Source organism: Pinus tabuliformis, chromosome 8 (assembly GCF_031772625.1).
Source record: "Pinus tabuliformis cultivar Carrire ecotype Pingquan chromosome 8, CPIR1, whole genome shotgun sequence".
NCBI lineage: Eukaryota > Viridiplantae > Streptophyta > Pinopsida > Pinales > Pinaceae > Pinus > Pinus tabuliformis.
Genome location: NC_142294.1, coordinates 776,939,608 through 777,083,786, shown reverse-complemented (window position 1 = coordinate 777,083,786; position 144,179 = coordinate 776,939,608).

Below are 144,179 nucleotides of genomic sequence, written 5' to 3'. Positions count from 1 at the left end.
CAAAACTCACTTGCATTTGATGAGTGTGAAACCTTTGATTTTCTTTCAATTACATACTATTGTCTCAAATAAAATTTAAAGTTTGATTGAAAATTTTACTTTGAATTCTAATGACTTTATAATTTTAATTTATATATGTCTATAATTTTAATTTTAATTTAAAACTATAAAAAATGTAATTAAATTAGTTAGTATTCTATTTTACTTTTCAAAAAATCTAAAATAATAAACAAAGAAGATATAATGATTTGAAGGGCTATAACTATTAAAATCTACTAGACTTAGTGGGAGTGTATTCTACATATATATACAACTCATAACATTTTAATTAAATAAAAAAATTGTCAATATTTTTTTTATTAGTATATGGTTTCTTTTTTTTTTATAATTATATTTTATAATTTTATAATTATAATAATTATATAAATAGGTATGTTTATTATGGAATAGGGCTTTCATAATTTTAATGTGAGATGATTGAACTATAGTCGTCAAATTAATGTAGTTAATATTTAATAATATTTATTTCGTAAGGCATTCTCCTTTGAAATTAACACCCCTCTCAAATGCATGTACATTTTGTGGGTCCTTGATTTAGGAGTTGGGCGATTAAAATAGTTTGAGCCATCTGATTGATTAGAGTTACTTAAAAATTTAGTTACAAAGCAAGTTGACCTCTCGACGCAACAGGTCGACCTCACCCTTGCTCGGCACTACTGCGAAGTGTTTCTCATGGTACGCGAGTGGATTGGAATTGATCCTTTGTGCTATTTTTCATTCAGTCACTGCATCGAAGGCTTAAAGCCATATGCCGCAATCATGATCTTCCTTACCAATAGTACCACCATTGCCTTCGGATTCGTCTATCACATATTTTTCATTCTTTTGGTAGGCCCTATGATAAGGGAAAAATCTTCATACATGTTTGCAAGAGAAAATATTGCTACATCATGAACCATACGATCAGAGAGAGGGATACTAGGCCAACGGGCATACGATCTCTCAGATTTTACACCATTACAAATTTGTTTTCTAGTGATTTATGTTAGATTTATGGCTAGCAAATTTGTATATGGGTTCAATGAAATGAGAAAAGATGCAGAGAAAATATGCAGAGAAAATTGCAGTGAAAAAATTGAGTACTGGGTCTCAAGGACTCAGTGGTTCTCCGCATAAACATCCATCCCAAAATACCCTAAATCAAAAATAGTTCAAGAGCATGAAGCTTCAAAAAGCAAAGGCACTAGCCAAACAGAGTACGAAAAAACAACTGGATGGAAGACATAGTGAAGCAGTGGTCAAAATATTTTCAGAATTTGGAGGGCTTTTCAAGAAAGCCAAATGGAGAAAATGATGTGGATGGAAAGAGGCCATGAGAATATTGGACAACAAATCTAATAAGCCTAATTCAAAGGGATGAAAAGAAAATTAGAGGACGAGAAAAAACTCACAAGAAAGCCAAAGAGAATCACTGGTGTTACAGATCCATTTGGGCACATCAATCCCATCATCCATATCAATGTTTTAGGGCTCATCAAACCATAATTTCAGTTGCTACATGCCCTAAACAAGTCACCCCTTTGGATGCCTCCTTCCCAGATAGTTTCATGACTTGAAGACATCCAGAAATAGCCTCTAGAGGGACCAACACATGTAGGCCCATGTAAGGGTGTGCTGCAAAGCAGTTAAATCCATGCCAGGGTGCTCTGCAGAGCACTTAGGCTTCCTTTCACCTGCATTGGGCGAGATTGAGAGAAATTCACATAGGGCTTGGGGAATAGTATTATATTTTGGAGTCATCTAGAAGGTTCCCTCACTTATCAACTCCTATGAGCTTGAAAATGGATGAGGAATGAGTTAAGATGCATCCTATCCTCTCATCCCTTCCTCCATGGAACTAATTCTAAGTATGGAAGGCCATTCAATGCCACCATTTATGACAAAAACTCCTTCATATTCCTATAAATTGACCACTCATCTATGTGATCAGGGGTTGGATTATGTTGAATTGTAAGGAGATAATGTTGCTATGATATTTGACTTTGAAGCAAGTATTGTAATGCTACAAGTCTGTCATGCTTTTGATGTGATGTGGATGACATCCAAGCTGGAGGAATGGCTTTGAATTAGACAACAATGGTTGCAATTCCTTCTTCTATGCAATAAAGTGTTTGAACCTTTCTCCCATATTTTTGTATTGTTTTATAATGCTTATATGTGCGAATTTTATTTGATTCATTTCACTTATATTCAATAGATCTTTTGCTTTGATCGATTCTTTGTTTTCTGTTGTGTTTACAGGTACTTCTCAAGCTTATTAAGTATGGGAAGGAGCGATGGGATCGATACAAAGGAGACGAGAGGAAAGCGAAACTAAAAGTAGGTCTTATCATCTTCTCATGTTATCTATTGCTTATAGGAAAAGACTAAAACACATTAAACTGTTGTTCTAGATATGGCTACTTATCTAGGGAATTAGTATCCATCCGTAGATACCAAATTGTCCAAAACAAATTGGCGATTCCACTGGGGAAGATCCTATTTCCTAGTAGCTTATCCACCTCCTAGGACATCCATGCAGACCTTACTTGTGTTCATATATTGTAATTCTACTCTTTTGCATTAAAAATTTAATCAAAACTGTGTCAAATTGCCTTTTGAAATGGCTCACAGCCACCAGCGCAGGCTTGTGAGGGACACAGTGCACTGCAAAGAACCTTAGCTTAGGGACAGTTCTCTGAACCACATTGTCTCCCACTCAAGGATGCGCTGATCCTCCTAGGGTCAGTTTCCCACCTTTGGAATGAGTTTTGCCAACTTTTCTTTGTTTTTTTGTTTGCTGATTGATCAATGAATGTCATGTCTCAGAGAACAAGTTTCTATCTCCATGTCTAGCCCTACTTTGATTTGATTGATTAATGTTTCTTAAATGTTTTCATTGTCATTATCAGTCTATATTCAAAGTTAGATTATAGTCGATTAATCTTTGTTCGAAAGAAAGTGTCGTAAAATTATTTTCCATCGAAACTAAACTGTCGTAAAGTCTTCATTCTTATAAAAGATGGATTAATTGTATGTGCATTAGTTTCCTTTCTGTTCATCATAACATTAAGGGAATCAAAAGGAAAAACTTGCACCATTCATATTGTAGTTTTTTAATGCTTGAAAGGAATAGCTTAGGAAATTGCATTTGGTGTTCTCTTTGCTTTTCGTTAAAGATGTGATTTCTCTATCCCTACTAGCTAAGGTTTTCATTGTTCAATTAAATGAAAAGAATGTTTATCATGATAGTTTTAATTTTAGGAATTGAAAATATATATCACGTGGCGAACCTTGAAAGGAAAATTATAAATAAGACCAACTTAAAATTTATCTGAATTTACCTAATGGAGCATTGTCACCTAAAGAAAAACATATAGAGGTCTAGGCTAGAGACATGTTCCGGCATCGTAAAACAAAGCAATTGTCGCTAACTTGTCTGCAATGCATCCTGAGTGTGATAGCTCATTCCACGTACGTGAGTATATCGTAGCTCATACACATACCTTTGCGTATATAGGGAAATGTTACAGTGCGTAAAGTATATGGGAATGCTCTCACTATTTTTTTCATTACACAATGCTTATACGGATTGGGCCTCCACGTACTTTCAGATATATATATGGGAGGACAACACTAGGTTTCTATCCATCCTTAGGTAACCGAGTCGACCGCCTTGTACACTATGATACACCAAACACAGCATTTAAGGAGATTTCTAGACCATACTTCTCGGTTCGTCACGAGGTATTCTGCAGTTCACAGTTTCTTGTTAAACCTTTTGCCTAGATTATTCCTCTTTTGTTTTGTTATATTACTTTGATTAAAATAAATTTAATTGATCGCGGATAAAATCCTCCACACTCGCTTCTTAGCTGATCTTAGGTTGACACATATGGCAACAAATCCAGAGTCCACCGCTCAAGGAATTCATTTTGATGGGAATCCTAGTCCTTTTCCTCCTTTTGGAAATATTGGTGCTCCATATATGGCTACATTGTCTCTTCCAGGATTTACCATTATAGTTTTAATTTTAATTTAAAACTATAAAAAATGTAATTAAATTAGTTAGTATTCTATTTTACTTTTCAAAAAATATAAACTAATAAACAAAGAAGATATAACAATTTGAAGGGCTATAGCCATTAAAATCTACTAGACTTAGTGGGAGTGTATTCCACATATATATACAACTCATAACATTATAATTAAATAAAAAAATTCTAAAAAATTGTCAATATTTTTTTATTAGTATATGGTTTCCTTTTTATTTGATAAATAGGTATGTTTCTTTTGGAATAGGGCTTTCATAATTTTAATGTTATATGATTGAACTATAGTCATCAGATTAATGTTTAGTTAATATTTAATAATAATTATGTCGTAAGGCGTTCCCCTTTGAAATTAACTCCCCGCTCAAATTACGTTTACATTTCGTGGGTCCTCGATTTAGGTGTTGGGCAATTAAAATAGTTTGAGCCAACCGATTAATTAGATTTACTTAAAAATTTAGGTACAAAGCAGGTCAACCGCTCGACACAGCAGCTCGACCTCACCCTTGCTCAGCACTACTACGAAGTGCTTCTCATGGTACGCGAGTGGATTGGAATTGATCATTTGCGCTATTTTTCATTCACTCACTGCATTGAAGGCTTAAAGTCAGATGCCACAATCATGATCTTCCTTACTAATAGTACCACCATCACCTTCGAATTCGTATGTCACACATTTTACATTGTTTCGGCAAGTCCTATGATAAGGGAAAATTCTTCATATATGCTTGCAAGAGAAAATATTGCTACATCATGAACCATATGATCAGAGAGAGGGATGTTAGGCCAACGAGCATACGATCTCGTAGATTTTACACCATTAAAAATTTGTTTTCTAGTGAATTATGTTAGAGGTATGGCTAACAAATTTGTATATAGGGTGATGGGAATTGGGTTCAATGAAATGGCAAAATATGCATAGAAAATTGCAGTGAAAAAATTGAGTACTAGCTCTCAAGGACTCAGTGGTTCTCCACATAAACCTCCATCCCAAAATACCCTAAATAAAAAATAGATTGAGAGGATGAAGATTCAAAAAGCAAATACACTAGCCAAACAGAGTACGAAAACACAGTCAGATGGAAGACATAGTGAAGCACTAGTCAAAATGTTTTCAGAATTTGGAGGTATTTACAAGAAAGCCAAACGCGGAAAATGATGTGGATGGAAAGAGGCCATGAGAATATTGGACAATGAATCTAATAAGCCTAATTCAGAGGGATGAAAAGAAAAGTAGAGGATGAGAAAAGACTCACAAGAAAGCCAGAGAAAATCACAGGTGTTACAGATCCATTTGGGCACATCAATCCCATCATCTAGATCAGTGTTTTAGGGATCATCAAACCCTAATTTCAGTTGCTACATGCCCTAAAAAAGTCACCCCTTTGAATGCCTCCTTCCCAGACAGTTTCATGACTTGAAGACATCCAAAAATAACCTCTAGAGGGACTAGTACATGTAGGCCCATGTAAGGGTGCACTGCAAAGCAGTTAAGTCCATGCCAAGGTTCTTTGCAGAGCACTTAGGCTTCCTTTCACCTACCCTGGGAAAGATTGAGTGAAATTCACATAGGGTTTGTGGAATAGTATTATCTTTTGGAGTCATCTAGAAGGTTCCCTTGCTTATCAACTCCTATGAGCTCGAAAATGGATGAGGAATGAGTTAAGATGCATCCTATCCTCTTATCCCTTCCTCCATGGAACTAATTCTAAGTATGGAAATCCATTCAATGCCATCATTTATGACAAAACCTCCTTCATCTTCCTATAAATTTACCACTCATCTATGTGATCAGGGGTTGGATTATGTTGAATTGTAAGGAGATAATGTTGGTATGAGATTTGGCTTGGAAGAAAGTATTGTAATGCTACAAGTTTGTCATGCTTTTGATGTTATGTGGATGGCATCCAAGCTGGAGGAATGGCTTTGAATTAAGTACGGGAAGGAGCGATAGGATCAGTACAAAGGAGATGATAGGAAAATAGAACTACAAGTAGGTCTTCTCATCTTCTCATATTATCTATTGCTTATAGGAAAAGACTAAAACACTTTAAACTGTTGTTTTAGATATGGCTACATATCTAGGGAATTAGTATTCATCCGTAGATACCAAATTATCCAAAACAAATTGGCGACTCCACTAGGGAAGATCCTATTTCCTAGTAGCTTATCCACCTCCTAGGACATCCTTGCAGACCTTACTTGTGTTCATAGATTATAATTCATCTCTTTTGCATTGAAAATTTGGTCAAAATTGTGTGAAATTGCCTTTTGAAATGGCTCGCTCTCACCAGTGCAGGCTTGTGAGGGACACAGTTCACTGCAGAGCACCCTTGGCTTAGGGATAGTGCTCTAAAGTGCATTGCCTCCCATTCAGGGCTGTGTTGATCCTCCTAGGGTCAGTTTCCCACCTTTGGAATGAGTTTTGCCAACTTTTCTCTGTTTGTTTGTTTGCTAAATGATCAATGAATGGCATGTCTTAGAGAACAAGTTTCTATCTCCTTGTCTAGCCCTACTTTGATTTGATTGATTAATGTTTCTTAAATGTTTTCTTTGTCATTAGCAGTCTATAGTAAAAGTTAGATTATAGTCGATTAATCTTTGTTCGAAAGAAAGTGTCGTAAAAGTCTTCTTTTCCTTCAAAATTGAACTGTCATAAAGTCTTCGTTCTTATAAAAATATTGATTGATTGTATGTGAATTAGTTTCATTTACATTCATCATAACATTAAGGGAATCAAAAATAAAAAATTGCATCGTTCATATTGTAGTTTGTGAATGCTTGAAAGGAATAGCTAGGGAAATTGCATTAGATGTGCTCTTTGCCTTTTGTCAAAGATCTGCTTGCTCTATCCCTACTAGCTAAGGTTTGTGTTTTTCAATTGAATGAAAAGAATGTTTATCATGATAGTTGAATTTTTGGAATTGCAAATATATATCACGTGGTGAACCTTGAAAGGCAAATTCTAAAGAAGATCAACTTAAAATTTATCTAAATTTACCTAATGGAGCATTGTCACCTAAAGAAAAACACATAGAGGTCTAGGCTAGAGACGTGTTCCGGTGTCGTAAAACAAAGTAGTTATCACTAACTGGCCTGAAATACATCCCGAGTGTGATACCCCATTCCACGTATGTGAGTATATCATAGCTCGTCCACGTACCTTCGAGTATATATGGCGGTGTTACAGTACGTAAAGTATATAGGAATGCTCTCACTGTGTGGTTTTGCATTAGACATTGCTTATACGGATTGGGCCTCCACGAACTTTCGGGTATATATGGGAGGACAACACTAGGTTTCTATCCATCCTTAGGTAACCGAGTTGGCCGCCTTGTACACTGTGATACACCAAACACAACATTCAACGAGATTGCCTGCCCGTACTTCTCGGTTCGTCGGGAGGTATTCTGCAGTTCACAATTGCTTGGTAAACCTTTTGCCTAGATTATCCCTCTTTTGTTTTTTTATAATACTTTGATTAAAATAAATTTAATCGACCGTGGATAACATCCTCCATGCTCACTCCTTAGTTGATCTTAGGTTGACACATATGGCGACAAATCTAGAGTCCACTGATCAAGGAATTCCTTTTGATGGGAATCCTAGTCATTTTCCTCCTTTTAGAAATATTGGTGCTCCATATATGGCTACATAGTCCCTTCTGGGATTTACCATTATAATATATATATATATATATATATATATATATATATATATATATATATATATATATCTATATATATATATATATATATATATATATATAATTTAAAACTATAGAAAATGCAATTAAATTAGTTAGTGTTCTATTTTAATTTTCAAAAAATAAAAAATAATAAACAGAGAAGATCTAATGATTTGAAGGGCTATAGCCATTAAAATCTACTAGACTTAGTGGGAGTGTATTCCACATATATATACAAATCATAACATTATAATTAAATAAAAAAATTCTAAAAAAATTGTCAAAGTTTTTTATTATTATATGGTTGCTTTTTTATTTGATAATTATATTTTATAATTTTATAATTATATAAATAGGTATGTTTATTTTGGAATAGGGCTTTCATAATTTATGTTAGATGATTGAACTATAGCTGTTAGATTAATGTTTAGTTAATATTTAATAATAATCTATGGGATCTTTTGCAATCCTATAAAGGAAAAGATCAATGGCATATAGGATTTCCTTACCTTCATCTCTGGCACTTACGCATGATGTGTTCCATTATGTCTCTGTTTACATTAGTTTTTTCTCACAATTATGAAGATGTTGATGGTTATGTCATGAGGATGATTTAGTATACAAAGTTATATTGGTGACTAATATTATGAATCAAATATTATTGATGATCATTGAGTGTGGCACGATACCACCAAAACTCACTTGCATTTTATGAGTGCGAAACCTCTTATTTTCTTTCAATTACATACTATTGTCTCAGATAAAATTTAAAGTTTGATTTAAAATTTTTCATTGAATTCTAATGACATGATAGTGTTTGTAGGCATAGGTGGTCAAGTGTTAACAATTGGTCATTGGTTGTACTTTAACTGCCAAATTAATGATAAATTGTAAAAAATTGACCAAAAATATCTATTGAGTAGATTTAGGAGATCAAAAAGAGTTATGAGAACATTCAAATCACCATTCTACATATATTTTGTCTTCAAATTGCTAAATTTCATATTGTGGAATTCTTTCTTATTAAAAAATATCAGCTCAGTGGAAGATTGTTTAGCAAATAAAGGTGCCACCTTCGAACAAGGATTGCTGATCTTGGATGATGAAATTATGCCTCGTAAAGCAATACCATGAAAAGAATTATATTAACTCAGAATTCAGATATTGGAGTTAGAATTAAAATCCAAATTAAGAGATGGGACATGTGTTATGCCACTATTAGATTATTCCAAACGATTTCGCTTTATTCCCTTTCATCCTGATGACTTTTTCCACTTGTAAAGACTTGGATATGTATACTCAAACATAAATCCCACATCTCTCAATATTTTTTAGTTGAAAAATGATTGTTGACTTGCTCCATTAATAAATCAGATTGACAAATAAAGTTTAGAAACTTCATATTTTTTCTTTAGGATACAAGCTTATGTTCTTAGGATTTTATGGATAAGATTCCAAATTGTAGTATGATTATTATGATTATGGATTTTTGTGTCAAGCGATGGCATGTGAAATTATCCGGCATTGATAATGAAACCAAGAGCTTTGATTTGGAGGAGGTTGAATTGAGCAACTATAAAAAGAGAAAACAATATCATGCCATTGCAGGATTTTCCATCTAGTTCTGTTAGGCCCCTATACTACTATTGTAACCCCTTATTGTTATTAGTATAACCCCCTTATTATATTGTTGTACCCGTGTGGTCCCCATATTGTTACTATTGTGCCCCATAGAAGCCCACTATTGTTATTATTGTGCCCTTACATTATTATTGTTATGTCGGTTGTGATTATATTATGACCCCTTAGACTCCTATATATAGAAAGGAGGTCTTTTCATTTGTATCATACAATAATTGTTCATTTGTGTAATGTAAAGGAGGTTTCCCCCTCGAAGAGGCTTATTTCTAAGGTGTTCATCTATCTTTTCTATCTTTTTGTGAGCTGGTTTCATAACATTTGGTATCAGAGCTTTGGATTCTATGGTTTTGCTACTCCAAACAGGTCATCATGACATTTGCGCTATAACTTTTTCTCTGTGACATTCCAGATGCTAAAAAAACCCCGTTTGGGTTGAAATCATTCTGAACCTCGGGTCCAAATTTCAGACCTTTTTGTGCTATATTTGCAGAGATATGATCTAAGGAAGTTGGCCTTTTTGCAGACTCCCAAATTACATTCAAAATAGGTGACCTAGGGAAAATAATCATAACTTTTGTTTTGAGCATCAGATTGAAATTTCGTAAGAAGTTACAGAAAGAGGACAGACTATAGTTTCCTGTGTCTATTTTTCAGATCCTAAGGTCAAAAAAGTGATACGTGGCACTTTATACAAGTTCGCTCTTCTAAAAAGGTATATAATCAAGTCATCTTGGGAGATTGTGCATAACTCTTTCTTGGAGAATCTAAATTCAATTAGACTGGTGGCACTGGAATGTGGATGCAGAGGGCTACTGCAGGTCACAATTTCAGAACTTAAAGATCCGAAAGTACAGAGTTACAGTCGTTGCAAGATCGAGCTCCTAAAATAAAGAAAAAGCGAGATGAGGAAGTTTGATGGCTAGGATCCAGTAAATTGGATACTACAAATGGAGAAATATTTTGATCTACATGGTGTACCAATATTACAGAAGGTATGTATTACATCTTCATATTTAGAAGAAGATCAATTTTTATGGTATAAAGGGCGTTTTTCTCGTAAAAAACTTGTTATGTGGTCAATTTTCATGGAGGAAATTACAGCACATTATGAGAATACAAAGAGCAACACCACAACAATTGGAAGAAAAAAGAGAAAAAGGGCTTCGTTACAAAGTGGAAAGAAAAATTATGGCAACAAGGAATCCTACCCTTCACAACTATAAAGATGGAAGTGTTGTTTCTCCTAGCCTTCCACAACATACGAGGGTTACACCGCAACAATTAGAAGAAAAAAGAGAAAAAGGGCTTTGTTACAATTGTGATAACAAATGCACTAAAGGTCATAGGTGTGCTGAGAAGAAATTGTTTTACATAGAGTATGAAGAGGAGGAAGAAAAGGATCAAGAAACATCAAAAGAAGAGTATATACATCAGGAACCAACCCCATAGAAGGAAGAAATGAATCTGACCATATCTTGTAAAGCATTGGAAAGAATTACCACTCCTCAAACTCTCAAGATTGAAGGACATATCAAGAAGAAAATGGTTCAAGAAGTGAAAGATCACATCAAGAAAGAAGAAGTGAATCCAACCATATCTTGTAATGCATTGGCCGGAATTACCACTCCTCAAGCTATCCAGATAGAAGGACATATCAAGAAAAAAAATGTTTAAGAAGTGAAAGATCACATTGAGCATCAAGAAATGAATCCAACCATATCTTGTAAAACATTGGAAGAAATTACCACTCCTCAAACTGTCAAGATAGAATGACATATCAAGACGAAAAAGGTTCAAGTAGTGAAAGATCACATCGAGCATCAACAACATGTTCTCCAACCTTTAAAGGATAATGCCACTTTGGTGCAAAATTGAATGAAACAACAGGTAGATCAACATCGTAGTGAAACAAGTTTTGATGTAGGTGATTGGGTATTTTTACTGATACATCTCAAGCAAGCTATTTATGAGAAGGAAATGTTGGCAATACTACATGTACTTAAAAAATGGGGACCTTACCGAAAGGGAAGACACTTCAAGGTAAAAATGAATCATAATAGTCTTAAATAATTTTTAGAACAACTATTATCTTTAGAAGAAAAGAAAAAATGGGTCACAAATATGTTGGGTTATGACCTTGACATCATTTATAGAAAAGGGAAGCAAAATTTTGTTGCAAATGCACTCTCAAGAAAGGATGAGGATGTGGAAGCATTGTTTTCTGCTATTTCTATTATCCAACTAGATTGGATAAACGAAGCAAGGGATGAATGGAAGAAGGACGAAGAAGTATGGCCACTCATTCAAAAGTTGCAGAAGATCCTAATTCAAACAATATTGCTAGAACTTGAAGAGGAAGGAAAAATTGTATTGGAACCTGGAGCAGTGACAGAAACAAGAACCGATAGCTACAAAATCAATCAATTTCAGAGTATCTCATCAAGTGGAAGAAATTACCCGATGAAGATTCTACATGGGAGGACAATAATTTTATACAGAAGCATCAAGAACTACTCAAGTGTTGAGGACAACACCTTTTGAAGGAGAGGGGCATGTTAGGCCCGTATACTACTAGTGTAACCCCTTATTGTTATTAGTACAACCCCCTTATTATATTGTTGTACCCATGTAGTCCCCATATTGTTACTATTGTGCCCCATAGAAACCCACTATTGTTATTATTGTGCCTTTACATTATTAGTGTTATGTCGGCTCTGATTATATTATGACCCCTTAGACTCTTATATATAGAAAGGAGTTCTCTTCATTTGTATCATCCAAGAATTGTTCATTTATGTAATGTAAAGGAGGTTTCCCCCTCGAAGAGGTTTATTTCTAAGGCGTTCATCTATCTTTTCTATCCTTTTGTGAGCTGGTTTCATAACATCATCTATCTTTTCTATCTTTTTGTGAGTTGGGTTCATACCAAGTTCACATATTGCTTGGAAGAATTGAAGGATTGTGATGTGATTGTTTGAATGAAAAAACATGATAATGAGGAAATTAATCTTTACTTAGCTAAGTTTCTTCCATCCATGGAATTTTTTATTAATCTGGTTTGCAAAAAAGGAGAAATGGTACTATGTGAGTTGTGAGCATAGTTTGATCTGTTTAACCATAAGTGGAATTTGGTAGAGGCTAAATTGAAAAGGTTACATGTGGTGAATGATCTATTGGATTTCAAGATGAACAATTTGCATCCTTTATTTGAATCAGAAGCATCCGGAGAGTACAATGAAGATGCTGAAGATTTTTGGGGTGCAACAGTGATCTAGGATCTTTCAAAGTGAATTGGCTTATAAAAATGTTTAAGCGTGGATGATAAAACTTATAACCAACAATTAACTTAAATCAAACGTGAAGACTTAAAAAAAATTCAATTTAAAATGAAATATAAAAGAGTGAGACAAAAAGAAAATAGGAACAAAACTAATTAATAATGGAGTTCATCTACTATGGACTATACCTTTAGGTCCTTCCTCGAAGCGAGCGGCCTCTTTATTATTATCCCAAAATGACAATTACAGGAAGCCAAAATGCCTCCAAAATCCCTGAGTCATTTGCTACGAGGGAGCGGCCTCCAAATGCCACCAAAAACTTCCTTTGGTTGCTACAAAATTAAGCTCCAAAAACTCCACTAACTTACCCTAAGGCATGTTGAGAGCATGTACCCTATGAACCAGAAGGAGGTGACCTTGGTGATCCACCTGGCTTAAATGCTCGGGTTCGGGTTAATGTTTCCTTATCGAATGGGGACTAGTGAAAGAGTGCAGAATGGGGACTAGTGTACCAGTTAATGTTTCCCTAGCTCGTGAAGTTTGCATTTTTTTATGGGTTTAGTGTGTCCTTTGCCTCTCGCAATGTTGGTTTTTTTGGGCACTGGGAAAGGTCGTTTGTCTATCGATCCATGGAATGTAATGCCTCTTGGGCCTTTGGTGATTTTTGGTTAGAAGCCGGCAAGCCCTTATGGGTAGTGTTTTTTCAAATCATAGCATGTGTGTAACTACCTTTAGTTTGGTATGTGCAGCAGACATGGAATTATTTTATTGGAATGCCCTCTACCTGCATTAGTCTATTTATATATTTTTGTTTCTATGATTATTGCAAAGTTTTGAAATTTATGAGAACAAAATTAATTTTTGTAATCATAAATTTTGATTTCATTTTCGCCTGCAATATTTGTAACCCCGAGGATATTTTCGCCATGAAACTCTCATTTATATGTAATGAATATAATTTTTTAATTTTTTTTATATATTTGAATATATTTATATTAATGTATTATTTTAAATATTTTGTATGGAAATACCTTGATCTACTATTGGAATTGTCTTGTTATTACTTAAATTACATGTACTAATGTTTTCAGTGTCTATTTTTTCTTTCTCGAAAGAAAATATTGTAACATTTTATTAAGGAAAAGGTTACATACACTATCTACATCTATGTGCATTCCAACTGTAACGCAAGGACAAAAAATAAAATGATATAACATCAAAAAATTGAATCCATGTACTAATCCATATCATTTTGTATAAAAACTTTTGTTGTGAAGTGTAATGTCACAAAACATAAATCATGTATAAGGACCATCTTCGTCATATCAAATCCTCATCAAAATGTTGATTGATACTAGGTGGAAAATAAATAAGTGATCACATTAAAACCAAAAAAAGAGCAAATGTTATCATTCGGTGAAAGGTTGATGTTGGTGCGCCCAAACCGCCCCATCTGTATGCTTCGAGATTTTCAAAGTGCCCAAAATGTGTATAGTGCCCTCCTTAGATAGAAAAGCCACTTAATAGTTCATTTTCCTATAAATGTGGCAACAAGATACATAATCAAATGCTTGTTTTAGTTGTAAGATCTCTTCTATAATTGATAGCAGTGTGTGATGTGACATCTTTGAGAATCATTAAACCAATTTATAACACTCAAGGAGTCCCCAAATATTAAGAGAACAATACTATTTGAAAACTCATTTTTCAATATTTATTTATATGAGTGTATTAATGTATTAAGGTTTTGAATTTTTTATTATTATGTAGCACATAGATATTTGGAGTATTTATTTATATGATGCCCATGAATATTTAAAATATTTATATGTATGCATTAGTAATTGCAAAAACATTTTGATTGTCTTTCTTAATATACAAATAGTTATGAGAATAAAAATATTTGCATTAAGTAAAATTAATTAATGAATGTGGTTTTATTGTAACACAATGAAGAATGGATTCTAAATACAAATGGTTATGAAAATAAAATATTAAATTTGCATTAACTAATTAATGAATGTGTTTAAAAAATTCATATATATATATATATATATATATATATATATATATATATATATATATAGTTTTTTTAATAATATATAATTGTGAAAATATGCAACACATAAGATTTTAGAAAAATAACAATGTCTTCCACGAATGAATTTTTGTTTTTAAATATTATGTAAGTACAAAAAATAAGGATGTCTTTCACCAATGATTATTTTTTTTAAATATTATGTAAATGGGAAAAATAACATTGTCTTCCACTTACTCACTAATTTTTTGTTAAATATTCTATAAATGCCAAAAATAACCATGTCTTTCATCAATGAAATATTAAAGAAAATATTCTACAAATGCAAAAAGTTAAGTTGTCTTCCACTCATTAAATTTTTTTAAAATATTATATAAATGCTAAAACTAATGTTATTTTTCACCCATGATTTTTTTTAAAATATTATATAAATGTGAAAAAATAATGATGTGTCTCACCGATGATATTGAATTCCAAAACCAAAATTTTGACCAAATTTATTTTTTAAAACATCATAACAAATAATTTTTAAAAATATTACATAAATGTGAAAATTCACATCCCAACCCAACACATTACATAAATGTGAAAATTCACATCACAACCCAACACACAAACTTTTAGCAAAATAATAAAATGTCTTAAAAGTAAACATGTCTTACTACTCATCTTTAATCTCAAAAAAACTTATGAATTTATTTTTTAAAGCATCATTCAATTCAATTTACATCTTTTAAAAGTACATAATGTTATGATCGATGATTCTCCTTTAAATCATTGATGATTCTGAACTCTTAACCATACTCCAATAGAATCTCTCACATTATCCCCCGTAAAAAATAAATGCACGCTGCATAACCAAGTAAACCGAAATTCAAAACATTTAAAGAAAAAATTAGAATTCTGGAATAAAAAACTAAAAGCTAAAAAAGTTAAAAGCTAAAAAAAATAAAAGCTATAAAAAAGCTAAAAGCTAAAAAAAGCTTAAAGTTATCCGTTAGTTCAAAAACGCTGAAAGCTATCCGATCCCGCGGACCACAGAAAATCGGCTATCCATTCGGCTATAATCTTGGCCTTCATTCACTGCGCCTACGACTGCAAATATTTACCGGCAGTTTGATGCAAATATTTATCTTTTTTTTTGGGATCTTTTGGTTAGTATTCATTGTCTTTCTGTGCAGATTTTCACTGTAATTATGTAAATATCCAAATATTTATAATTGTTCTACCCATCCGCTATCCATTCGCTCAGCGATATTCACTGCGCCTGCAAACTCGCCTAGTTTTGTGCAAATTTACGGGCAGTTTGATGCATGAATGAACGTCGCGCTTCAGTGGGAGAAATTACGACTTCCATGGATGTACTCTTTCATGGTTCACCGTCTTTAGAGGTATTTCTAAAATTAGTATTCATTGTCTTTTTGTGCAGATTTTCACTGTAATTATGTAAATATCCAAATATCCAAATATTTATAATTGTTCTGCATAATCTTTTGGTTAGTATTTATTTATCAGTTTTCTTTTTCAGATTTTAATGTAATTATGCATTTATTTACTTACTATTTTTTAATTCACTAATTTATGTTTTGGGGTTTTGCATCTGACCCTAATTTTCCTGATTCTCTTAGAAAAAGATAATTTATAAAAAAATTCAAATAAGTGTTTCAGATTTTGTGCATCAGAATTGTAAACGTTTTTTACAGCAATATAGAAAAATTCATTGTAGGGTTTTTGGCTGTGTCTTGGTTAAAAAGAGTTTTTTGCTTCTGACTTTGCCTTTGCCTTTGCCTTTGCCTAAATGAGGGTAGGTGAGGCTAATGTTTGTTTGTTTGTTTGTTTCTTATCGGATGCATACAGGTTAGAGGATGATGACACAAAATCTGTATTGTGCTTTTTTTACCATATGAATTACACTATTCACTTTTTATTAATTCTGATAGGAGAAATTCATTTCTGGCAGAACTGTGGCTACTTCAAACTTGCCCCATCATAAAGTTTGGACAGAGTATCTTTTGATGCAGAGACCTGGAAATAGTCAAAATATTTGTTATCAATGATTAAAATTGCATTTGAAATATTTGATATCAATGAGTAAATTTGCATTTGAATTGCATTTGATATTTTCCTGGAAAGTTCCGTGCCTCAAATCTCCCTCGTATTGGAATAGTCAAAATATTTGTTATCGATGATTAAAATTGCATTTGAAATATTTGATATCAATGAGTAAAATTGCATTTGAGTGAAACTACCTGTGTATGTTTTTGATCACAATCAAAATCTTCTTTCAAAAAAAATAGTAACATGTCTGAATACTATTTGCACAGTCTTGCAAGGGTTCAACGATCTAACCCTCTACAGATGTGTGTTTCAGAATAATCCAACAAGCCATTGGTTGGCCTCCTCAAAATCTGTTGCTGGTTAAACAAATTGACTTTCTAAAACTGATTTTGAATTATGTTTTTTTAAGTTAGATTTATTGGCTTTCTCAAATTCATTTGGACTCAGTTTTAAGCTTTTACATTTTACAGATATATGTCCCATCTTCTATTAAATTATATATATATATATATAATTTAATATATTTTATTTTTAAAATACGTATTATTAAATTTAATTTATTTTAAATAAATTTTATTATATTTCTTTTATTTATAGTATTTATTTTAATTTATTTTTAAATAATTTCTTTATATTAATATTATTAAATTAAATTTATTTTTTAAAATATAGATAGTTGATATCTTATTGAGTTCTACATTGTATATATTTTAAAATTTCAGACGGTTCATATGTTATTAAGTTTTACAGTGTGTATTTTATAAAAGATTAAATGTAATATGGTATATTTTTTTAATTAGAATAATGTAATATGGTATATTCATTTAATTAGAATATATTGTATAGTGAAAAATGTTTGAATTTATATACAATAAAGTGATAATCCTTTTATATTTAAATTGATTTAAATTTAAATATCTAATGTAAAAGTTTATTAACATTGATTTAGAGTATGTTTTTCTACTAAATGTTTTATATATAAATTTTTATAACTTTGGATTGTGTTAAAATAGGCTTGGATAAGCTAGAGTGGGTTAGGATAGACTAAAATAGACTAGGCTACTTAAGGATAGAATGGGCTAAGCTAGAGTAGGCTACTCTAGAATAGGCTAAGGTAAGCTAGGGCGGATTAGAGTAGGTTAGAATAGGCTAAGTTGTCTTATACTAGAGTAGGCTAGGCTATGCTAGAATAGGGTAGCACTAGTCTAGGCTTAGGCTCAGCTATGCTAGAATAGGGTACCGCTAATCTAGGCTATGCTAGAGTAGGGTAGCACTAGTCTAGGCTAGGTTATAGTAGGCTAGGGTAGGGTAGGCAAGAATAGAGTAGGTTAGGGTAGGCTAGCATAGGGTAAGGTAGGCTAGGCTAGGCTAGAGTAGAGTAGGTTAGGATAAGATAGGCTAGGCTCGCATAGGGTAAGGTAGGCTAGGCTAGGCTAGAGTAGAGTAGGTTAGGACAAGATAGGCTAGGCTCGAGTAGGTTAGATTAAGCTTAGGCTAGGCTATGCTAGAGTAGGGGAGGGTTAGGCTAGGCTATGCTAGAGTAGGGTAGCGCTAGTCTAGGCTAGGCTATGGTAGGCTAGGCTAGGGTAGGCAAGAATAGAGTAGGTTAGGCTAGGTTAAGGTAGGCTAGCATAGGGTAAGGTAGGCTAGGCTAGGCTAGAGTAGAGTAGGCTAGGCTAGGATAAGATGGATATGCTAGGATAGTAGAGTAGGTTAGGTTAGGTTATGCTTAGGCTAGGCTATGCTAGAGTAGGGGAGGGCTAGGCTAGGCTATGCTACAGTAGGGTAGCGCTAGTCTAGGCCAGCTATAGTATGCTAGGATAGGGTAGGAAAGAATAGAGTAGGTTAGGGTAGGCTAGCATAGGCTAAGGTAGGCTAGGCTAGGCTAGAGTGGAGTAGGTTAGGCTAGGATAGGATAGGATACAGTAGGTTAAGCTAGGTTAGGCTAGGATAGAGTAGGTTAGGCTAGGATAGGCTAGAGTAGAGTAGAGTAGGTTAGGCTAGGATAGGCTAGGCTAGAGTAGATTAGGCTAGGATAGGCTAGGCTAGAGTAGGTTAGGCTAGGTTGGACTAGGATAGGATAGGTTAGGTTAGGATAGGCTAGGCTAGACTAGGTTAGGCTAGGATAGGCTAGGCTAGAGTAGGTTAGGCTAGGTTGGAGTAGGTTAGGCTAAGTTAGGCTAGGCTAGAGTAGGTTAGGCTAGGATAGGCTAGGCTAGAGTAGGTTAGGCTAGGTTGGACTAGGATAGGATAGGTTAGGCTAGGATAGGCTAGGCTAGAGTAGGTTAGGCTAGGTTGGAGTAGGTTAGGCTAGGTTAGGCTAGGCTAGAGTAGGCTAGGATAGGTTAGGCTAGGCTAGGTTAGGCTAGGATAGGGTAGAGTAGAGAAGGTTAGGCTAGAATAGGGTAGGCTAGAGTAGGTTAGGCTAGGGTAGGCTAGGCTAGAGTATGTTAGGCTAGGATAGGCTAGGCTACAGTGGGTTAGGTTAGGTTAGAGTAGGTTAGGGGAGGTTAGGCTAGGCTAGAGTAGGTTAGGCTAGGATAGGCTAGGCTAGAGTAGGTTAGGCTAGGTTGGACTAGGATAAGATAGGTTAGACTAGGATAGGCTAGGCTAGAGTAGGTTAGGCTAGGTTGGAGTAGGTTAGGCTAAGTGAGGCTAGGCTAGAGTAGGCTAGGCTAGGTTAGGCTAGGCTAGGTTAGGCTAGGCTAGGTTAGGCTAGGATAGGGTAGAGTAGAGAAGGTTAGGCTAAGATAGGGTAGGCTAGAGTAGGTTAGGGTAGGGTAGGCTAGGCTAGAGTATGTTAGGCTAGGATAGGCTAGGCTAGAGTAGGTTAGGTTAGGTTAGAGTAGGTTAGGGAAGGTTAGGCTAAGCTAGAGTAGGTTAGGCTAGGTTGGACTAGGCTAGGATAGGCTATGCTAGAGTAGGTTAGGCTAGGATAGGCTAGGCTAGAGTAGGTTAGGCTAGGATAGGCTATGCTTGAGTAGGTTAGGCTAGGTTAGGCTATGCTAGAGTAGGTTAGGCTAGGTTAGGCTAGGCTAGAGTAGGTTAGGATAGGACAGGCTAGAATAGAGTAGGTTAGGCTAGGATAGGCTAGGTTAGAGTAGGTTACACCAGGATAGGCTAGGCTGGAGTAGGTTAGCCTAGGATAGGCTAGAGTAGGTTAGGCTAGGATATGCTAGGCTAGAGTAGGTTAGGCTAGGTTAGGCTAGGCTAGAGTAGGTTAGGCTAGGATAGGTTAAGCTAGGATTGGCTAGGCTAGAGTATGATAGGTTAGGATAGGCTAGGCTAGATTAGGTTAGGCTAGGTTGGAGTAGGTTAGGCTAGGTTAGGCTAGGCTAGGATAGGTTAGGTTAGTCTAGAGTAGGTTAGGCTAGGTTGGACTATGCTAGAGTAGGTTAGGCTAGGAGAGGGTAGAGTAGAGTAGAGTAGGTTAGGCTAGGATAGGCTAGGGTAGAGTAGATTAGACAAGGATAGGCTAGGCTAGAGTAGGTTAGGCTAGGTTTGGCTAGGCTAGGGTAGGTTAGGCTAGGCTAGGCTAGGCTAGGCTAGGCTAGAGTAGGTTAGGCTAGGTTAAGCTAGGGTAGGTTAGGCTAGGTTAGGCTAAGCTAGAGTAGGTTAGGCTAGTTTAGGGCTAGGCTAGGCAATAATAGAGTAGGTTAGGCTAGTCTAGGCTAGGCTACGGTATAGTAGGTTAGGTTAGGGTATGTTATGCTAGGCTAGGTTAGGCTATGCTAGGCTAGGCTTGGCAACATTAGGTTAGGCTATGATAGAGTAGATTAGGTTACTTTACTCTAGGCTATGGGAGAGTAGGTCAAGCTAGGTGAGAGTAGGTTACGCTAGGTTAGGGTAGAGTAGTCTAGAATAGAGTATGTTATAGTAATCTAGGCTAGAGTAGGATGGGCTAGGAATTTCTCTATCTCTATTCTCTCCCCTTATCTCTACCTCTCCCTCTTTATCCGTATACTTATCCCTTTTTTTCTATCTCTCTCTCTCCCTACAACTATCCCTAACCATCTCCACCTCTCCTTCTCTCTCTCCCCCCATATCACTCTCTCCCTCTCCCTCCCCCTATCTTTATCCCTTCCTCTCTCTCTCTCTCTGTCCATCTATCTCTCCCTCTTTATACCTCTTCCTTTCTCTCACACTCTCTCTCCTCCCCATATCCCTCTCTCCCTACCTATCTTAGACTCTCCTTCTCTCAATTTCTAGCTCCATCCTTCCATCTCTCTCCTCTCCCCCCTCTCTCTCCCTCTCTCTACTTCACCTTCTATCTCTCACAGTCTCCATCCATATCTCTTTCTCTTTCTCTTTATATCTCTCTATCTCCCACTCCCTCCCACCCTCAATATCCATCACACTCTCTCGCTCTCTCTCTCCCCTCCCAACCCTTTCCCTCTCCCTATCACTCTCCCACTCTCTCCTCGCTTCGTATGTCACCCTTGATTCCCCTTGATTCCTCTCTTACCTCTTCCCCCTCTCTCTCACCCTCTCCCTCACTCCCTCTTTCTCCATCTCTCTCCTCACCTCTCTTTCTCCATATCTCTCTCTCCCACTCTCTCTCCTCACCTTTTATCCCTCTCTCCCTCTCCATATATCTCTCTCTCTCCATCTCTCCCTCCCTCCCTATCTCTATCTCTCCCACTCTCTCTCCACCCTCTCCCTTCCTGTATCCCTCTCTCCCTCTCCCTTCCTTTTCTACCTCTACCTCTTTCACTCATTATTCCTCTCTCTCCCTATCACTCTCTCTCTCTCTCTCTCTCTCTCTCTCTCTCTCTCTCCCCATTTCCTTTCCTCCCTTCCTATCACTCTACCTCTCTCTTTGTTTTCATCTCTCTCCCCCTCTCCCTCTCCCACTTCCTCCCAACCTCTCCCCTCTTACTCACTTCGTCCCACCCTCTCCCCTCTTACCCACTTCGTCCCACCATCTCCCCTCTTACCCACTCCCTGCCTCCCTCTCCCTCTCTATATTTGTATCTATTTTCCCATCCCTCTTCTCTCCCTCCCCTTTTCTCCCCCTCACACCTCGTTAGCTCTCTGCCCCACCCTCTCTCTCTCCATCACCCTCTCCTTCTCCCTATCCCTCTCTTTGTATCTCCTCTCTCTCCCCACCATGACTTCTCCCCATCCTTCACTCCTACTTCCTCTCTGTCTATCCTTTTCCCTCTCTCAAATTATCCCTCTCCCTCACTAGAGCTCTTTGTGTTGTTCGCCCTCTCCCTCCTACCCTTCTTCTCCCTCTCTCTTTCTCCTAGCCTTTGTCTTCCTCTCCATATCCCACTGCATCCCATCCGCCCGGCATATTCCTCCCTCACTTCCTCCATCTCTCTCTCCCTCTCTATCTCTACCCTCCCTCGCTGCCTCCCCCCTCATTCCTCTTGCTTCATCTCTCCCTATCCCCATTTCACTCTATGCTCCTCTCTTGCTCTCTCTATCTCGCTCACTTTCCTTGTCTCCCTCCTTCCCATGATCTCCCACTCCCTCCATCTCCTTGTCCCTTTTCCTCTCCCAATCCTTATTCATCCTACCCTCATCGCCTCTTCCTCAATCCATTTCTCTTCTCCCTCTTTTTCTCCATTACTCTACCTCTCCCTCTTTTTCATTCCCTCACGCTCCCTCCCTTTCTCTATTCTACTTCTCCTCCCCTCTCCCTCTATTTATCTACCCTATCGTTCTCTCTCTCTCTCTCTCTCATCCTCCATCTCCATATCTCTCCCCACCTATCTCTCGCTCTTTCTCCTCCCTCCCTACCTCTCCCTCCATACCTTCTACTCCTTCCCTTGCTCTCTCACTGTTTTTACCTCTCCCTCTTCCTCTCCCCCTCTCTCTACCCTTCTCCCACCTACCATCCCTCTCCCTCTCTCTCCCCCTCTCTCTACCCTTCTCCCACCTACCATCTCCCTCTCCCTCCCTCTCTCTCTCTATCCCTCCCTACATCCATCTCCATCTCCCTCCCCGCCTTTTCCTCTTTCTCTATCGCCAACTTCTTCTCTCGCTTTAAGTGTCTATCTTTTTATCTGCCTCATCCTCTCTCTCACTTTCCCTGTACCCCTCCCTCTATGTCCCTCTCATCTTATCCTTCCCTCTATCTTTACCTTTTACCTCTCACTCATTGTCCCTCTCAATCTCACCTCCTCCTCTCTCTCCTTCTCTCACTCTCCATTTCTCTTGTTATATCCCGAGACAATTATGTACTAGGGAATAAGTTCCTATGCATCAATATGGTAGGTTACATTGTGAAATATAATTTTTCGAAGTGAAATTAATTCGAAATATGTCCTAACCTCCTGAAACATCAATTTTTGAATCCAACACTATAATATCTAACTTTACAGATGATATTCTATTAAAAAAATGTTAGAATATATTAATAAAAGAGTTAACTACTCGGGAAGTTAAGAATAGATGAAATTAAAACATGAAAAATGACCTTAATATTTGAGATTATAAACAATGATGGATATATTCCTCCAATGCATTAAACCATACTACTTTAATCCATACAAAATTACCTGTGTATTCAAAACGTACTGAATCTTATACAAATGTGTAGATTTCATATAAATTTAGGTTGACTTCATTCCAGCGATGGGTTGTATGTTATTCTGGATTCGGTTGTACGTTATTCTGGCTGTTATGTCTTTTTTATGGATTAAGCTCCGTTCTGTTACCTCCGTCCTCATATAAGAATTCTCATAGGGATATGGCGTTCTCCACTTAGGTGCAAATTTTATTGGTAAAAAAATATTAAAATTAGGTTATGTTTATTTTTAAAAAATAGCATAAAATTTTTATAGACATTTAAAATTTTGAAAACTGATAGCTATAATGTAAATTTCAAAAAAAATTTATTACATTTAATAAAAACCATATCAAAATTTCTATTTACCGAGCAAAATTGATAATTATCCTTTTTTTTTTCTTTTCCTCATACCGTTGGAATGTCATTTTCATTTTTATCTCCACACCAAAGAAAAATGCTTAATTGTGTCTGTGCCTGTCCAGACACAGTAAGCCCTCGGATCTAAATTTGGCGAATGCATTTGTTGTGATATAGGTGGCCCACGCAATTTGTCAGGAATTTGGAAGAGCGGGCCATCTCCTTTTCCGTGCAGAATTAGATCATGCTACCAAGGTTTTCAAAATATAATCACGGGCATTTATAGATTTAACCTTTTATGAAATCTCTTTGAATAGTTATAGTAATAGTTTAGATATATTTCTAATTTAGTTATGATTTTTTAATTAATTTATTTTGATTTAGATATCTCTAAATTGTTATGATTTTTTTAATTATTTTATCTCAAATTAATTATTTAAAACAAATGTCATATCAGCACATGTCATTTTGGACATATGGTATTAATAAACTATGGTACAAATATGTTGTGAAACAAATCACATACATGTATGACATACTACAAATGATAAGGAAATTCGATCTTTTGTTAATATTATTCAAAATATTTTCATTACATCTCAATACAATATGCCAAAGATTCTTGACCTTAAAACCCATTTCTTGGATTCTTTTCTTCCTTTTATATGAAATAAGATTAGAACTGCCATGGTTACTTCTAGTAATTTTCACACTAATTGTAACTAAAACATGAAAATGAAATTTGTAAATTATTAATTTAGACATTATTAGAAAAAAGTCATTTTTCTAAACATGCCACATCAAAAAATATTCATTAATTTGTCTAAAACATATTTCTGGATTTTAAACTAATATTTGTTAATGAATATTGTTGCTTGTCAATGAATATTGTTGGTCTATAGCTATACATATTTTACAAAGAGAAATTTAATGAGCTATGTTGATAGGTTACTCATCAGCTACTACAGGTAGCTCATTCTTTATTGTAATACCAGCTTCACTTCACTCTTTTCACTTATTAATACAATTTATTTCATTAAGGCATGAATTTTTTAAATTTGAGCAACATCAGTGATGCTTCACATAATTATGATGTAATAATAACATGGATGGCCACGCTTGCTATCTACTTATTCGGTGTCAATGTTCATTCTTTCTTCAGCCTCAAGAGCGCCCATAATGGCTATTAGGATGTCTCTGCAATCCTTTTTTCTTTCACACAAGTATCTTGATGGTGAAACAACTTTAGCCCCTCACATGGTATTGCAGCACACCCCCATTTAGTAGCTTTAGGTTTCAAGGAAGGGGGTACTGCAATATATCTAGGCCATTAATGTTCGATTAACGAGATTGTAATACCTCCGATGTGCCCCCCACCATCTCCCGTTATATCTAGGCCATTAATGTTCAACTGATGAGATTGCATTACCTCCGATGTGCCCCCCACCATCCCCCATTATATCTAGGCCATTAATGTTCGATTGACAAGATTGTATTACCTCCGATGTGCCTCCCCCATTCTCCTCTAAACATTAACTTGTGCGTCGACACTTGCTTCTCCACCATCATATTAAACGCTCCAAATATTAATACTAACAATTACATTCAAGTTACATCCACAATATCTTCTCAATTTATTAAATATTTATAATGCAAATTTTCTTCCGACCATCACATTAAACACTTCAAAGATTAATACTAATAATTACGTTCAAGTTACATCCACAATATCTTCTCAATTTATTAAATATTTAGAATGTAAATATTCTTTCCTCCTTTAATATATTTTATACCCTTGCACTTAAAATTAGATTTTGATATATTTTGAGACACATGCATTTTTCCTATAAGAAAAAATTTTTATATTCAGAAAGAAAATTGTTCTTATATTACCACACCTTTCTCTCTCTTTTTAGCCCCCTTTCCCTACCTTGTTCCCTCCCTATCCATATCTATCTCTCTCCCTCTCCCCTCATATTCCTCTCCCTCTCGCTCAAACCATGTGCACCTTTCCCTTCCACTATCTCTCTATATGCCTCTCCTCATCTCTCATTCTCCCTCTCCCTCCCTCTTTCTCCTCTCTCTCTCTCTCTCTCTCTCTCTCTCTCTATCACTCCCTATCTACCTATGCTTATCTCTCTTCCTTTTCATCACTTAGTCTCTCTCTTTACGTCTTTCTTTATTTTTCGCTCTCTCTATCTCTCTTTATTGATCTCTCTCCATTTATGTTTGTCTCCCCTCTTTCCATCCCCCTTCTCCCTCTCTATCTCTTTCTTTGTCTCTCTCGCTTTGTCACTTTGTCTTTATCTATCCCTCTTCCTCCCTCTCCTTCCCACACTCACATTCTCTCTCCTCCCCTCTTCCTCTCCCTTCCTCTATCTCCACCCTCCATTGAAATCCATCCTTCCTTTCTTCCCTCCTTCTCTCTCTCCACCTTCCACCCTATCTCTCCATCTCTCTCACTCTATCTATCACTTTCTCTCCCCAAAAAGTCCTCCATCCATCCCCCTCTCCCTCCTTCCCTCTATCACTCCCTCTCTTTGTCTCTATCCTCCCTCCCCTCCTACTCCCTCTCTCTATCTCTCTATCTCCTTGCCTCTTCTTCTATATTTCTCTCCCTCCTACCCTCCCTCACTCCCTCTGTGTATCTCTCCTCTTCCCCACTGCCTCCCACCCTCCCTCTCCCTATATCTCTTCCCCATCTCCCTCACCCTCCTTATCCCTTGTCTCTCTCCCTCTCTCTCTTCCCTCCCTACCTATTCTTCATTTCATCCTTGAATCCCCCTATCTTTCTCAATGTTTCTATACCACCCTCCCTCTTTTCTCTCTCTTTATATCCATACCACCCTCTCTCTCTCTTTCCCCCTCATCACCATTTCCCTGCCTCACTTCCTCTATCTCTTTTCTCCCTCCCCTCCCCTCCTCCTTATATATTTATCCCTCTCTGTACCTCCCCGTGACTCTCCCTCTCCATCCCTATATATCTCCCTCTATATCCCTATCTTCCACCACCTTTCCTCTCCCTCTCTCTCTCTCTCTCTCTACCTCTCCCTCTTTTGATCCTAATCCATATATATATATATATATATATATATATATATATATATAAGAAAAGTTTTGAATAACTTTGCAAAGGTTGATTTAAGCAGGGATCCAAACAGACGTCACGCAGGAAAAGACAAGGTAGGGTGTTGGAATCATTTTCAATGCATGCATGTGTTGGCACTATATGTAAGTTAGGGTTTCACAGAAAATAGATGTTGGTTCCGTGATAATCACACGTTTCATAGATCAATGGCCTAGATCAGTATTGGGTTTGGAACTGTCGAGGTTATAGTACAGATGTGCATTGAATGGATGCAATGATAAATAACACCTTGATTCAGTGGCCTAGATCCATACCAAGCTCACACATGCATGTTGGTTGAAGCGAGGAATACGCTTGAACTAGTATTTATTATGACATCAAAGCTTTATAATGTGGTTTTATGTTGAAAAATAGGAGGCATATTTCATAACATGGTAACATAGGTAGGTAACACACAACATACATTTTCACTTGATTTGGATAGGTAATTGGATGATTGGAAAGTGACACATGGTAGGTACATGTAAACACTCAAACATGTGGCAAGATCAGACTAGTCAAAGAAGATGACTTTGTAGGTAACATAACAATAGTGGGTCTCGTAATAGGGTACTAAATCACTAAGTAATTGATTGCAACTTTTATGTAAAACATCATGGTTGGTATTTGGTATGACTTGGAAGGTATAACGAGGTAGAGATTAATGGTAAAAAGGACCACATGGCATGTTGTGATTGGACCACCAAGGATTGACTTGGAAGTCTATTAGGTCTCTGGACCGACATCAAGACTATGTTTGGTGAAGTTTTCCTGTGTGTTTTTATTTCAGAAAATTTTCCAAAAACCAACATCTTGAACCAAAATTTAACATATCTAAAGGATAAAATACTGTCATCCTAATGTCAAGATACTCAAGTAAATGGAGGTTGAAATAAACATGTATTAGATAACTCCAATATGAGGAGTCTAGTGTGATGGAAAATTTTCCAACAAATGGAGACAAGTTGGATATTTTTTTTTCAGTGGTAGTTATCTATACTAGATATTTCTCAATGGAGTGCACCATATTGATATGGAGATGATATTGAGATCAGAACCTACATTCACAGGTGTCAACATTAAGAGAAAAAGAATTAAATTGGAATTTTGTATGGATAATAAGATATGGCAATATCCCATGATCATGACTACTTAATTGTCAAGCACTCGAAGCTATGGAATTTGAATAGTATATGATATAGAGATAGGGACAAAGTCATATCAGTTGGTCATGGATGCTAATTTATATGGAAATTGGGGATGAGGGCTTAGAAGGATGTATGATATTACGTATGTGAAGGAGATTGTCACAAACCTTAGCCATGAGGAGTTGAGGAATAGCCTCTGAGGGTCAATCATCACCATACTAGAAAACACAAAGTGAAAAAGGTTCTGGTATAAAGTGCTCCTGGTATGATGGTCCCATGTTTATGGGGATGGGTATATGTAGCATATGTAAATAAATATGGTTGAATGATGGGAGATAAAAACTTCTCACCTTTAGGAATATGAATTTCATTATAGAAGGTCAAGAGTCATTTGTAAGAACTAAAGGAGTCAAAGTACTATTGAGATAACACATGCACATTGAATTGAGTGCTTAATAAACCCACAAATACCATGGATCGATACCCATGGATAAAGACAAATTAATGTATAAATAGAAAATAAAATGATTGAAGTGGTTGTTGAGAGTGTTCATATGTGAGTGAATTATCAGATAGAATTTCAAAAAATTATGAGAAGAAGAGAATAGTTGTGGGCTAAGTGAACGGTAAGCCAATTTGAGTATCGAGGGCTTGAATATATTGAACTATCCCACCATCTATTATACATTCTAATATGGTATGGAAATTTATTTACTTACTATCCTTAATTAACTAAAAGTTCTTGAACCTCAATGTGTTCTTATCCAACTAATTAATGTTTCTATATGAATACTTGTTACAATTTCAAACCATAATAGTTTCCTATTTCACCTCACCAAGTAAATTTTGTTAGTTTTATTGAGGAGAGACCAAGTTCACATTTCCCTCCATGTATGTTGTCAAAAACTTCTATATATTGTGAGACTTGGCATCCCCTAAACTAACATACTCTACCATTTCCATGTACTTCATTTCCTAGGAACAAATATGAATTTTCATGACCTTCCCCATTTTTCTCAAATACAAATTTTGGACCACCATCTCTACTATGTGTCTTCTCTATTCTTGTTGTTCCAAAGATATGTTTCTATCCAAAATTTCATACTAGTTAGTTCAATGTACCTATCGCTATGGTCACCTCTCATTAGTATTCTACAAGATTCTTCTCATAGTATCATCTACATATGCTATGTAATCTCTAACAATTTGTACATTACACCATGTTGATTTCCACATTTGTCCATGGAAAACACTTGATTTGAGTTCACCTTCACATTCTTGATCAGATTCAATCCACTGTTTGATGTATACGTTCAACCAAATTTGAAGAGAAAGGAAAGGGACAATAAAGACCAAAGCGTCTCACACTAAGTTGGCATTCCTCATAGCCACTACCTTAATGACTCCTCCATCATCATATTGTCATATGGGCATTAGAACTAGAAGCCAAAATTTAAGAGTGTTCTCTAATAGATATTTTGGCCCATCTCTAGCAAAGTTTCATTGTCAAATTTTCCCTAAATGGAGTACACATTTTTTTTACTTGTATGCTTGAGTTGTGTAATGTATACAAATTGAGTTTCTCAATGATTTTTTATGGGGTTAAATCCATTTATGCATTCAAAAACACATTTTAAACAAGAAATCACAGTCTCAGATAAAATTTTATAATCAAATTTTGGTGAAGGAGGCCAAAATGCCTATGCTTGGTTAGATTTAAGTCCTTATCTTTGCTTCCATGAGCTTAAATCCACTAGTCAATTATTATAGGGGTAAACTAATTAGTCATTGATTTCAAGGGATGGGCATGTGGATAGGTGCCTCCCCCATTTCATATTTATCGAAAATTTCCTTCATGTGTGCTCCGAGCTTGGGCAAACAATCCACCATCAACTTATGTGTCCTTAAGACATGAAGAAAGGGAGGTTCATTCAATTTTTTCTACCATATCCTTGAATATTTCAATTTGTATTTTTGAATGCCATTTTGGGAGTAGAATGTAAAGAGAGATATCAAATAATGGACACTGTTTGACAACTATTATATGGTGTCTCAGTATAAAAGTTCTACAAATATGACTTCTTTTGGGTATTCAAAATAGTAGAAAGGGAAACCAAAATTTTGCTTGAAATATAGGAAGAAACATTTGAAATTCATGAAGATGCATACATAAAATGTTACAATTAGACAATTTGCTTTTAGTAGGGGTATTCATGCAAGGTACATCTATTTTTGCAATAAAAATTGTAGCTTTAGTACTGAAATTTGCATTTTTGGTGGAAATTGTTTTACCAATGGAAAGTGAAAAATCTTCAATTTGTTAGAATGTTTAACCATGTTTTTATATGATTGATCTTTATTTTTGTTTAAATTTAAATACCATGATACACCACCAACATCTCAACATTGTTATTGGTAATGATTCCTAACCAAAGCATAATATTTATGGAAGACTTCTTTGGGATTTAACTAGATACTCCATACATTTTCAACCTTCTAATGATATTTCTTCTTCTTCTTATTTTTTTCGACGAAAAATCAGTAACTTTCTATTAATAAAAATAAAAAGTTGCATTCATCAGATGCACAAGTGCATTTAGATATTTTCGTGGGGGACCAATGTATGTGATTTAAACACTCATAGTAGATAAGATACAAAAATTAAAAATTAAAATTACATTTGGCCAGATAAAAAGTTTTTTTTTTTTTCTTTATTTATTTTGGACTTTTTGCCAAACCACAAGTGATGGAGTAGTTGAAACAATTGCCAACTCATTATTTCTTGAAGTGCTTAGGGCTTCTTTATCTAAATCTAATCTCTCGAAACATGTGATTGCTTTGTTCCACCTAAGCCTTGATTGTTTCTCTTGTACTCGTGTTGCTTCTCATGGATTGAAACCACTGCTTAGTTATCGAGAATCTTTGTCTGCTTGTTCTGATCTTTCTGCTTCTCTTCTCCCTCCTTTTGAGAACCTTGTTGATTTTGTGTCTCTTGATGTTGTTGGGTCTCATACATTTCTTCATCCCCATCATATGAAGGAGGGTGTGGGAATTTCCATCATATTTTCTTTTGCGGTCTTTTATTTGTCCTTTTCTTTGCTTGTTTGCATGTGTTCTACAAGTGCCCTGTCTAATGGCAAATCTAGCATCTAGATGCGGTACTTTCAAAATCTAATCATTGTGTCAATTTGAAGTCTTTATGTGTCAGGTGAATACTACCAGGAAGGCCTTTTCTTAAATCCATCTCGACACATATGCGTGCAAAAGTGAATATACCTTTGTCCATTCTTCCTCAATCCATATTTAGAAACCTTCCCAAAGACTTCCTAATGCCTTGTAAGACCTGGTGGTGCCAAAAGGGGAGCGAAATATTATGTAGCCTTACCTAAATCGGAATTTTTGTAACCACCATTGTGTTTTCATCAAAACTAGAAAACTTTGGGGTTACAAAGAGATCTTCCCTTTCCCAAAACCATGTCCTTCATTTATGACATAATCAAAGTCTTTCTGGTTATCAAACTGAACCACAAAAAAAAATTGCACATAGATAAATATCACTATCTCTAGTCCAATTGAGGTATATCCATTCATTTAGATCTTTAGATTTGAGCTAAAAACCATTAAATCGACATATGATAGCTTTTTCTTGCAAATTAGTGAAAATACCACTTACCTCTAGTAATTCTATGGACATATCTGGGCTTTCTCCATCTTCTCTACAATGTACAGACCTCAGATTGTTAGATTTGGGTTTTGTTTCTCCAATGTGGCAACATTCCCTCTCAATGCATCCTTTAACGAGGCCATACCCTTGGTAGCCAAAGACGATCCAAGTGGAAATCTTTCTCCTTAGGCACCACCTTGCAGTATTAAATTCAAGATGATGGTATAATTCCTTTGAATACCATAGTCTTTAAAATAGACCAAACCCTACAACACTTTTCTTGAAAAAGAAGACTTTGTAATGAGGCAGGAATAACTGTGATATTTTGGGCACTCTGCTTTAGATCTGTCACTAGATCCATTCCCCGAACCCTTAGCAGGATTGATTATCTAGAAATGGTTTTTGATAAAAATTTGATACAACTCCTTCGCATCTTGATCTACACCGTGTGATCTCCCTTCTACTTGTCTCTCATTTAGATCTGAACCTAAGTGATAGATTTGGGTTTTTTTATGGGAGGAGGGACTCTCTGCCGTGTAAGATTATTTGGATCCTTGATGCATGTAGGTATCGAAGAAAAAACCAGAAAATTAGATCTGGAGCATATTTGATTAAGACCCTACCGATCCAATACAAGTTATATCCAAATACAATCTTGAAGATTTACATGGGTTAGGATCTGATATAAGAGAACCCACCGCAAAAAGAGAAACCACCGCTATGCAATAAGACGTGGATCTTGATCACTTATGCATGTTATACATTGAGTGTGAATCCGGCATGGACCCACTGATATTGTCAACAGCTTCTTCAAGATGAGGTTTTGACATACCCTGTTATAAAAAAACTTCAGACAAAATACATTTCCCATTTGCGTTTTCGAAAAGAAAGAAAACTGCATAAAACTTGTTCAATTCAACGCGCCCGATTTCCGTTGAGCCAGCAGGAGAACAAAGAATGGTAACACAGAAGCTAGGTTCATCTTCTTCGACCCACTCGTGTTCTTGATCTTGCTCTTGTTCACCTAAAAATCCACTACTCTTCAAGTCATCAAATTGATCTACATAGCAAGAAGAACTCATTCTTGATGCGTACAAATCTCTTGGAAAAAGGCTCATTTTCTTCGGACTCGTCTAATTTCTAAGCTTCTTCTTCTTATTTTCATTATAAGTATCACAAAATATTTATTACTTCTATTTATATAATGTTGAATTATAAATATATATTAAATACTATTTAATATGTTTTCATTTCATTAATAGAATTGATTGATTCCATCATCTTTAATTATTTAGACAATAAGCATTAATTATAAAACTCATATGTGTTATCAAAATGACAGATTTGGATTTAAAAAATTAAATCACAAAGAAACATCTTTTACTTATGCTTGTTCAATAAATATTTGTATACTTTATATTTATCTTTAAACATTAAATGTGATTAGATGTTATTTAAACAACTTGAGTGAGCCTAATGGTTAAGAGCATGTGTTTCTTTCTAAGAGGTCATAGGTTCAAAACCAGAGGGTGGTAGAGTATGTATGCCTTCACAGACTTAACAGTCAAATCGCTGTGGATGTCAGTCCCTTGTCCCATAAACAAATCGATGTGCGGAGGTGGGTCCCTTGTCCCACAAACAAAACAAGGGGGTCTCATACACCAATTTGGTGTTTGGCTTAGCTGTGACCTTAAAATTGGATAAGGTAGGTCCCTTGTCCCACAAACAAAACAAGGGGGTCTCATACACCAATTTGGTGTTTGGCTTTGTCGTGACCTTAAAATCGGATAAGGTGGGTCCCTTGTCCCACAAACAAGGGGGTCTCATAGAACAATTTGGTGTTTGGCTTGGGCGTGACCTTAAAATTGGATAAGGTGAGTCCCTTGTTCCACAAACAAGGGGGTCTTATATACCAATTTGGTGTCTGGCTTGGTAGTGACATTAAAATTGGATATATATATATATATTCGATAATTTATTTACAATTCTAAAAATATTTAAAAGAAATTGAAACATTAAAAAACAAGGGCTACATAATAGCTAGTAGGAATATAGCTTAATTAAACTCAAAAATAATGAAGACAAACATTTCATCACAAAAATAAAATAAATAATAAAATATTGTATTGTGGAATGTCATCACCAAAAATTATGAAATGTAATTAAATAATATTTTTTTATATTAACACACATACACTTTAATATATATTCTTATATGTGTGTATATACTTATTTTTTATTAATATATACAATTTTTTATAAATAAATTTATTAAAATATGTTTTTAATATAATAAGTCATCCTAAATTGAGAACATGGACAAAAAAACTATAATTCATGAAAATGGAAATAATAGAAAAAATAAAATGAAATAAAAAATAAAAATAAAAATAAAATACTAGTAACTAATAGAAATAGAAGTTACTAAACAACCGAAATAAAACCTCAACCAATCACCTTACAAATAAATAAATTTAAATAATAATAACAAAAATTGAAACTGTAGATAAGAAGCATAAAATTTTAGTCAAAAACAAATTAATATAAAATCAACACACAACTTAATGTATCATACCATGATAATGAGTAAATATTTAATATTGAAAAATTGATTTATATCTAACATTTAATAGTTATAAATATTTTTTAAAAACTAAATTAAAATAATTATCAAATAATTAAACTTTTAAAAATCAAATTTATCAAAAAATTTTATCACATAATTAGAATCATGAATTCTATATAAATTTTGCATTTTAATTTTTTTTTTTAATTCTCAACTAATGTGAATTATATATATATATATAATATCATAACAATATAAAATTATTTTAAATAGAATTATTATAACGCAATTAAACATTAAACATTATAAGAGGATGGAAAATATAAATTAGAATTTTTTGCTTTCCGATTTGATGTAGCTTTCAGTGAAGTGTCTTCCATGATTATATGTTCTCCTCACTTCAAGGATCCCAACCTTTTATTTATTTTTTTCTGGTTTTTTCAGCACTGTAATGACGAAAATCAATGTTTTATTATGCCGGTGTATCAATCAATCCAAGCGTTTCTCCGTTTAGTGCACATCGTTCCATCCATCCATCCATTTTGTGCTGATTAAATTAAGCCTAACCAGGAGGAGAACGTGGGAAATCATACCCTATTTTAATATTCTCCTCCTCTATCTGGGAGCGGAAGCATCTGCATCTGTGTTTGTGCGTGCTTGTTGATTAGCATCCATGTTATTGACTTATTCCTTAATTTAGGTTGCTTTTTATTTCTACTCTTCACTTATTTCTATTTTAGGGTTTTATTACTTTGAACCTTCATATTTTATCTATGTTAATGAATCTTTTATTATTTTTAGCCCCTTTAATTTAATTAATTTTAAACAGCCAAGTCTTCGCTTAATTCTGAACTTTCTATTTCATTTCTTTAATCAACCAGATCTACATAATTGAAAAAATAGATTTGACCTTCACATATCAAACATTCATTATTTCGAATAGAAGAAATCGATTGCACAGGATCCATCCTCCTCTTCCGAAAACACAATTTATATGTGTCAAAAATATGTCTTAGTGGCTACTAGAAATAAATACTATGGTAACCTAAGTCCTTCAAATGGATAGGCTACCGAACAACCTTCCAGTTCTACTCCACCCACATCTAGTCCTCTCCAAATTGAAAAACCTAGTGTTGAACTCCCAATTAAACCTATTCTTAAAGGGTTCTTCATAAATCATCATTTAACCCCCATGCGAGAGCTTCCCAAAATTATAATATAGTTGAAGATCTAGCTTAGGCTCCTTCAACTATGTTAACTTTCAAAGTATTTCAAAATTTCCCTACATGGAGGAAGTCTCTATTAGCAGCTGTTAGAGGAACAAATCCTTTATATTCGGGCCTCATTGTGTTTAACAACGAGAATTATATAGCTAAAATTCCACCCCAACTCACCTTCCTGAGTCAATTTGTTGTTAGAGATAAAAATGTATTCCAAACCATTGTAGATGAAGGTGATTTCACTTGCATCATGTCGCTTTCATGCTGGAAAGCTTTAGGTTCCCCATCACTTAATAATTCATTCATTACCCTTAAATCCTTTGATGGAAAAGTGTTTAAACCTTATGGAATTATAAATTCCTCGCTAGCCAAATTAGTTGGTAAGATAGTCTCATTAGAGGTAGAAGCGATCGATGGACAATTGGATTTACAACCTCTTATTCGGCCGAACATCGACTTATTAAATGGGTGTTGTAATCTCCTCCTATTTTTAGATGATTTCTTTCCCTCACCAGGGGGCATTGTGGTTGTAGATCAACTTTTCATTTTCACCACTTATTCCCAAACCATTGGAAATATCCAATTATGGGTTAATCCCCACTCCCTTTTGAAAATGTTGGCCTAAGATTATTAAAAGACTCATATCTCATGGGAACTCCCACATTGCCTCCTCACGACTTTCCCACTACGATTGCTCCAATCATCATGATTTCATCTAGTAATATTCCATATGGTCCCTGGATAGTACCTTACAATTCCAACATTAACTCTTTCGGTGATTGTATGCCACTCGGTCTAGCGGTGTTAGTTTATGACACTATTCATTTGGCTTTTTCGGTAAATTGTGATTATAATGACTTAGTAAATTTATTTGATTTCTCTTCTCAAGATTTAGGTATATTTTCTCACTATAACCCTTCCAATTACACCTTTCTTACAAATGAAAGTATCATGGAGATCATAACGTCAAATGACAAAACCTGGGATGATAATCATCATCCTTCCTCTTTCTTTCCTCAACCAAATACCCTTGAAAACAATTTTTTCACACCCAAGATTACTAAGGAACCTTGGAAGATCATCTCCATTCATGAAATCAATTTTGAGAAAAATCTATAAGATATTGAGGAGCCTATTCCTCTCAATATTGTAATTAAACCTGGAATCATTGAGAACATCCAGATAGGTGCCTCGTGTTCCCCATATGAGATTAATATTTACAAGGACATTTTTCAAGAATTTTGTGACGTGTTTGCTTGGATATACAAGAGATGAAATTTATTGATCCAAACATAATGGTGCATGAAATTAAAACTTATCTGGATGCTAAGCAAGTTAGACAATGTTTACCTCCTATCCACCCTAAGAAATCTACTGTGATTAAAGTCAAAGGTGAAAAAACATTTCATGTTAGTTTTATTTATTGTGTTCCTCTAACTAATTGGCTCTTGAACATAGTTCCTATAATGAAGAAATATGGTATGATCCGAGTATGTGTCGATTATCAGGATATTAACCATGCTTGTCCCAAAGGAAACTACCCAACCCCTTTCATCAACCAAATTGTTGATGGTTGTGAAGGGAGTGAAAATTTCTCATTTATGGATGGCTTCTTTGGCTACAATGAAATCAACATCCTCCCATTTCACGGGCGTAAGACTTCATTCATATTCTCATGGGGTACCATTTCTTATCAAAAACTTCCTTTTGGTCTTAAGAATGCAGACACAAATTTCCAACGTGCAATGAACTCTTCTTTTCACAATAGTAAGCATATAGTGCAGCTATACCTTGTTAATTTTTCATCTCAGTGATAAATTACAACCATGGAATGAGATTCCTCTTTTCGAGAGGACCAATTTTGACTATTGAAACACTCAATCTGGACAAGGGACAATGTATTTTTGAATTAAAGCCCCCATGTGCATATTTGATCAAGTCACCCCTAAATCAAATTGGATAGGCTTGGAAGGATATAAATACAACTGAAATCAGCCTCATTTGTACATAATATTGGATAATTATTCTATTCTCTTTCTTGGTTTTGGCTTGCACAAGTTTGAGGAAGGTTCATATAAATTATCTTGCACAGGTCTAAAATTCCAGGGTCTGAAGCTCACATGAGCGTTCTAGGAATTTGGTTCTCAGCCACAGGTGTGTAATAGGGAAATATCAGTTGCAACCACACACAAGTTGGATCACTAACGTGGTTGAAGCCTCTCATTTACTCGCACAATAAGCCCTCTGTGCGGTTGTGTGTTGGGGTTCAGTTTTTCAATTGACTGAAGTTTTTTCTCGTTCACTGTAGGGTTCGATATTGAACGACAAACAATGATAGTTGATTGTAGTCTTTTGAGGTAGGGTTTTGAGTATTAGCGTTGATGGGTTCATTTCATTAATATTTTTTAGTTTATGTTGCTAGATATTTGTGTGGATGAAGATATGGATCATTGTGCTCTCGTTCGTTGAATCATTCAATGACAATATAAAAAAAGAATGGTTTGAAATGGATTTCCCCATAGTGAATTTTCCCCTGGTCTCTAGCCAATCTTGGTGTATCTATGTGTGAATTATTTTCTTCTATTGTTCTTTTAGGTTCTATTGAATTGATGATGATATTTTTCTTTCTTTATAGTTGCATATGTTGTTGAATAATTATGTAAGTCTAAATAATTTTATGATGTTGTGGGGTTAATTTAATATGTAAATAATGAAATTCAATTATCAACGAAAATAGAAATATATCCTTAAGAAAAATTAACATGGTATCAAAGATGGCGTAAAGAAAAGTCATTGATATCACCCCTATAAAGACACCTTTGATTCATACGAGGGAATATGGAGGAGACCTACAAGAATACTAGGGTTTGAAGGAAACCCTAGGAAATTTGGCTATTAAGTTTCAATGGATATTATAAGGTTAGGGTTTGAAAGAAACCATGGATTATGTCAAATGCTTTGGTTATGAAGTCATGAAACCCTAGCATGATCAAAGTGAGGATGTTCTAGCACTTGTGACAGATTTTGTGTACCACATGCTGGGATAATCTTAGTTACGCCATGGTAATTAATGGAGTTGGTTAGGAAATGGTCTGTCATGCCTCTTGAAATTTGGTTCAATAGGAAGATGATCACCTCTCATTAAATATAAGTACTTTTAAATTTATGTTACTTGTTTATGTCTCTACCTTTGTTTAGACTAGTTGATTTGATCATTAATTATACTTCTTGCATGTATATTTGAGTATTTGGATACTTCTAACCTCTCGATGAAATGTTTTAAGTTGATCTTTCTTGCAGATCATTTGAGGTGCAAAAAAATATGACTAATGTAGGAATAGAAGAACTCATGCTAGAAAAGGAAAGAAGCATCTAATGAAAAGTTAACAAAGTACTCTAGCTGCCATTATCAAGTAAGAAGGTGCACATGTATATAAATGTTACAATGGATGTATGGTGTGTTGTTTCAATGTTTCAAATGTAATATTGGATGGCAAGGGAAGCCTGAACATATGGTGGGAATATCACCATCACAAATGGCTCATGCATGCATATGAAAGTTGTTGGGTGTGGAGACTAATAATCTTCTTGATTCATAGGTCCCACATTCCTTGGACCCCAGTTCCATAACATGGCAGCAATGATGCCCACATGATAACCGTCGAGGGCTCCATACGGTGGGGGCCGATGACTACTTTTAATGAGCACCCCTTGGTAGGGGTTCGGGGGAACTGCCCCTAAAGCTAAAAATAGTTGAAAATTTTCCTCGTAAAATATTGTAATTTCGTATTCAACCTGGGTCATTCATTAGGCAGATGATTAGACAAAAAAAAGTTATGTTAATTTAGGCCTTTTTTCCCTAGAAGGAAACCTTCAGTTTACATGAGGGAATTTTATTGTGGTTGTGTGTTAATATTCTAAGCAAGAGAGAGAGAATATTTTGTGTGAGAGTGAAGAGGAAATTATACCGGATTTTTTGTAGGTTGTATCTCATCAATTTTCAAGATGAGATAAAAGGAAGGATTGGTTGCTTCTCCGTAGATGTAGTCGAAATTGGGTGAACCACGTATATTTGTGTCTCTCTTGTTTTATGCATTTCTTTATTTATATTTCCAGAATATTTTATTTATTTCATTACTCATTTAATTAATTTCTAACAGTTGGTATCGTAAATGAAAGTCCATTTGGCTGATAAAATCATAGAAAATAAGGGTTCCTAGTTCGAGTGGGAGCGATGGTAGAAGATGTTAGGTTTAGGATCAAAATTTAATGGAAAAAATTAGCAGTCATGGAAGATGCAGACGTAATATTATCTATATCATAAATTTCTATACCTACCATTGACCAAAAAATTAAAGAAGCTCACATGTATGACAAATGAAGAATGATATCTTCTCAAAATAAAGTAACTAGGAAGAATACGGTTGTTTCTCGTAGCGTCAGTGGCATTCAACATTTCAAAGGAAATGACAAAAAAAGGTTTAATGATCGAATTGGCCAAACTATCTAAAATAGCGTCGACCTAAAATAAGGTATTTATTATGAAGTTTCTATATAATATGAATATGTGAGAAGGTGGATCTATTGTTGATCTTTTAAATGAATTTAACATGGTTACCGGACAGTTAATATCTGTAGGGGTAAATTTTGATGATGTAGTTAGGGCTCTGTTATTTCTGTGCTCATTACTAGAAATTTTGAATGGATTAGATATGGATATTAGTAGCTGTATATTTGGATCTACTACATTAAAGTTTGATGATGTTGTTGGTGCCATCCTTAAGGAGGAAATGTGGCTGGAAAGCTCTTGTGAGACATCAAGTAACATTCTTTGACTGCAGAGACTATGGGAAGGAAAATGGAAAGAGGAATGACCCCAAGAAATCATATTAATTCAAGAAAAGGAAGATCGAAATCTAGATCAGGGAGGGTGTGCTGGAAAAGTGGGAGGAAAGGACACATAAACAAAGACTACAAATCTCAGAAGGGAAAAGAAGGACATTTACAACATGAGAATAAACATGAAGTGAATGTGAAATTCGATGTGTTGAAAGATGTTTTGATTATTTCATTAGAGAATATTATTAATACCTGGGTGGTAGATTCAAGGGTCTCATTCAATGCCACACATAATAAGAAACATTTTCATGACTATGTTCAAGGAGATTTTGGACAGGCTTGTCTGGGTTCTAATACATCCTATAAAATCATTGGAATGAATAAGGTTGTTATAAAGAAAGAAAATGAAAACCAATGGACATTGAAGTAGGTAAGGCTTGTTCCATTTCTAAATAAAATCTAATTTTAATGGGGTAGTTAGGTGGTTAAGGTTGTGTAACTACATTCACAAACAAAACCTGGAAGGTCACTAAAGGAGCCCTGGTAATAGAAAAATGAGAAAAGGTTGGTACATTGCATTTATGTAATGGTATTTCTAATTATGTTTATGCATTAACCTCCACAGGAGAGGATATGGCATTGTGGCATTATAGGCTCAGGTACATGAGTAAGAAGGGGATGCAGATTCTTCACTCAAGGAATTTGTTGCTATGTTTGAAGCATATTGATTTAGACTTCTATGAAAATTTTGTTCATGGAAAGCAAAAGAGAGTCAAATTTATCAGAGTTGGAAAAGAAAATGAGACTGAGAAACTACAACTTATGCACACATATCTATGGGGACCTTCTCACGTATCATCTCTTGATGGATCTTGCTACTATGTTACTTTTATTGATGATGAAACTAGGAAAACCTAGATTTATTGTATTCATAATAAATATGATGTATTTTATACTTTCGTGAAATTAAAAGCTTTGGTTGAGAATGTGACATGAATGAAATTAAAGTGTCCAATAGTAGAGAATGGAGGTGAATATTATGTCATATAGGTTGATAACTATTCTTCCAAGCATGGAATTTGTAGAGAGAAGACAATTCTAGGAACATCACAGGAAAATGGTGTGTCAGAAAGGATGAATAGGACAATCATGGAGTGTGCAAGGCACATGAGATTGCATGCAGGATTTCCCTTACAATATTTTGAAAATGCTATAGATATTTTTCTTTATCTAATAAATAGAGCGCCTTCAAGTTCCTTGGATGGTGGTATTCTTGAGGAGGCATGAATAGGTAAAAAGGTAAACTACTCAGTTTTAAAGAATTTTGGTTGTGAAACCCTTGTTCACATTAATAAACAAAATAGAACAAAGCTTGAGGATAAATCAAAGAAATGTACCTTTATTGGATATGGTGTTAATGATTTTGGTTATCACTTATGTGACTATGAAAATCACAAAATGATTATCAGACGAGATGTCATATTCAATGAAAGGTCTTGTATAAGGATCAGATGCAGGGAAAAAAACAAGAAAAGGAAAAGAAAGAATACATAGTGTTGGATGAGATCACTAAAAAAATAAAGGTGCATGAAAATTATAATGATCAGCAACCATAACAACAACAACAACCACAATAGAAATGGGCACCTCAAACAATTGAAAGTGGCGTTAGAAGATATATCGGGATAAGTAGACCCCCTGAACGATACTCTCCTTCATTATTTATGTATTGTTGATTGATTGTGGTGAACTGGAAAAATATGAAGAAGCAATGCAGGTAGAAAATAGGAAGAAGTGGGAGCAAGCCATGGAAGAAGAGGTGGACTCCTAAATAAATAACTAGAATTGGGACTTATTCATTTTGCCTACATGTAAAATAGCATTGCAGATAATTGGGTTTACATTTTGAAGGAAGAATATGGATGAAAACAAAGGTGTAATGCTATACTTGTGGTGAAGGGGTTTGAAAAAAATGAATTCAATTAGAACTATTTTAATTCTAGTGGCAGCATAATATTTTCATCTTGATCATTTAGATGTAGACACAACCTTTCTCCATGGGGATTTTGAGGAATACATATATATACAACATAGACAAGGGTATGAAGTCAAAAGGAAGGAGAACTTAGTGTGCAAGTTGAGGAAGAGCTTTTATGGCTTAAAACAAACTCCAAGGTAGTGGTATTTAAATTTTGATAGGTTTATGTCTAACCAATGTTTTACTAGATGTTACTTTGACCATTATGTTTATCCTAAAATGAAAAATGATGGAATTTATATTATATTATATTTCTATTGTATGTAGATGACATGCTTTTGTTAGGGTCTAACATGTAAGAAATAAATGTGTTCAAAAGGAAATTGTCAAATTCAATTGTAATGAAAGATTTGGGTGCTTCAAGATAAATCGTTCATATGAGAATAACTAGAGATAGGAAAAATCACAAATTAACATTATCTTAAAATGATTACATAGAAAATGTGTTGGAAAGATTTAATATGTAGAATTCAAAACCAGCTAGTACAATTTTGGCTAGCCAGTTCAAACTAAGTAAGGAGATGCATCCCAAGACCCAGTAAGAGATGGGTTATATGTGTAAAGTTCCATATGCATCAACAGTTGGAAGCTTAATGTCTGCAGTGGTCCACAAAAGGTCTGAAATTGCACTTGCAGTCAGATTTGTAAGAATTTATATGAACAATCAAAGAAAAGAACATTGGATGGCATTGAACTAGATTCTCAGGTATTTCAGAGGTACCACAAATCAAACATTATGTTTGGTGGTTAAAACATATCTCTACAAGGATATGTTGATGAAGATATTGAAAGTGATAGAGTAACAAGAGGAGCACCACAGGGTAAGTGTTTAGTGTATGTGGAATAATTCTTGGTTGGGATTTAAAATTACTAAACATTGTTGCACTTTCAATAATAGAAGAAAAGTATGTTGCTGCTACAGAGGCTAGTAAAGAAATTATTTGGTTACAAAAGTTTATGGATGAAGTGGGAAATAAGTAGGAGATCAGAAGGTTATACATTGAAAACTAGAGTTCCATTCATCTTGCAAAGAACTCATACTTTCATTCCAAGACTAAACACATACAATTCAAGTACCATTTCATACGCTCAATGTTGGAATATGGACAGTTGAAGTTGGAAAAGATGCACACTAGCCAAAATCCTATAGATATGTTAATAAAATTTGTAACCAGAGAGAAAATGAGACTCAACTCAATTTTAATTGGTCTTCAAGAATGATGGTGAATATGATAAATAGCCAAGTCCAAGTGGAGTCAGTGTCTAAAAAGTGAAGCAACGATGGGGTCTATATAATTAGTCTCCAAGTGGAAAATTATTTGTTGTGGAGTCTTCTTGGTTGATAGGTATCATCCGCGTTGAACCCCATCTCCTAAATGGGGTAGCAACACCACCTATATGATAACCATCAGGGGGGTCCGGGAGGGGAAGGTGGACGTCTACTTTTAATGAGTTTCTCTTTGGCGAGGGTTCGAAGAAATACCCCTGAAGCTAAAAGTAGATGAAAAATTGCTTTGTAAAATATTATAATTTCAAAGTCAATCTATGTTGTTAATTAGGAGGATGATCTGATAGTAAAGTTTATGTCAATTTATGGATTTTTTCCTAGAAGGCAACCCTTGGTTTATATGGGGGTATTATATTGTGGCTTTGTGTTATTATTCCAAGTATGAGAGAGGGAGGAGGTTGTGTGAGAGTAGAGAGGAAATTAAATTTGATCTACTGTAGGTTGTATCTCTTCATTTTGTTGATAATATAAAAGGAAGGATTGGTTGTTTCTTCATGGACATAGAGCAAATTGGGTGAACCACGCATTTTTCTGTCTCTCTTGTTTTATGTGTTTTTGTATTTTTGTTTCCATAATGTTTTATATATTTCATTTCTCTGTTAATTAATTTCTAAGAAAAGTATGTTTGATTCATGGTACTTATAATGGGATGGTGCACTTGGTATTGGACACATATCTTACATTCTATTTAGAAACATTAATTTTTTATATATTCGTATATTTGATATTTAGAAAATTATCTCACATCTTGGTCATGAGAAAGCTAGCTCATAGTTCTTGATATATGGTAGCTTTATTCGATTATGATAATCTTGACAATAACAATGGTAGAAGTGCAACAATGATATTGATGTTTAGGATCTTCTTGTTGACTAAGGTTAGGTTTTGATAATCTTAGTAATTATGACATATGGTAAAATTGGATTCCCTGAATTGATGTATTGAGTTATGAGATAAAGACGTGAGTTTCTGATCATGACACTTGAAGTATACTCCTAATATCTATTTGACACTAACCCTTGATGAAATATTGATGCCATGATGTGATGATAAAGTAGCTCATGCTAACATGTTATGACCATGATGAATATATGTTTTAGAATTTGATATATCTTGATGATCTAAGAGTTTTGTTGATGCATGATGGTATTATAGATAGGCTAGTAATGACTGAAGTGGCTTCCCATTCAGAGGGAGAAACCCTCAATAAGATCCCTACGCTTATTATCATTTGCATTAAATGTATAGAAGATGATTTATTGTTAAAGTAATATTTTTGACATGAATTGATAAATATGTGATGTTTTTGATCTACAACAAGCTTTAGTATTAAAATTTAGGGTTTATTTAGTTTAAGACCTTATCACATGGAAGAATTCTTAAGAGTGTTGATATATCCTCCCAACCATATGGAAGAAAGCCTACGGGTGCGGTTGCGCCTGCAGGTCACAAATATGAACCTTTATTCATGAAATCGGGAGTGCACCCGAAGTATGAAAGTCATACAGATATAGAGCAGACATTAGAATGTCCTATGAGTAGGGAATTTTGAATTTTTATAGATAATGTAAACGTGTTGACTAAAATTGTGTTTGGAGGTGATAAAAATATGCCTAACAGTATGTTATTTTGATTTGATCATTGAAGTTAGTATATTAAATTAATTGATAATAGTTGTAAGGGTTTGATAATATTTGGTTGACTAGTATATATGACTAGTGTTTGGAGTTTTGACATGATGCTTGATGGTACTATTGTACCTCGGAGATAGTTCCTAGCTATGGGGGAACAAGTTCCCTAGAGATTTAGAGATTAATTAAAAGCAGTTAAATCAGTGGCTATAAGTACATGCCATGAGGACTTGCAAGGAAATATTATAATTCTGAAACCCTATCCTTCTAAAGCAGAATGGCCAGAGAGGCTATGGTAGTTGTGGGGTGGAGGTGTAAAGAAAAAAATGGAGGAGACAAAATCTTAGCATAGGAAATAAAGAATATGTACTTTAACTCTGTAGAAAGAATGCTACAAGACTCAGAGAATATGAATGAGATTCTTGGATGTGGAGTGCCCATTAAGGGCTTTAGGATTAATTTTAATGAGTAGAATTACGTCAATTCATCCAACACTAAACCAAAGCAACAGTTGCATCTTATACTATCGAAGAGAGGAAAATACATAAATATGAATGTTAGAACTCAAGAAAAAGACTGTCACTGCAACTTCCCAATGCTAGAATCAAACTGCAATTTCATCTTCATATTTCAAAGAAAATGATTTGTTTACATTGCTAGTCATGGATGACCGTGGCCTTTTGAACCCCTTCAAAATATTATTCCTACGTTTTTATTTCTATTTCCTAACCTAACTATTTCAATCAGTTTCTAAAACTGATTTTTGACACTGTCAAAAATTATTCATTTTGTTTTTCTTATCTTTTAAAATATTTTACAAATAAGACAATATTTTTAAATATTCTATATATCTATATATATATATATATATATATATATATATATATATATATATATATATATATATATATATATATATATATATATATATATATATATATATAGATATAGATATATATATTATATGTAATATCTAATTTGTTGGTTACCAAAATAAAATCCCACCCCCTTTCAATACATTTTGGATCTCAACTAATTATTATGGGGTTAGGAATGATAGACACAGGCCACAAACTTTTCTTAAAGCCTCATGAAGTTGAGTTGGAGGAAAATTGTTTCTCATCATAGTTGATTGTGGTTCCCAGGTCACAGTTCCTGCACACGCGTTAACGCCACATGCTGCCCCTTAAAAAAAACCATAAACCACTCCACGAGAGCATTTGAGCAGTTTCTGGAATATAGACCGAGTGGTTTCATAACAAATCTCAACCATTGATCTTTTCCTGGGTAGCTTTGACAAATCTACTTATGTGGGCATGGATTGTCATAAACTCTGTGTAATTTGTGCCACCAGGGTCCCATTAGATTAGGGAATAATAAGATATGGACCATTGGTTGTTGTGATGAAATTTTCTAAACAACTATCTGGTAATTTATTTGCTAGTGAGCACCAATAACCTATATCCATCATAACTATGTTGTAATACTTCTCCACCTATACTTTTATAGCCATTTGCAATTGCCTTGTCAAAATTTACTGTAGATCCAGTACTCAAATTTATGGTCAATCCATCTAGCCGAGAGCTTATAGCTAATCCATCTTCTTGTTGATTGTCTCCTTTGGAACTGGAGGAATTATCTATACCTGCATGAGCTAACTCAACATTTTGGTTGTTGCTTCCATTAACTACTGAACCTTGATTTTGCTTCAGTGTCCCCCCATGTAATTATGGGTATTGAGTGCAAAAATATGGAACCAACTGCACCATAACCGAGGCATCTAAAGAAGTGCTTTTCACATATTTTGCATTGATAAGTATTCCCCTCCTTAAGTAATGCACCTGAGGCTAGGCAACAAGACTGACTATTATAATTGGTAGTCATCCTGTTCCTATAGGGGAAGCTGCAACTACAACTGTAGCTATAACTTTTGCAACAACAATCGTTACATATATTGTTACATGGGCTCCCTCCCACATATGAATTAAATACCCTTCAATTATGAACAATGTAGGATGAGAAGCTGTAAATTCATCAATTCAGACATATTGTTTCTTATAATCATGCCAATGATGAGGAGCAAGCATTTTCTCAAATCTATTTGGCAAAGTTGAACTAATTCTAAGACGTCAAGTGGATTATGCAGGAATGACATGAACAAAGCATGCAAAAAATTATCTTTCATCGAAAAGGGTTGCGCCTGAAGCCTTGTTATATCCATATAATGCAACTAATTTATGTTGCAATTGTAATGTAGGAATTTGTAGATCAGAGGTTTCAGAGATATTTTTGCAATCAGATACACATGGATGAACGTTACTAGAACCTCCAAATGAATGACTTGGAGATACAAAAACCAATGTATGCGACACCGTGCCTATTTTCTCTATATTAATGGGTATATTTTGTTGATTTGTTATATTATGTGATTCATATTCTCTATCTTCTTCCAATTTTTGCAATTGATATATTATGCCCAGTCACTGGTATGTTGATCCTCACTTATCCCATGTTGTTGCATTTCACCTTTGTCCCCAATAGGAACCAAAACAACAAGATCCATGCTAGAATCATCAAGAAAATTTCCTTCTTTCATGTCCCTGTCAACATTCTCCACATATTCCGACATTTTGAAAAAATCTAGCAGCTTAGACAAAAATGTTTGATCCTGAATTATAAGTTCTACACCACGCATATAATTTACAATATGTCCTGTAGTCACTGTATTCAAAATTAAAGGAAGTGTTTATAGCTCCACTTAAGCTAGCATTGGTTCTTTAAATATGTTATCATTAGATGTATCACCACCTTGAACTTCACCATCCCTACACTAACTCCATGAGATGATAAGCAACACTAGCACAATCAAAACTTCTAGATGGTCATATTGTATGGACTGCACACCATCCAAAATGACAAACAACAACCTTGTCTCTTTTGAGAAGATAACTAAGAAATTTCTCAAATTCTAATGATTGTTGTTGATTCTGGCCAGGTGCATGAAAATAAACCTAAGGCATCTTTGGCAGTGGAAGAATTTTCCACTAGAGTCATCTCCTTAACATGCAAGACTACATGTATCTTCACTAAAGAATTGGAGTATGAATCTGGACTACAACAAAGGGTAGCCAAATAATAATAAGTTCAAGAAAATAATTGTAATGTGGGTGCTCAATTAGCTCATAGACACAATGTCTTGGCTTGTGTTACTTATTGACATTAATTAACTTTCATAAAATTGTCCCTTTTTCCAAACATTTGAAATGAAATCATGAGGAATTTAATTATTCTAATCATTTCTTAAAAGCAATAATTTCTTCCCTTTGTAGAGATGTGAGCAAATGTTACTCGACGCCATCAAGTTTGCAACTTTAATCCCATACTGGAAATTTTTCTTGAGGATCTTTGATATTTTAGCTGTGCCAGAATGAGATACAATAGGTTCATAGATATGTTTTGGCTTATGGATTATTTGAATTGACAATGATTAAAAATTAGATTTTTGATCTGATTTGGTACTTGATTACTAATGATTTTCCTTGATACCAGTGCTATATGGGCATATTGACTTTCAATAACTTATATTGGTATTCAACAATGATTTTGTATTGGATTCATTGGCTTTAACACATTAATTGAAGTATAAAGAGTTTTTGTTCAATATGAAACAATCTCACAATGCATGGATGGAACTTATATCACTTGTCCCTAATGGATGTGTTCATATTTAGTGGAAGAAATGATTCATGCTACTATCATAAGGATGAATTCATTGAATAGTGCTTGGTAAATAAAAGGTTATTTTAACTTGGTATTTGGATGTGAGCTCCACCTAACACCTTCTCCAATGAGCTTGTCACAATGATATTGGCATAAAATTTTATGACTTTGATATTAACTTTGATTTGGGACATTATTGATTTGATTGTACATTATTGATTTGATTGGACATTATTGATTTATGGGGCTGAGCATATTGCATTGGTTAAGTGTTTTGTTTGCAGATAGAACTGTATGGTTTGAAGTAAGATTCCAAACCATTATATGTTTGCATTCAGAGTTATGTGGTGAAGTCTGGAAAATGTTCCCATTCAAACCTCTACCTCAAAAGTGGTCCAAGATATGACTTTGATTTTGGTTTGAAATGTTGATGACCTATTCTTGATAGGTAATGAGCTTGTAATAATTAAAGTAAGAGGGATTTTTCCTATGAAGTTCAAAATGACAAACCATGGCATGATGAATTTAATTTCTAAATTTTGGAGAAAAAAATTTATATCATGAAGCTATTGAAGAGTTGTTAGAAATTGGAAATGAAAATCCATGGACACTCAGATTGAATTATGCATAGATTTTGTTGGACCTTCCTTGGAAACCAACAATTGATTGAAGCATTGATATTCCATGTAAACATGCAGCTAAATATATATGTGTTTTTCAGACAATCTATGTCTATTCATGATTGATACTCTTCATACACATTGAGTTGTCATCGAGCACCCTTTGAGATATTTGCATGGCATCACCAATTTTTTGGGTTGAGATATTCTTCATATGAAATGTGTCTACATGGATGTACTGATGTTGTTTGGAATTATTATTGATGAGATGAGCACATGTAGGTATTTATTTAGCTTGAGATGTGCCATGATATTTTGATGAAAAATCCATAGCCTTAAGTATGAACGAGGATGAGTATGATGTTGCTAGCATGGCTAGTTGTGAGATAGGTTGAAGAAGCTCTTTGAAGAGCTATTTGAGCAGGTTATGGATATGACATGGATACATTACGATAATAATGAGTGGGATCTAATTGGCATAAAGTCTCATATATAGTTGGGACTAATATCTCTTCATATATTGAGACAACGTTGTCATACGAGACAAGATTAGGCTTGTGGTTTGCATCTTCATGAGAGGGAGGATGAATAAAGTAACATTTTTGTGATACATATATATATATATATATATATATATATATATATATATATATATATATATATATATATATATATATATATATATATATATATATATATATATATATATATATATATATATATATATAAAATTAAGTAGGTACTAGATATGTGCACAATGATATGTTTTTGATTAGATAGAGAATAACTGATTGTGAATAGTGAGTTGGAGCTTCCCCTCCGTCTGAGCTCCTGGGGTTGAGGGGTCTCTAGAAAATAGGGTCATAGATGTTTTTCGCTCATCTTTGACCCATAGGGTTAGATATGTTTCTACCCTATTTTGGTATTTACATAGTATACCCTGGTTGGCATCATACCAACAAGCTAGGCTTGTTGGGATTACCACTCCCTGTTTGGCCAACAAGTTGAGAGTGTACTTGGGGGTGTACAACCAAGCTAATTATGATGCAAGTATTTTACCATGTGACTCTTGAGGTTCATTGTAGGGAATATTAGTGGGAAATATGATGGGTTGATATGTGCTCCCCTATATCACCTATTTCTCAATATGGGGTTGAATATGTTTTTCTCCCCTGTGAGATTTCAGAATGAGGCTAAGCTCACAGATGTGGTTTCACGTTAAGATGTTATCCCTTCAATTATTTTAGATTGAGCTAGGCTATACAATGTTGATGATGTTCATATAATTTTCTCCCCACTGACATCTTCTGGGTAGTAACATCGGGGTCCCCGAGTGGTAGTGACTCCAGGTAGTAGCAGTGGCTCCCTGATGAATAGAGGGTGGTAGCTTAGGATCTCATTTGATGAAAAATTCTTCTTCTTTTAGATTCAAGAATGTTCAACATATGAGCAGAGATAATCAAAATATAAGAAGAGATGAGTCGAGATGAGCAATGATGACATTAAATGTTGAGATACTTGAGACATCATATGATTTGATGAAAGGATACTTGTGATGATTACATGTTGTAGTTGGAATTTATCCCTAGTTGAGAGGGAGTGTTAATTTTGTAGATCAGTGACAAATTTCAACCATGGAATGAGATTCGTCTAAGTATTAAAGCACTCAATTTGGATAAGGGAAAGTATATTTTTCAATTTTAAATCCCAGATGTGCACAAATTTTGATCAAGCACACACTATATCAAATTGGACACCCTTGGAAGGCCAGAAATATAAGTGACCTCAACCTCATTTAGACATCATCTTGGATCATTCTTCTATTCTCTTTCTTGGTTTTGTCTCTCATAGGTCTGAGGCAGGTTTGTGGAAATTAGCTCACATAGGTCTAAAATAGGTATGCAACATGGAAATATCAACTACAACCGCATGCAGATGAACTCATATGTGTGGTTGAATTCTAGCAACTACTTGCACAACAAGCCCTCCCTACAGTTGGGACATAGGGTTCAGTTTTTTAGTTGGCTAAAGTTTTTGCTCATTAACCGTAGGGTTTGGCAGTTGACCACAGATAGCGATAGTTGATCTCAGACTTCTGAAGTGGGGTTTGAGTATTAACATTATTGGGTTCATTTCATGAATATTATTTAGTTGATATTGTTGGATAGTTGTGTGGATGAAGATATGGATCATTGTACTCCATTTTATTGAATCATTCAATGAAAATAAAATAAGAAGAATAATTTGAAAGGGTTTTCCCTGTAATTGGTTTTTCCCTAGTCTCCAACCAATCATGGTTTCTCTACGTGTGAATTATTTTCTTCTATTGTTCCTTTAAGTTTTGTTGCATCGATGATGATATTGTTCTTTGTGTTTAGTTTCATATTTTGCTGACTAATGATGTAAATGTCAATAATGTTATGATTTTGTGTGGTGACATTAATATGGAAATAATAAAATGTGATTATGAAAGAAAAAAACAATATAGCCCTAAGAAAAAATTGCATACCTTAATGATTTTCCTGCTCACTCCAAACATCATGAATACCATCTGATGCATCTAATAGCCATCTTCTTTTGATGTCCACATTATAACATATGATTAAACCAACAAAAATATCTCTTTTGTGCTCAATCTGATTGACTTCTAGGATTTTTTGTGGCTAGGAAAGGGATCTGCGTTGATGCCCTAAATGTCTAGGAAATCATTTATTTTCTTTCTCCCTCATCTCTCATTCAGTTACAATGTCTCCAAGGGAAGGCTAACTTTCTTCATACATTTGTTCCTAACTACACAAAACTTACCAAAGGTTTTACTCACTTATTCAAAAAATGGGTTCCCTTTCACTGGGATGATACTGCTCAAAATGAATTTCATGCCTTGAAAAATGTATTAGCCTGAGCATTATTACTATATCTCGTTATTATAATCAAAACTATTTCCAGTATCATTCTATGACTATTACCACTATCTCTATGGTGATGGAACCTGACGAAAACCATATATACTATTTGAGTCATAATTTCACTGATACCGCAACCAAATACTTTCATGTTGAAAAGTTAGCTTTGGCACTTGTGCAAGCTGTATAAATATTTTGCCAGTATATTCTACTTCGAAAGGCTCTTATGTTTTCTGATTGAAACCCTACAATGTACATCATGTCAAGCCAATTGCTAGGGGAAAATACTCCAAGTGGATTTTTATCCTCCAAGAGTTTTATTTGGAGTTTATCAAACCTAAGTCTAAGAAATATTTAGTCTTTTATAAACTAATTTGTGACCTTCCCTCCTCTGAGTCTGAATCAACAACTGAATATTCTATTCTAGACAAAATGTTGTTTCTTATCGACTCCTATGATCCTTGGTATTCAGAAATCATCATGTATCTCTAGAACCAAACTTTTTGTCATGACACCTCTCATTCTGATCAATGTTGCATTCGATACTAGGCTTTCCATTACATCATAATCAACAATACCCTTTACCATTGTGGTGTCAATACAATATTCCAATGATGCTTCACTCTTGAGGAGGTTGAGAAAGCTTTAAGCGAATTTCATACTGAAGCATGTTCCAAGACTATATCCTCACATTCGAAAGTGTCATGCCTGCTAGATTTAGAACCAAAATTCTTGTGCTCCAGCTAATCCTATATATCTTGTTGTTGATATTGGAACCTTTTCCAAATTGGGTGTCAACTCTTGTTCATTTGGGCCGCATGGTTACATAATCATTGTAGTAAATTATTTTACTGAATGGGACAAAGCGATGCCTACATATGAAAACAATAGAAAAATTGTTGCATTATTCCTTTTCAATCACGTTATCAAGAGATTTGGTGTACCCCACGCTATATTTATGGACCTTGGAAAACATTTCTACAATTGAATGATGTCTTAACTGAATTCCAAGTTAGGCTTATGGAATGATAACTCAACCCCCTACTATCCATAGGAAAAAGGCCAATTAGAAGCCATTAATAAAGTTTTGAAAACAATTCTCCAACGCATGGTAGGGATTCATAAAATGAATTGGCCTACTATTATTCTTTCATATTTGTAGGCATACTACACTTTTATTCAAATTGCATTTGGAATCACACCATTTCAATTAGTGTATGGTCTAGAGGAAATCCTTTCGATTGAATGTGAAATTATGTTGTTCAAAAATGTTGTTGAATTTATTCCCACTACCTCGGCAGAAAAAGAACGGTTTTTGTAATCAACTCATTTATATGAGACATGAAACAATGATGTGATGGCCAAAAAGGCTCACAAAAACGTATGAAAGCACAATATAACCAAAATGTCAAACCTCGTTCCTTCTTGGAGGATGATTTGGTTCTCTTGTATGACTAGGAAGTCAATAAATTAGGATTTGGGAAACTCAAACCAATGCAGTTAGGTCCATATATTTTAAAACATGTACTTGTGAAAGGGGCATATGAGCTTTCCAACTTTGAAAAAACTTCTTTTGCTCAACCCAAGAATGGGTTGTACCTTAAAAAATACTATGCTTAGATTTTTATGCATAGTCACTATGTACATGTTGTATAGGTTTGTTAGTGTGTTTTCTTGAGAGTTTTCTACCCCCTTTGTTTATCGTGGATTACATGTGATTCATAGATGTCACCATTTCCTCAACCATATGTTGGTTATGCTGAAGGCACTAGCCATAGTACCCAAAACCTTTCCTCCTTGGGACGGGAAATCTATGATCCAAGTGATGAGTTAGTGAGTTTGTAAGCAATATGTAGTGATCTCTCAACTAACAATATTGTTGAGTATAGTGTTGTGATCAAACTATTGTCTGATGCTATTTCATGTGATATTCACCATTGGATTGTTAGACTTGATTCATAACTCATGGTGCTACATTTAAGCAATGTCTATTTAATGAGAAGTTTAACTATGCTACGTATGTTTTTGAGGTTCACCTCTTGCAGAGACATTTTGATTACATCAAATATAAACATGTTTCACGAAGTCTAAATACTTTAAAAAATGAATATTCTAATTATGTTTTAGATAGAAATTTTCTAAATATGTAAACATACAATCATAATCAATACATTATGCAAGATAGTAGAAAAAGTAGAAAGCATCCACACATATATCTATAAATAGTTTTTGGTTTTACAAAAAATTTCTCTGAGGCACAAATGGCTCATAGCTTAGAATATATGAATACAAGATGGAAAGAATATGCCCTAAAACCCCCTAGGTGACTAAAGCCTATGGTGATCATAGTTACACACGACCACATGGTAAACCTTAACAATAGTGAGTTGATATGAGTTGGCACCCCTAGGGTGTATCTCTATAAATGGATTGTGATATCATCAACCCCAGAGACCAGAATGGTGCAAGTCAAAATCTCTACATGGTTCTCAAATTCATCTAATATCTCTACCAATTCTAGATCTCCTAGATCCTCCATCTCTGCCCCGTTGACTCTAGCATGTGCGAGTTGTGGTTGTGCTCGTCAATGGAGAGGGGACATGCCCATTGGTAATACTAAACCAATGTCTACATGAAAAACCAATAGTTAGTTTCTAACACTGTTAAAAAAAACTTGTAAAATTAAAAAGAAAAAAATATCTAAAATGACAATGTTGTTTACCTACGTCAGCCCACTGCTCACCCTCGAGAAAAACTAGCTCTGGATCTCCAAAGAAGTCTTCTCTACCATATTGGTAGTCCTCAATCATGATAAGTTTCTCTTGCAACCACCTAAAGGAAGTAAGAGTAAGCCTCATCATAGGTCCTCCTCCATGTCGTGCCACCAAATCTACTCATTGTCTCATTCAAGGCTCTCTAGGACCAAGTAGCTCACAAGATATTATTTGAGGCCGAGGTAGTGTTACCCTCTGTGTTGAGAAAATAATATGACCTCAGACATCTATCTTAGTTCTACATTAATGTATCAACCTCATATTCGTTTTTCTATTTCAAGATTGTTGGCACTGTTTGTGCAATAAAATATCAAAGGTTGAAGTGTAAGTAACTAATCCTAAATCTTGACCAATCATTGCAAAGATAACTTAATTACTCGGCAATCAGTGACTTGTAAATTCAAATGTAGAAAGGAAATTAATCCATGGTTCACACTTGGAGAAATAGATTAATGTAAAATTGAATTCATACAAGAATATTAATCTAGGATTCAAATGCGGAAAGGGAATTAAGATAAGTTCAACAATCGAATTCACAGAGCTTTTTGTAGATCACACATATCAAAGGAAACTGCTTAAACCATGCCAATAACTGAAAGAATTCCAAATCTAGAAATAATTAAATGTGAAAAACCTATAATTGTAGGTAGTAAATTCATAAAGGGAACATCAATTGAAATATAAGACTTAATCTACCTCAGATTATAAAGGGAACAACAAAGAAAATATCAATAGATAAAGTAAATAAAATTATATAGTTAAGCAGTGAATCTTCCAACGACTGGGCCCAGAGTCTCCAGAAGGGACAACTGTGAAACCTCGATGCACAGGTTTAATGTAAAATCTTCACCTCTTCATTAACTGTCAAAATAGATTACAGAGTTGTTTGCAACCTTTAACGCTGAATTATGGTTCGTAGTCTTACTCTAGAAAAAAAAATGAAAAGTAAAGTCTCCCTTCTTTTCTGTTTACTAGCGTTATATATTTCCTAAGGAATGCTAGTAAATTAGAGCTTATCCTGAGAATCAGAGGATCCTCAGGATTTCTTGGCCTAATTATCAGATCTTTCGCAACAATTTCACCTCTCACTGCCTGTTCTTAGCTTGGACTACACAGCTAAAATAACGCAATTTTATTTTCTTGGCACTGTTGTCTTATCTGAAGGAACAAAATTTGTCCAATTGACTCATCCTACACACGAATTAGCAAAATTTAAGACTTATAGCGTTAAAAGTATGTAAATCATGTGACAATGATTTTTAAATATTTGTCATTTTTCTTTCCTCCAAAACATCCTTAAGATAAAAGAAAATTTATTGAATTCATGTTATTAACCAAGTAAATAAGGAGGAAAACGATACCTTTTACTCGACCCAACATACTCCTCAACTTACCTTTTTGCATGTACTCATGCAATAAGATAATTAAGATGCAACAGAGTCAAGGAATATGCAGGATAAATTTCTTCCTCATAAATCCAGAAATTATTTTTATCTCGAAGTACTGTGAAACCTTTAGCTTCACATCCTTTAGATAACTCATAGTCATAATAATATCCATCTAGTGGATACCAAATACATGACTTCTATAACAACATCCAATCCAAGTGGGACCCTCTCTCATGAATAGGTTGTTGTAACATACAAATGTGGAAGGTTATGAAACCAACTCACAAAAAGATAGAAAAGATATATCAACGCCCTAGAATTCAGTCTCTTCGAGGGGGAAACCTCCTTTACATTACACAAATGAGAGATTCTTTGATGATTCAAATGAAAAAACCTCCTTTCTATATATAGGAGTCTAAGGAGTCACAATATAACCCAGCCAACCTAACAATAATAATATAAAGGCACAAAAATAACAATAGAGGGATTCTATGGGGCAGAGTAATAACAATATGGGGACAATAGGGGCACAAAAATATTAATAAGGGATACAACTACAATAGTAATGGGGTAATCACTAGTATTATAGGGACCTAACATGCCCCTCTCCTTCAAAAAAGTGTTGTCCTCAACGCTTGAATAGTTTTGGATGCTTCTATATAATATTCTCATCCTCCCATGTGGAATATTCAGTCGATAAGTTCTTCCACTTGATGAGATACTTTGAAATTGATCGATTTCATAGCTGTTGAGTTCTTGTTTCTGTGACTGCTTCCGATTCCAATATAATTTTCCTTCCTCGTCAAGTTCTGGCAATATTGTTTGAACTGGGAGCTTGTCGCCTATAACCTTCTTTAAACATGAAACATGGAAAACTGGGTGCACTCGAGAAGCTGTAGGAAGCTCCAATTTGTATGCCATAGTACCAATATTTTGCAACACCTTGTACATACCATAATACTTTGGTGATAATTTATTATCCTTCTTAGCTTGCTTGAGGGACATTTTTTTATATGGTTATAGTCGTACGAATACCCAATCACCTACATCAAAACTTCTTTCGCTGCGATGTTGATCTACCTGTTGTTTCATTCTATTATGCGCCAACACGAGGTTATCCTTTAAGAGTTGGAGGACTTGTTGTTGATGCTTGATGTGATGTTCCACTGCTTGAACCTTAGAATTTTCTCTTAAATATGATGTGATGGATGGTAGCTGATATCCATAAAGTGCCATAAATGGGGTCATTTTTGTTGTTGTATGGAAGGAAGTGTTATACCACCATTCAGCTAGAGGAAACCATTTGACCCATTGTGTTTGTTTATCAGATACAAAGCAACGAAGATATCCTTCCAAACATTTGTTTACTATCTCAGTTTTCCCATCAAATTGAGGATGATAAGATGAGCTATGAGCTAACTGAGTATTGAGACAAGAAAATAACCCTGTCCAAAAATTTCCAGTGAAAATGGGATCTCTGTCACTTACAATAATCTTTGGGTTTTTGTGTAGCTTTTGAATTGTTTCCATAAATGTAGTAGAAGCTGTACTGGCTTTAAATGGATGTGATAATTCACAAAAGTGTGCATACTTGGTAAGTCTATCAACTACCACCATGATGACACTCTTTCCCTCAGACTTGGGTAAACCTGTGATAAAATCCATTGAAACCTCCTCCCAACGTTGGCCTGGAATGGATAAAGGTTGTAATAGACTCGAGGTCTTAATTGTTTCAACTTTACTTTGTTGGCAAACCAAACATTTTGCCACAAACTTTTGAATATCCGATTTAAGGCCATCCAAAAAAAATTCCTTCTTAACCCTGTGGTAAGTTTTAAAAAAATCCTGAGTGCCCTCCTAAGGGAGAAGTGTGCAATTCAATAAGAATATTTTTCTTGAGTTGGGAATTCTTACAGAGGTATAAGTGATATTTGTACCATAATGAATCATTTTTCTAGCTAAATGTATTAGATGTACTGGAATTTTGTTGTAACTTTCGAATAAGTGCCCACACTTCTTCATCATTCTTCCATTCCTCCCTTGCTTCGTTTATCCAATCTGGTTGGATAATAGAAATGGCGCACAACGATGCTTCCACATCCTCATCCCTTCTTGAGAGTGCATCAACCACCAAATTTTGCTTCCCTTTTTTGTAGATGATTTCAAAGTCATAACCCAACATCTTTGTGACCCAATTTTGTTGCTCTTCAGAGGGTAATCTTTTTTCTAAAAAGTATTTAAGGCTATCATGATACATTTTTACCTTGAAGTGTCTTCCCATTAGGTAGAGTCACCATTTATTAAGTGCATGTAGTATTGCCAACATTTCCTTCTCATAAATAGCTTTGTGTAAAAACTTTCCCTTGATTGGAAGACTTTCAAAAGCAACAGGTCTTTCATCTTGCATTAAAACAACACCAATTCCATTTCCTAAAGCATCACATTCTACAATAAAGGTTTTTGTGAAGTCCGATGTAGCTAAGACCGGTGCTTGGCACATTGCCTCTTTAAGATGTTCGAAGGCCTTTGTTTCTTTTGGAGTCCATGAAAATGCATCTTTCTTCAACAATGTTGTTGGAGGTGTTGTTATTCTCCCATAATTCTTAAAAAACTTGCGATAATACCCTGTCAACCTGAGAAATCCTCGCAGATGCTTTATGGATGTGGGGATTTTCCATTCCTTAATGGATTTAATTTTGCTAGGGTCTACCTTAACTCCTTCATGAGATACAATATGACCAAGATATTCCACCTCTTGTACTCCAAAGAAACATTTGGATCTTTTTGCATATAATTGTTTCTCCTCCAATAGTTGTAGCACCCTGTCAACATGTTCAACATGATCCTTCCAAGACTTGCTGTAGATTAGTATATCATCAAAAATTACTAACACAAATTTTCTAAGGAAGGGTTTGAAAATGGAATTCATCAAACCTTGAAATGTAGAACGTGCATTGGTAAGGCCAAAAAGCATGACCAAAAATTCATAATGACCCTCATGAGTTCTAAATGTTGTTTTCGGAATGTCTTTAGTCTTAATTCTAATTTGATGATATCCTGAACGAAGATCCAACTTGGTGAAGTAAATTGATCCATACAATTCATCGAGTGGTTCATCATTGACAGGAATGGGAAACTTATCTTTAATAGTGAGCTTGTTGAGCTCCCTATAATCTGGACACATGTGCCATGATCCATCCTTCTCGTGCACCAATACTACTGGATCAGAGAAAGAAATTTGACTAGGTTTAATTATACCAACCTCTAGCATTTTTGCAACCATACGTTCAATTTCACTCTTTTGGGCATAGGGATATCCGTACAGCTTGATGTTTGGAGGAACACTTCCTAGAATCAGATGAATAGCATGATCATGATCACGAATAGGTGGGAGACCTTTGGGACTCTCAAATACCTTGGAATGATTATCCAAGACTTTTTGGAGATCTAGAGAAATAGATGATTTCGATGTGGAAACATCTAGCGAACATAATTGTGCAATTACACCTCTTTGTTCCATTTTTAGAAGCTTGTTCAAACCATTAGAGCTGATTATCTTTCCCAGTTTCCCTGCAATACCCCTTAATTCAACTTCCTTTCCTTCCATAGAATATTACGTGAAAAGTCTTGAAAATTAAAAGCTATTGTAGCCATTGGACTCCTAGTACAACATCAGCACCTCCCATTGGAATGGAAAGCATTGGGCTAGTCAATACATATTCTCCCATGGATGGCTTGATATTATGGCACTTTCCAAAGCAATTTATTGTTCCTCCATTTGCAACCATCACTTGACACTCTGGTGTTGGATATAGGAAGCAATTCAATTCTTTTGCTACCTTACAATGAATAAAATTGTGGGTACTGCCTTAATCAATCAACACTATTACCTTTTTCTTCTTGATTTGCCATTCTATCTTGATGGTTTAAGGAGTGGTAATTCCAGCCAATGCATTACAAGATATGGTCATATTCATCTCTTCTTTATCTAGGCTTTTTTCCTGGAGTATATCCTCTTCTTTTGACCTTTCTTTGCTCCTTTTCTTCTTCCTCTTCACAATCTATGTAGAATAATTTCTTCTCGGCACACTAATGACCTTTAGTGTATTTGCTATCACAACTATAACAAAGCCCTTTTGCTCTTTTTTCTTCCAATTGTTGTGGTATCAACCTTATAGGTTGTGGAAGACTAGGGGCAACAACACTTCCATCGTTATAGTTGTGAGTGGTATGCTTCCTGGTTGCCATAATTTTGCTTTCCATTTTCTTGCTAACCTAAATGCCTTCTCTAATGAATTAGGTTCCCAAAGGCAAAAAAGTCCCTATGAACACATCAATCCTATGCTCCTCTGGAATATTTTTAACCCTTATGTTCAATTTTTAGAACTCCTCAATGTGCTACATTATTGAACCTGTTGACACCTAATCCTTGTGATTGGGTAAATATATGTAAAAAGATAAATAAGAAATATGAACAGTCATCGGGAGATGAACTTAACAGTCTCTCCCTCATGTATATAATGAAGACCTACCTGATGGAATAATACACACGAATCATTTTTACCTTATGGAGTTACCGCCTAGCCTAACATGGTATCAAAGCCAGCTTCCAAAATATTTGTAACTCCCTTCTACCTATTGCGCTCTGTCCACTGCCTACTGCTCTCTCTCCCCTTCACTATTGATATTGTGTGTTGTACGTTGGCCCTGTCCGTCATATGTATTTTTATTTATGAACGCTGGCCCTATCTGTTATATACATTTTTATTTCTGAACGCTGGCCCTGTCTGTCATATGCATTTTTATTTTTGAACGCTGGCCCTATCTGTCATATACATTTTTATTTCTGAACACTAGCCTGAACATTGCCTAAAGGCACAATTTTCAGCTATTCAAACCAATTCTACCAGGATTCATGGTACATGACGATATTCTGAAGTTTGAAAATCAAATGCCACTATTTGTGGCCATATTCATGAACATTCACTGAATGACTAGCCTCCTACACACTGTTGCCCTCCATATCCACTTGACATCATGCCTATCTGCTCTCCCATGCCTAGATGCAAAGAAATTCCATAGGACTGGTGCACAGAACCAATAGAACTAGAATCATTGTCATTGTCTAAGCTATCTAAGTTGTCTTCCTTGTATCCATTTGTCAAGCAAGACCATAATTCAAAGTTAGTTTTGTGTTCATCTACTGAGGATAGGGTTAGTCGATATATAAATATATATAGCTTTGAGAGCCATGAGAAGGCCACTCTACATCCACAAGCATTGTGCGTCCATAAGGCCACTCTGAGAATTCCAAGCTTCCTGGCAGTCTTCTGCGGGAAAGATAGCAATCCGTCGAAATACAAAGGTACGTCATCAGTCAAGGACCGACATAGCTCGAGTAATTTGGAGGTTTGGACCTGCTCAGCAAGTAGGCCATCAGGAATAGTCTCGAATCTAAAGTCGGGCCGAGGTGTAACAGAATCGACTAATCTAGATCTGAGAAGTGGAGGTACCGTCAAGTGTTGAGGTCGTGTATAGAGTAAGGAATTTTTCCTTGATCTTTGAATATAAATTAGTTATTTACATTGATTTTGGAGGGTCGTACATGGGAGCCACCCTATAAATTTCCACAAATTTCGTCGGCCATATGTCTGGATAGACCATACAGCACCCACCACGAAGGTAGACGTGACATATTTGGCAGAGTTGAGATTGTAATGCAGCAAGGAACCCATGCGGGTTCCCATCTCCAAGTCACCAAGGGAACAAGTATTGCATCAGAAAACATTTGATTCTGCTCAGATTGTCAAAGATATCGCAGAGTGAAATTGTTGTCTCCAACATAAAGTTATGAAGAATTGTGAGGTTTGATAATTCCAAATGTTTCAACAGTTAGTATGACAAAACTTGTTGAATGTGGTCTACCATTATCTTGTCCTTGGAATAAATATTACTACATTTTTGGCTTTAAAAAAAAATAAAAATTACCACCAGAAGTACAATTTTACTGTATATTGGTAGCAGTTTTTTCTATCAGCAAAAGTTTTTAAAAAATGCATTCAATCTTATCCATGGTGGGAATAGTTCTCACTGGCAAGGAGAACTATACTAAATGGTCTCGGATGATAAAACACACCCTCAGTTTCAATGAGTTGTGGAAAGGAGTGTGTGTCGGAGACGGAGACAACGAACCAGTACAACCTACCTCAGACAAAGAGCTCGTCATTTGGGAAAACAATAAAAGCAAGGCTTATGCATTAATTGCAGCATCTGTAAATGAAGAGGTGAGTCGCCATATTTCGTCATATTCAACTACCTTTGAAGCCTTACAAAATCTGAAAGAAATCTATGACTCACATTTTGCACTTGAAGTTGTTCAATTCATGATTAAACTCTTCACTCTTGAACTACAAAATAATGATCCTCTTGCTCTTGCATCTGAAGTAAAGTCTATAATGCATGATATCAAATCCACTAAGGTTGAATTGGATATTCCTCTTATCGCTTTTCTCAAGGCACTTTATCCTACTTACTCCAATTATCTTGAGTCATTGCAAGCAAATGGAAATCTCAAAGATATAACCTTTGACTCTCTTGTGAAAAAGTTTGTTGAAAGAGAGAAAGCTTTTGGAAAGAAGACAAACCCTGAATCTTCTGAAGAGGCTATGTGCCTTGCTCATAAAGAAAAGCATCCTGCTTAAGATTCTTCAAGAGGAAGAGGTGGTCAAAGAGGAAGAGGAAGATATTTCAGAGGCAAGGGGGGCAGACATTCTCAACGAGAAAAGGTAGATTTGCACCGCATTCACTGCAAAAGTAATGGATCACATGATGCCTCTAAATGCAAGCTACCATGGGACAAAATTGAGCAGAAAAGAAACCAACAAAAAGGTAAAACTGATGATACAGACAAAGGTAAAGCACCTGAATCTGCTCACTATGTTGTGGCACAATGTAACATTGGAGTAAATGAAGATTTATTTAATGCTTCACTTGCTTCTTGAAAAAATGATTGGTTTCCTGATTCAGGAGCAACCTACCACATGACTCACAGAAAATATTTTTTTGAATATTTCACTGACAATGTTGATGGAGTAGTATACTTTGCAGACCAATCAAAAATCAAGCCATCAGGGCTTGGCACAATCAAGCTTAAACTGCCTGGTCTTCCAGAATTTCTTCTCCATCATATTCTATATCTCCGACAGCTCAAGAGAATCTTGTTGTCCTTGGTCCACATCCGCCAACAAGGTCACTCCATTCATATGTTTGATGGCAAGCTTGAGGTAAGAAAATCATCTGACCACTCACTTGTCATGAGGGGAATAGAAGAAGAAAGGCTTCTCAAGCTGCAAGGAACCTCTGCTCATGCACAACATTTCTCATACAATTCTCATCATGAAGAAGGTACACTTCCATCAAGTTTATTATGGCATGCTAGATTTGGACATTTGAACTATGACAGTCTCTGCTTGTTGAAGAAAAAGGGTGTTGATGGTTTGCCTACAATTCCTAAGAAACTTAAGCAATGTGATACTTGCATTCTAGGAAAGCATAGCAAACAATCTTTTCATGATTCACATTCAAGAGCACATAGAAAACTTGAACTCATTCATTTAGATTTATATGGTCCAATGCCTCTTCCTTCTGCAAATGGAAATAAATATATCATGACATTTATTGATGACTACACAAGAATGTGTTGGGTTTGTTTATTGAAGAACAAATATGATGCTTTTCAAACATTCAAGAATTTTCATAAATGGATTGAAAATGATGCACAATCTCATATTGGGTCTATTCACACTGATAATGGAAAAGAATACACATCAAATGAATTTGAAAACTATCTTTGCCAACATGGGATCAAACATCAAACAATTGTGCCTTTTAATCCCCGACAGAATGGTGTAGCTAAAAGAATGAATAGGACAATCTTAAATATGGTACAATCCATGCTCTTCTTCAAAAATGTAAAGATAATGTTTTGGGCTGATGCTATTCTATGTGTTGCATATATAAAGAATAGATGTCCATCTAATGCTATAAGAAACAAAACTCCATATGAAATGTGGTATGGACATGTTCCTTCAGTAAAGCATCTCAGGGTCTTTGGTTCCACCTGTTATGCCTTGATACCAAAGGTACATAGAAACAAAATTGGTGCTAGAAGTCGTAAGTGTATCTTTCTAGGGTATTCTAACACCTCCAAAGCATACCGCCTCTATGATGAAGTAAATAAGAAGTTTGTTGTATCTAGAGATGTAATTTTCCTTGAATCATCCAAAACTGACAATGTTGTTGAGCGGCAACTTGATCACTTGGATAGATTCACAAAAGAAAAATCATTTCAAGAATTTGATAATCAGATTTCACATCTTGAAGGGGGGATTCCTATACTAGATCAACATGTGGAATCTTCTTCTAAAGAACACTCTCCCCCACATGAAACTCCAACAACAGATGATGCTTTAAGTGATGTGATTGATAGAATTGGGAGACTCAATCTTGATTCAGTCCCAAGTCAATCAATGGAGCAGCCTGGACCATCTGAGAAAGGTCCCCCAAAGTGGCTGACAAAGACACTTGAAAGTGTTCATCCTAATGAGGTTGGAAAGACAAGAACTAGAAATTCAAACCGGCAAAATGGAGGTGATGTGGATGACTCTAATTCACCTGTTGATATGGATGTTTCTTATGATTGTGAATTGAACTTGTCTATATATTTTGAACCAACTTCCTTCAAAGAAGTTGTGTCTCATGATGAATGGAAAGAAGCAATGTAAAAGGAGTATGATGCACTCATAAAGAACGACACTTGGAAGCTGGTTGATCCTCCATTAGGAACCAAACCAATTGGCTGCAAGTGGGTCTACAAGAACAAGTATAAAGCTGATGGCTCACTTGACAAGCACAGAGCTAGGCTTGTGGCAAAAGGTTTTGCACAGAAGGAAGGGGTCGATTATGAGGAGACTTTTGCCCCCACAGCAAAATGGGCTACCATCTGGACACTCTTTGCACTAGCAGCTCAGAACGGTTGGAAAGTTCACCAAATGGATGTAAAAACTGCTTTCTTAAATGGAGATCTAAAAGAGAATGTTTTTATGTCCTAGCTTGAAGGATTTGCTGTGAAAGGACATGAACATAAAGTATGCAAACTGGTGAAGTCCTTGTATGGCCTCAAACAAGCACCGCGAGCCTGGTATGAAAAACTAACAGAGCATCTTCTGAAACTCAATTTCAAACATTATGATCTTGATGATGCAAATTTATTTGTCAAGAAAGTTGGAAAAATAGTTGTATATCTTATGGTATATGTAGATGATATTTTGATGATAGGGAACAATGAAAGCTACATTGCATCCATAAAGAAGGAATTGGGAAAAAGTTTTGAAATGACTGATTTGGGCTATGTTCATTACTATCTTGGCATTGAAGTAACCCAACATCCAAAGTCCATATTTCTTTCTGAGAAGAAATACATTGGAGATCTGTTGAACAGGTTTGGCATGACAGAGTGCAATCCTCTTACTACTCTAATGGAACAAAACTTAAAGCTCACATCTATTGAAGGAAAAGAATTTGAGGATGCAACAAAGTATAGACAACTTGTAGGAAGTCTCAACTACCTAACTACTACCAAACCAGACATTTTGCTTGTCATTGGAATCCTCTCCAGGTTTATACAAAAGCCTTGTGAGGGACATTGGTCTGCTACAAAAAGAGTTCTAAGGTACTTGAACGGAACTCAAGACTTTGGAATCAATTATACACAAGTGGACGACTTCAGCTTGATTGGATACTTTGATTCAGACTTCAATGGAGACAAAGAAATTGGGGTATCTACTTCAGGATATGCTATGAGTCTTGGATCAGGAGCTGTCTCCTGGAGATCACGCAAACAATCAGTTCCATCAGATTCCACAACAGAAGCAGAATACGTGGCAGCAGCTGAAGCAACAAAAGAAATTGTGTGGCTCATGAAAATTCTTGAAGATTTTCATATAAAACAAGTACAATCAACTCCACTCATGATTGACAATACCTTTGCAATAAATTTGGCCAAGAACACAAAGTTCCATGACTGAACAAAGCACATCAATACTAAATATCATCTGATTCGACATCATGTTGAGGCAAAAACAATCCATCTCCGTCATTGTTCCACAAATGAGAAAATTGCAGACATCTTCACCAAAGTGCTTGGAAGAGAAAAGCTTGAACGATTCAGAATGATGCTTGGACTCACCAACATCCCTTTAGATTAAGGGGGGAAACGTTGACACCTAATCCTTGTGATTGGGTAAATATATGTAAATAGATAAATAAGAAATATGAACAGTCATTGGGAGATGAACTGAACAGTCTCCCCCTCATGTATATAATGAAGACCTACCTGATGGAATAATACACATGAATCATTTTTGCCTTATGGAGTTACTGCCTGGCCTGACAGAACCATTTTGTTTGAGACTTATCAATTGGCTAAAAAAAGTGTTGCTTTTTGTATCCTCATAATGTGCTGTCAATTCTTCCATAAAAATTGCCCAAGTGATAATTTGTTTACGAGAGCAAAGCCATTGATACCATACAAACTGATTTGGTTCCAAATATAAAGTTGCAATGCATACCTTTTGTGTGTTTTGCACATTATTGAGATCGAAAAATTACTCCATCTGTAATATCCATGTTGCGGGATCCTTGCCATCAAACTTCCTCATATCAATTTTTGGAATATGGTGGGTCTTCAATCAAACATTAGAGTCTATGAAATCATGATTAACATTTCTTTTGTTTGCATCATGAGTTTCCTTTACTATCCTTTCACCATTAGTAAGTATTTCTTGTAGAAAATTTGTCAAATATGTCTTCAAATCTGCCATGCCTGTCTTCAAATTTGTGTTCAAATCAATCTTCAAATTGTCCATCTTAGCTTCCATGCCATTCATCTTAGCTTCCACACCATTTATCTTAGCTTCTGTTAGCTTTTGTGAGATTGACATTTGTTGCACTTGTTCTTTTAATTTTGATATATCATGTAGAATTTCTTCCTCTTCTTCATGAGTCATGCTAGAGCTTTTAGGTTGCTTACTAGGTGTTTGCATTTTCTTTCCTCGGGGCATCAGTTACTGATAATAATGCTCTACTATGCCCTTTGAATTCCTTCAAAATAATTTTTCAAATTAAGCTTAAGCAAAAATTTAAAAAAAAATCTACACACCTTTCTTCACTTTGTAGGAACTCGATATTGCCTCTGATGTATCTCTGTAATTACGGATCATCCAGTTCTAAAATTGTGACCTACAGTAGCCCTCTATGTCCTATTTCCAATGCCACTAGTCTGATCCAAATTGGATTCTGTAAGGAAGAGTTATGCCAAATCTCCCATAGTGACCTGATTATAGACTAGTTCAGTAGAGCAAACTTGTACGACGTGCCATGTGTCCCTATTTTGACAATTTTCCCCAGGTCACCTGTTTGAAATGTAATTCAAGAGTCTACAAAAGACCAACTTCCTCAGATCATATCTCCTCAAATATAATGTGAAAAGTTCTAAAATTCGGACCCAAGGTTCAGTGCAAATTCGTCTCAAATGGGTTTTTTTTCTGCTTTTGAAAAGTCACAGAAAAAAAGTTATAGTGAAAATTCCATGATGACCTATTTGGAGAAGTGAAACCATAGAATCCAAAAGCTCTGATACCAAATGTTATGAAACCAGCGCACAAAAAGATAGAAAAGATAGATCAATGCCATAGAATTCAGCCTTTTCAAGGGGGCAACCTCCTTTACATTACACAAATGAATGATTCTTTGATGATTCAGATGAGAAAACATCCTTTCTATATATAGGAGTCTAAGGAGTCACAATATAACCCAGCCAACCTAACAATAATAATATAAAGGCACAAAAATAACAATAGATGGATTCTATGGGGCACAGTAATAACAATATGGGGACAATAGGGGCACAACAATATTAATAAGGGATACAACTACAATAGTAATGGGGTAATCACTAGTATTATAGGGACCTAACATGTTTGCAACCTTTAACGCTAAATTATGGTTCCTAGTCTTACTCTAGAAAAAAAATGAAAAGTAAAGTCTCCCTTCTTTTCTATTTACTAGCGTTATATATTTCCTAAGGAATGCTAGTAAATTAGAGCTTATCCTAAGAATCAGAGGATCCTCAGGATTTCTTGGCGTAATTATCAGATCTTTCGCAACAATTTCACTTCTCATTGATTGTTCTTAGTTTGGCCTATGCACTTGAAGTAACACAATTTTCTTTTCTTGGCACTGTTGTCTTATCTGAAGGAACAAAACTTGTCCAATTGACTCATCCTGCACACGAATTAATGAAATTTAAGACTTGAAGCACTAAAAGCATGTAAATCATGTGACAATGATTTTTAAATATTTGTCATTTTTCTTTCCTCCAAAACATCCTGAAGATAAAAGCAAATTTATTGAATTCATGTTATTAACCAAGTAAATAAGGAGGAAAATGATACCTTTTACTCGACCCAACATACTCCCTAGCTTACCTTTTTGCATGTACTCATGCAATAAGATAATTAAGATGCAACAGAGTCAAGGAATATGGAGGATAAGTTTCTTCCTCATAAATCCGGAAGCCATTTTTAACTCGAAGTACTGCAAATTCTTTAGCTTCACATCCTTCAGATAGCTCATAGTCATAATAATATCCATCTGGGGGATACCAAATAACATAACTTCTATAACAACATCCAATCCAAGTGGGACCCTCGCTCATGAATAGGTTGTTGTAACGTACAAATGTCGAAGCAATTACTTTAAAATTTGTGTATCTAAAGGGTTCCCGATTTTTAAACTCATTAGAGGATGCAATCCACCTCTCTTTGTTAGACTAGAGGGATTCTTCCTTGATTTCCTCAAAATACTCAATGCCTGATCTGGTAGTGTCTTTATGGATAGGAGCTAAAGTAGACACAACCCCTTCTTGTTCCATAAACCTTTTATGTTGTATAAGGGTTTGAATGGGGCTTGTAGGTTCACCTCTAACCCAAATATATAATCTATTTTCTCTTTTCTAGAAGATAGTGTAGGCCTTGGCCCACTTAATCTGATTTTTGGAAAAAGATATGAAAGTTTGAAACTGGACATCTTTGATGAAAGGGCTAGGATTGCCATCCCTTTCATCCTCTAGGAAGAAACTATGCAAATATAACTCACATAGAAAATATTTCACATCTTCGTCTTGTGCTTGAAAATATTTAATAAAATTAGGGATAGAGTTAAATTCAAAGGATTGACCAAATATAATAGCTTTAACCTTTAACAACAGGTAGTGATCAAGTAAGAAAAGTGCATAATTGTTAGCAGGAAATTTGCAAGCTAGTGCATCTAAATAAATAGAAGAAATTGTCTTGATTTGCTCCAATTATTTTTGAAGTTGAGATTGTGTTTCCTTCACTTTCTTTCGTTCTGATCTAAGATTGGCATATGTCTCATCTTCTGTGATAGTCAAATCATTCAATTTTTTTGAATAATTCATGGTACTTTCCATAGGGCACAACTTTATCTCTATACTACGTTAGAGTTTGTTGGGATTTTGATAATTCCATTTGCAATTCCTAAATAATATCATCTTTTACAAAAGGTGAATAAAGATGTGTAACCTTAGTCTGAGTAGCCTCACTAGAAGTTGATACTATATCTATTTGAATGGCTACTTCCATTGGTGTCATAGAAGAACAAATATCTATTTGTGTCCCTACAGAATTAGTACAAATATCCTCCATTTGAATTTCAGGATCTCTAGTACAAGTTTCTTTAGTTTGAGTACCTACTGGACTAGTTTCAATATCTTCGGTCTGTGTTCCAATAGAGTTGAGAAAATTCTCACTCTGAGTCCCCATTGTTTTAAGTTCTACTCTTTTCTTATAAGATTTCCTAGAATATTTTAGCCATTTTGTGAGTTGTTTGATTTTTTTCCTTAACTTCTTATTTTCCTGACTCAATAGCTTCATATTATGATTATGCTTTTTCTTTGTTCTTTTAGTGGGTTTCTCTATTGATAAAGAAGGAAAAACAAAAACATTTTCAAAAATAGGAGAAGTTTCAAAATTACCAGGGTCTTGTTTAGGTGGGACTGTGTCACCTAAATTAGCTTCTGACTCCTGGTTTTCTACTCCAGAAAAATTTGGCTCTTTTTATTCTTGTATATCTCTGGTATCTTCTAGAGAAGGAAATATCTCTGTGTGATGAGGACTGTGAGTAGAGGTGGAAGGGGTATAAGTGTGGGTTTTTCCCATGGGTTTTCATAATTATCCATCTCCTCAAAACGAGTCCCCAAATTCTATAAAACTCGAGCCACTTCTTCCTCAAAGTCCTGAGGAAAATTGGTTTGTTGATTGATAGGTGATCCATGGGATGGTCCTACCTATTCTATGAGCTCAGTAATGTTTCTTCGTTGGCTTATTCAGTCATATCGTCTCCAATTAACATGAAAATATGTCAAGACAGGAGCTACTCTCTTTTGTTTCCTCTTTGGAACCTGTGCTTCTATGGCCTTATTTTCTTCCTCTATTTGGTCATTACCCCATTCAGGTTGGGAAACGTCCATTTCAAGCTAGTCATTTTGAGGGATTCCTTTGGGGGATGGTACATTAGGGCTTATAAAATTGTCCCAAGTTAACTGTAACTGAGTCAAATCCCTAGTGACAATCAATTTAATAAAGCCATTATGGTTGACTGTGGCATGGGAGTTTGTGGCTTTCCTTACTCTACTAGCAACTTCATGTAATAAAAAGTTAAGGAAAAATGACAAATTGATTACTATCTTTTTTTTTTGAAGATGCTAGCAATTTGAGATGCCAAGGTCTTACCACATCATGGTGTTCATCGCATGTAATGTATTTCTGAATTACTCTGATCAGTTCTTTCCATGGCAGGCTTAGAGATAACGGGTGAAGACCTTTTCCTTTTTAAACTAATTCCTCATTAGGGCCTGTAAATAATTCCACAACTTGTTGGAGTGTCGTATGCTTTTCCACCCATTTCATTCCCTTGGTAGGAATTCCTATGACTTCTTCCAGGATTACTTTGGTAACTACTATGGGCCTACCTTTGACTGTTGTTCTCTCATCCTGTAAATTATGCAAGAATTCCAAAGCTATGTCATTATTAAACCCCTGTAGCCAAGCAATATAATGTACTTAGCCTACATGTTCAAGAAATACACGGGCTTGCTTAGTGATTTGTAGAAGTGTAGGCTCACTACAGATGAAGTTTCCACCCATATTTGTTATTTTTATGAGAACATCTACAATTCTTCATGCAATACTATTGAATCCCAAAATCCTCGTGATGAAACAACATATGTTATTTTACATGTAGAAGGATAGACAAAGAAATCTTAGAATGAGATATAGCTAATCATATCCTATCAAATCAACATATGGTATGGCCTTCCCTTTCCAATCGAAAAAAGGTCGATCATGACCTATTAAGCTTGGGAAAAAGGGGAGATATATGGATTCATCAATACGATGGGAATCAGTCAGATCAGCCATATGGGTAAAATTAAATGTAGTAAATGCACGGTCATATGATTGGTTACAAAATATCGCAATCATTAATGAGAGATATATATCATGGGAAATGATTTTCTTTTTGGGGAATGTGTAACAAATTTTGAAAATTATTAGTACTTACGTTGGGTAAAAAGAAAATGATAATGTGTTCATATGATATAAATATGCCACCCATATGAGTTATTTAAAAATATACACACTTAACAAAGTTGATTTCTCCCTGTTGTGTTTAATAAAGAAATCCTAATGGCATATTAAAGAGATGTCAGTCCAAATTATACTCCAATACTACCACAGGTAGAACCACTGCTACTAGCAGGAGTCCATAGCCTCCAAAAGGTTTCCTTTTAACCCTTAGATGAGCCAATATCCTTAACTTATAGTTATAACATGTTTTTCCTCAAAAAAGTCGTTGTGCTGGCATGATGACCAGATAGTACCAATGCCACTCACGAGATCATAAAAAAGTGAACATGCCACTCATGATGAGACCTCTTGTCCTTTGAAATTTAGTGTCAAAAAGCTGATTACCCTCGTGTGGTAGCGATAATGGTAAGGTCACTTATGTTAATCTCCTATGATCGTGGTAGGATGCCTGATGATGAGACCCCCTGTTACACAGTAATTTGTCACCATTTGTCACCGTCCCTGTTACCCCTCTCCCGCACTTTGGAGGACTCATTCTGGGACCTGTGAGAAGTGACATAACTTGAAAACACTTGCATTATGTTCCCCTAAGTATGGACTTCATATGCCCTGAAGACATCTCCTGTAGAATATCCTTAAAAAGTCCCCTTTTTCCATTAGCGCGGATCCATAGTGTATTACCCGCGCCAATGGGGGAAATCCTCCAAAGAGGGCGCGCCAGTTGGCGCTCTGTCTCAGAACTTTACCCACGCCAACCGAGTTTGGGAAAGCTTCTTAACAAACGCACGCCCGAAGGTTTTTTCCTTTCAGCTCATGAAGCTTTTTAAGGATAATGCCAATCCCATGGATGTCCTGATTCATCGTATCTCCCTTTCCTCTATCCATAATAGCTTTTGAGGATAAACCCAATCCCATAGATGGTGTGATTCATTGTATCTCCCTTTCCTCCATCTATAAAAGCTTGTTCCATTGCCTTTGACAATCTAGTTGGAACATAGAGAGAATTATACTTTCAGAAGTTTGAGAGATTACTTAAAGAGTCTTCTTTGCATTCATAATAAAAGAGAGAGAGGCTTGTTCCCAATCCCAACAAGCTTTGCAAGACATATGTAGCTAATCAACTAACCAAAGGAGGATCCGACGTCAGAACTATGGTTGTATTCTTCTTTTTTGTTTATCAATATAATATGACTATCATTATGGTTCCACTCTTGTTGTTCATTGTAACGATGTTTGAGTTATATCTTTTCTAACCGATATATAATTGCATGTATTGGATTTTATGCTTGTATTTGTGTTGTTATTTGCATGTGCAGGTTTCCATTCACGAAGATCGTGAGGATCGTGACCAGCCAGAGCAAAGGAATGGGAGTGTCGACTCTTCTACAACACTAGCGTTGGAATCCAAGTAGGCTCTCATCATTTACCTTTAATTTGTATTTAGGAACCTGCGTGGTAGCATTGTTTGATTGTTGCTAGATCCATTCTGGGCTAGTGGGGATCGCCTCTATCCACAGAGGGGATTTACCTCTCCAACAATTTGGCAACTCTGCTGGGGAGTTAGCTTGTTGTTTGATTTGTAAACTTTAGACGGAGCCTGAAGTACGGCCAGATAACCTTCAAAACGTTATTGCTTTGCATTAGCGAAGTAGATCAACGCCACTTCAGTCAGTATCCAGTTTGGTTTACGAACTAAACAGCTTGGAGTTTGTCTTTCCTCTTTGGTTTTTATTGTTTTGCTTGCTTGGTCAGCTTTCTGGGTTGATTCTTTGGTTGTCTCTTGCTTCTTGGTTTGTCTGGGTATTGCTGGCCTAGTCTTGGATTGCTTGTTTTTTATTTTAGCATAGCAAACTCAATTGGTGCTCTTTTTTGCATGATAGTCGTGCCATTGGCGCTGCTTGTCAATGTACGGCCCGCGTCAATCCCCAATTGGTGCTACTTTTAGCCTGAAAGTCGCACCAGCCCAGGGAACCTTTTAGAGTTTGCTTGTTTTGAGCCTTCCAAGCTTGGTTTTTGTGTCTAGATACTTCCTCTCAATCACTTGAGTGTGTTAGAGTCTTGTTTGATTGGTTCTTGGCCTTTACCCTTTGGGTGTTTGCTTTTTTCTACCGATTTCACATTTTAGCCCTAGGGAATCTAGTGGCTTTGTGCATCGAGCCTTCCTTACAAGTTTTGGCCTTCTGTTGGTCCAGTCGACATTTTGGTTACTCTCTTGCACTTGTTTAGTGATTGTTAAAGCTTTTTATTGTGTTATTCTAGCGATTTACCTCTTTTTCGCTTGGCTTCGTTTGGGTTTAGATTACATAGTTCATTGAGGTCTTTGTGATTTTTCTTGGTTTGAAAGATTGCCTTGGTGTTTCAGGGACTTGATTGTTTTTTCATTGAGTGAAATTTGTCTCTTTTACTCTTTGTTATTATCTCTCAAAATTTGTTTAGTGCACTTTTCCATTGAAAAGAAAATGAACAATCTCTTTTGCTTTGAATTAGTTAATGGAAATTAGAGCTTTTCGTTGTTGTTAGTGATTAGTGACTTTAAAGAAAAGTTTCATTTATTGCCATTAGCTGCATTAGAGTTATTGTTGATTGTTTTATGATCATTTTGTTTGATTGAAAGATATCAACTCTCTCGTAGCTAGCGTTCATCGAATGAAATGATATATTTTGGCATATAGCTTGCATTTAGGAAATTGTGAGAGATTACATACGGTAGGACCTGGAAATTGAAACCTAATCAAATATCAATCGTAAAATGAAATGAATAAACTTAACAACGCATTGGAGCTTAACACATACATCTAGAGGTCTAGGCTAGAGACTTGTTCTGGCGTCGTTAAACCTAGTCACTATTGTTTCACATTAAGGTTGGGTGATTCCTCCTTTTGTGACTTAATAGTGTTCTAGCACGGATTTGTGCTCCCACATACCGTCGAGTATATGGGGAGACCCCACTAGGTTATCATCCTTTATCCACAGGAAGCCGTGTCTACCACCTTACAAGTCGTAACGCACCGAACACAACATTCGGGAATATTGACTGTCATACAGAAAGTCCTTGGTTTTCATATGATTGCCAAGGTGTATATGCAGTTTTGCGGATTGTCTGGTAAACCCTTTGCCTAGTTCTCCAGAGTAGTCACTTTTGATCCTTTTCAGACTCCCTAAAAGAAAAGGCTCGCCTGAGCATTTTGTCACTTCGGGCTCACTAAACATTCGAAGGCAACTAGAGTCATCTTTTCGTCCTTTTCTCGACTCTTAAAACATGAAAAGGTCAAGTTCAGTTCCTTTGTCTTAAAATTTATTCCACCGCGATTCACATTTACCCGGTTAGATCTTGTTTGCGTTAGTTTGAGTAGGCTTCTTTTTTGATGGCAACCTTTCCGGGGTTCACCAACCCAGGGATCCCCTCTAACGGAAGCCCTGGTCATTTCACTCCTTTTGGGAATGTTGGTGCTCCTTACATGGCAACGTTGTCCTTCCCAGGGTTAACTGTTGGGTTGCCTGTTTGGTTGTTCCCAACCTCTTTGGTCCCTGTCGTCTCAACTTCTGGTCAATCAGTCCCTCCACCTAAACAACATCATGTTGATTCTAAGGTGGACCTCTCCCCTTCTTCGCCTACTTCTACGTCCTCATCTTCTACTTCGCCTGGTGAAAGTCTCGATTCAAGTAACCAGGTGGCTAAGAAGAAGAAGAAGAAGATGAAGAAGAAGAAGTCTCCTAAGGGAGAGGCTAAAAGTGCAGCTACTCCCTCGAGTACACCTCCAACCGGGCCACCTTCTACTCCTCCGCGGAAGGTCAAATTTCCTTGTAGATTATGCAAGGAGGACCATCTTCTTCGCGATTGTCCTGGCATTCCCAGGGTCTTAGAAGTATGGTCTCATGATCCGATCTGCCCCTCATCGTCCTCTGGAGCTCACGGCGATGCTACCCTATCAGCTGGAAATGGTAAGGGAAAAGGGAAGATTTGAATCCCCTGTAGACTCTGTGAAGGCAATCATACCCTTCACCTTTGTCCACTCATGGATAAAGCCTCTGTTGTCTTGGAAAGTCTCACAGCTCCTTCACCCCAACTACCCGTTGGCTATCAACATTTATTTGCAGCCGCAGATTGTTCCCCTGCTGACAAAGAGATTGACCAAGATTCCTCTCTTGTCCAGCCTCCTCTTCCTGAACCTGGTTCTGCCAAGCCTGTTCCAGACCAACCATTGATCGGAAAGAGTGTCGACTCGAGTTCACTACCCATCGACCACTCTGTTTTGGAAGAGCATCATTCCCATGTTCTTCGCGTCTCCTCAGATTCTCCTGCATCCAGAAATGATTCTCCTATCCCAGCTACTCCCGAAAGTCCTACTTCGGTCCTTTTAGAGCAGGGGGGCAATCATATGATTCCCCCACCAAGTAGTTCAGTCGTTTTCTTCGACTGGAGCCGTTTGACTACCTCCCGCCTTCCATCCCATGTGCCTTTCTGGGTCACGGTACACGCCTATAATAAGGCGATACCTGGCACTGTTTTGGATGAGGGTGCATCTGTCAGTCTTATGCCTGCTACTACTTGGCAAGCTTTGGGTAACCCACAGCTTGTGCCAGTCGCATCGAATCTGACGGCTTTTGACGGAGGAACTAGTCAACCATTAGGGATCCTTCCAAAGTTCCCTATTACTTTGGGAGGAAAAACCGTCTATATAGACGTATCGGTTACCCAAGGTGCTTTAGATTTCAGTCTTCTCCTTGGTCGTGACTATGTATATGCCATGGGGGCCCTTGTCTGTTCACTTTTCTGTGTGGTTTGCTCTCCACAAGATGGAAGAATCATGACTATAGATCAATTATCGTTCATTCGTCCACGGGTCCCTCCTGCGCAGTCATCATCCCCTCCTGGTTTTCATCCACCAGTTGCATCTGTCCCACCACAGATCAACTATGTGGCCACTTATCCCGTGCCTATATCCAGTGATGCCGCCGTCATGCATAGTGTCCTGGGGGCATTGGGTTCTGAATTCCGAGATGTTGGACTTCCATCGGGAGTGGCACTCTTGGAAGCCTCGACTTCCGGTTCATTATGATGAAGTTTGGATGGAGCATAGTTCGTTTTCCTATGTCAAGCTCCTTAAAAAATGAAACTAGGTCGGGCCAAGCATAGTTCCTGATCTTGTGTCAAGCTCATCAAAAAATGAAATAAGGGTTATGAGGATAGTTCTTTTCCTAGGTCTACCTCATTAAAAAATGAAACATCTCCTCCTCTCCAAATCGAGTCTTTGATTAAGATCTCGTAAAATACAAGTCGAGTCTTTCATAGATCTCGAGAGTGAAACTTCATTCCATCCACTTTGTTGAATGCAATGAAGCTTGGGGGGCATGTACCTCATTTTGCGTCATTATGTTGGGGGCATGCGAACTCATAACAAGCGTAGTTTTTCGTTTCAAGCTTGTGTAAACATGAAACCGAATCCAAGCAGAGTTCTCCATGGTTCAAGCTTGCGTAAAAATGAACCCATACCCATTTTACATCTCGTTATTGTCGTTATTTCGCTAAATTCTGTTAGATGAGCCTTGGTTGTTTCATTCCATTGCTACCATCTCTTTGGCTGATCATATGCTTTCACTTGGTTGTTTATCCTTTCCTAAGGAACCGCAGCGATGAGTGGTTTTATTAGCCAGCCGCTTGACCATTATATGTTTTGAGCAATTCCACCATTTCCGGAACCAGTTGCTACCCTTTATACCATTCGTTCCTCTAGGACGAGTCTCCTTTTAAGCTCTTTTATGACTCGTAAAAGATGAAAAGATAGCCGAGTATTTTTCATTTTTTGACTCGTTAAAGAGAATAAAAATGGAGGCCTACTTTCAGCTCTTTTTCTACCGTTTAATGTGAAAATATTGCCGAGTTATCCCTCTTCACTCATTAAACGTAAATAAGAGGCGGTCGTCTTTAAACTCTTTTCTAACCGTGTAAAAACGAAAAGATCATCGGACCCTTTTCGTTTCAGGTTCGTTAACGGTTACAAAGAAACGTGGTTTCGATCACTTTTTTACTTTTTTAGGTCGAAATCACTACTCATGAAAAGTACTCCTCGATCGTAATGGTCGGGTGGTTCTTTCGAGCATTGTTTTATACTTTTTTGGGCTCGAGAGACACTACTTTACGAAAAAGGACACCCTTGGAGTTTTCTTTTCTGCTATTTTTTCAAACTCTCTAAACATGAAAAGATGTCGAGTTCTTCCTCTGTCAGACTCATTAAAACTTGATGACATTGGAGTCTGTCGAGATGACGCTTTACAAGCACATGCTATCCCCGTCAAGCTTGTTAATAAAAATAATTGGGGTACTCGCCAAAAATGGTGGGGGAAAATGGAAGCATAATTATTGTCATGTCGGCAGTATGTCGCTCTTGAACATGGCACTTGTCTGCTTTCGTGTCTGGGTGGGGACATCTCATCTCATTTTTCACTTGCCTCCGTGGATTTGGGTGATCCTGTTTGACCTCTCATTTTCTCATTACCTCGTCACCATGACCCTTGATCTATTGATGTCAAATACTGCCAAGTCCACTGTCGTGTCGCCGATATGTTCAAGAGAAGTTAACCTCTGCAGAATAACAACCTCCCTCTGATAGCTCACATAATTCTGATTCACCACAACATTCTTCCTCTGTCTCGTGTCGATGATGTGTCAATGATGTGGGAAACACTATGGCCCACCTTCGATCAAGATCACTTCCTGTCGACTTTAGCTCATTATCCAGGAAGCTGATCTAGAGACCCCTTCCGGTGCCTTCGAGCCTGCATGCCTCAATGGCAGGTTCTTCGTATTCGCCGTGAGGTTTTCATCATTGGCCTCCGATTGAATGATTCTACGGGTGTTCGACACCAGCTCACTGATTCACACGCCGTAGATTGTACCTATAGTACCTTGAGGGCCATTTTCATTATTGGTGGTACCTCTCGCGTCTGTTAACAGTTTTCATTATTGACTGGTAATCAGATGATGTTCATGCATGTTCGACTTCAACTCATGTATTCGCATGCTTGAACTTGTACTTTTGTTTGGGTCGAGATGGAGCGCAAGACCCTGGATTTTGTCTGTTAGAATCCAGGCTGCAATTTTGTGGATTATTGTTACATGACTCATTCACTAGATGGTTGCGACCATGCTTGAGTCTATTCGTCGATCGTCACTGGATGGCTGTGCCCATACCTTGGATCTAGATTATTATGTACTCTATTATGGATGGCTGCGCCCATACCACACATATCATGTACTTGAGATATCAGTTGTACCTCTCTATGCAAATTCTCTGGCGGCAGTTGCATGTGTTCTTGTAAAGCATTTCACCCCTCTCTCTCTCTCGGGCCTCATGCTTTAGGGGGCATCTGTTACAAAGTAATTTGTCACCGTCCCTGTTACCCCTCTCCCGCACTTTGGAGGACTCATTCCGGGACCTGTGAGAAGTGACATAACTTGAAAAAACTTGCATTATGTTCCCCTAAGTGTGGACTTCATATGCCCTGAAGACATCTCCTGCAGAATATCCTTAAAAAGTCCCCTTTTTCCATTAGCACGGATCCACAGTGTATTACTCGCGCCAATGGGGGAAATCCTCCAAAGAGGGCACGCCAGTTGGCGCTCTGTCTTAGAACTTTACCCACGCCAACCGAGTTTGGGAAATCTTTTTAACAAACGCATGCCCGAAGGTTTTTTCCTTTCGACTCATGAAGCTTTTTAAGGATAATGCCAATCCCATGGATGTCCTGATTCATCTTATCTCCCTTTCCTCTATCCATAATAGCTTTTGAGGATAAACCCAATCCCATAGATGGTGTGATTCATTGTATCTCCCTTTCCTCCATCTATAAAAGCTTGTTCCATTGCCTTTGACAAGCTAGTTGGAACATAGAGAGAATTATACTTTCAGAAGTTTGAGAGATTGCTGTAAGAGTCTTCTTTGCATTCATAATCAAAGAGAGAGAGGCTTGTTCCCAATCCCAACAAGCTTTGCAAGACATATGTAGCTGATCACCCAACGAAAGGAGGATCCGACGTCAGAACTATGGTTGTATTCTTCTTTTTTGTTTATCAATAATAGATGACTATCATTATGGTTCCACTCTTGTTGTTCATTGTAACGATGTTTGAGTTATATCTTTTCTGACCGATATATAATTGCATCTATTGGATTTTATGCTTGTATTTGTGTTGTTCTTTGCATGTGAAGGTGTCCATTCACAGAGATCATGAGGATCGTGACCAGCCAAAGCAAAGGAATGGAAGTGTCAACTCTTCTACAACACTAGCGTTGGAATCCAAGTAGGCTCTCATAATTTACCTTTAATTTGTAATTAGGAACCTGCGTCGTAGCATTGTTTGATTGTTGCTAGATCCATTCTAGGCTAGTGGGGATCGCCTCTGTCCGTAGAGGGGATTTACCTCGCCAACAATTTGGCGACTCCACTGGGGATCAAACCCAGAATCTCTGGTTTCGCAGACCCCCACTAGCCCAGAATGGATCTAGCAACAATCAAACAATGCTACCACGCAGGTTCCTAATTACAAATTAAAGGTAAATGATGAGAGCCTACTTGGATTCCAACGCTAGTGTTGTAGAAGAGTCGACACTCCCGTTCCTTTGCTCCGGCTGGTCACAATCCTCACGATCTCCGTGAATGGACACCTACACATGCAAAGAACAACACAAATACAAGCATAAAATCCAATAGATGCAATTATATATCGGTCAGAAAAGATATAACTCAAACATCGTTACAATGAACAACAAGAGTGGAACCATAATGATAGTCATCTATTGTTGATAAATAACAAAGAAGAATACAACCATAGTTCTGACGTCGGATCCTCCTTTGGCTGGGTGATCAGCTACATATGTCTTGCAAAGCTTGTCGGGATTGGGAACAAGCCTCTCTCTCTTTGATTATGAATGCAAAGAAGACTCTTACAGTAATCTCTCAAACTTCTGAAAGTATAATTCTCTCTATGTTCCAACTAGCTTGTCAAAGGCAATGGAACAAGCATTTATAGATGGAGGAAAGGGAGATACAATGAATCACACCATCTATGGGATTGGGTTTATCCTCAAAAGCTATTATGGATAGAGGAAAGGGAGATACGATGAATCAGGACATCCATGGGATTGGCATTATCCTTAAAAAGCTTCATGAGTCGAAAGGAAAAAACCTTCGGGCGTGCGTTTGTTAAAAAGCTTTCCCAAACTCGGCTGGCGCGGGTAAAGTTCTGAGACATAGCACCAACTGGTGTGCCCTCTTCGGAGGATTTCCCCCATTGGCGCGGGTAATACACTGTGGATCCGCGCTAATGGAAAAAGGGGAGTTTTTAAGGATATTCTGCAGGAGATGTCTTCAGGGCATATGAAGTCCATACTTAGGGGAACATAATGCAAGTTTTTTCAAGTTATGTCACTTCTCACAGGTCCCGGAATGAGTCCTCCAAAGTGCGGGAGAGGGGTAACAGGGACGGTGACAAATGGTGACAAATTACTGTGTAACACCCCCTATGAAGAAAAATTAGCTTGCCATATTTCCCCAATTGTTTTTATTTATTAAGGGAGGCTCATCAACCTCTTAAGAGTTAGGGATGGTGTACTAAGTAAGAAAAATGACAAAGAAAATATGCCTTAGTTCCTTTATTATGTTTTTGGAAGGAACCACCATTTGAGTGTGTAGGAAAAGGAAAACCAGTATGGTGGTGATAAATCATGAACAATTTATAATATGTTTGAAAAAGCAGGCATAGAGAAAATATTTACATGGATGAGACATGTCAGATTAAAAAGTAAATATATTCAACAATGGGTAAAAAAAATCATGATAATCTAAATATTAATGATTTTTAAAGGTTTAAATCTAAATTCATAACCAAAATAATGACCGTCATGTATAGAACAACAATTAGCTGAAGAGAACAACAACACTTCTTTGGAAGGGAACAACAAGAATTCTTTTGAAAGGGAACAAAACCTACTTCTTTGGAAGGGAACAACAAGCATTCATTTGAAAGGGAACATCAGTTGTTCTTCGAAATGGAACAACAAGCGCTTATTTAAAATGGAAAAAAATATGTTTCTTCGGAAGGGAACGACAAGCGCTTCTTCAATAATGAACAACAATTGTAACGAAGGGGACAATAGTTGTGCCTTTGAAGGGAACATTAGTTGTAACTTTAAAGGGAACAACAGTGGTATCAAAGGAATAGTAATTATATCTTTGAAGGAAATAACATCCATAACGAAGGAAACAGTAGTTGTGCTTTCAAAGGAACAAAAATTGTACCTTAGAAAAATAATTGATCTATAAGAAACAATGTTTCTACCAAAATTTCAACATGATGAAAGGAAATAAAGAAAGAACAAAAAAATAAATTTGTTTAACCTAATTTCAAGAAAAATATATACATTATTTACAATATAGGAAAAAAAATCATGGAAATGATGTTGTTGAGTTACCATCCCCTGCAACTATGATTTGAATAGTAGGATCACTACTTACCTGCTGATAAAAAGACTCCTTCGTGAGTGGCTGATGATAGAGGCATAACCGATATCCATTCACTAGAAAAGGAGCACCAGTCCTGTCGATGGTGATTAATTTTATGGTTCCATTGTCGTGCACTTCTTGAATTTCATAAGGCCTGAGCCACCTTGTATCTAATTTCCTAAGAAATTCATGGAATCTGGAGTCATACAGGAGTGCCCAATCACCTTTCTGAAATTATTTCCTTCTAATAAGCCTATCGTGCCACTTATCCCTTTGTTGTTTAATAATAGCTATGCAATGGAGAGAAATTAAGTGTGCTTCATATACTTCATTTAATTGTTGTAAGTGTTGTGTTTGGGCCTCTGTAAGATCCATTCCAACCTGCTGGGCTATCTTAAGAGTCTTTATCTTGAATTCTATGGGGAAAATAGGTTCTTTAGTGAAAACAAGCTGGTACGGGGAGTAATGAGTGGTATTGCGCCATGTTTTATGATAGGCCCATAGGGTTTCTAGAAGCTTAGCAGCCTAGTTCTATCGATTTGTCAAGACTATTTTAGTTAGGATTGCTTCCAAGAACTCGTTGGTGCTCTCTAATTTCCCTTTTGCCTGTGGCTGGTATGGAGAGGTCACTTTGTGTTTAATATGATGATTTCACAGAGTGGTCAAGATTTTATGTCCTATAAACTGCAATCCTCTATCTGTTATTACCTCCCTTGGTAATCCATATCGTACAAAAAGTTCAAAGAGAAATTTGATCACTATTTCTTCTGTGGCCCGTGGAAAACCTATTGTTTCTACCAATTTAGTCACATACTCTGTGGCGACCAATATATAGACCCTTTGATTTGATGATGGATTCAATGGTCCAACAAAGTCTAGTGCCCATATTTCAAAGGCTTCCACCACCAACTGAGGGTGCAATGGCATCTCATCAGCTTGGCCAGGATGGCCCATCCTCTGAAAATTGTCACGGGCCTGAACATATTTCTTTGCATATTTAAATATGGTGGGCCAATAATAGCCCATTTGAAGGACTTTATGTCTAGTTCTATGATCTGTAAAGTGTCCACCACAGGGTTCATCATGGAAATCTTTCAGGACATCGTAAACATTGTCTTCTCGAATGCACCTTCGAATATGTGGGTCAGAACCAATGTGAAAAAGGTACCCGCCAATCCAGGACAATCAGGTGCTGCGTTGGATAATCAGTTTCCTTTCCTTTGGTGATATGTGTGCTGGTAATTTTCTGACTTCTAAATCATTTTCTACATCTGCATGCTAGGGTGCTTTGATCGTTGCAACGATCAAGTGCTCATCCGCGAACTAGTCATCTACTGATAGAGGATTATTTTTCTTAGGCACCCAAGACAAGAAGTCTGCAACAGGGTTTTCCTTTCTCGGTCAATCCTGAATAGTGATATCGAACTCCTATAGTAACAATAGCCATCGAGTTACTCGTCCATTGGTGATCGGTTTATTGGACAAATACCTAATAGCAGAGTGGTCAGTATACAAAAATAACTGAATAGCCCATTATATGATGTCTAAATTTATCGATAGCATATATAGCATCTATAAATTATTTTTTTGTTACAATATAGCTTAGCTCATCAGGGGTAAGATGTTTTCTAATGTAATAGATGGTGTAGGGATTCCCGTCCTCTTATTTTCCAAGAACAATGGCTATAGTTGTATCTGATGTATCTAAGGAGATGTGGAAAGGTAACTCCCAGCTTGGTCCTCTTAATACTAGTGCTTTTGAAACCAATTTCTTCAGTTATGTGAAAGAAATATCACATTTGGCTGACCAATTAAATTCAACATTACCCGTCAGAGTATATAAAGGTGCAGCTATTTTCAAAAAATGTAGTATAAATCTACGGTAATACCCTGCTATTACAGGTCAATTTGGGCACATCAACCCCGACTTCCAGATCCTTATTATTAGGGTCCATCAATCCTTAATCCAGTTGTTTTCATTCCCTAATGAAGTCAACCTACATCATGCTTGCCTCTCAAGAGTTTCCATCTCACCATTCATCCCAAAAATGCCCCTAAGGAGATCAAGGCAGGTGGCCCTTTATCAGGCTGCATTGCAATGCAGGAATTACACTGGCTAGGTGCACTGCAATGCACTTAGCCTTTGTTTATACTCTTGGAAGTTTCTGGGTTGGTTGAGCTCGCATTTGGATGAGGAAGAGGATGAATGAACCTTAATCCATTATCCCTTCCTCCCTAGAACCACATCCTAATTTTGGTAGAGCATTCATGAGGGCCATTAATGGCTTAACTTCCTCCATTTAGCTATAAATTGACCAAACATTCAAAGGCTGGTCTAGGTTATAATTTCTTAAGCTAAGGAAATGTTGTTTGAATGAGATTAGTAAGAGTATTGTAATGATGTCGAATTTTTGCTTCATGAGGAGAGAAGGGATTGAAACTAGAAGGAAGACACTGAATAGCACATGAGAATTCATGTGCTCATATGATGTATATCGTATTCTGGATTCTATGATATGTTTAATTAACAGATCTTTATTGTATGCTTTCATGGGTTTCTGTCCTGACTTGTGTGTAGGTACTTTCCAAGCGAGTTAAGTATGGAAAGGAGCAGAAAAATTGATCAAAGGAGAGAGGGATCAAGTGAAAGTTATAGGTTGGTTCCTTTTGCTCCTTCTCTTATATTTTAATTATAGGAAAAGCAGTGAATTACTTTGTCTATTATTTCTAGACTAGCTAGTATGTCTAGAGGGTTAGGCGTTTGAAGAAACACTAAATTTTCCCAAAACACCTTCATACCCAAGGAATCTACCTACCTCAGTTTGTGTGCAGGGTGTAGGCAGTGTAAGGATTACCTCTATTTTCGCTGGGTCTACCTAGATTCCAGCAGCAAAGATATAGTGTCCCAAAACCACACCTTCGGTCATCATCATGTGGCACTTTTCATGGCTTAAACATAACCTGGTAGCAATACATCGTTCAAGGACTTTCTCCAGATTCTGTAAAGCTTGATCAAGATCATCTCCGTAAGGGTTAAAATCGTCTATATATACTTCAATTCCTTCATTAATCAGATCAGATAAAATACTTAATATCGCCCTATGAAATGTGGTTGGGGCGTTGCATAATCCAAATGGTAAAACTCTTTATATAAATGTACCCCAAGGGGAGGTGAATGTAGTTTTATATTGGTCTTGCGATGAAATCTGAATTTTGTTGTAGCCGCTGAAGCCATCGAGGAAGGAGAAAAATTTCTTCCCAGCTAAGGTGTTAAGGGCTTGATCAATAAAAGGAAGAGGGAAATGGTCCTTTTGGGTGGCTTTATTAAGCTCTGTGTAGTCGACACAAATTCTCCACTTCCCATTTTTCTTGGGAAGGACTACCAATGAGGAGACCCACTGACTATCTGAGATGGGATAAATATAATTTACATCCAACAGTTTTTGTAGTTCCTATTTCACAATTTCTCTAATGTGCGGATTTAACCTCCTCTAAAGTTGTCGGATGGTATGAGCATCTTTCTCAGAATAGATATGATGAGTACATAGCTGAGGGTCAATACTTTTAATATCTAAGTATTCCCAGCCAAAAGCTTCTTTATATTTCTTAAGAATCTAGATTAGTCTTTATTGCTAATGATTGTCCAAACTATCATTAATGTTAAGAGCTTTTCTTGATTCAATCTCAATTGTCCTGTTGTTATGAACATCAGTTCTAGGTATATGTTGATCATCAAATTCCTTCAATGGGTCTCCTTGTGCCTCATTATCAAGGATGACTTTTAGCATTTCGAATGTTGGATTATTCATAGAAACTAGTTTATTAATGAAGCTTCTAATTACATCATCTTTTGTTTCATTCTTAAATCCAAGAGCTTCTTCCAATGTGAGAGGAAAGTGTATATTTTCTTCTAGATATCTAGGAGGATGTAACTGAGGATTTACAATAGGAAAACTTCATTTGGATGGAGGATACAAAATAAGATTTTTCACAACATTTTCTTTAGTGATTGTCATGCTTCTGCTGCGACATCTATGTAAGCATTTGTTGTTGCTAACGAAGGTCGACATAATATCAAAGGGTTTCCATCTAGCCTACTCCTTGGGTTAATGACTAGGAAGTCCATAGGATACTCCCAAGAATCAACAGAGATGGTTACATATTGTAAAGTACTTTCAGGCTTAATTACTGATCTGTCGGCAAGTTCCAATAAAGTTGAGGTTGGCTCTAAAGATGTAATACCTAGAACATTACAAGTTTCAACCATTAGAATATTGATGGTTGCTCCAAGATCTACTAGTGTGTTTGGAAAAGTGCAGCTTTGTACCTGAACAACCACTACAAGATTTACTGGGTCTTCATACTTGATTGGTGCTTATTTTCCAAAGATCGGGTTAGATAGAGTTCTTACTACATGAACAGCTAATGGATTTTTCAATTTCCTTCCAGGTTTCTTCCCACATAATTCTTTAATTGTTTTGGCATAAATTGTGATGTTTTGTATGGCCTGGAGGAGTGGGATTTTTATAAACAAGTTTTTCAATTCCCATACAATGTCAAAATAAGGGTAGATAATTAATTTAGCTATCACAAGTCTTTCAGGGAATGGGGGAGAAGAAATTATAATTTTATCAGGATTCTTTTGTTCGCCCTTGTCTCATCCCTGCTCTGTTTCTATAGTAACCATTGTCGAAGTATTTATTGCAATTTGTTTTTCTTTGTCATTTTCATATTTTTGATCTCCACATTATTGTCCAATAATGATGCTCCCTAACCTGCTAAATCTCATTGCATTCTACAGGTTCTCATACTGCAAACTCTCAATGATTTTTACATATTGAGCTGGTCTATTGTTAGGATTCAGATTTGGTTGAGCCATCAATTGGGGGCATATTGGAGGTTGAGGGTTCTGAGTTAACTAAAATGGAGTTGGCAAGATGGGTTGAGATTTAGAAGCCATCCCCATGGGTGGATTATTAAATCCCATAGGGCGCTGCCAATTTGGGGACCAATTTGGATTTTGAATAGTGGAATTATCCCACTGTGAATGGTAGGAATTATTGACTGGATTTTCTGAAAAGGGGGAAAAATATTATTAATTTGGCCAGCCAGATCCTACAAAGGGTTGGTTTCACCAGGGTGACAGAGGATATGATTAGGGTTTCCAGGTAGATAAGGATGGTTTCCCTTGCCATGTGGTTCCAGGATTTTGTTGTTAATTATATTACCCAAAAAAGAATAAAGAAGGGTCTTGGAACATACCTGTGGGTCGCAGTTTCCATTGTCGAAAATGAGCCATCATGTATGTTGGCTCTGTATCCTCCTCAACTTCTTTAAACACTGCTTTTGGTCATGGAAGTGATGGACATTGATCTGTTGTGTGATCATTGGTACATATATCACATGTTCGAATCATGTCCAAGGGACATTCCCTTTGACTGTGTTTCTTTTGGTAGCGTGGGAAGAATATGGCCAATGATTTTTCTTCCTCAAACTTCCTTTTCCTGGCCTACAAAATGTCTAACTGTATAATTAGGATGCCTAGGATGTCAGTTTTGAAATATTCTAGGAGGTTACCGGTCTTTGTTCGAGTTACGCTCCAACCAAGAGCTCTGCTGCTTCTAGTGATAGGATCTCTTCCTCATTCTCTGGTTCGTGTTGTGCCCCGCAAATACCTAATACACAATTGAATAATGTCATCATATACCTCTTGATAAATGTCACCTTTTCCCATTAAATTTATTGTTTCCACCCATTCATCTTTCATCCCTTTTATCATAGTAGATTTTAATACTTCTTTTGGAAATGTAGCATAGGGTGACCTCTATAAATTATACTGAAACCTTTCTAAATATTCTTCTAATATTTCATGATCCTTCAGATCCCTATTCCTACAATATTCTTGGTACTTAGTAAGAATTTTTTTTTATTTCATCCCAAGAATTGATGGTACCCCCACCTAAACCCATAAACCATCTTATGGTTGCTCCCTTTAAGGTAGAAGGGAGCAACTTAAATTTCTGAAGGTTGGTGGTGTAGTCATATGCTCTACATAGGACACTAAACTCAAATAGGAAAGCATCTGGCTCCTTTGAGTTCGTCCTGTGAATAGTATGAATGCTGGGTAAGGGGATGGCCTTCATCAAGGAATTGGCTACTAGATCGACTATAGGATACTCTAAAGTTGAGGTCTAGCCTTGAATTGGTTGATTTTCCATTTCATCAAAGATGTGAAAATAACCACCAAGGATCTCTTCGTCAAGAGGTGTTACTTGGGCAGAAGGAATACTCGAAATTCGAAGAAGCCTTACCAAGATACTTATGTCTAGGATGTCAGGTACTTCTTTTTCAACCAAGATCACAAGAGATCCAAATTTAGATTTTTGTGGATCTGCTTCAGCGACTCCACCAGTTTCTCCCTCTCCTTCCTTTAAATTACAAGAATTTCCCTCTTGTGAAGGACTAGAGTGTGGATCATTCATGTTTTGAAAACTCTTTTGAGATCCTTCAGTTTTACCGTGGAACTCAGGGTAACCTACAATTGGTGACCCAATGGCTTGAGGGATCAAGGTAGAACCCTTCCCAGATACTCTTTGGGGTCCTACTATCACCTGAGATCTAGCTCTTCGAATGATTTAATCTATAAAAGTATTTATCGCAAGGGTTGTCAATCCCCACTCTTTTGTGGTTGTTGAAAATGGATTCTAATCTATAGGTGTCTTTCTTCTCCTAGTCATGCATACCTACACAACCTCTACATATCAACTAAAAGCAAGCACTAGGCACAAGATCTTTACTTTTTGTGTGCATAGGTTCTTACCTGCCGTCTTCAATACCCAGTTTGTTAGGTCCCTATAATACTAGTGATACCCACATTAGTATTGTCATTGTAGCCCTTATTGTTATTGTTGTGCCCCTCTTATCCCCATATTGTTATTATAGTGCCACATAGAAGCCTAGTATTGTTATTGTTGTGCCCTTATATTAGTATTGTTATGTCGGCTTTGATTGTATTGTGACCCCTTAGACTCATATATATAGAAAGGAGGATTTGTCATTTGTATCATCCAAGTATTGTTCATTTGCATAATGTAGAGGTTTCCCCCTCGAAGAGGTTGATTTCTAAGGCATTGATATTTCTTTTCTATCTTTTTATGAGCTAGTTTCATAACATTTGGTATGAGAGCTTTGTATTCTAGGGTTTTGCTGATTTAAATAGGTCATCATGGAATTTTAGCTACAAATTTTCTTCAGCGATGTTTCAGAATCTAATGAAACCCCACTTGAGCCAAAATCGTTTTGAACCTTGGGTCCGAATTTCAGATCTTGTCTCCCTATATTTTCAGAGATATGATTTAAGGAAGTTAGGCTTTTTGCATACTCCCGAATTACATTCCAAACATGTGACCTTGGGAAAATCGTCATAACTTTCTCTCTGAGTATTAGATTGCAATTTTGTAAGAATATACAGAAAGAGGACGAACTGTAGCTTTATGTGTATCTTTTTCATATCCAAATGTCAAAACAATGACATGTGGCATGTCATACAAATTTGCTCTACTGAAAAACTATATAATCGGGCCATCTTGGGAGATTGGGCATAACTCTTTCCTGGAGAATCCAATTTGGATCAGACTAGTGGGATTATTAAGAGGACTCGGAGGGATACCATAGGAGGAAATTTCAGACCTTGGAGATCCTCAATTACAGAGATACAATAGATTCAATATCAAGCTTCTACAAAGTGAAAAAGATGTGTAGTCTTTTTAAAATTTTGTATAAGTTTGGGTTGAAAAATTAGGTTGAAGTTTAAAGGGCATAGTGGAGCATAATTATCATTAATTCATGCCCCGAAGAAAGAAAATGGAAAAACCTAGTAAGCAACCTGAAATCTCTAGCATGACTCGTGAAGAAGAGGAAGAAATGCAACATGATATATCAAAATTACGAGACCAAGTGCAATAAATTTCACTCTCACAAAAGGTAGTAGAAGCTAAGATTGATGGTTTAAAGAAAGAAGTGGAAGCTAATATGAACGGCGTGCAAGTTAATATGGATGGCATGGAAGCTAAGATGAATGACATGGATGCTAAGTGGAAGATTTGAAGATAGATTTGACAAAGTTGCTGCAAGAAACGCTTACTAATGGTGAAAGGGTAGTAAAGGAAAGTCATGATGAGAACAAAATTAAATGTTAATCATGATTTCATAGACTCTAATGTTGGATTGAACACCCACCATCTTCCAAAGATCGATATGAGGAAGTCTGATGGCAAGGATACCGTAACATGGATACTACAGATGGAGCAATATTTCGATCTCCATAATGTGAAAAACACACAAGAGGTACACATTGAAACTTTATATTTGGAACCAAATCTGTTTGTATCATATCGATGGCTTTGCTCTCGTAAAAAAAATATCACTTGGGAAATTTTTATGGAAGAAGTGATAGCACATTATGAGGATACAAAAAGCAGCACTCTTTTTAGCCAATTGATAAACTCAAACAAAAGGGTTCAATGATGGAGCACATTGAGGACTTCCAAAAAATGAATATAAGGGTAAAAGATATTCCAGAGGAGCATAAGATTAATGTGTTCATAGGGAATTTAAAGGATAACATCCAACATGAGGTTTGCCATTGGGAACCTGACTCATTGGAGAAGGCATCCAGGTTGGCAAGAAAAATGGAAAGAAAAATTATGGCAACAAGGAAGCCCAACACTTAGAACTATAAGGATGGAAGTGTTGTTTCCCCTTGCCTTCCACAACATACAAGGTTGACACCGCAACGATTGGAAGAAAAAGAGCAAAAGGTATTTGTTATAATTGCGATAGAAAATACACTAAAGGTCATAAGTGTGTTGAGAAGAAATTATTTTACATAGATTGTGAAGAGGAGGAAGAAAAGGAACAAGAAACGTCAAAAGAAGAGGATATACACCAAGAACAAACCCTCGAAAGAAGAAATTACTCTAACCATATCTTGTGATGCATTGGATGGAATTACTAGTCCTCAAACTATCAAGATAGAAGGACATATCAAGAAGAAAAAGGTAATAGTGTTGATTGATTCAGGAAGTACCCATAATTATATTCATTGTAAGATAGCCAAGGAATTGAATGTCTTCCTATATCCAGCACCAGAGTGTCAAATGATGGTTGCAAGTGCCATAAATTGTTCAGGAAAGTGCCATAATATCAAGCTCTTCATGGGAAAATATGTATTGAATAGCCCAATGCTTTCCATTCCATGGTTGGTGTTGATGTTGTACTAGGATTCCAATGGCTACAATCCTTGGGTACACTAGATTTTAATTTTCAAGAACTTTTCATCAAATTTTATTTGAAAGGAAAGGAAGTAGAATTAATATGTATCGCAGAGAAAACGGGAAAGATAATCAACTATAATGGAATGACAAATCTTATAAATAAAGAATAATGAGGTGTAATTGCACAATTATGTTCTCTAGAGGTTCCCACATCAAAATCATCTATTTCTCCAGATATTCAAAAAGTCTTGGACAACCATTACAAGGTATTTGAGATTCCCAAAGGTCTCCCACATATTCGTAATCATGATCATGCTATTCATTTGATTCCAGGAAGTGTTCCTCCAAACATCAAGCCTTACAAATATCCTTATGCCCAAAAGAGTGAAATTGAACATATGGTTGTAGAAATGATAGAGGCTAGTATAATTCAACCTAGTCAAAGTTCTTTCTTTTCTCTAGTAGTATTGGTGCACAAGAAGGATGGATCATAGTGCATGTGTCTGATCATAGGGAGCTCAACAAGCTCATTATTAAAGATAAATTTCCCATTCTTGTCATTGATGAACTATTGGATGAATTGCATGGATCAATTTACTTAACCAAGTTGGATCTTCATTCAGGATATCATCAAATCATAATGAAGACTGAAGTCATTCTGAAAACAACATTTAGAACTCATGAAGGTCATTATGAATTTTTGGTCATGCCTTTCGGCCTTACTGATGCACGTTCTACATTTCAAGGGTGCTCAAACTATTGGAGGAGAAACAATTATATGCAAAAAAGCTCCAAATGTTTCTTTGGAGTACAAGAGGTGGAATATTTGGGTCATATTGTATCTCATGAAGGTGTTAACGTTTACTGAAGGAAAGATTTTTATCATGGTGGTAGTTTATAAACTTACCAAGTATGCACACTTTTGTGCATTATCTCCATTTAAAGCCAGTAAAGTTTCTACTGCATTTATGGAAGCAATTCAAAAGCTACATGGAAACCCAAAGATTATTGTAAGCGACAGAGAACAAATTTTCACTGGAAATTTTTGGGCATAATTATTTTCTTATCTTGGTACTCAGTTAGCTCATAGCTCATCTTATCATCCTCAATCTGATGGGCAAATTGAGATATTAACAAATGTTTGGAAGGATATCTTTGTTGCTTTGTATCTGAAAAATAGACACAATGGGTCAAATTGTTGCCTTTGGCTAAATGGTGGTATAACACTTCCTTCCATACTACAGAAAAAATGATCCCATTTATGGCACCTTATGGATATCACCCACCTTCCATCACATCAAATTTAAGAGAAATTTCTAAGGTTCAAGAAATGGAAGATCACGTCGAGCATCAACAACAAGTTTTCCAACTCTTAAAGGATAACCTAACTTTGGCACAGAATAGAATGAAACAATAGGTAGATCAACATCGTAGCGAAATAAGTTTTGATATAGGTGACTAGGTATTTCTAAGGCTACAACCATATAAACAAATGTCCCTCAAGCAAGCTAAGAAGGATAATAAATTATCACCAAAATATTATGGTCCATCCAAGGTGTTGCAAAATATTGGTACTATGGCATACAAATTGGAGCTTCCTGCATCTTCCCGAGTGCACCCATTTTTCCATGTTTCATTCTTAAAGAAGGTTATTGGTGATAAGCACCTAGTTCAAACAATATTCCAGAACTTGACGAGGAAGGAAAAATCATATTGGAACCTGAAGCAATCACAGAAACAAGAACTTGACAGCTGTGAAATTGATCAATTTCAGAGTATCTTGTCAAGTGGAAGAACTTATCCACAGAATATTCCATTTGGGAGGATGAGAAGTTTATACAGAAGCATCCAGAACTACTCAAGCATTGAGTACAACATCTTTTTTGGAGGAGAGGGGAATGTTAGGTCCCTATAATACTAGTGATTCCCCCATTACTATTGTCATTATAGCCCTTATTATTATTGTTGTGCCCCTATTGTCCCCATATTGTTATTATTGTGCCCCATAGAAGCCCAATACTGCTATTGTTGTGCCCTTATATTATTATAGTTATGTCAGCTTTGATTTTATTGTGACCCCTTAGACTCCTATATATAGAAAGGAGGTTCTGTCATTTGTATCATCCAATAATTGTTCATTTGTGTAATGTAAAGGAGGTTTCTCCCTTGAAGAGGCTAATTTCTAAGGCATTGATCTTTCTTTCCTATCTTTTTGTGAGTTGGTTTCATTACACTGTTCTCTTCAGAGATAGAATCATATTATTATCCTAACAACCTCCCCAACAATGGCACCAAAATGTTGAGCAACTAAGATGATCTCAGAAATCGATCTTAATTCTACATTAATGTATCAACCTACGATTCATTTTTCTATTTGAAGGTTGTTGGCACTGTCTGTGCGATAAAATATCATAGGTTGAAGTGTAAGTAACTAATCCTAAATCTTAAACAACCATTGCATAGATAGCTTAATCACTTACCAATCATTGACTTGTATATTCAAATGCAGAAGGGAAATTAATCTATGGTTCAGAGTTGGAGAAATAGATTAATCTAAAATCAAATTTAGATAATAATATTAATCTAGGATTCAACAGCGGAAAGGGAATTATGCTAAGTTCAATAATCAAATTCACACAGCTTTTGCTAGATCATGCATATCAAAGGAAACTGCTTAAACCATGAACATAACTAAAAGCATTCCAAAATTGGAAATAATTAAATGTGAAAAACACGTAATCACGGGAAGTAAATATAAGAGTTGATCTACCCCAGATTATAAAGTGAGCAACAAAGAAAATATCAACAGAGAAAGTAATAAAATGATACAGTCAAGTAGTGAATCTTCCAGCGACTGGGCCAAGAGTCGTCATAACGGACTGCTGTAGAAAATCAATGCAAGGGTTTAATGTAATAGCTTCACTTCTTCATTAATTGTCAAAATAGATTACAGATTTGATTGCAACCTTTAAGGTAGAATTATGGTTCACAGTCTTACTGTAGGAAAAAAATGAAATGTAAAGTCTCCCTTCTTTTCTATTCACTAGAATTATATATTGCCTAAGGAATGCTAGTAAATTAGAGCTTATCCTCAGGATTGCTTGACCTAATTATCAGATCTTTAGCAGAAATTCCACATCTCGCTGCTTGTTCTTAGCCTAGCCCATGCAACTAAAATAATGACTTTTTCTTTCCTCGGAATTGTTGTCTTATCCGAAGGAACAACATTTGTCCAATTCACTCATCTTGCACATGAATTAACAAAATTTAAGACTTATAGCTCTAAAAGTATGTAACTCATTTGACAATGCTATTTAATTATTTCTCATTATTCTTTCCTCCAAAACATCCTTAAGATAAAAACAAATTTATTGAAATCATGTTATTAACCAAGTACACAAGGAGGAAAAACATACCTTTTCCTCAACCCAACACTATGCAAAGCAAGTGATATACTGATCGATCCATGTCTAAAGTTGTTTAGCCATCAAATCTTTTCACTGTTAGGTTTCTATTAAAAGTTGATGAAAATCCTTGCACACGAGCTAAAGACTATAGGTGTTAGGCACTCGAAAGGGTACTGTATTTGAGTCTTTGTAGCCATATAAAAAGTTGTGTTATTGTCCAATTGTGTAATAATGAATATGATTTTCCTAAGGGGAAGTCCACAGACATTCTTAATTTCAATTTTCACATCGTAGTTGGGTTCAGAGCAAGGTTTACAATGCATGACTATGTAATCCTTCACTATCTCTCCACCTCTCTTATATCCTGATAAACAAATGTTATCCCCTCTATGTGAAGTCCTCGACAATAAATAGCGATCCTTAACATATATTATGAGTGTATGCTCTATGATTATAAAAAAGTGTTCTTGAATGTCCCATGCTCTAACCAAATACTTCGTCAACTACATTTGGGCCCTCATGCCCAAAATTTGAAATAATTTTAGTAATCCACAATTCCTCAACGCTTGAACCGTGGATCGATCATTAACTACCATCATGTATCACATGTCATGTTCTCTTTCTCTCCAAGTAAGAATCATTTTCACTCTAGTAAATTCCTTAAAAAAAAACATGTAAGATCAGTCATGTAAATTGTTTTGGGAAAGTCTGCCTCAAAACTTAAATTTTCAAACCCTCATTGTCCCCATCGCACTTCATATTCACAGAATAGGCATCCCATTCCACTTACCCTTATTGGTAAGTGCATTGGTTCACACTTTTAGTGTAACTTAAGCAAAGCCATTGCACCTCCCAATATAGGAAGAGTGCATTGGGCCAAGTGTGATTTCCAGTTCCTAAAAACTTAGAAAAACTCTAAAAAATGCATGAAATAAAAAATGAAAGCCTTGAAAATTATGAGAAAAGATGAATCTATTACCTAGAAAATTATAATTTTTCATTGAGAATATATATAGCTATATAATTTAAGAAAAAAAACTCATTCATTTACATTTTAAGAATGTACAAAAATTTTATATTTACGATCATAACAATGCTAATTTGAATTATGTAATATATATATATATATATATATATATATATATAGAGAGAGAGAGAGAGAGAGAGAGAGAGAGAGAGAGAGAGTGCTATATATAAATAAAAAATATACAATATTGTATTTCACATGTCAATAATGCTATACACAATAGTGTATTATTTCATAATTTTATTTCACCTTGGATATTTTGAGGAGGATATTGGGATCTTGCATATTCATCATTGAAAATACAAATTTTCTTCCTATAGTGTGTTGGATAGTGGGATATATTTACTTTAAAAATTTGATATTTTGTAATCATGTTTTCAAATCATTTATACAAAGAAATAATTTAATTGTAATGTAATATGAGTAGAGTATTAAAAGTGTTCTAATTTCCCAAGTAAGATATTTATATATAATTTATAAAAAAAAAAAATTAATTTCATTTTATTTTAAAAGGAAGAAATAAATAATAATAAGTAAAATTTTGTATTTTATTTATTTTATTTATGTTGCTATAATAAGTTATTTATATAATATATATAATGAAATGATAAACAATGAAAAACAATAGAAGAAAAGTGTAACATTCCGTAGCTGATTTTCCATGTAAATAAAAAAAAAACCAAGATCATGGGCACATATTACAAGGTGAATGGAGGGAAAACATTATAGCAGGCATCACTTGGGGTTTATTAATAGCTATGGAAATTGGTAAAGGCATTGGCAAAGGTAAAGAGGCAATGAATGGTATTTGATTAAGTAAATAAAGGATAATATGAGAAAAGGAAGGTGAATAGACAAATATGCATGCAAGGGAAGTTCATGAGAAAATGAAGGAATATGAAAAGAAAAAGGAAAAGGAAAGGAAGAGACATGAGACATCAGTGATGAAAATGCATCAACGAAACAATTGACAACTTTTGATAGTTTTTGGCTTAACTCTTAATCATTCTAGCTCTCTTTGTACACTCTTACACACTTAGAGAATTCATGGAGAATCCTAGCATTCACTTGGACTTGGAGAGAAGCAAGCCATCCAACAAAGTAATTTATGGTCAACAGAAAAGAAGGTTGGATCAACAACTATACCAGGAGTACATTTTAGGTAACAAGTTGCAAGTGTGATTTTTTTCCTAAGATTTGAATGCATGGTACATGCATGTGGTTATTTGGTTACTTTGTTATCATTAATATTGCATTTTCCTATATTTAAAGTTGTTTCAACATTTCCTTTCCATTTCCTACACAATCATGATGTAGTGGGTTATCTATATTGATTAAGCTTTCGATGGTTAGTAGACTTGGATCCAAATTGAGGTGGTCTTAGGAAAATTCCCAAGGGCCAAGGGTGGAGGAGTGAGAAGCAGTATTTTCCAGAAGAGTTCAAGAAAGATAAGGCCCCTAGTCTTGATGGAGAGATGATGGAATTAGAGATGCCAAAGAATGACTACCTGAAATGAAGAAGTTTTCAAATTGCATGATTATTCAAAGAACGTAAAGGTCAATATAGCTAACTATGGTCTCAAGGGCAAGGAAATTATCTAGAGGGAATATGATCTAGGTGGATATTGGTGGCCACCCTCCAATTCCACTTGGACCCCCACCATTGCTTCTTTCAGTTTTTCAGTTTCCTTAATTATAACAAAATTTACTATTTTTAGTAGTTTTTTTGGGTCCCAAACTTCGGGAGCCGTTTTGAGGCCCTAAACGACGTTTTTTGGGAAATCTAACACCAATGATTATTTCTCTAAAGTTGTCTTTTCTGTCGTAGTTCTCGGAGAGATCTTTCCAACGAGATATCATGCACGTCAAATGGAGATAATATGACCAAGTCGTGACCCTAGGAATTTGTCTATCCAACTAACCCCAACGGGGCCCATAAACTCTTGGTGTTACATCTCCTCAGGTTAGGGTTTTGGTTGTTTAGGGTTTGCTCTTATTGTTTAATAACAAAAGGACCCTTGAGCCTCATTGTAAGACAACTCAGAGGCATGTAGCCGCCACATCTCTTCTCAGAGATAAGCTACCATCGCCTTAGTTGGTTTATTTCCATTCATGTTTGTAAGCATATTTTAGTATTTTACATTAATGAAATGAGGTAGTATTCCGCTGCATCTCTGTGTTTACAGTTATCTCTATAATATCTTGCATTCCCATTTAAATCCGGATCAGTGGTATCAGAGCGCCCTATTTTTCTTCTCTGTTTTCTTTGCATGTCCCCAACAAGGTCGGGATATGAGTTAGGGCTTGAACTGGTCGAACGTTTGCAAGACCAGCCTCACAAATCCTGACAGCCTCCCATGGCAGATGGAAAGAAAGACGAGGGGGTAGGAGATCCTATCAAAATCTTGCTCGAAGAAGCCCTCAAGTGATAAAGGAACGTGATGATGGACAACTTTTCCCAGATCCTTCAGCGGCTACCTAGGGGCGACGCATCAGCGTCCAACAGCAACACTGGAAATGCCACACCATTTAAGGTAAAAGTTAATTTTGAAGTCCCCATATTCGAGGGTCAGATAGATGCAGATGTCATCGATAAATGGATAAATGTGTTAGAGGGTTATTTTTATGTTCATGATTTTTCTAGTCGGGAAAAGATTATTTTCGCTCTTCTCAAAGTAGCCCCCCACGTCAAGGATTGATGGGAAACCTACTGCGAGCAGAAGGATGAAAGTACAGGCTCACTATTTTCAGCTGAACCCACTTGGAATTCATTCCGGGATGTTATCAAGGAGTAGTACTACTGTGTCGGAAGCTATGAGGATCAATACATAAAGTGGTACACACTGCGGCAGGGAAGGGACCAAGACATGTCAGAGTTTACCAATGTTTTCCATACCCTTCGCACAAAGTTGGGTATCAAGGATACAGAGCAGCATTTGGTACTCAAATACCATTGCTGCTTGCACAAGTACATCCAGGGAGAAATATAATTCTTGAACATCCCCTCACTCGGCACGGTATACCAGTATGCCATCACAGTCGAGCAAAAGTTTAAACAGAAGAAGCGAGACTTTGGATCTGCGAATCCAAAACAAGGGAAAGGTGCCCCCAAACCACAAAACAAAGGACAAAGCCAAGGCGTGGTGGCCCAAGATAACCCACCAAAGCTGCAAGCAAAGAACAGCGCTGCGAAGCTGAAAAAGGACAAGGGAAAGTGGTGTGAGTTCCATAAGAGCTCCACTCACAACACAAGTGAGTGTTGGGCCAAGTAGTCACTGTTGGCTGAGCTAAAGGTTTCAGAATCAGATGCATGTTTCGACTCTGAGTCAGAACCCGATAAGGGGAATGATAAAGGGAAGCAGATTATCGATGTGGTGCCCATCGCCACTGTTGCCACCACGAAGATCCAGAAGGAGGAACCCGAAGATCCAGAAGGAGGAACCCGAAGATCCAGAAGGAGGAACCTGAAGATCCAGAGGAGGAGGAGCATCTATTCCACTCCTAGATGTGGGTAAAGGGCTCCCCGCTACAGTTCATTGTCAATAGCAGGAGCCAAAAGAACCTCATTTCGGCAGAGGTCGTGAAGCGGTTGGGCTTACCAACCACAGCACATCCACAACTGTACACCATCGGGTGGCTTCACCAAGGACGGGATCTTCGCGTGAGCCAAGAGTGTTGCCTTCCATACAAAATCAAGCCCTTCACGGATGAGGTATTGTGTGACATTGCTCCCCTTGAAGTTTGTGATGTATTATTAGGACAACCATACTTGTGGAAGTGACATGTTGTGTATGAATCAAGGCCCAGTGTTGTTATTGTCACTTTGGGAAATAAGTTGTACAGGATACCAGAGGTAGCACCACCTACCGCCATCTCTTTGGTTACTGCAAAACAATGCAGTAAGCTCATTTCCAAAACCAGGAAATTTGTTTTCCTAATGATACGCCCTTAAGGAAATAAAAATACGGTGGCCACGACCTCCAAACAAGGCCCCACCGCACGACAACTATAGATGGACAAGGTCGTGGAGGAGTACGAGGACATATTCACCTCCCCTGCAGGGGTTCCTCTGCACTGTCAGGTCAAGCACTCCATTGATCTAACCCTAGGTGCACCATTGCCCAATGGGCCAAACTATCAGTGCTCCGTTCTAGAGAACGATGAAATCAAGAGGTAGATTCATGAGCTGCTGCAAAAAGGTCACATCCGTCTGAGTTCATCTCCCTGTGGGAGCCCAATCGTGTTGGTACAGAAGAAGGATGGGACTTGGAGACTCTGTATTGACTATCGGGTGCTGAAAAAGATCACTGTCCGTAATAGGTACCCAATCCCATAGACTGATGACCTCCTGGACCAACTGAAGGGGGGAAAATATTTCAGCAAGATCAATTTGAAGTTAGGATATCACCAAGTACCAATTGAACCCTCCAATGTGTGGAAGACTACCTTCAAAGCCAAGGAGGGCCATTTCGAATGGTTGGTTATGCCTTTCGGATTGACGAATGCTCCTGCAACCTTCATGAGGCTAATGGGTGACATCTTACGGCCATTCACCAACTCATTTGTAGCTCATGAACCTGGGTCATGCAAAAAGTTCATTCACCAACTCACCAACAGTTCCATTTGAATATCAAGTATAAGAAGGGCAGCACCAATAATGTTGCAGATTGCCTTAGTTGACCACCAATCATGGCGTTAAACACCGTGCTCAACTCTTGTGGGCATGAGACTTCTAATTGGCCACTTCTCTATAAAACCGACCCAGAATTCGGCCACACATACCAGACACTCTTGGAGGGTCAGCATGTTCCATATTTTCACCTCCAGGATGCCCTGTTATTCCACCTGGGTCACCTTTGTGTTCCCTCAAGTGAGCATGCCAAGATGATTTGGGAAGCACACTACAGTCAGGCTACTGGACATTTCGGGGTCGAAAAAATAGTGGTAGTACTACAGAAATATTTCTATTGGCCGAATCTTCGACAGGATGTCAGGAAGTACATCAGATCATGCACTACATGTGCCATTGCCAAACCGACCATCAAGAAGCAAGGCCTCTATACCCCGCTGCCTACTCCTATTTAAACTTTGGAATCCATCGCCATGGATTACATGTCAAGCTTTCCTTCCACTAAGCATTGAAATGACTATGTTTTTGTGGTCATCGACAGGTTCTCAAAGATGGCCATTATGGCAGCCTGCAAAAAGAATATCACAACAAAAGCCATTACTAAACTCTTCTTTGAACAAGTGTGGTTACACTTTGGGATCCCACAGTCTATCATCTCAGATCAGGATAGCAGGTTCCTTAGTACATTTTGGTCCACTCTCTGGTTTATGTTGGACACCAAACTCACTAAGTCCATAGCCTTCCATCCTCAAACTAATGGTCATACAGAGGCTGTCAACAGGATGATCGTACACATTATGTGCATGTACAACTAAAAGCATCCATGCACATGGGACGAGAGCCTCCCCTATGTTCAGCACAGCTACAACTGGGCTCTCCACAGCTCGACCCGCCATAGCCCTTTTCATGTGGGCTTTTGATTCCAGCCGCTATGTCCCATTGATGTGGCCATGCCATTTGCAGCTACTCACATAGATTCAGCTCATGTCCAGTCCGAAATAGATAAGGCAAATAGCTTCATTGAGCACATCCAACATATTCACCAGCAAGTCCATGACATTCTGGAGAAATCAAATGCCAAGTACAAGTAGTGGCATGATCAACATCGGGTGCCACACAAGTTTCAGGTGGGCGACAAAGTCTGGTTGTATTTGCAAAAGGAACGCCTTACCGGAGCTTATCAGAAACTTAGACCACTCTGATATGGTCCTTACACCATTACCAAGGTTGTGGGAGACAATGCATTTGAGCTCAGCGTTCCCCCATTCCTTGGCCTGGACCCAGTGTTCAGTGTGGACCACCTTCAGCCATACTTTCCACCATTACTAGACACATCTGTCATTGCAAAATAGCTCACACCCACAGAGTTAAATCCAGATTGCATGGAAAAAGCTGCAATTGATCGGATCATGGACACACAAATCAAGAACACTCGCCAACAGAATATCCAACTCTATCGAGTTGTCAAAGTAGGCCAACTCCTTCACCAGGGCAAGTGGCTCATCAGGGACCAAGTTCAGTAGCAGTTCCCTCATCTCATGGAGGAACTCAACGCAATGGGGACCATTGCTTCCTAAGGGGGGAGGAATGATCCAGGTGTATATTGGTGGCCACCTGCCAATTCCACTTGGACCCCCACCATTGCTTCTTTCAGTTTTTTAGTTTCCTTAATTATAGCACAATTTACTATTTTTAGCAGTTTTTCAGGTCCTAAACTTCTGGAGCTGTTTTGACACCCTAAACGATGTTTTCTGGGAAAACTACTATCGGTGATTTTCTATTTAAAATCATCTTTTCCATCGTAGTCCTCGGATATATATTTCCAACGGGCTATCATGCACATCAAATGGAGATAATATGACCAAATCGCGACCCCGGGAAGTTGGTTGTCCAACTCACCCCAACAGGGCCCATAAATTCTTGGTGTTACATCTCCTCAAGTTAGGGTTTTGGTTGTTTAGGGTTTGCTCTTATTGTTCAATAATAAAAAGGCCCTTGAGCCTCATTGTAAGACAGTTCATAGGCATGTAGCTTCCACATCTCTTCTTAGAGATAAGCTACCATCACCCTAGCTGGTTTATTTCCACTCCTGTTTGTAAGCATATTTCAGTGTTTTACATTAATGAAATGAAGTAGTATTTCCACTGCATCTCTGTGTTTATGGTTATCTCTATAATTTGTTCCGTTCCTGTTTAAATCCAGATCAGAATATGTAAGCATGTTAGAGGCAATAGAGAAGACAAGATGATTTGGGACGAGTTCTAAAGACTCTTCAAGAAGATGTATTTGTCTGAATGATACTATAATGAAAGGGATAATCAATTCTACGAGTTGAGGATGTGTTCGATGTTAGATGATGAGTACACAAGAATATTTTTGGAGCTATTCAGATTTGTGTCTTATCTTGAGGATGAGAAAGTGAAGATTCAAAGGTTCATCAATGGATTTCCAGTATCATTCAAAGACTGGATAGAGTTGAATGAGCCTGAATGATTAGAGGAAATCATCAGAAAGCTAAATCATTACTATGAGAAGTCAAAATGCAAGCCTGAGCTCAAGCATGATGGGAAAGGTAATGAGAATACTAAAGGAAATTGGGCTAAGAAGTGAGGAATACATCAGGATATAGTTGAAAAGGAAAATGTGGGATCTTAGAAGAAGTTTAATGCATTTGGGAGAGAAGATGGCTCTCAACATAAGGAGCGGAATAAGAGAAATTGAAGAAAGCCTTTGAGGTGTTGGACTTGTGGTGGAGAACATCGCAGGAGGAATTTTCACGAAGGAAGGTCATCATGCATCCATTATCGACATGGGAGTACATGAAAAATATTGGTCGGCAGAGTTGGATCCAAGTAATAAGAGAAGAGTTCATCATTTGGTAAGATCTTATGCATTTGAGCTAAATTCTATGCCTACATCATCACATATAAATGTGCTTCCTTTGGGTTCATATAGTATGATTATTGTTGGAAATAATACTGAGAGGGGGGGTGAATCAGTATTATCACATTAATAAAACTTTTTCATTTCCATAATCACATTCATATATGCTACTTCCACAACTTCTTATGATTAAGTTAATTAATCTTCAATGAGTGCATTAGAACTTTATCAACCATATTATCAGTTAACAAATGCAGTAACATAGAATAGATCATCACACATAAGGCAAACACATGAACACCATGATATAAGGTGGAAACCCAATGCGGGAGAAAACCACCTGCTGCAAGTCATCTCAATCTTCTTTAATAAGAAAATCCTTTTACAATATTTTGTACTGGTGCAGTCTTATACCAGCACGAGAGCTACAACCCCCTTTGCTCTTGTACTAGCCGATCCATTTACTAGTACGCAGGCTACTACCTGCTACAATGCTCCAAAGATTTCCTTTAGCTCTTGTACTAGCTTAGATACTAGTACGTAGGTGCTGACCTACAATCTTCTCTCCTCCAGGTACCACGTTTCATCAACTTTCAGACTGGATACACTGAAGCACAACACATAATCTGAAAGGCCATATTTCATCCAATTTTCATACTGGACCCAACAACAACTTTGAAGCTCATAATCAAACAACCTTCTGAATCACCCAATCATCAGATCCATACATATACAATGATATTATGAGAGTTATCAACCAGATCTAGTACATCAGATCACATGAAGATAAGTCATTTTTAAACTGATCCATTCATCCAACAAAACTGAAGTTAATCATAATCATTCACTCAATTACTGCTGTTATCTGAACATAATATCAGAACCAAACATCACTTCAACAACCCAGATCATAAGAATGATAAGCAGAGATTTTAAGAGAATAAGCAGCTTCACCCATGTACTGCCTGCTTACAGTAAGCACCCTGCTCAACTGCTCGCCTGCTTACGTACGCACCCTGCTCAACTGCTCGACTGCTTACGTATGCACCCTGCTCAACTGCTCGCCTGCTTACGTACGCACTGTAGTCAACTGCTCACCTGCTTACCCCGCTCTGTGTCCATTGAACTGCCTGCGGAACTCCGCACCTGCAACCCTTCTGTGCCTGCGTATCGGCGCACCTGAAACACTTCGTTCCAGCGTATATACGCACTTTTCTATCATTGTACCTGCGTACCTTCGGGCATAGATGATTTCAAGACTTCAAGAATAACCCAGACAGTCAGATCTACAAATCTGAACATGCGCCGAAGAGATCTCAATCCATCAGTAGATTCACCTTATTTAGATCTAGACATTACTCCCAAGAGATCATAATATTTCAGATCTAGCTCTCATAAGATGTTCAACCCAAAACATGCAAAAGCCAAATGATCTCCTTTGCTTTATATAGGAAAGCTCTTCCTCAAATCATGGATCAATACCACGGGCCGACACCATAATAACACAAATACGTCGGCTAAATACCAAGGGTAAAACATAAGAAACCCCACATGTGAATTTCTTTGCCTTGAAATGTGTGCACTGGGGGTACGCACCTCCTGAATGGGATAATTGCGGGTATGTACGCACTTTATGTAACACCGACCTGCGTGAACGCACCTTATGTAAGGTGTACCTGCGTACCCCTTATTTTCTTCAATATTTGATAGTTGATCATCAATCTCTGCGGCTGACTTGAAGTACTGTGATCTATCACCTGAATGGGTTGCCATCAAGGACAACACTTTAGCCATAATGCCAACAATCTCCCCCTTTGGACTTGATGGCAAAGCTTACTAAGAACTTGCCATTTGGTTCCTTTGAGCTGTCATGCATCTATGTATTATGTCACATCTGATATCTCTTCTGTAGATTCATCTGAATGTATATATGATATTCTATGAGAGTGTTGCCATCAAGTACAACACATGCATCATAATGCCAACAATCTCCCCCTTTGGACTTGATGGCAACAACACCAAATCACTCTCCCCCTTTGACATCAAGGGCAAAGGGTTATGCTCCCCCTAAGAACATGCTCTATAAACCAGATCTGCTGAAGTCTCTGAATGAACTCCCCCTTTGTATATGCCATGGTGCTCCAATCTGATAATGCTCTTTCTGAGAACAAGCTGAGATGTCTGCTCTGCTATATAGTGTTGTTCATGCTCAAGCTCCCCCTGACTGCAAAAAGATGTTCTACAAGAAGAACATGACTCTATATATCATAAATGACCTTCCTATCACCAAAAGACTCAATACGTACATTCATTACAATGGTGATACATCAAAAGTTATCATTCATCCGAGGCATAGTGGGGAAACAAAGGCCGTTACATGACCTGAAGAGGTAACTACACTATTACATAAAGACCAATCACCTAAGATAAATATCAGCAATCAACACTGTATGATCTGCTTCATAGTATCTGTCAACATCAACTTGCATTAGTGCATGAATCTCCAAGGTATGAGAAACACCATAGCCATCCAGATCTGCATGAACTAAGAATCATCAAATGGGAGTATCTGCATCAATCAACATATGAATGAAACCTATCATCATATAGGTAAGATCTCATCATGATCATGTCTCCAACAATGCAACTTTGAATAATCATCCATGTATCCAGCCAACAATCTTCATCCATATATGTGCCAAGAACAATAAAGACTCCATGCAAGCACCATTAGAGAATCAACCACAAATCTGATCCAAGAACCATATAACCATAGCAAGATGAATCATAAGCATCATCACCAAGAACCATAATGCCAACAATGCATTAAGAACATATGCTCCCCCTAAACCTGTGCCATCTGTCAGATCTGATCATGCATATCAATAAGAAGAGTCAGCCAATAAATGTTTTGTGACAGGTACGCAGTTGTTCTTTAACTGTCCTGCGTAGCCACGCACTTCATCTTCTGCTCCCCTGCGTACAGTCGCAGAGATCCTTCTGCTTCACTGCGTACATACGCAGACAGTTTTCCACTACAGAGCGTACCCACGCACCTGTTCTTCTATCGCGCTACGTACTTCTATGTACCTACGCAGGTTATCCTTCTATCGCGCCGCGTACCTTCGATCTTACTACGTACCTCTTATTCTGTCTCCCCGCGTCCGTCCGCAGGTGCTCTTCTGATAAGCCGCGTACCTCCGCACAGGGATTGTGTCTTTACTTGCTTACATCCGCGCCCGGTCTTACGCTCTACTGCGTACGCCCGCACTTTCATAGTGAATGATCTGCGTACCTTAGATTAGGACCCAATTCAGATTTCCAGATCTCATCTTGTGCTCAAGAGATCATACTTCATAGATCAACTTCACTTTTCCTACTGCCTTTCTTCAAACAATCATATACGCGATTGTGCAGTATCCAATTCGCGTATATACGCGACTTCCCTTTATGGAGTTTGCATATGAGGTTCAGGACACTGAAGTTTTGTACTTTCAGCTCCCTCTGATTCTGGTATGTCTGTACGTTGTGTTGTGCCACCTTTTTCTGACTATACTTCCTTTTTCCTCCATATCTTCAAGCGTGATGATGTCATTTTCTTCTTTTGATATGGTGCCCATACTTTGTTCCTGCATTCCTTAGCTATATGTCCAATCTTGTTACATGCATAACATCTTACATGTTTCATATTCCTCCTGCAACAATCAGCAGCTTTGTGACCAAACATATTGCAAGCAAAGCAATATCCATAAAAGCACCTTGATTGAGATGACCTTTCTGCATAATGGTCTTGAACTCTTCTTCTTCTACATCTAGCTGCAACATGTCCAAGATTATGACATACATAACATTCAACATTATTCATAGGAGGAGTAAAGGATTTTCTTTGGGGAAACTCTTTCCTTGGTTGATGATGAGATGGATCTTTTATTTCTTCGTTGATCACTTTAGATTTCTCTTTAGAGTTCCTTGCTTCACCTTGTGAACTAGATTCACCTTCAATAGATTCATGGAAACCAAGACCGGTCTTTATAGCAGGAGACCTTTGACTATTAAGAATATCATTCAAGACTTTAGAGCTATCTTGAAAACGTAAAAGCTTATCCGTTTCTTCTATTTTACCTTTCAAGATATTCACCTCAATCTGAAGCTGTTCTTCCTTTTCAAGAGATTGCTTTTTCAAATCTTCTTCAGCTTTTCTTCCTTCTTCCATTTGTTCCCTTAGTTTGAGAATCTACTTTTCCTTTTCTTCATGCAGATCTTGCTGCATTTGACGAACTCGGAAGGCACATTCTAGCTGGGATTTTAAGCTGATGACTTCATTGTCTTGTTTTTCAATTGCTTGATGGAGATCTTCAATCTGCTTCTTTGATTCTTCAAGATCTCCCTTTAGTGAGAGGATTGTAGCTTCAAGTTTTTCAAAGTAGCTGGATCTATCTTTGAGTTTCTTGATGGTTGTGCTTGTTTCGTTGACTTCTTTTCTAAATGATGTCACTTCATGCTGCAATTTTTGACATTGGTCTTCCTTGTCCTTGAGAAGTTTTCTTACGTTATTTCTTTCTTCTAGTTGGGCCTTCAGTTTGGTAGCTTCCTCTTTGAAGTCACATTCCCTTTTGTTCAATAGATCTTGTTGATCTCTAATCTTGTCTGTCAACCTTATAAATTCTGCCTCTATTTGATATCTTTCTTGTTCACCCATAAGAGCAAGTTCAGTAGTTTCACTATCACTTCCATCTCTTTCACAAGGAAATATAGCTGGAACATCAGAGGATAACACATTCATACCTGATAATGATTCTGAATCTGATTCTGAATCTAAAGAGCCTCTTATGCCTAATCCCCAATCGATTCTGCCACTGTCATAGTTCTTCTGAGATGACTTCTTTTTCTTAGATGCTTTCTTCTTAAGCTTCTTTCCCATTGCTCCACGGATCTCCTTCAAGCGATCAAGCTTCTATCAAAGGACCTGCTCTGATACCAATTGTTGGAACTAATACTGAGAGGGGGGGGGGGGGTGAATCAGTATTATCACATTAATAAAACTTTTTCATTTCCATAATCAGATTCATATATGCTACTTCCACAACTTCTTATGATTAAGTTAATTAATCTTCAATGAGTGCATTAGAACTTTATCAACCATATTATCATTTAACAAATGCAGTAACATAGAATAGATCATCACACATAAGGCACACACATGAACACCATGATATAAGGTGGAAACCCAATGCGGGAGAAAACCACCTGCTACAAGTCATCTCAATCTTCTTTAATAAGAAAATCCTTTTACAATATTTTGTACTAGTACAGTCTTATACCAGCACGGGAGCTACAACCCCCTTTGCTCTTGTACTAGCCGATCCATTTACTAGTACGCAGGCTACTACCTGCTACAATGCTCCAAAGATTTCCTTTAGCTCTTGTACTAGCTTAGATACTAGTACGTAGGTGCTGACCTACAATCTTCTCTCCTCCAGGTACCACGTTTCATCAATTTTCAGACTGGATACACTGAAGCACAACACATAATCTGAAAGGCCATATTTCATCCAATTTTCATACTGGACCCAACAACAACTTTGAAGCTCATAATCAAACAACCTTCTGAATCACCCAATCATCAGATCCATACATATACAATGATATTATGAGAGTTATCAACCAGATCTAGTACATCAGATCACATGAAGATAAGTCATTTTTAAACTGATCCATTCATCCAACAAAACTGAAGTTAATCATAATCATTCACTCAATTACTGTTGTTATCTGAACATAATATCAGAACCAAACATCACTTCAACAACCCAGATCATAAGAATGATAAGCAGAGATTTTAAGAGAAGTAAGCAGCTTCACCCATGTACTGCCTGCTTACAGTAAGCACCCTACTCAACTGCTCGCCTGCTTACGTACGCACCCTGCTCAACTGCTCGCCTGGTTACGTACGCACCCTGCTCAACTGCTCGCCTGCTTACGCACACACTGTAGTCAACTACTCACCTGCTTACCCTGCTCTGTGTCCATTGAACTGCCTGCGGACCTCCGCACCTGCAACCCTTCTGTGCCTGCGTACCGGCGCACCTGAAACGCTTCGTTCCAGCGTATATATGCACTTTTCTTTCACTGTAGCTGTGTACCTTCGGGCATAGATGATTTCAAGACTTCAAGAATAACCCAGACAGTCAGATCTACAGATCTGAACATGCGCCGAAGAGATCTCAATCCATCAGTAGATTCGCCTTATTTAGATCTAGACATTACTCCCAAGAGATCATAATATTTCAGATCTAGCTCTCATAAGATGTTCAACCCAAAACATGCACAAGCCAAATGATCTCCTTTGCTTTATATAGGAAAGATCTTCCTCAAATCATGGATCAATACCACGGGCCGACACCATAATAACACAAATACGTCGGCTAAATACCAAGGGTAAAACATAAGAAACCCCACATGTGAATTTGTTTGCCTTGAAATGTGTGCACTGGGGGTACGCACCTCCTGAACGGGATAACTGCGGGTATGTACGCACTTTATGTAACACCGACCTGCGTGTACGCACCTTATGTAAGGTGTACCTACGTACCCCTTATTTTCTTCAATATTTGATAGTTGATCATCAATCTCTGCGGCTGACTTGAAGTACTGTGATCTATCACCTGAATGGGTTGCCAACAAGGACAACACTTTAGCCATAATGCCAACAATCTCCCCCTTTGGACTTGATGGCAAAGCTTACTAAGAACTTGCCATTTGATTCCTTTGAGCTGTCATGCATCTATGTATTATGTCACATCTGATATCTCTTCTATAGATTCATCTGAATGTATATATGATATTCTATGAGAGTGTTGCCATCAAGTACAACACATGCATCATAATGCCAACAATCTCCCCCTTTGGAATTGATGGCAACAACACCAAATCACTCTCCCCCTTTGACATCAAGGGCAAAGGGTTATGCTCCCCCTAAGAACATGCTCTATAAACCAGATCTGCTGAAGTCTCTGAATGAATTCCCCCTTTGTATATGCCATGGTGCTCCAATCTGATAATGCTCTTTCTGAGAACAAGCTGAGATGTCTGCTCTGCTATATAGTGTTGTTCATGCTCAAGCTCCCCCTGACTGCAAAAACATGTTCTACAAGAAGAACATGACTCTATATATCATAAATGACCTTCCTATCACCAAAAGACTCAATACATACATTCATTACAATGGTGATACATCAAAAGTTATCATTCATCCGAGGCATAGTGGGGAAACAAAGGTCGTTACATGACCTAAAGAGGTAACTACACTATTACATAAAGACCAATCACCTAAGATAAATATCAGCAATCAACACTGTATGATCTGCTTCATAGTATCTGTCAACATCAACTTGCATTAGTGCATGAATCTCCAAGGTATGAGAAACACCATAGCCATCTAGATCTGCATGAGCTAAGAGTCATCAAATGGGAGTATCTACATCAATCAACATATGAATGAAACCTATCATCATATAGGTAAGATCTCATCATCATCATGTCTCCAACAATGCAACTTTGAATAATCATCCATGTATCTAGCCAACAATCTTCATCCATATATGTGCCAAGAACAATAAAGACTCCATGCAAGCACCATTAGAGAATCAACCACAAATCTGATCCAAGAACCATATAACCATAGCAAGATGAATCATAAGCATCATCACCAAGAACCATAATGCCAACAATGCATTAAGAACATATGCTCCCCCTAAACCTGTGCCATCTGTCAGATCTAATCATGCATATCAATAAGAAGAGTCAGCCAATAAATGTTTTATGACAGGTACGCAGTTGTTCTTTAACTTTCCTGCGTAGCCACGCACTTCATCTTCTGCTCCCTGCGTACAGTCGCAGAGATCCTTCTGCTTCACTGCGTACATATGCAGACAGTTTTCCACTACAGAGCGTACCCACGCACCTGTTCTTTTATCGCGCTACGTACTTCTATGTACCTACACAGGTTATCCTTCTATCGCGTTGCGTACCTTCGATCTTACTACGCACCTCTTATTCTGTCTCCCCGCGTCCGTCCGTAGGTGCTCTTCTGATAAGCCGCGTACCTCCGCACAGGGACTGTGTCTTTACTTGCTTACATCCGCGCCCAGTCTTACGGTCTGCTGCGTACGCCCGCACTTTCATAGTGAATGATCTGCGTACCTTAGATTAGGACCCAATTCAGATTTCCAGATCTGATCTTGTGCTCAAGAGATCATACTTCATAGATCAACTTCACTTTTCCTACTGCCTTTCTTCAAACAATCATATACGCGATTCTGCAGTATCCAATTCGCGTATATATGCGACTTCCCTTTATGGAGTTTGCATATGAGGTTCAGGACACTGAAGTTTTGTACTTTCAGCTCCCTCTGATTCTGGTATGTCTGTACGTTGTGTTGTCCCGCCTTTTTCTAACTGTACTTCCTTTTTCCTCCATATCTTCAAGCGTGATGATGTCATTTTCTTCTTATGATATGGTGCCCATACTTTGTTCCTGCATTCCTTAGCTATATGTCCAAGCTTGTTACATGCATAACATCTTACATGTTTCATATTCCTCCTGTAACAATCAGCAGCTTTGTGACCAAACATATTGCAAGCAAAGCAATATCCATAAAAGTACCTTGATTGAGATGACCTTTCTGCATAATGGTCTTGAACTCTTCTTCTTCTACATCTAGCTGCAACATGTCCAATATTATGACATACATAACATTCAACACTATTCATAGGAGGAGTAAAGGATTTTCTTTGGGGAAACTCTTTCCTTGGTTGATGATGAGATGGATCTTTTATTTCTTCGTTGATCACTTTAGATTTCTCTTTAGAGTTCCTTGCTTCACCTTGTGAACTAGATTCACCTGCAATAGATTCATGGAAACCAAGACCGGTCTTTATAGCAGGAGACCTTTGACTATTAAGAATATCATTCAAGACTTTAGAGCTATCTTGAAAACGTAAAAGCTTATCCTTTTCTTCTATTTTACCTTCCAAGATATTCACCTCAATCTGAAGTTGTTCTTCCTTTTCAAGAGATTTCTTTTTCAAATCTTCTTCAGCTTTTCTTCCTTCTTCCATTTGTTCCCTTAGTTTGATAATCTCCTTTTCCTTTTCTTCATGCAGATCCTGCTGCATTTGACGAACTCGGAAGGCACATTCCAGCTGGGATTTTAAGTTGATGACTTCATTGTCTTGTTTTTCAATTGCTTGATGTAGATCTTCATTCTGCTTCTTTGATTCTTCAAGATCTCCCTTTAGTGAGAGGATTGTAGCTTCAAGTTTTTCGAAGTAGCTGGATCTATCTTTGAGTTTCTTGATGGTTGTGCTTGTTTCGTTGACTTCTTTTCTAAATGTTGTCACTTCATGATGCAATTTTTGACATTGGTCTTCCTTGTCCTTGAGAATTTTTCTTACGTTGTTTCTTTCTTCTAGTTGGGCCTTCAGTTTGGTAGCTTCCTCTTTGATGTCACATTCCCTTTTGTTCAATAGATCTTTTTGATCTCTAATCTTGTCTGTCAACCTTTTAAATTCTGCCTCTATTTGATATCTTTCTTGTTCACCCATAAGAGCAAGTTCAGTAGTTTCACTATCACTTCCATCTCTTTCACAAGGAAATATAGGTGGAACATCAGAGGATAACACATTCATACCTGATAATGATTCTGAATCTGAAGAGCCTCTTATGCCTAATCCCCAATCGATTCTCCCACTGTCATAGTTCTTCTGAGGTGACTTCTTTTTCTTAGATGCTTTCTTCTTAAGCTTCTTTCCCATTGCTCCACGGATCTCCTTCAAGCGATCAAGCTTCTATCAAAGGACCTGCTGTGATACCAATTGTTGGAAATAATACTGAGGGGGGGGGGGGTGAATCAGTATTATCACATTAATAAAACTTTTTCATTTCCATAATCAGATTCATATATGCTACTTCGACAACTTCTTATGATTAAGTTAATTAATCTTCAATGAGTGCATTAGAACTTTATCAACCATATTATCAGTTAACAAATGCAGTAACATAGAATAGATCATCACACATAAGGCACATACATGAACACCATGATATAAGGTGGAAACCCAATGTGGGAGAAAACCACCTGCTGCAAGTCATCTCAATCTTCTTTAATAAGAAAATCCTTTTACAATATTTTGTACTGGTGCAGTCTTATACCAGCACGGGAGCTACAACCCCCTTTGCTCTTGTACTAGCCGATCCATTTACTAGTACGCAGGCTACTACCTGCTACAATGCTCCAAAGATTTCCTTTAGCTCTTGTACTAGCTTAGATACTAGTACGTAGGTGCTGACCTACAATCTTCTCTCCTCCAGGTACCACGTTTCATCAATTTTCAGACTGGATACACTGAAGCACAACACATAATCTGAAAGGCCATATTTCATCCAATTTTCATACTGGACCCAACAACAACTTTGAAGCTCATAATCAAACAACCTTCTGAATCACCCAAACATCAGATCCATACATATACAATGATATTATGAGAGTTATCAACCAGATCTAGTACATCAGATCACATGAAGATAAGTCATTTTTAAACCGATCCATTCATCCAACAAAACTGAAGTTAATCATAATCATTCACTCAATTACTGCTGTTATCTGAACATAATATCAGAACCAAACATCACTTCAACAACCCAGATCATAAGAATGATAAGCAGAGATTTTAAGAGAAGTAAGCAGCTTCACCCATGTACTGCCTGCTTACAGTAAGCACCCTACTCAACTGCTCGCCTGCTTACGTACGCACCCTGCTCAACTGCTCGCCTGCTTACGTACGCACCCTGCTCAACTTCTCGCCTGCTTACGTATGCACTGTAGTCAACTGCTCACCTGCTTACCCCGCTCTGTGTCCATTGAACTGCCTGCGGACCTCCGCACCTGCAACCCTTCTGTGCCTGCGTACCGGCGCACCTGAAACGCTTCGTTCCAGCGTATATACGCACTTTTCTTTCACTGTACCTGCGTACCTTCGGGCATAGATGATTTCAAGACTTCAAGAATAACCCAGATAGTCAGATCTACAGATCTGAATATGCGCCGAAGAGATCTCAATCCATCAGTAGATTCGCCTTATTTAGATCTAGACATTACTCCCAAGAGATCATAATATTTCAGATCTAGCTCTCATAAGATGTTCAACCCAAAACATGCACAAGCCAAATGATCTCCTTTGCTTTATATAGGAAAGCTCTTCCTCAAATCATGGATCAATACCACGGGCCGACACCATAATAACACAAATACGTCGGCTAAATACCAAGGGTAAAACATAAGAAACCCCACATGTGAATTTCCTTGCCTTGAAATGTGTGCACTGGGGGTACGCACCTCCTGAACGGGATAACTGCGGGTATGTACGCACTTTATGTAACACCGACCTGCGTGTACGCACCTTATGTAAGGTGTACCTGCGTACCCCTTATTTTCTTCAATATTTGATAGCTGATCATCAATATCTGCGGCTGACTTGAAGTACTGTGATCTATCACCTGAATGGGTTGCCATCAAGGACAACACTTTAGCCATAATGCCAACAATCTCCCCCTTTGGACTTGATGGCAAAGCTTACTAAGAACTTGCCATTTGATTCCTTTGAGCTGTCCTGCATCTATGTATTATGTCACATCTGATATCTCTTCTGTAGATTCATCTGAATGTATATATGATATTCTATGAGAGGGTTGCCATCAAGTACAACACATGCATCATAATGCCAACAATTATGGGTATGGATTGGTTGTTCATTCACAATCTAAGGTGGACTACTATGAAAAGGCTATTGAGTGCATTGATGATTATGGAGAAAATAGATTCTTGCAGGGAAAGAAGAAGCCTAGATCGGTGAGAAATGGTTATAGTTATGCTAGCAAATTCCAACCACAAGAAAGTATTTTTATTGTTTGAAGTGCATGTTTCTAGTGATAAATGGAAGGATTTTGAGGATGATGAAGTCTTGAGGAAGTATCTTATCTTACAATAGTTTCAGGATGTGTTTCCTATAGAGATTCTAGAGCTACTCCCTCGTAGGCAAGTGGATTTCTCAATTTATTTGGTACTAAGAGCAACACCAACATCTAAGGAACCTTAATGGATGAGAATTATAGAATTGGTCGAATTGAAGTTGCAGGTTAAAGAGATGCTTGATGTGGGATACATGAGGCCAAGTGCGTCACCTTCGGGAGAACCAATGTTGTTTGTGAGGAAGAAGGATGGTACTCTCAGATTGTGCATTGATTACGGGAAGTTAAACAAAGAGACTATCAAGAACATGTATATGTTGTCAGGGATTTATGACTTGTTTAACCAGCTAAAAGGAACAACAATTTTTTTAAAGATTAATATGAGATCAAGATATCATTAGATGCACAAAAAATAAGAATACATCTACGAGACTACATTTCAAACAAGGTATGGGAACTATGATTTTATGGTGGTTCCTTTTCATCCTAATAATTTTCTCGCCACCTTTATGTCTTTGATACATAATTTGTTATGTCCTTACCTAGATAAGTTTGTGAGAGTCTTTGTTGATGATATATTGGTTTATTCAAAGAATAATGAAGATCAAGCAAAGCTCCTGGTAACAATTTTGATATTGTTGATAAAGCATCAGCTGTATGTCAAACTTAGTAAGTGTAGATTTTTTAGTCTCATATTCATTACTTGGGACATGTTGTTTCCAAGGAAGGGATAACAGTGGACATAGAAAATATGAAATTAGTCATGGTGTGTCCAACTACTAGGAATGTGGATTCGTGGGACTAGCAGGTTATTACAGGAGGTTCCTCAAGAACTTTTTAAAGATTGGATATCCTATTACATCATTGTAGAGAAAAGGGAATAAGTTTGAATGGATTGAGATGTGCGAAACTAGCTTTGATAAATTGAATCATTTTCTTACAAATGCTTCATTTCTAAGGATCAACAATCCTGATAAGGAGTTTGTGATTTTTACTACGACACATAAGGAAGGACTTGGTGTATTCTTGATGCAGGAAGAACAAGTGGTTTTCTATGAATCAAGGAAGTTGAATGAGCATGAGAAAAAATATGTGACTGAAGATCTTGGGTTTGCAACTATCATTCGCCCATTAAAGTTGTGGAGACATTATCTCCTTGGTAGGAGGTTTGTTTTGATGAATGATTGGAGTGGATTGAGTGTTACAAGCCATTTTTTCACATCCAACCAAATGAATTTGAACCTCAATAAATAATCATCCAATGAGTTCCAAGCATGTCCTTTTCAAAAGTTTAAAGAATTCTACATTATTTTGGATAAAAATCCTAAATTATATCATCATCATGATTTCCTAGTTTAGACAATGTGATCAAGTAGGTTGTAGCAAAGGGGAAAGAAATGATCATCATAGGTTGATCTTTTTTCAAGTGCAGTGAACCTTGAAGTGACGAAAAAATTAAAAATAATTTTGAATATAAGCCCTACTTTAACCCTCGTAAACCCTTATAATTTCTAATTTGTATCACCTCAAAATTTTATTACTTCTCACTCCTAACCATTGAAAGCCATAACAAACATAACCCTTATAAATTATGTAAATGTGCACAAAAATCTAGTCATTGAACACTCTAAATCCTAAATCCTACAACATGGCTCTTATCTATTAGAATCTCTAACCACTATTTCCCTTAACCAATTTAACTCTAACCCTATAAACACTAACTCTTATAACTACTATTGTCCATGACCAATGCGCATAAATGTAGACCATACAATATCTAGCCTCTAAGCATTATTTTTCTTACTCCTAACCATTAAATCCTATAACAAAAATAACCCATATAAGCTATGTAAATGCATAGATAACTTTGACCATTGAACACTATAACTCCTAAAACCTACAACATGACTCTTAACTATTACAATACCTACCCTCTATTTCCCTTAATCAACATAATTGTAACCTTATAATCACTCTCTTATAACCTTAGTCACAAATTGCCCATGTCCCCTAATATAGACCGTTTAATATCCAACCTCTGATTATAATAATGTATTTCCTATAAATCATAATATATATACTCCCTTTTAAAACTTGTAAACCATATAATGTTTAACCCCAAAATCTCATATAATGTAATGGTAACGATCTTTCTTTCTGACCCTCCTTGACTTATATCATCTCAAGTCAAAATGCATATAACCACAAACATCCTTTGCAATACTATTATTACTCCTTAATGCAGATGAAATATTTCCCCAAATAAAAATAATTATATAATTCTAACCTTGAATCCTTATTGTTTTTATTGTGTAACTCTTATAACCATAACCATTACCCCTTGTAACCAATTATCATTTAAAATAATTATTCCTAAAACCCAACTGTACATCTATAATCACTATCTCGCGTAACCCTTTATGGAATTACTAACACGTCATATATAGAAATCATATTTACTATAACCCATACCAATATCCCTTATTAATAAGTATAACATTAAAACCGTATGAACTTTAACCCTTATGACCATGAAATCATAACTCCTAACTCCTATAACCTTTCAATTTAATATTTCATTACGAAAACTTTTAAACCATTTGAACTATGGCCAATGACCTTTGGGATACCCTTTTCCATGACATTAGAATCCATAATACCTACAATCCTCATATGACAATTATTCAATTTATTCATATGATGTTACAATTGGCATGGAGGCACAACATGCTTCCTCAAATTGATAGCAATGATATTGATTGAGTTATAGCAATGGTTGCATTGTGAGTCATGAAAATAATGTGATTGAAGCAAGAGTTGGAACATAAAATAGGGGAGAACCAAAACAACATGGAATTGAGAGTTGTAGCAACACAATAATGAAAATTTGTAGCAGGGGGGGCAACAATGTGGAGATGCAACATGAGTGTAACATCATAGAGTTACATAAAATATACTAAAATAATTATTGAAACATAGAATTAGGAGCTACATGTGCAACGTTGTTACTATATACCATTGTTAGCAGTAAAAGGAATCAATCCCTTGAAAATGCATAAAAATAAGAATTGAAATGGCGTATTAAAGGGATAATTATATCTTAACAAAAAATGAACCAATGCACATGAAAAGGGTATCAAAATGATATGGAAACAAAAAAATTTGTACAAGAAGGTATTGGATGGGTGCTAAAAAGAAGCCAATTGAAGCACCCATCAATGGTATCCCAATGCCCCAAAAAGATGCATTTCTTATTTTTTCCTTTAGAATCAAGGAATAATAGGTGGAACCAAAGACCATGAGATGCCTTAGAAAAGGAATGTGGGCATACCACACTTCATAAGATGTTTTATTATCAAGAGAATGAGGAAGAAATCTATATTTTAAATATACGACACATAGAACTATGTCATTCGAGAATATCAATATTACATTTTTGAAAAATGTCATTGAGCTAACAATATTTAAAATATTCCTATTCATTCCTTTAGTTACACCATTTGGTTGCATATTTTATGGAAAATTAGTTTGATTTCGAATTTGATGTTGGAAAGTATAATTTTCAAATTCATTCATATTATATTCTTTTCCATTATCACTACAAAGGGAGTCAATATGTGACTGCATCATTTCCAATTCCTACATGATTTTTTTTTAAGTTTCGAAACATTTTTTTTTCATATATACCTAACACAAATGAGTGTAATCATGAATAAAGGTTGTCATATATCTATATCCATTTCGAAAAGGAACATGCAAAGGGCTACACGAATTATAATGAATCATTGCAATTTTTATACATGCTCCACAAGTATAGTCATGAAATCATTGTTTGCTATTTTTTTGTATGATATGAGCACCACATTGCTTCAATTTCCTTGCAATACTTGGAAAACCAAAAACACCATCCTTTTTCAACAAGATAATACTAGCATAATTAAGATGTTGAAATCTTGCATTCCATAGAAGATTGGATTGAAATGTACCTTCATTATATTAAGAAAGGTATGTAGGATTATGTCCATGACCACATGTTCCTTGTAGCATCAATAGTATTTTCTCCCCTACTCTATTGACAACAATTATGTTGTTAGATGCTTTCTTTGTGTCTACATTGTCATCAAACATATGGATAGAGTTGAATTGCTCGAAAATGTGAAGAAAGGGAAATGATCCAGATTGGAACATTATAATTCTTTCATCAATCTCAATGCTTTCAGAGTGGAAAGAGTGGAAGAATCAACTCAAAGGACCATTTTAACGAGCAAGACCCATTTTGGCAAATTGAGGATTGAAACCTTCTCGGAGCATTTCCAACAATCAAATGGTATTTTTATGAGGAAAAGATTCTATTCTTTAGTACAATGCCTTTATTTACTACTTTACATAGAGATCTCTTTCAAACTATGCAAGAATTTCCTTTATCATAGTGTTGAGGGCTCAAAAATCCGGTCTACAACAAGGGGGCTAACCACCCAGTCCAAGCCTTAATGCAACTCCTTTTTCATTTGGAATAGTGGCTCTAACTAGGGATGATGGGACCAGTTTCCCAATCTGTTTATGATGGTTGTACTAACGGGATGATGTTTTTATTTTGGGGGTTTATGGGGTGAATGCTTGTTCTAAATCTAGTCTAACTTTTAAGTATCATATGCAATCTTTATAATGAAAGAAAACATCTAATTTTAAACTATCCTGGGAGTAACATTTTACTTATGCGATCTAAAATAATTTCTAACAACGATCGATAATAAAAATCGTTCAATCACTACGAGAAAAGAATCCATTAAAAATGATTGTTTCATATAAAAAATTAGCCGAAACAATTATGAGAAACATGTCACATAATATTTATTCATATACTCAACATAAAAGGGAAGTTATCACCATACAGAAGTGCAATAATGACAACTAAACATTCAAACTTTCATATATCAATAATTGAAAATAATTTATCACTTGGCACATAAGTAAAAAGTATTAGGAGATAAAAATACCATTGGTAATAAGTTCTACTCATGAGTTGCAGCAATATAGATTTATCTTCAAATTACTCAACATCCACAAAGAGTACAAAATTGAATTTCAATAGCAGATATCAAACTCATATAAAAATAAATCTTGTTCCATTCATTTTATCAAAACCTCCTCAGTGGGGGGCAAAATGCACGTTCTGAAGAATTGTTTTTGATAAAACTATGGACCCCTCTCCAAATGCATGAGAGGGGTTTAAATATTATTTTATGAAATCTAAAATAAATATTACAAAAATAGATGAGGAGTTTTAAACAACCTGCCTCATTTTAAGCAAAAAATGAAATAAAACAAAACAAAACTATATCTATGTTAAATCCTATATCTGATCCTTTAGATTGAAAATATCCAACATCAGTTTCAAGAGCGTCGATTGGTCGACATCAGCTTTTAACTGTCCTACAAATAAGGCATTGGCAAGAACTGGAACTATCTTCTCGGCAGAGGTTATGAGGCATTTCAGGGTCATCCATTAGCTATGTGGCTTTACTAGGTACTGCTAGTATGTGTCCCAGTTTAACCTGTTTACCTGTTTAATTGCCTCTGCCTTTTCCTCTGTTGTTTGTTTCCACTTTGTTTGAAGTTTTTGTGCCTTTGGAAGGAAGCCCAAGGTAGTCTCTAATATCATATTGGCCTTTTGCATATTTTCATTTATGCACTCAATGACATTGTTCGTTGTTGCCGTTGTCTCCTTCATCGCATGTTCTGCTTCCTTAAGCTGAGAATCCCATTTCGCAAATAACATCTCTTTGTGTGATTCGTCGATTCTGGGCAATTCTGCTCTTTTCCCTTCTTCTGATATCTTCCAGTTCAAGAAGTCTGAAACCTTCTTAAAAATTGAATCATAATCAAGTCGTAAATCTACGACTTGATTTGTAATATTATCGCTCATTTCACAATGGGAATTCCATTGCGAGATCTTCTGGCAGAGTAGTTCTTCCTGTTGCAAGAGCTGGGCATTAAGAGCAAGTGCTTCTGCGATAAACTCCCCAATCTTGGGATCATCTTTATGCAGTTCTAACATAGCTTGTAACTGTTCTTCTTTATTAGCCAAACTGCTTTGATGATCCAATTGCATCTGCTGGAAGTCTTGCTGGAGTTTTTCCAACTGTATCTCTGCTTCTTTATTTATGCTGACTTGCTGTAGTTGTTGTTCCAAAAACAAAATCCTATCCTCTTTCTCTTTTAGTAGCATTTGAACTTCTATTTCTTTATCAATTGTTGTCGAAGCGTATGCTCCTGCGATTTGAGAGAGCCTAGTTAGATTTTCCGATGGGTCTGTAGTGGGGTCTTTCCAAAGAACATCCAGAGATTCATCCTCTGTAGCAAGCATGACATCTATCTTTCTTTTCTTCCTTTGCCTTTTGACGACAACCTTATGTTGAGGGCTATAAAATACATCTCATTAGTACAATTTCAGATGACGAAGCAATAGGAATATGCTTCGTTCCCTAAGTATTGATAGCCTCTTCTATCACCATTTTTGTGGCTGCCTCTCTTGCGTTTGTTAGTGGCTCTGTGCTCTGTTCCTCAGTGTTGATTAACTTATTAAAATTCTCCCATTCCTCTTCTAGATCCACTACAAGTGGATTTGTTAGATTTGTAAGGGGAGTGGAAACTTCAGCTTGTTTTTGGGACAAACCCTGCTGGTTAAGCTTTTCTCTAAAGTGAGCTGTGTCTTTAATTGACACCTCACTTCTATTGTGTTTACTCTTGGACTAATCATCAGACCTTTCAACTAATTCCTTTTTGGAATTTGTTTTAGACTTCCCCTCTTTTGAACTTCCACTTATGCTAACACTGGGAGTAGGCTCCCTTATTGGTTCAATGAGCAATTGGTCCAATGGGACCTTTGTTAACCTTTGTTTTCTATAATTGTCAAACTTTTGGAGTTTTTCTTGGTCAAACTAAATTCGTGCCATATGTAAAACCTCTCTGAAGGTGTTATTCTGCAGAAAGACATCGTCAAAGGGATCTTCTTCATTGGTAAACACTTTTATTTTAACCATTGTAGTAAAATTACTTACAACACCAAAGGGATCATACTGCCTCCCCAGGAACTTTGGTAGTTGTAAACATAACATAGTATCAACTTCTTTAAAAGCATGACCTAAGTCAAATAATGCAAAAGCTCCGCATATTACAGGAAATTGAGGCCAAATAGCCTTCTTAGAATCTTTTAGTACTTTGCTCATTCCCCCAACACCACAGTTCTGGTAGGCTATTTCCTTGGCCATTAGTTTGTCGAGGACGTAAAAAGTTAGCACATGGGGTGAAGTGATGTTGCCAAACAATCTGATATATGTGGACAATTCTTCCCCAAACCACCTTCCCACCAGGAGAATGTCCACTTCAGCTTCTGGGGAAAATCTTGGGGCATCTCTATTGTAGAGAATTTTATGAATAGGGAGCATATCTCCATGACAAATATTGTAGAAATGTGGGATGAAATTGGATTCTCACAATACTTTATGATAAACCTAAATGGGAAGAGGATTTTGTACCATCCACTTCGATCCCATAATAGGAAAATCGGAAACAAAATAAATAGCATCCATGACATAGGCACTCAAAAAGAATGAAGGGTAAACCCTTAAAGTAAAGCTTCTTTTAGTTCGATATCCTAAAATTGCAGAGGCTAAATTATCCTATAAAATTTGGGCCCAATCCATTATGGTGGCATTGGTAGCCGCATCCAATAAAGGTAACCATTCTAATGAAAACTTGTTGATGTTTGGTCTCCCAAACAATCTACATAACATTGCAGTGGCAAAACAGTAAGGAGAAGAAACAGAACCAGTGGCATACATACTATTTTTATCCTTCTTCAATATTTCCTCGTTGTTTGACCAGTGCTTTGTGCATTCTACCAAGTCTTCATTCAACTTGGTGAACTTTTCTACAAACTGCTTGTTGTAGCTAGCATGGGGTTCTAGCAAGTGGTAAATACGGCTCAAATTATTTGGGGTAAACAACCCCATGACTTTCTAACTGGTTTTCTTGAACTCTCTATCAGATATGTATGTGTGATCTATATTCCATTTCACCATATTAGTGTAGGGGAGTATCTTCGGCCTCACAACAATGCGGTGTAGAAAATAGCATGCAAGTTTAGTTAAGGATGCTTCAAAAGAGCCATGCCCATCTATTGCAACTGTAACTTTCATAATTCTCGGGTTCTCCTCTTCTAACAACTGGTACATGGCCTCCCAGGTAGATATCCCTACGTCCCTAATACAGGTAGTGTCTATGAATAATGGGGTCATTTCCGTTTTCTCAAATGCGGATACGTTGCCCTTCTTCCCCATTTCGCCATGTATTACGCTCTGCATACTCTTCCTGAAAATTGCAAGTAGAGAGCAAGGATATGATAAAGATGATAGTGAATATAGGAAACATCAATAGAAAGACAACAATAAGGTGACGGGAAATTTTTAATTCTAAATCATATCAAAAGATATCACCTTGCGTCAAATGATCCTTTACCTTGACTGAATCATTTTTTAATAAATGACCACTAATGGACCGTTAAGCTAAACTTTAATCTTCATAACATAGCATCAAACGACAGAAAGTACTGTCCTAGAACTCTGAGCCCTTTGATTTGTGCTAAAAGCGATTTTATGATTTGCTTCGCAATATCGCAAACCCTGGTATCGTTAAAAACCATTATTACATTGGGCTACTATGATCTGCAATTTGCGAGAGGCTATCGCATTTCGCGATATTTGGTTGTGTTACATAAAGTAGCACCACGAAATTTGCAATTCGCGATGTGATGAGGTTGGGTTGTAAGCTTTGTGATCTCGCATTCTCGCAGATTGCATTTTCGAGGAGTTACTTTTATAAGGGATGTCTGTTGTGACCTTTTGCAATGTGATAATAAAGCTTTAAAGCAGGTTTTTAAAAGCTTTTTTAACGTTTTGAGACTTTTCGTTATAAATATTTTCTTAGGTCTTATGGTTATGTAGCGCTTTTTATAAGGAAACTCATAGTTTGTGATGTTTTATGCGCTTGGAGTATGGAAATGTAAATTTACATGTTTTAGCAAGTTCCATTTTGATATCTTGTTTTATTCTAAAAACAAGAGGCAACCTTAAATGCTAAGATTTGATTTTTTGGAAGGGTCCCCATTTATTAATGTTATTGCTAACACTAATAAAAGGGGGGTTGTTAATGGTCACAACAATTGGAAATTCACTTGAAAGAAGCAGTTATCTCTGATGGTTTTTTGAATTTTCTAAAACTTCTAAAATAGAGATGGTTCTGAAAATGAAACTTTATTGCAGAAATATAAGGTAAACAGTGCTATTGGTTAATAACAACGTCTTGTTCGAACTATCTTTATTATGATTATCTTCTTCCCAAAGTTAGTCATTGTAGTCACATCAGTCATTACTTGGTTTGTAAAGATAAAAACAAAGATATCTCCTTAGATCAGTTTAGGTGTACTCATTTGTCGTAGGTAGAGCCTCTGCTGCTAGCAGGCGTCCATAGCCTTGACAGGGTTACCTTTTACCTAGCAAAGATCCAGTATCCTACTTAAGAAGCATGCAATTTTCAAAGATAAATCCTCATATACATTTATTTCTTTTTCTTTTCTTATTACTCTTTTAATTCTTAACGAAAAATGTCTTGGTTTGGTGGCCAAAATTCACAGTGCCATTCACTCGATTTATAACTTAACTGAACAAGCTAGCTCGTGATGAGACCCCATGTCTTTTGATTGAAACAATCTCAAGCCATTACTCTGTTTTGGTATGCAGTATGGCAATGTCAGTTAGTTATAATCTTTATGATCATGATAAGCCGGCTCTTGATGCGACCTCCTATTCTTTAAGTTTGAAGTGCATAGTTAGACTACTCTTTGAATCTCGCAATTTCGTAAAGTAGGGAGGAAGTCATTTGTTCCTTAAGAATTCTTCCGACGACAATTGTATAGTTTAAAAATAACTTTTCTATAGAGAATCTTTTTTTGTTATTGGTACCTTTTATGAGTGATGTGAGGAAAACTTCTTCCTAAGGTTGAATCTGACCAAAACTTGTATAGTTGAACAAAAGAACAAATAAAAATTTTCAGAATGATAGCACCTGACCCTGTGTTTCAAAAATAAATATTAATTTTCCTAAACACTCCTACTTATACAAGCAAAAAAAAAAAATCGACATGAGACACTATTCTTTTGTGGAAACTAAAAGTAAACACTTTCAACATGTTTTATTATCAAAAATAAAACTAAACTAAAAACACTAATCTACATAAAATAGAAGAGATCATCTTCTATGGGAAATATTTTTTAAGGATCTATCCATTAACAGGTAAAGACTCTCTTTTCCCTGCTAAATCTTGTAACATGAAAGTCGATGGACCGATGATTTCAACAATTTTGAATGGTCCAAGCCACATCCATTGAAATTTAGTATGCTTGCCTTTCTCTTCATTGGCTTTATCCCATTTCAATATTAAGTCTCCAAGCTGAAAATCTTTTCTAGATACCAAGTTTGAATCAAAAGAAGCTTTTACTAATTGTTGATGTTGTGCATGGGTAATTCTGGCCTTTTCTCGTTCCTCTTCAAGCTTAGGGATCTGCAATTGTCTTAGTTGCAAGGATGAGGAAGGGGTTTCTTCAATGAATTGAACTAAGGCTAAAGAAGGAATAGCTAGATTTGTTGGTAGGACCACTTCTTTCCCATAAACTAAATTAAAAGGAGAAGTGCCAATAGAAATTTTCTGAGTTATTTGATCTGCCCAAAGAGCATACATTAAAGACTTATGCTAGTTTCTATGATTTTGATCAATAGTTCGTTTAATGATTCTAATAAGGTTTTTTTTCGTTGATTCAACCAACCCATTTCCTTGCGGATAATAATTGGTAGAATATTTAAGCTTAAAACCTCTTTTCAGCGTAAATTCAATCATAGCATTACCTGAGAAATATGATGCATTATCAAACATTAAAGCAGAAGGTGAGCCAAACCTAGTAATTATGAATTGATCTATAAACTCGATGATACTCTCGGAGTTGGTTGACTTGAGTGGAACTGCTTCTACCCATTTGGTAAAGTAATCGGTAGCTGTAAGGATGTACTTATGCTGTTTTGAAGAGTGAGGAACGATCTCATCTATTATATATCTAATCCCCATTGTTCAAATGGTTGATCGATGTTGACCGATAGCACTGGCAATGATGGCTTCTTTTGTATTCCGGCAGCAGTCTGGAAAATTTGACATCTTCTTACATAGATATGTGCATCCTTAAATAACGTTGGCCAATAGTAACCTGCATGCAAGATTTTGTGTGCTGTTGTATCTCCTGCGTAATGTTTGCCCGCTAGTCCGTCATGAAGTTCCTACAATACTTTTTTGGCTTCAAATTTCTCAAGGCATCTAAGGAGAACATAATCATAATTCATCCTAAAGTGTACATCATTTACAATTTGATATTGTTTAGCTTTTAGCCTCAGGGCTCTTCTCTTTGCATGATTCAAATGTGAAGGAGCATATCCATTTTTTAAGTAAAACATGATATCAACATATCTTGATTCGGTGTCATTTAGGCTTATCTCATACACTTGTACCTCACTATCTAGGGACTGTGTTTCTAATATGTGCAATGCTCCAGCCAACATCCTACAAAAACCTTGACCTTTTACAATATTTGTTGGTTTAATTTTAGCATCATATTCTTGAGGGCCTATGACCCAATTTGCCCTCCTTTTGCCCACGTTTTTCTGTACCAAAATATTTCTTACCGTTGGAAATGGTACTATTATTTTCATATGAGTCTTGAGAAGGAAGGGTCTAAAGTGTTTTATTGTTTTGAATACAACATAAGACTGCTTCTCAACATCGGAGTAATTTAATTTAGCTCCTTGGAAGTTTGAACTGAAGAAGGCAATTGGGGCTTTGGCTTTATCTTATTTTTCTTGTGTGAGTATTTCACCGTACGATTTCTCAGAGGCAAATGTATACAAAGTGAAAGGATCGGAAAAGCTTGGAGTCGCTAGAGATGGGGCATTTATAATCGCTTGTTTTATCAGGCCAAATGCTTCATGTTCTACCTGACCCCATTTGAAGAGAGAGTTTTTATTTATAATGGCTTGGAGAGGTGACACGATTCTTGAGAAGTCAGGGACAATTTAACAAAATTGATCTGAGCAAGGAAGGATTACATCACTTTTTTGTTATGGGGTAAGGATATCTCAGAAATCTCCATAATCCTATCTGGATCAATATGGATTCCAGATTTAGACACTATGAATCCGAGAAGCTTTCCTTCACTTAATGCAAAAAAAAAAGATTTTTTTGGATTAAGTGAGATCACATATTTTTGACATCATTGGAAGATATGTTTTAAGTCTCTGAGGTGACTACTGCATTTTTAGAATACAATGTTATGTCATCTAAGTAAATCACCAATGACTTGCTGACCTGAAGTTCTAAAAACAAAATCCTATCCTCTTTCTCTTTTAGTAGCATTTGAACTTTTGTTGCTTTATCAATTGTTGCCGAAGCGTATCCTCCTACGATCTGAGAGAGCCTAGTTAGATTTTCCGATGGGTCTGTAGTGGGGTCTTTCCAAAGAACATCCAGAGGTTCATCCTCTGGAGTGAGCACGACATCTATCTTTATTTTCTTCCTTTGCCTTCTGACGACAGCTTTATGTTGAGGGTTATAAAATACTTCTAGAGGAGGAATCTCCTCTATCTTTAGTACAATTTCAGATGACGGAGAAACAGGAATATGCTCCATTCCCTGAGTATTGATAGCCCATTCTATCACCATTTCTGTGGCTGTCTCTTTTGGGTTTGTCAATGGCTCTGCACTCTATTCCTCAGTGTTGATTAACTTATTAAAACTCTCCCATTCCCCTTCTAGATCCACTACAAGTGGCTTTGTTGGCTTTGTAAGGGGAGTGTGAACTTCAGCTTGTTTTGGGGACAAAGCCTGTTGGTTAAGCTTTTCTGTAGATTGAGCTGTGTATTTAATTGACCCCTCACTTCTGTTGTGTTCACTCTTGGACTGATCATCGGACTTTTCAGCTGATTCCTTTTCGGAATTTGTTTTAGACTTCTCCTCTTTTGAAATTCCACTTATGCTAACACTGGGAGTAGGCTCCCTTATTTGTTTAATGAGAAATTGGTCCAACGAGACCTTTGTTAACCTCTGTTTTTTGTAACTGTCAAACTTTTGGAGTTTTTCTTGCTAAAATTGAATTCGTGCCATATGTAGAACCTCTCTGAAGGTGTTCTTCTGCAGAAAGACATCGTCAAAGGGATCTTCTTCATTGGTAAACACTTTTACTTTAACCATTGTAGTATAATTATTTACAACACCAAAGGGATCATACTACCTCCCTGGGAACTTTGGTAGTTGTAAACATAACATATTATCAACTTCTTTAAAAGCATGACCTAAGTCAAATAATCCAAATGCTCTGCATACTATAGGAAATTAAGGCCAAATGGCCTTCTTAGAATCTTTCAGTACTTTGCTCATTCCCCTAACACCATAGGTCTGGTAGGCTATTTCCCTGGCCATTAGTTTGTCAGGGCCGTAAAAAGGTAGAACATGGGGTGAAGCGATGCTACCAAACACTCCGATATATGTGAACAATTCTTCCCCAAACCACCTTCCCACTGGGAGAATTTCCACTTCATCTTCTAGGGAAAATCTTTGGGCATCTATGTTGTAGAGCATTTTATGAATAGGGAGCATAACTCCATGAAAAATCTTGTAGAAATGTGGGATAAAATTGGATTCCCACAATACTTTATGATAAACCTAAATGGGAAGAGGATTTTGTACCATCCACTTCCATCCCATAATAGGAAAATCGGAAACAAAACAAATAGCGTCCATGACATAGGCGTTCAAAAGGAATGGAGGGTAAACCCTTGAAGTAAAGCTTATTTTATTTCAATAACCTAAAATTGTAGAGGCTAAATTATCCGATAAAATTTGGGCCCAATCCATTATGGTGGCATTGGTAGCCGCATCCAATAAAGGTAACCATTCTCATGAAAACTTGTTGATGTCTGGTCTCCCAAACAATCTACATAGCATTGCAGCAGTAAAACAATAACAAGAAGAAAGAGAGCCAATGGCATACATACCATTTTTATCCTTCTTCAATCTTTCCTCATTGTTTGACCAGTGCTTTGTGTATTCTGCCAAGTCTTCATTCTCCTTGGCAAACTTTTCTACAAACTGCTTGTTATAGCTAGCCTGGGGTTCTGGCAAGTGGTACATACGCCTCAAATTATTTGGGGTAAACAACCCCATGACTTTCTAACTAGTCGTCTTGAACTCTCTATCAGATACGTCTGCGTGATCTATAATCCATTTCACCATATCAATGTAGGGGAGTATCTTCGGCCTCGCAGCAATGCGGTGTAGAAAAGAGCATGCAAGTTCAGTTAAGGATGCTTAAGAAGAGTCGCGTCCATCTACTGTAAGTGTAACTTTCATAATTCTCGGGTTATTGTCTTCTAACAACTGGTATATGGCTTCCTAGGTAGATATCCCTACATCCCTAATACAGGTAGTGTCTGTGAATAATGGGGTTATTTCCATTTTCTCAGATGTGGGTGCCTTGCCCTTCTTCCCCATTTCATCATGTATTACGCTCTGCGCACTCCTCCTGAAATTTGCAAGCAGAGAGCAAGGATATGATAAATATGATAGTGAATACAGGAAACATCAATACAAAGACAACAATAAGGTGTCGGGAAAGTTTTAATTCTAAATCATATCAAAAGCTATCACCTTGCATCAAATGGTCCTTTACCGTGATCCGAATCATTTTTTAATAATTGACCACTAATGGACCGTTATGATAAACTTTAATGTTCATAAATTTGCATTGAATTATGGAAAGTACTATCCTATAACTTTGAGCCCTTTGATCTACGATAAAAGCGATTTTGCAATTTGCTTCGCAATATCGCAAAACCTGCTATCGTAAAAAACCATTGTTACATTGGGTTGTTGCGATATGCGATTTGCGAGAGGCTATTGCATTTAGTGATATTTGGTTGTGTTACATAAAGTAGTGTCGTAAAATTTGGAATTTGTGATGCGATGAGGTTGGGTTGTAAGCTTTGTGATCTCAGATTCTTGCGGATCGCATTTTCGAGGAGTTACATTTATAAGGGTTGCCTACCGTGACCTTTTGCAATGTGATAATATCGTTTTAAAGTGGGTTTTTAAAAGCTTTCTTAATGTTTTGAGACTTTCTGTTATAAAGCTTTTCTTAGGTCTTATGGTTATGTAAATCCTTTTATAAGGAAACTCATAGTTTGTGATGTTTTATGCACTTGGAGTGTGGAATGGTAAATTTACATGTTTTAGTAAGTTCCATTTTGATATCTTGTTTTATTCTAAAAACAAAAGGAAACCTTAAATGCTAAGATTTGATTTTTTGGAAGGGTCCCCATTTATTAATTTTATTTCTAACACTAATAAAAATGGGGGTTGTTAATGGTCACAACACATAGTCTATATGCAAAATTTTTGCCACTCAAAAGCTGATGTTCTTATTTTGGCTACCAAAATTTGAAAAGATGTCACGTTAGCACTTGTTATTCATAGAAAATGGAGTAGCCACATGATAATGATGAATACGACTCTCGGATGGTCTATATTTTAATTGTAGTTAACATTTGAAGGAGATAAGCCTAACCACTAGTAGGCTAATGGGTTGTATAACTAGGCAACTAGGAGGAGAGGGAGTTCTATACCTTTTGAGGGCATTTCCTCCATAGATGAGAAAATTAGCCAAGAGGAATAGGTAAAGAGAAAAATTAGAGGATTTTTACGGTATAGTATCCCATGAGCCACATTTCTTACTTATTTGTACTTGCATCCATCATATGTTCAAAGAAAAAGAGAAAAATGGCTTCACCTTCCAACTAGTTTTTCTACTAAAAGGGTTTCCCAAGATATATCTTGTGTCAATTATGGTTTGTGAGTTTTTTATTTATAAGTTCTATATTTCTATATATTTATAATTTGCATGCATGTGGAATAAACAATCATTTATAGATCTAGATATCTAAGGAGAAATAAAACCTTGAAGTGTAGATCTCATATTTTTAAGAATATTTTATCGGACTTTTTTGTCACATTTTGTTCAATGTAATATCCATGGAAGTTTACAGATAATATCGGTATCATAGTATGCTCCTCTGGATTGTGTATATTTGCATGGCATCTAGATAAGCTAAGAAAAAGGTCATAAAACCCTATTTATCGTTGATGAAACTACGAATAAACCATTTGATCCTACAGAGGATAGGCTTTCATGGTTAGAAGCAAATGTTGTAGATATAAATTGTAACATGAGTCTTCTTATGGCAGTGTTGACCAATAATTTCAAGCTATTCTAATAATATGGGGCTTCTAATTGAAAGTTTCAATCAAATGGGATAACATAAGATCATGAAGAGACAAAGAGGGAGTTGAAGAAAGAATTCAAAATAGACCAACCTAGTTCAACTGTCGTGAACCATTCATGGTCTTGTTGTGGTAAAATCACAACCCCCTCCATTTTTAATTTATTATCTTCATAATAATAATGGGAACCCTATATACATAAATTCTGGTGTGTTTAAATTTATAGAAAGAGTTCCTCGGAATCCCTTATAGGAAGCTCATACCACTCTAATATAGGCCTCACACAATAATAAAGGTTTTCGATGCAATTTCTTTTGAATTAAGCAATATGTCTTTCCTTGGATTGCACCTAGTATTTAATGTGGAGATGTTTTGACCATATTATCAACTTCTTCAAACACCTCAATAGAAATTGGACCCCATAGAACTCAATATTGATTACATTGAATAAGATAAAATGGATCAAACCTTGGACACCAAGACAAAGAATACTCATCGACAAAACATAAAATTCTATCAGGTTACCAAAGTAGGGCAACTTCTTCACCAAGGCATGTGGCTTACTAGGACCTAAATTCAATAGAATTTTACCCATATGATAACGGGACTTGATGCAATGAGCACCATTACTTCCTAAGGATGGTTTTGTAGTTTTTCTATGATTTTTGGGTCCTAGACTTCTAGGATTAATTTAAGGCCCTAAATAATGCATTTTGGAAATTCAAAGGGCTAGTAGTTGTAATGGCATGCTCTGGCCCCAACCAAAAGTTTTATTCCTTGTATATTTTATTCCAATGAGCCATCTTTCACCTCAAATGGATGTTATATGAAAAACTTGCACCGATGGAAAGTTGATGTACCAACTAACCACCTTGAGGCCCATAAAAGTTTTGGAATTTTATCTTCTAGGTTTATGCTTTTGGACCTCTAGGGTTCTCTCTTTATGTTAAATGGAAATATTTTTGGCCATTTGTAATAACTTTTGTGAATGAAGGTAGTTCCATCTCTTTATTCATAGATAACTATCGCCATTCTAACCAATTTACATTTTACAATATTTTCTTATTATATTTAGTAATAGAAGCTCAATTTTAAACATATTATTGTAATTTATACTATATTTATTTATGTGTGTTCCATTTACTTTCCAACATTTCATTTCAATCCTTGTACAACTTGGATCATCCTATCTATCAACAGCTCCATTCACATTAACATTCTCATTCACTTGTTGAGTAGGTATGAGAGTTTAATTTTACTCAAGTCAAGATAAGTAACATAAGTGAATTTGAATTGGTATTTCATCTACATGGTTTATTGGAATGTTATTTCATTCTCTCTTTTCTCTTTTTATGCAAATTATTAATGTAGTATTTCGTCACAACTTGATGTTTTTCTTCTGCTTAAAATCCTACATGAAGTTCAAAACTTTAGTGTTTGAAGACATAATGTTTATGTTAAAATTGTAAAAGTATTCTATTGCGATGGAAAAAATAGTGTATGAAAGAATGTTTCTATGTTTATTGATATGTTGGTTGGAAGCCAATAAAAGTTTGTAACCTGATTAAAGGGTAAGAAATGTTTTTGTTGTGAACAATTATTAGTGAGATTAATGTTTAAATGAAAGTTAATAATATTTTGTTGATAAAAGGTATGGTATAGGAATCAAGATAAGAAGAAGTGGGTGGAATTTATTTAATTTCTATGTTTATTTATTATTTAATATATGGTATTTAGCTATTATATACTAATTTATGCACTTGACCTACGAGAAAACCCGAATACCAGAAATACGAAACAATATAGCCCAAAACACAAAAATATCACATGGAATGAGACAAGTTGCAAAGATATTTTTATTATTCAAAAGCATAATACAATGTTCACTTGCCACTTCGAGGGGGAAACCTCCAACTAGAAAGAGCTCAATTACAATAAGACTTGATGATTCTTCACTTAATATCTAAGTCTATTTATAGGTTAATGACATCCAAAACCCAACTACCAGTGGTCCCTTGCATAACATGGGTCAACCACTTATTTATTAACTATGGCCCATTTATAACTAATTGTGCTCCCTTTCCTATAATGTGGTTCAACCACTTACAATTATTATTAATGCGGGTAACCTCATATGGGCTTTCTTGACTCAACTAACTAACTATGGCTATTACTAGGCCCCTTGGGCTTATTACATAAACAAGTGGTTAGGGTTGGACCCTAACATGGCCTCTCACATCAAAATCAATCTTGTCCTCAAGGGTGAAGCTATTGAAACTGTTGAAGAATAGTTGTTTGTTCCCATGTTACCTCTTCTAGAGAGGTGTCTTTCCACTTGATGAGGTCTTCCTTGATCTTGTGACCGTTGAGATTTCTTTCACATGTATCAAGACTTGTTCTGGCCGAAGCCAAAGTGAGGCTTCCTCATGCAATTTTGGCAGACTTGTTTAGACCTACAATTTTTCCCCACAACTTTCTTGAGCCATAATACATGGAAGACTAGATGAATTTTTTTAGTAGCTGGTAAGGCTAGTTTGTAAGTGACTTCTCTTATACATTGAAGTATCTCATAAGGTCCATAGAATTTTGGTGCTAGCTTCTGGCGGCCATTTTCTTTGAGAGAGGTATGATTATATGGTTGGATTCATGGGAACACCTAGTAACCTACTTGAAATTACCACTCGAAACGATGTTGGTCAACCTATTGCTTCATTCTATTCTGAGATTAACGTAGATTATCTTCGAGATGAGTGATCATGGTGGCACGGTTTTTTAGGAGTTGATCAACTTCCTGTACTTTGGGACATATGGGAGTATAATAAGTTGGTGAAGGTGGGAGTTGGCCATAAACTGTATCATATGGAATCATCTTGGTGGCTTAATGATAGTTAGTATTATATCACCATTTAGCTAAAGGCATCCAATGTACCCCTTGATGTTCCTTGTCTAAAGTGAAGCACCACAAATAGGTATCCAAAAATTTGTTGACTGCTTCTGTTTGACCATTTATTTGGGGATGATAAGCTCTACTTAGTTGGAGTTACATGCCCAGGAGCTTGAAAATTTCCTGCCAGAATTTGCTGGTGAAAGTGGGGTCTTGATCAAACATAATGGAAGTTGGCATGCCATGTAGTTTCAAGATTTGGTCCATGAAAACTTGAACCACCAATGTTTGGGTAAATGGGTGTAGTAGAGAGAAAAAGTGAGCATATTTAGAAAGTTTTTCAACAACCACGATGACCACTGATTCGTTTTGAGACTTTCAGAGACCTATAATAAAATCCATGGAAACATTCATCCAGACGGAATAAGGGAGTGGAAATGGTTGAAGTTTCCTAGTAGCTTGATCATTTCCCCTTTGTTTCACTAGCATACATTGTATTCATCTACAAAGGTCAGAATTCTATTCTTCATGCCAATCCAAAAGAAAAAGCAGTGTGCTCATGCGCAAGTCTTCTCAAAGGCTGAATGTACTGCAATTGAAGAGGAGTGCAACTCTTCCAAGACACAGTTTTTTAAGGTGGTGGTTGGGGATAAGACTACTCGATCATTGTAGTGAAGAGCCTCATCCTTCCAAGAGTAGCCTTTTGAGGTATTATGATATTGTCTTAAGTTATTAATGAGATGGGACAAAGAGGGGTGGGAGAATCATTCATGGCGAGCCTCTTCAATAGAATCTGGTATGGGTAGAGAGAGTAATAAAAGGGTGCCCTCATCCTCAAATTGGTGTGATAAGGAATCAACCACTACATGTCATGTCCCTTCTTATAAATTATCTCATAATCGTTTCCCAACATTTTTGCAAGCCATTTATTTTTCTATGGTGATGATAGACGTTGCTCTAGAAATTTGTTTAGGTTATGATGGTTAGTGCGGATTTGGAAACATCACCCAAATAAGTATGGTAACCAAGTTTCTACTACATGGCCATCATTTCTTTCTCATATGTAGAATGAACAATATATTTTCCACTAAGTTGTTGATTGGTGAAAGCTAATAGTCTACCTTCCTCCATTAATATTGCGCCAATTCCCGCACCTAAATCATTGCATTCAATCACAAAAGATTTGGTGAAGTATGGTAATCCCAATACTAGAGTTGAGCACATGGACTATTTGAGAGCCAAGAAGGCCTACCGATTTTCATTAGTCTAACGAAATGATTTTTTCTTGAGAAGATTAGTGAGGAGTCTGGAAATGCATCCATAATCACAGATAAATTTACGATAGTAGCCAGTGAGACCCAAGAATCCCCACAAACTCTTCAAGGTTTTTGATTAGGGCCAATTCTCCATTTCCTGAATATTTTTCAAATCAACCCTCACTCTGTCATGGCCCACAATGTGTCCCAAATACTCTACTTCTTCCATGCCCAAAGATCACTTGGATAATTTGAAAAAAGAGTTGTGATCATGGAGCAATTGTAATATCTAGTCAACATTTTGAAGGTGTTTGTCCCATGTTATGATGTAGATGAGAATTTCATAAAAAAAAACTAAGACAAATTTTCTAAGATATGGTTTCAGAAGGTGGTTCATGAGGCTCTAAAACATGGATGGAGCATTACAAAGACCAAATGGCATGACCAAGAATTTATAAATGCCTTCATGAGTTCATAAGTTTGTCTTGGGAATGTCAACTTCCTTCATACATATTTGGTGATAGGCCGAGTGAAGGCCATTACCAAATGGCATGACCAAGAATTTATAATGGCCTTCCTTGATGATTTTTTCAATTTCATTCTTTTGTGCAAAAGCATATCAATATAGGAGGACATTAGGTTTTCGGGCACTCAGGACCAAAGCGATGCTATGATCATGTTCACCCCTAGATGGTGGGATCTCCTTAGGTTCGTCAAAGGCTCATTCATGACGATCTAATACAAGTTGCATATCAGGATGAATGTGAGGAGGAGTGGATTCAATGGCCTGGATGGCATTAAATTGGGCTACTACCCCATGATGGCCCTTTTTCTAAATCTTCTTCATTCAATGTGAGTTGATGATAGTAGGAGCACTTGTCTAGAGTCCCCTCAGTGTATGTGTGTGGTTGTTCTACTTAAATCTCACATAAAACTCCTGGAAATCCATTGTGACAAGGTCGAGTGTGTGGATCCATTCAACACCAAGGACAATGTTGCAACCACCCATTTCAATGACAAACACGTGGGTTTTGAGGTGATAATCCCCCATCTGAAGCTTAATATTTTCACAGTGTCTTCCACATTTCATGGTTCCCCTGTCGCCGACAAGGACATGGAAATTAGATACCACCCATACAAACAATGAAAAATTTCTTCTACTCCCCTATGGAGAAGGTTCTGAGTGTTACCACTATCAATCAACACCACTACTAGCCTATGCTTAATAAAACCTCGGATTTTGAGAGTTTGGAGAGAAGAAATTTCATCCAAGGAATTTAGTGATATAACCGACTCATTGGGCGTCGTTGTGAGATCATTTTCTGGGATGGTTTGGGGTTCACCCACTTCTTCTTCAAGCACTTTAGTGGATGGAGCTTCATCTGCTAAGTTGTTTTCAGTAGCATCAATTTGAAAGAATTTTAGTTCCTTGAATTTATGTACTGGGAAGTACTTTTCATCACAATAGTAGCAAATTCCTTATTTCCTTCTTTCGTCCATTTATTCTCGTGACGCATTTCAAAACTTAAGTGTTTGAGTGGGGCCCATAGCATGGGTGGGATGTGCCTTTGCGATTAAATTCAGATGATTAGATTGGGCATTTAAGGTGATTTCTACATCTAAGGACTTACAACATGCATCCAACCAAGTAATTGGGTGATGCATTCAGACATGGGCTTGGACAGATTCCTTTAGGCCATTGATCAAACATTCCAAGTAAAAGTGATCTCTTAGTCCATGAGTTGTGATGGTCGATTGTTCAAAAGTTTCAATGTAGTCCCTTATTGTACCTGTTTTCCTGAGCTTAGTGGGATAGCCCAAAAAGTGAGATTCCTGATCAAAGCAGTCACAGATGGATTTGAAGAACATGTTCCAAGTTGGCCTCCGTAGATAACATTTATGATGCCAATACCACCATTGTCATCTCTCTTGGTCCAAGTAAAGGGCTTCCACATGTATTTTAGCTACATCTTCCTAAATATTATTAAGGAAAAAATATTGTTCCATCTATGCCACCCATACTACAAGGCTAGAGCCATCAAATTTTCACATGTCCAACTTAGGTGTCTGGTGGCTCGAAGATTGGTGATCTCCATGGAAATGAATGTGATGGATGGATTCCCCTTCTATGTGTGCATCAACACTATGTTCTTCCCTCATGGGTTCGTGAGGCATCTTTATAGTGGCTAATATTTGTGCGAGCTAGGAGGTAATGGTCTCCTAGAAGTCATTGAATGTTTTCTCGAGGTTGTCGACCTTCTCATCAGCCATTTTGTAACCATAAATTGAGACCTAGAACTAATCATACATTAGCCCCAATCCAATTTTGAGCTTACTTAAGAGTAGTATTCTTGGAAAGAGGGCAATATCACGACTTTAGTGACATGGGTCACTTGAAGCTGCGCCAGGAAAAATTTGGGACCCCTTGAAAATTAAGGTTTCACAAGTGAATGATACCACTACCACTATCTCATCACCCTAAATATTATGGGCTAGGTCTCTTACAAGTGTCTTGAGATGGACCTATAGTCTTTTCTTAATACTCTGAAAGGAGTTTTACTCCTAAATAATCAATATTGTAATGGCTGAATTCCAAAAAGATTGATACTGCCAAATATTCTGTGAAAATCAGGCCTGGATTGTAGTAATAGAAACCCCAAGGTATTGGTCCTACAGAATGTGTTGTGATAGTTTGATCTAGACTATGGTGGCCAAAACCCTCACTATCCAAAGAGTCTCATCTGCATTGTGAAAAACCCAACTGTTGAATATGATCTTTACAGTGGCAACATAACCCCAAATGTTGGATCTAATATGGACAGTGGTGGTAGAACCCCACCAACTCAATCTGATCTGGAAGAAAATGTAGGGGGTGATCTTCAAATAGTTGAAGGAACTATGGTCTAAAAGGAGTGTTAGGTGTTGTAGATCACAATATATGCAAGGGTACAACAATAGAACTCAACCCAATCTTTTAGGGAACTAACTAAGGAGGATCGATTGTACCCTTAGCCGTACTACTTGACTACCCTATAGTACATGTGATTAATCTTTGTGAGTGTTGTTCTCAGTGTATTTCAGTAGCAAGATAGTCGATGGCTTATCTAAAGTTAGGTTTCAGGTTACCCTAGGGGGATTTTGATATACCAAAGGGTACGTGGAAGAGAATTCCATGTGTGTTGTTTCCTAATGCGCTACTTCTCGAAGGGGTACCCATAGGAGTTACAATGGAGCCCAATAAGTGTGACCACCTCTTGTATTTCTCACATGCATGGCTCCCCAAATCCTTAGGTTTATGTGCTCAATGTCAAATCCTCTGGTTTAAAGACTCCAGAACGCATCTCTAGCCTAAAACAGATATGTAAAAATTGGAGGAACAGTTGGCCCTCGAAAGTGATCTGATACCACTTGTTATGTATTTTACCTATGTGAATAACATAATGCTAGAAATACGAAACAATATTTCTAGAAACACAGAAATATCACATGAAATGAGACAAGTTGCAAAGATATTTTATTATTCAGAAGCATATTACAATGTTCACTTGCCTCTTCGAGGGGGCAACCTCCAATAGAGCATACCTCAATTACAATAATACTCGATGATTCTTCCTTTTCTATCTATGACTATTTATAGCTTTATGACATACAAAACCCTTACTACTTTGGTCCCTTACATAATATGGGTTAACCTCTTTATCTATTGACTATGGCCCATTTATAACTAATTGGTGTCCCTTTTCTATAATGTAGGTTGACCACTTACAATTATAATTAATGTAGATAACCTCTTACAAGTGTTATTTGCTCAACTAGGTAACTATGACTCTCACTAGGCCCCTTGGGCTTATTACATAAATAAAGGGGTTAAGTTTGGACCCTAACAATAGTGAGGTCAAGAAGCTTGTCTTGTGGGAATTTCATGCGAAGTTTTATTCAAGCAACCCAGGATATCAAAAGACATTGACAACAATGAAGAAGTTTTATCATTGGTTGAACCTGAAGAAAGAGGTGGAAAATTTTGTAGTTAGATGTTTGGATTGTAAGCAGGTAAAAACAGAGTGTAAAAATCCAAGTGGGTTATTATAATTGATTCTTATTCCATACTAGATATGGGAGTTTATTTCCATGTATTTCATTACAGGTTTTTCGAGGACATCTAGGAAACACGATTCTATCATTATTATGGTTGACAGGTTGACAAATGTAGCTCACTTCATTCTAGTGAAGCATACTAATTCATCTAGTGAGGTAGCTCAAGTATTTATCCAGGAGATAGTAAGGTTGATTGGTGTTCCTAAGAAGATTGTATTCGACAAAGATACCAAGTTCACTTCCATGTTTTGGAAATAATTGTTTTTAAGTTTTGGGACAGAGTTGTATTTTAGTACAAATTATTATCCACGGATAAATGGACAGATGGAGAGGGTTAATGAGATTGTTGAGTACATGTTGAGAATGTATGTCATTCATCAACAGATAAAGTGGGAAGAGTATCTTCCATTAGTTGAGTTTACTTATAACAATGGGTATAATAAATCTTTGAAGATGAGTCAGTTTGAGGCATTTTATGGGTGGTGCTGTAATACTCCCATCAGTTGGAGTGATCTAGTGAATAGGGTATTGATTGGACCAGATATGTTGGAAGAGATGGAATAAGAAATGCAGATTATCAAGAAGAATATAAAGGCAACAAAGGAAAAATGGAAGATTTATGTAGATTAGCACAAGGTAATAAAGGAGTTTCAAGCTATGGAATATGTGTACTTATGCATCAAGCCCAAGAAACTCCTTGAGGATTCGGTCATGTGCCAAACTGACACATCATTATTGCAGGCCTTTTGAAATCCTTGAGGGGATTGGACCAGTGGCCTACCGGCTTGCACTAACTCTAACAGTGAAAGTCCATGATGTATTCCGTGTTTCATTCATTAATAAGTATGTCTAGGTTGTTGATCATGTGATTTACTACTTTGTATTGTGGGTGGAGCTAGAAGGATAATTCCATCTGGAACCTCAATGGATTTTGCATAGAAAGATACTCATTCTCCAAAATTGAGCAATCGAGTATGTTAAAGTGTAGTGGAAGTACTTTGGGCCCGGTGAAGCTACATTGTAGATGGTTGATTAGATGTGGGCTGTGTATCCTTCTCTATTCGCTTGTTGAGTGGATGTGCCTTGATATATGTTATGATGTTGTGTTATGGTTATGTCTATATATTAGTATGTAAAAACCACATCGAGTTGTTTTATAAAGTTCAAATATGTGGTATGGCGTTCATGTTATGATTGTCATGGTCTCAACTATAGGGTATGATGTAAATTTTGGATCGAGTTTTGTTATAAACCTTCATGGGAAACATGTGTTTTTTTTGTTTATAGGTGCTAGTGAACATCGTGGACGATGTTTCCCTAAGGGGGAGGGGTCTGTAACAACCCCTGGTTGATTTTCTATGTAAATAAAATAAGACTAAGGTCATGGGACATGTATTCCAAGCTAAATGCTAGGAAAAACCTAGTGATGGGTATCACTCGTGATTAATTAATGGCTATGAAAATTGGAAAATGAATTGAGAAAGGAAAAGTGGCAATAAATGGCATTGTATTTATGAAATAAAGGAAAATAGGAGAAAAGAGAAATGAAAAGTCACAGATTTGCATGAGAGGAAAAATGAAGGAAAAATAGAGGAAAATGAAGAAAATAGAGGCCTCAATTATGAAAGGCCGTTGAGGACTAGTTCACAGCTTTTGTTAGTTCAGTATTTGGCTCTCTCACTCTATTCTCTCATTCTCTCATACTCTTGCACACTTAGAGAAATATTGGATCACTATTGGAGCACTTTAGACTTCATTTGGATTTGGAGAAAGAATGAAAAAGAAAGCAGGAAATCGCAAAGGGACAATGGGATCAACAACTAAAGTCAGATTGCTTTTCACATTACAAGTTGCATGTATGATATCCTTGTTGGTTAATGGATGCATGTCACATGCATGTGATCATTTGGTTATGAGCTATCATTGGCATGGAGTATTTCCTGGATTGATAGTGGTTTTATACTTGCCTTTCCATTTCTTGGATAGCCATGGTGTTGTGGGTTTTTTTTTTTTTTTATGTTAGTGCTTATAATTCGTAATGGTTGTGGGTTGGAATAAACGCTCTAGAAGCCTTGGAACAACTTGGGTTGAATTACAAGTCCAAGAGCCTACGTTGGGCCAAATTCTCTGGATCCCTTGGTGGTTTGAGATACTAGTCTATGGAGCTAGGTTGGACAAACACTCTAGAGCCCTGAAAGGTTGTGGGTTGAGTTACTAGTTCCTAGAGCTCTAGAAAGCTTGGGTAGAGACCGATCTGTTTGGTGTTAGTGATGTTCGATCATGAGCTGGAATCACTAGTTGAGGGTTGAGGTTGTTTGGCCTCTGAAAGCCCTGGTTAGGGTTTGCTTGGTTTATTCCATGAGAGCCCACATTCATGCTTGGAATATGGTGTGGGGGTAATAGGATGAAAGAGATTTGGTTTAGGGAAATATATGGTTGAGTGGTACGTGGAAATCCCTGACTTCGTTGATAATTTCATATGTTATAAGATCTATTCTTATATTGTGATTCATGTATATTTTTAGTGATTATGTTGGAGATATTATGGCTGAGTTTCCATGGTTTCTATGTTAGTTATTTTATGGTTATATGTTGGTTATATGATATGTATCATGTATGCCTCTTGTCATGAATGGTTTATTGATTGATTGATTGATAAATGTATTGATTAATAACTATTGTTGTATCTATGTGGAGAGGGAAAAGGGCCTTCTTGGTGATTTTAAGATGAATCTCAAACATTTATGATCAGATATAAATTTATGACCTATATCTTACGTTTTTTCCATGTGTTTGACGAAATGTTTATTATTTTCTAGGCAGTCTAGGTCAAGATTTTTAGTTGACATTGAATGTTTAGCTTTGCATCCATGTTAAATAGGATTTTAGAAAATCTCAAGCAATTATAGGTAGTGGTCTGGAGGTAGGCCTAAAAAGGTGGTACTGATCTCCGAAACACATTCTCAGAATTGGATAAATTGGGCTCTAACCGCATGGAAGTAGTGTTGTGCATGTAATTGGAGGCCTATATCTACATGCACGCCTTGTTTTGGGTGCGTTTGTGGGCCTAGGGCAAAGAAAAAGGGTTCCATCTAAGGGTTTCACCACCTAGAGTGGTTGTTCAACATATGAGTGACCTGTAACCCCTGTAGGAGGTCAGTTTTTTGGTTCCACTTTCTTAATTAGATCTAGGAGGACAATTCATATTATAATAACTCCCGTCTCATGTTTACCCTGCCAGACCAATGAAACTGGGTAAATATGGGGGGGTGGTTAGATTCACATGTTGGATTATTTAGGTGTTGTAATTCTTGATATCATCATACATCTAGGGAAATATCTCTCATTATTTCTTGAATATTTATCTAAATGATTGAAGTTCATATTGAGTAGAACAGGTACCAATATTTACGAACTTGGGACCCTTTTTAGTACCT